General features: G+C 40.3%; 1 protein-coding gene across 1 annotated transcript; it reads right to left on the bottom strand.

The window, feature by feature from the left end:
• Positions 1–47951: 47951 nt before the first annotated feature.
• On the bottom strand, positions 47952–116791 carry LOC124613805 (probable E3 ubiquitin-protein ligase bre1). Its single transcript, XM_047142527.1, has 3 exons — positions 116657–116791; positions 99763–100011; positions 47952–48023 (listed from the first exon to the last, which is right to left on the bottom strand). Exons 1-3 carry the CDS (start codon positions 116789–116791, stop codon positions 47952–47954), a joined length of 456 nt encoding a protein of 151 aa, XP_046998483.1.
• Between the last annotated feature and the right edge of the window lie 27388 nt (positions 116792–144179).

Genomic DNA, 144179 nt, shown 5'->3' with positions numbered 1-144179 from the left:
GTCCAGGTCTTGTTCTCCAACAATCTCCTGATTCATTTCTGCATGAAAAGTCATAGCTGCTCCAAAAACTTGCAGTAAATTTCATCGTCCAGGAATTACTAATGTCTACAAATTAAAACCGTCTTGATATTGAATGCAATGTATTTTACGGCTGATTCCATCCTCCAAGCTTCCACAATACAATATGTCTGCACATAAATAAGTTTTTTACGTGTTAATCAGTCCAAGACTAACGAATATGTTTTTACGTCTGAATCATACCAAGACTAGCGAATAAGTGAAGTTAAGCTTCCGCTCCCAAGAGACAAGAGTGGGTAGAAAACAAAAAGTGTTACAATTTTTTTGCCTTTATTTTCTTATAAATAGTTTCTCTGCCGTCGAGCGCTCATACAGCTGCGACATTATAATTTATATCTGAGGGAACGAGTGCAGCGCGGCGAATTCCAAAGTCCCGCTACAATGGACTCTACTGCTCTTCTGAAAGATGGTCTGCAATTTTTTTCATCATCATTCAGTCTTATTGGACCACTCTTGAAGCACCTGTGTCACCTAAATACTTTGTCATAGGATGGTGCATTGTTACCTTACCCTTCCCTCAATTTCAGCGTAGGCTGTTGCAGCCTTGGCCCCCTCAAATACAGAAAATGATTCTGCGTGATTCTCCCCTTATTAGCGGGTGCTGTACTTTTGTTTCAGTTTCCATAGCAGCGTGCAACGGTGCTACAATGCTGGAATTTCAATGAATATGGGACTGCAGACATGTATCAGCAATTAAGCAAAAAACTAAATGGAACTGGGTACATTAACTAAATATGAAGCTTGTGCTTTTAATGCATGAACCTGTGATTTGAAATAGAACAAGGAAAGATGAAAGCAGTGAATGCAAGGAACTACAACTGAATGAACAATAGTGGAGCTGGAACAAGGAACAAGTGAGAATCCAGAAAAGAATGAGCCCTACCAAGTGAGACCAAGGTGGGAACAATGAATGAGAATGAGCAAACGAGATTGAGATGAGAATGAGGGATGGGACCAATTGAATGAGAATGAGGTGGAAATGAGACCAATCTGAAGAGTGGCGACTGGGTGGAGGTAAGGAGGAGTTTGGGGCGGGGAGGGAGAGGTATAGTGTGGTTGGGTGTCAGACAGTGAAGTGCTGCAGGTTAGATAGAGGACAGGGGAAAGGTGGAAAGGGGGGAGGGGGGGACATAGCAGAAAAGGGGAGAAGTAAAATGAGTGAGTCTGATGGTGGAATGAAGGCTGTGTAGTGCTGGGATGGGAACAGGGAAGGGGCTGGATGGATGAGGGAAGTGACTAACGAAGGCTGAGGCCAGGAGGGTTATGGGAAGGTAGGGTGCATTGCAAGGACAATCCCTAAAAGAACAGAATCCTAAACCCCCACCTGGTTCAGATTCATTGATGACATCTTTACGATCTGGATCGATGGTGAGGACACCCATCCGCATTCCTCCAGAAACTCAACAACTCCTCCCCTGGTCCTACTCAACTCAACATGCCATGTTCCTAAGTGTGGACCTCCACCTCAAAGATGGCTACATCAGTACCTCTGTTGACATCAAACCTACTAACCACCAGCAATACCTACACTTCAACAGCTTCCACCCATTCTATACCAAGAAGTCCCTTCCTTACAGCCTAGCTACCCATCATTGTTGCATCTGCAGTGATGAGTAGTTCCTCTTGAAATATACTGAAGGTCTCACTGAAGCTTTCACAGAACATAATTATCCTCTCAACCTTGTACAAAAACAAATCTCCCATGCCTTGCCTTTCCAGTCTCCTACCACCTCCCAAAGTCCCACCATCTGGTCACAAAGGAGCATTCCCCTTATACACTGGAACAACTGAATTACATTCTCCGCCAGGGTTTTGACTACTTTTCAAAGTGCCCTGAAATGAAAAACGTCCTGACCACTATCCTTCCAAACCCCCATCACCGAACCTACACAATGTACTCATCCAACCTTACACAACCTCTGCTCCCAATCCCTTATCTTATGGCTCATACCCCTGTAATAAACCTAGATGCAAGACCTATCCCATACATCCACCTACCACCACCTACTCCAGTCCAGTCATGAACATCACATATCCCATCAAAGGCAGGGCTACCTGTGAAACCAGTCATGTGATCTACAAGCTAAGCTGCAACCACTGTACTGCATTCTATGTGGGCATGACAACCAACAAGCTGTCTGTACACATGAATGGCCACCGTCAAATTGTGGCCAAGAAACAACTGGACCGCCCTGCTGCTCAACACGCTGCCAAACATGACATCCTTCATTTCAATGACTGCTTCACAGTCTGTGCTATATGGATCCTTCCCACCAACACCAGCTTTTCTGAATTGCGCAGGTGGGAACTCTTCCTGCAATACATCCTACGTTCCCATAACGCTCCTGGCCTCAACCTTCATTATTCACTGTCCTCACCCATCCAGTCCCTTCCCTGTTCCAATTCCAGCATTACACAGCCTTCATTCCACCATCACACTCAGTCTTTTTACTTCTCTCCTTTTCCATCACGTCCCCCCCCCCCCCCCCAATTTCCACCTTTACTCTGCCCTCCATGTAACTTGCAGCACTTCACTGTCCACCACCCCCACTATACTATCCCTCCCCCTCCCTGACCCTGCCTCCTCCTTACACCCCCCCCCCCCCAAATCGCCACTCCCATCATGCTCTGCTGCTGCTGCTCACAGTATAGTTTCAGCTGCCTGGGCCTGCGGTGATGTGTGTGGTTTGCATTTGTGTGTGTGTGTGTGTGTGTGTGTGTGTGCGTGTGTGTGTGTGTGTGTGTGTGTGTGTGTGTCTGTGTGTGTCTATGTCTATTGTTGGCGAAGGCCTTAATGGTCAAAAGCTGTATTTATTTGTAACAGTCTTTGTTGTGCCTATCTGTGACTCAACATCTCTGCTATATGGTGTATTAAATAAAAATGAGATTCCTGTACATTTTGTATAATACTGTAGAACATGAAATAACTCTGCCTCCATTAACCATAATTTTAAAGACATCCCATCCCTACATATTATAAAAGTGGACACATATATCTTCCGTGTATCGTTGTAAACCACTGCGCCAATTGCAACCAAACTAGGTACACAGGTTTCATTCATCCAGTATTTGAGAATGAGACCACTTGAGATTTGCAATAACCTTTAAAAATAATTTCAAACCTTTGAGAGACTCTTTCTCACTGATAACTCCAACAAAAAGATGAAAGGAAAAACATTTATTTCTTAGTAGATTTTCACTTTCCATGCAGTAGAACTGCTACACCAGTCATGACGTTTTAATTTATTACTTCTATACTACTTACTGAATTTGTGACACATTTTTCAAACTGTATTCACTTATACTACTGAATGCGTCCACAAAATTATATCATTATATGACATACTGTTCAGGAGATATCATGTCATAAGGTTGAGCTGTGTGGAAACAAAACTGCAGGGTGAAATTTGCTACAGATACAGGTGATATAATGAAATTCATTGAATATGTGTAACAAATGCATACTATAGCAAAGAGCTGTTTAAAAATCTGCTCCTAAGCCCCTGGATCGATTTCAACCAAACTTGGTACACACATTGCTTAATACCTGGGAAGAAATACTGTGGGGGAAGAACCACCAGTCTGCTATTGTGGTGGGGGTGATAAGATGGAGAAAGAAGGTGGATACGAGGAGATGGCCAGAGAGAGGAAAGAAGATTGATACATATAGGAGTTGAGGAGGATGGGGACAGAGAGAGCAAAGGAGACATGGACAGAGAAAGAGAAGAAGATGAGATGGATAGAGAGAGGGGAAGAAGCTGATAGACAAAGTGTGGGGCCAGCGGTAGATGGATATTGAGAAGGGCACAAAGTGCTGGATAGAGAGAGAAAGAGAGAGAGAGAGAGAGAGAGAGAGAGAGAGAGAGAGAGAGAGCGAGAGAGAGAGAGGGAGGAGGAGATAAACAGGGATGGGGAAAGAAGAGACAAACTAACAAATGATTGGAAAAAATATGTACCTGGGCAATGTGGTTACTCAGCTGGACAATCCTGGGGGAACACAGACCATCAAATAGGTAAAGGTGGCAACACACTGTATAGCTCAAAGTGTTGCAAAGCGTATAGGCACATAAACAAGAACTTGTATATAACAGTTCTGTTTCTAGAATGTTTATTCTTCTTCAGAAAATGCAGGCATATACAGCTACATTATCTTGGTGCTGCAGCCTTAACAAAATGGATGAATTGAATATGTAAGTGGAAAAGGATGGGAGAACAGGAGCTGTGGTAGTGAGAGACATCAGAGGAAGTGTGTAAGAATGGAACACTAGCTAAACTCATTGTGGCATGTGCTTCAGCCACAACATGCAGCACAGTTGTAAAGTGCAAGTCATGAAAAGCAGCACTCAAATGGTCCACAGCAGCCATGTGGGATTTTCAATTTTACACCATGACTGCCAGGAGGTGCTCTGAGGGCTATAGACTGCCACATACCTAGCTAGGCAACAGCGAGATGTCACTGGTCACATCGCAAGACCATGCTAACATCTAGTCATGAGTTACTAGGAGGGAGCATGCCTCTTCCTGGACAACAGCTACTTAAGGAAACCCAGGGATCACTGTGGACAGTTCCCATCAATGAGAGCTGGCCAATTCATGTACTGACTGCTTGCAGTCACTCAGTTAAGCTCTTGTTGAGAGTCCATTAATGAAAACAGTGTAACACCAAGTAAGATTCTGCATTGGAAAATAGCTCTTCAGTAGGTGGTAATTGCAGTTTTAAGTTCTGACTCTATGGTGTTAGCTGAAGACAAATCCACAGAATTATACTTTGGTTAGAACTGCAAAAGAGGCGGAGTTAATTTGTAGTTATAAATCGTGATGAACAGTTTTTTTTCCCCCCCAGAAGGACAATAAAGAAGCTACTGTTCTCCTACTGGGACTTTCTTTAAATTAGGAATAACAGACAGACTTTGCAGTGCGAGTGTAGGTTGCTGAGGGGTGGGATGGGGTGGGGGTGGGGGCGTGGGGTAGAGGTTCAAAGGAATCAATGTGGATAAGCACCACAGACCAAACTAAATTGGGAGGAGGGGACGAGATTGTGAAATATTTTCTTTTTAGTGTAGAAGGGTGTATTTGATTTGGAGGGGGAAGCGGTGGAGGAAAGCTAGAATTCAGGTAGATAAGATAAGAATTATAGTCCATTCGAAAATATTGTAGGATTGACAGCCGTGAAGGATGTGCTGGTATGACATTTATGAGAAAGGCATGATTTTTCATTCAGCATATCCTGTGAGACCCATAACATTTGTAGCTTGCAGTTTCAGTTAGCTTACTGTCCTGTGCTATTGAGTGATGCATGCTGAGAGTTTGCTTGTTTTTATTTCCTAAGTTGTGTGGTCAATATTTTATCTGTTGTTTCTCTGGTGTGTGTTGTGTGGAACTGCTCCATGTCACTCTCTTGGTCGTATAGAATAGTTTGCGCATTATGTGCCTAACTGTCTACAGTTGTTCTTGATGGTGCTCCCAACCATTCTGTTCTTGTTAATAACTTGCATAAGTTGCCTACCATGGTAAAGCAAAAGGAGGAGATGACCAGCATCAGCGTTGAAATCGTACAGTAAGTGATACAGTTAAACAGATGGAAAATAAGGATTTAATATCTCTCTATAAATAATGGTTCCCCATAAATGAAATTGGTGGTCTGGCAAAAATAATTAAAGGGTTTTTCATTATCATCACAAAAAGGATGACAAATGAATTCATCTGAATGTATGGTGTATGCAGTTCAAGTGCCTGCACAACAAATTTATATTTTAATTAGTTTTCACTATTGATAATAAGGTTGGTATCATTAACTGAGTTCAAAGGTAGTTGCCCTTGGTCAGTCTTAATCAGACAAAAGAAATCCCTCTCACTGTTTACTTATGATGCTTGCAATATAGAGGTAGTGTATTTTTGGTCACTGTTCCCCTTACCTCCAAATGGATAAGATTAGTTTTATCATCTGAATTAACATGCATAATTTTTTTGTTACACTACAAATAAATAGAAAGTTTGATCAGAAAACATGGGTTATCCCATTGCTCTGTTTTTCACAATAAAAGAAAGAGGTAACCAGTCGGTTTTCACATGACAGAGCAGCATTTTGCGTCACATTTAACTTAAAATTGTCTTGTGTAACAGTTCTCTGACTGAGTTGCAATTTGGAGCAAGTGAAAATATGATGTATTCAAATTCAAATTTGTGTGAATTCCTAAGGGATCAAACTGCTGAGGTCATCAGTCCCTAGATTTACACACTACTTAAATTAACTTATGCTAAGAACAACCATGCCCGAGGGAGGTCTCGAACCTCCGGCGGGAGGGGCCGCAGAATCTGTGACATGGTGCCTTGTACTACGCGGCCATTCCGCACAGCTATGATGTATTCTTAAGACTTTATTTGCACTTGTGTACACATGATTTCAATAACAAAATGGTTTCTCACATTGTCAGAAGATGGATTTGCATTAGCTCCTCATATATCACCTTAAAAAATTTGTTACAGCAAATACAACTAAAGTGAAAATGTATTGCATCTCTTCCAGAAGACACAGATGCCAGTTTTATAACTGTACATTGAGAACTTTGTGAATACAAGTGCATTGCTGGAAACAGAAGCTTATGTGTGTGTTCTGTGCTTCAAGTCTGCTCCACATCTCCATGCATTCCTTCTGAAGCATCAATCCTGAAGTCATTTTGAACTGACTTTCGAGGAGATTATGCTCAACATATCCAGGTGCAAAAAATAGGATTGGTGTTAAATGAGACTGGGACACAACACATCACTCCTGTTCTTTTGAAAGGGGCAATGTGAGTGGAGCTCGTATGTTTAAATTCTTGTTTATGCACCTATCCATCAGTTAGTGCCATGATTATCAGTTGCCTGGGCTTCTTAACTCATTCCATTGTTCCTATTTCTTGTTCATTATAAATGAACTATGTTTGTCCTCATATCAAAATTTAAATTCAATTTTCACAACTGTTTTTGTAGAACGTAAATATAACCATCACCTCATGCCTTTTTGTTCAGTTTCTCTCTTTTTATTAAATAATCAAAGATATTTGATAAATCCTGATGACAACAATTAGGTCCACATGTTATAGCAGATGATTACAGCAAATAAGCAAAGGGTCCTAATGAACAATATTTATTACAGATGAGAGCAACATACATAAGTGTGAAAACACTGTTAAATCACCAGATGGACTGCATCTCAAAGAGTCTGTTGGGCCAGAGCCAAGTAGACCTGCCAGCAATGATACCTCACAAACCTTCCCCTGCCCCCCTACCCCCTGACCACTGGGACGGCAGATGAGCATGGAATCAGTGACAGCTGAAGCAATTGATACCAATCTGTTTGACCTGTTGCACTAGGGTGAGCATTTTCATGCGACACAGCTGCACCATTTCTTGAAGTCATAGTGGATGTGGTGGCAAGGATGTAAGCATGTGAGGCCATGCATGTTGGAGAGACTTTGATCTGATCAAAGGAACGGCATTTGTCAGGAAGGGCGGGGGTGGATGTGCGGTTGATGTGAACTGGTAATTTATGTGCTGGATTGAACACTGATGGGCATGATACATGCTGAGTCTGTCTGTGGTGAATGACAGGTTGTGTGGAGGCAGGAATATTGGATACTAACCCATTTCAAGTCTTGGTTGTAGTCACGTTCAAATTGTACCCAGAAGAGGAGGCAAAGTTGTCAGGGACAGTTGGAGGCATATTTTGCAATGTCAGTGTGTTGTGTTCATTTCCTACAATGTGTCCTGAACTTGGCATCATAGAGCACCTCATCTTTGGTAACTGAGTGATAGTCAAAAGTGGAACTAAGTGAACATGGCCAGAGAGGACGGTGTTTGCCATGTGAATATCAGTAGTGGGCACTGGTGAACTGTATTACAGTGAGGTGTGGTGATGATGTGCTGTATCGCTGAAGGACCATGTCTGATGATACCACTGGCAGGGTAGCCAGATGGGAAGGCAAGGTGCAGTGTGCTGACATGTGCTTCTACATATGTTCAGGGTCAGTGACTGTGCAGGTGCTGAATAGAGCAGGGAGTGGGGATAGTCAGACATCAGGTGTTTGTAGGACTGCAGCCAAATGTATAGTTATGATTTTCTGGGCTGTTTTGCTCATAATGGCACACTATCTGGCACAAACTTGTGGAGGACCACACAGAGCTCAGTAGGAACTGAATGAGAGAGTTGGCTCATCCTAGTCTTTGAGGTGTCTGCTAGAGGTGATATTGTGGGTATATCCATAGACAGCAAGAGAGGTGCCACACTGGTGTATTGTGGATATGGTGATGAGTAAGAAGTGTTGAGTGGAGATGATTGATATAGATAGTTGAGGTGAAGCCATGCCACAAGAAGTTTCTTTTTGACATGTTTAATCTCTCCCCTGATCGCGTTGTTGTTGTGATGTAGTTGGAGATTCATTTTGTACTTGTCAGAATAAAGTTGATGGACTTTTCGCAACTGCTCAATCACACTGATGCACTCCAGGAGACTCTTATTGTTGTCAGGCACATCCTTGGACAGAGGAGGTCATGGGGTAGAGAGGATTGTGCCATTATGTTTAGTCAACAAATGAGCAGGATCAGAAGTGCTGTATGTGAAGTGACCACTGGCTGGGTGGATGTGCGTGTCATTGGATAGGTCTGGGAGGAAGTTGAAGTGTGGTAGGAAATTGTCAATGATAGCAGATACTGCCATGTCCACAATGAGAAATGTCCAGGTAAACTGTTCTGTGGGGCTGAGATCGAATGTGTGAACCTGTGTGCCACAAAACCTGGATTTTTGTATGGTTCACCACATGGAGATGAAAACATCTGTAGTCAGTTGATGCACTTGGTGAAGAAGGCAGCAATGTGTTGACCTTGGATCCTGTGCTGATGTGGTATTAATGTCTGCTTGTGCTGACATGCACAAAAAGTCTGCTTTTATGAAGTGGACATGGTGAGTGCCCCATTTCCGAGGATGTTGAGGCAACTTATATAACCAATTCTGCTGTGCCTCTGGTGAAATGTGTGTTTAATTTGGGAAATTGCAAGGTTGTTTGTAGTTTCTGGCAGTGGCATCATTCGTTGTGTGGTACCAGCAGATGCGGTTCAGTTCAGTTGCAGTCTGGTCAGCAATGTGCTGCAGAAGTGTGGACACACCACAGTTGCTGGTTATGGATGTGGATTGCCTGCATCTTTCTGCCTGTGCCTGAGCACCATGCTAATTTTGATGATCAGTGCAGGTGTCACTGCAGATGTGGCATGGATGGCAGAGAAGCAGCGGTTTGCTTATGGCTCCAGGTGGGTGCAGTGATGGCAGAGTAGGGCAGAGCCAATGTAGCTTATACATTTGGCTGCAGTCCTACAAACACCTGATGTCTGACTATCCCCACTCCCTGCTCTATTCAGCACCTGCACAGTCACTGACCCTGAACATATGTAGAAGCACATGTCAGCACACTGACAGGTAGGAGACGAGAAACTGGCAGAAGTAAAGCTGTGAGTACCGGGCGTGAGTCGTGCTTCGGTAGCTCAGATGGTAGAGCACTTGCCCGCGAAAGGCAAAGGTCCCAAGTTCGAGTCTCGGTCGGGCACACAGTTTTAATCTGCCAGGAAGTTTCAAGCCAGTTATACTTGCTGAAGGACTTTCACAGCCTACAGAGTCCATAGCATGTGATCGGGTATGAGATGAATGTCAATTTGCATATGCAGATGGCACCATAATTGTGGTGGCGTTTTATCGCTCAGCACTTTGTTGTGGATAACATGGTGAAATTGTTCATCTGCAGAGCAGCTAAGGCAATGAAATAGGGCAGCTTTTGCAGTTTAGTATTCAATGTCCATTGGTGGCATGAGGATGATAACACCTATTGTATCTACACTTTCTCCTGAGTGGTTCAGTAGTGTAACAAAGTTGGTGATGTCTCTGACAGCACCATTCAGTTGTGTCCTGTAGTTGGTAGATTGCCACAACAATGTTTGCAGTGGGAGTACAGCCAAACACAAATTATCTGGAATGGCATGATATGGTGCAAGGTAGCTGGTGCAGTAGGTGTTGTCACCAGCTACATGAATTACAGCACATTGTGGCACAATGTGGTTGACTAATTGAACATTATTAAACCTTGTCCCTGATTAAACATTTGCCCTATCAGCTGGATTTTATTGGTTCATGTGTGAGTTTGTTGGCAAAAAGAGTGGGGTTCTGAGTGCAATTACAAGGCTAATTGTTTTTCACATTGTATTGTTTGTCATTGTACACTGGGGGTAGCTCTGTCCAAGAGAATGGCACTATTAGCTTTTACCACTCAGGTTCCATTCATGATGTTACCTGTAGCAACAGGTGTCCGTCAATGAAACCTACACAGCATAGTGGAAGCACCTCAGTAGTACTGTGTGTGTAATTGTCAGAAATAATGAATTTCTGTGTGATAAAGATCAACAGGAGTGATCAATGTGGATCCACAGGGTATAGGAGATGATTATGGCAAATAACCACATGGCCCCAATACACTGTTTTCATTTTTTCACCAGGCAAGAGAAAATGTTTGTGAGCATGCAAACCCAATCAAGTCACCAGGTGAACTGCTGGTCAAGGAGTCAGTTGAGCCAGGGCCAAGTTGAGCACCAACAGTGATGGATCATAGAGCAGTGTTCCTGCAAACATAACATTTTGTGTAACTGATTGACACTGACTTAAATCTAAATATTATATCTGCTTTCTATCAAACATATTTTCTCAGAGAGAAAGCTTTGAAAATTAGTTTTTCTGCTGCTACCTTTTTAACCTCTGTACATGTTTCCATTTCTCTGGTTTTTCATTCTTGCTACTCTCAATGGGTGTTCTGATTCAGAATGATAATAGCTGTTATCGTTGGTGTTTTCATTTTTTCACCATGTCTTTGATCTCTTTCTGAAATTGTGTTAAACGTTTGCACATCATCATTTGCATTAAATTCACTGTAATATTAGAAACTAAAATAACCAGTATTAATGCTTCACAACAGCATTTACAATGATGAGCCTAAACATCATGACCACCTGTTTAATAGCTTGTTTATCCATCTTGAATTAAATACATAACTGATTCTTCATATCATGGACCCAACAGTTTGTTGGTAGGTTTGTGGAAGTATGTGGCATGTGGCATTAGCTGTCTACGCACAGTGTAATGTTACCCATTACCCTCCCACACATCAAGCTTCAATCATTGGTTGTATGCTCTCCTTGAGTGCACACACACACACACACACAAAAACAAAGATGATGTGACTTACCATACGAAAGTGCTGGCAGGTCGATAGAAACACAAACAGACACATACATACACACAAAATTCAAGCTTTTGCAACAAACTGTTTCCTCATCAGGAAAGAGGGAAGGAGAGGGAAAGACGAAAGGAAGTGGGTTTTAAGGGAGAGGGTAAGGAGTCATTCCAATCCCGGGAGCGGAAAGACTTACCTTAGGGGGAAAACTCGCGAATGATCTTCCTGTCTGCCCTATATATTTTGCATCACAAGTTCTGCACTGAATCTTATAAACTCCCAATCCGGTATAAAGAACATAAAGATGCGTTCAGGTTAGGAAATTATGACAAATCAGCTGTTGCGAACCATAAATATGAAACAGGCCATCCCCTTAATAGCATAGGAGATAACGTGGAAATATTGCATGTAGAAAAGAAAGGGAGGAAACTTGATTTACTAGAGGAATTCGAGATAGCTATCCGTGAAAAGAAACAAAGCAATTTTCTAAATGTACAAGATAATTTTAAAGAAATGAGATTTTTTAGCGGGTTTTTAGAATTATTGTAGGGTAGGTATGCGACTTTAAGTTGGTAGCATGTCACTGACGGAGTTGCTAGAGGCTAACGATGGCAGACCAATGCAATAAGGAAATAAGGCGCCCAATAGCATAGTGTTACTGTCAAGCACACGGCTGTAACCACGCCACAACACCTAGGCACGTCAGTCCACAACAGCTCCCGAGCCGGCACAGTGCGACAGCATACTTGGTAGCTACAGGACGGCCATTGACTTGTGTCAACAACTTCAATGTAAGACGAGGACCCACAGTCCAATATACTTTTAATTCTGTTTTACTATATGGACTTCCCAACTGTTTGTGATGGTATTTTGTCTTTTTAGTCCGTTTAATTTCATGACATAGACTTTACAACCTGATGATGAGAGCATTGTCTCCTGAAACGCATTGTTAAAATATGTGTATAAGAATCGCGGTTGAATGCTAACAGTGATAACCACATGCATTTATGCTGAATAACACTATCTTTAGCAGTCTTAGCTAACAATTCACAAATATCAGTCAATGCACAGATGTAGTTGACAGATGCTCAAGTACGTTACCCTGCACCTATGATCTCTTGTAAGTTGATTGTTCCAGCAGGGTACAGCATTACAGCAGTGTGAGGAGTGGATCCGCCAACATCTTTCAGTTTTCTCCTTAGAGCTCCCATCACACACTCAAATGGATAGGTAACTTCCTGTCTAGCATTCCCATCAAGTCCTGAAACATTGTTTTGTGTACTAAAAATGCTATTCAATACCTTGTTCACATCATACAAGATATGCTCTTCTTGGTCGTTTTTCAAACTCATTTATATGGGATTTATGTTAGGTGAAATTTAAAAGTGTTCACAAATAAAACATTATTAAAGAGAGTTAAATACAATAAAAAATGGACAAATAAGATATTACACACAGATATGCTCAGATACTATTCCAAATTTTTGCAGCACAAATTATGAACATGATCCCATTTCAAAATTGTAAAAAGATCTCATGGCATATATGTACCAAATTCTAAAGCAAAAATTTATTACAGAACATAATTATATAGTTTATCATAGATTTTAACTCAGTCAATAGATAAGACAGAACTTTAAAATTCACATCATCTTACATACTAAATTCATGACAATGGAAAAAGAACAAACAAACAAAAATTAGATACTTATGGACCATGTCTGTATGCTTTCAGCTCAGTGATATTGCAGAATCCAGACAACATCTTAAATTTAGGATACACAAGTCTGTATGCTCTAGGATGTGGATTTTCAAGAATTTTGAATGGTCCAGAATTAATACTGAAAAAATTTCTATCTCAGATGTCAACACTTTACATTTCTCTTTGGCTTTCAGCAACACAAGATCTCCAACCTTAAACTTAGAAAACCTACCTTTATCATCATGTGTCTGCTTTCTCCTATTTCCCTGTTTTTTCATCTCCCTACCACACTCATCCCTCTCTTGTGGTGACAGAATTATACATGGTGCAAATTCAACATTTTCAGAAATAAAGTTAGCTGTTCTGCGATTAAACATGATTTCAAATGGTGAAAAACCTGTTGAAGGATGTTGTAAGCTGTTCATAATATCCTCAAAATCACTGACATAATCTATCCAACTGGTATGATTCTTACTACAATATGGTCTAAACAGTCTTCCAATTTCTCTCATATATCTTTCTTCAGGGTCATGTGAAGGATGGTATGCCAAGGTTAGAATACACCTTATTTTTGCATGATCAACAAAATATTTCCAAGCTTGAGGTGCAAACTGAGAACCATTATCAGATAAAATTGTTTTAGGAATACCTACCTGATGAAAATATGTGTTTGTAAACTTAGAGATGATTTGCTTACTGGTAGCTTTCTTGAGAGGAAATAGGTTTATGAACTTTGAAAATACATTAACCAACACAAAAACATTACAAAATCCATTCCTAGACTTAGGTAAAGGTACATCCACAGACATGACATCAAGGTTACTATTAGGCAGTATGTTTTGCATTTGGCCTCTACTTCTTTGGTTGCTTACCTTCACTCTTTGACATCTGTCACAGCTGGCAATCTTCTTCTTGACTCTCCTTCCTATATTATAAAAATAGATGTTTTCCTGAATCTCTTGTGTGCATTTGGTTGATCCACAGTGTCCAAAACTCTCATGCATATAAGTATTTAAAGTATCAATGCACTGTTCTGGCCAACATAGTTTCCAATACTTTGAGTCAGTCTTATGTCTCCTGATTAAAATACCCTTGTGTCCCTTATAATACCATTCTGTCTTTTCTCCTCCTTTCTTAGCCAACATGCTCTTAAGCAATTTCCAATTTTGATCATGATTTTGATGACTGTGTATGTCTTTGCAAATTTTTGAACTCTTTTTTTTCCTTTTTCACACCTCTCAAGTAAATAATGATCAGCATAGATGATGACTTTCTGACTTAGTAAATAATTTTTAAATTAGTTGAATGCCCAATGTACAACCAAAAGTTCTTTCTCAGTTACAGTGTATGTCCTTTCATCTTTCTGCAATACTCTACTAACAGATGCAAGAGATCTATGTTCAACAACACCACCAGCTTCAACCTCTTCAAATAAATGTGCACCCAAACCAACATCACTACTGTCTTTCATAATACAAAGGAAGAGACAAATATGGTTTGAACAATATCTGACTTTGACACAACTGTCCTTTGATCTCATCGAAAGTATCCTGACAATACTGATTCCAGTCCCAAGCGGTATTCTTCTTCAAAAGTTCACACAAACATGGGGCATTCAAAGCTTGACTTCTACAAAATTTTCTATAAAATCCAGTTAACCCAAAAAATGATTTAAGCTGTTTTTTTGTCATGAGGAGTAGGAAAATTAGCAATAGCATCAAGTTTCTCTCAATCAGGAGTGATTCCTTTTCCAAATATAATATGTCCTAAAAATTTTACTTCTTCTACACCAAATTTAGGCTTACCTATTTTAAAATTTATGCCTCCTGATTCTAATTTTGAAAACACATCTCTTACCTGATCCAAAGATTGTTCCCAAGTTTTTTCAGTGACCAGAATGTCATCAACATACACAATTAATTTTGAACTCACTTCACTTCCTAAGACAGAATCCAGAGCTCTTATGAATTCAGCTACAGATACATTTATCCCAAATGGCACCACACAATACTGAAAACACTTTCGTCCATAAAATAATGCTGTATACTTTCAGGAATTAATTTCAAGTGGGATCTGGTGAAATCCAGTGGTCAAGGCCAAACTACTCACATATTTTGCATAATCAGCTCATCCATGTTCTCAGGATGGTCGTTCTCTCTGATAAGGAATTTATTAAGATGTCTAGAGTCCAAAACAATTCTCACTCTACCATTTCTCTTACTTAACACAACTAAAGAATTATTGTAAGGACTCATACTTCTCTAAATTACATCCCATGTTTCCATTTTCTGAATTTCTTTCTCTACATCTTTCCTTTTTGAAAATGGTATATTGTATGGCTTGAGAAAGAAAGGTTAATGAACTCTAAGGCAAAGTATGCACTGAGAGCCTTTCACTTTCCCTGGTTTTTCACTAAACACATTTCTAAACTCCAATAACAAATTTCTAAGTTGTTCCTTTTGTAAGTCATTAAGATTCATAGCTTCCCTTACTTTAAAATTTACTACACTTTCAAAATCCTGATCCTCAGTCTCATCAAAATCTATATCAATCATCAAACACTGGGTACTCACATTGGTTCAAAATGTTTTCCAAATAGTTACAACTTTTCCCACAGTTTAAAATACAGAAATTAGTTTTCACATAAGTATTACTTTTAGGTTCCAAAATAAACAATTCTTTAGCATTCCATCCAAAACAAGCTTCAACTTTCTCTATCCAATACATACCAAGAATTATATTTTCTTCAAAACTAGGCATCACTAAGCATCCATGTTCTAAGGTTTTGCCTTCTATGCTAAACATTAAAAGTACCTCAGATTTTACCAATTTGCTTTGCTTACCTGTAACTCCCCTTACCTTTACACCTACAACGAGCATTTCCACAAAATTCTTACTATATTTAATCTTGTCTCTAAATTGTTCAGATGTACCACAAATTAGGTTAACTGTATCAATCAAACAGTTCCCTTCCCACCAATCAATCTTAATCTCAATGTAAGGACATCCAAAACCTGAATCATCATCTCTGTTATTAGTCACCTCATGTAAAAGATCACTTTCAATTTTGTCAAATGTTGTATCCACACTGTTTTTGGAGGGTCTTATCAACTTTACTTGTGTCATAGGATTACTTTGGTTACTCATGTTGTAAGGTAAAGAGTGAACACACCAAATGGATTCCACAGCACAACTAATGACACTTATTACAGAAGAAACACGAAACATATTACTGTCAAAATTACATTACCTACTTAGATCTCCTTTCACTTCATTCCACCAATTTGGATGCAAATTTTGACTAACCACAGCTAATTTATCCAGAATGCCCATTTATCTATGTTATCATCAATTTTGTCCCAAACAAATTTCAAAAAGTTTTTACCTTTATTCTCTAGATTACAGATAACCCACCTTTACTGTTGGGATCATTACTCTGCATGATATTAATGAAAAACTGCTTTGACATCATCATATACACCACTTACCTTATCTGTATTCACAAATAACTCTGAAACTTAATTATTCTTAAACTCCACAAAAACCTGATACTCATCATCATCATCATCATCATCATCATCATCATCATCAACAACAACAACAACAACATCAACATATTCTTACAAAATTACTTCACCAACAACATCAATAACAATGCAAGTCTCACCTCCTTTAAAATCACACACTTCCACCTATATTTATTTGCAATAAGCTACCAATCTCAGACTTATCAACCTCAGTCATTTCACAACTCTCATTCACATATATACAAAAAATACCACCTAATTCAGATCCAATCCCATCATTACCTGTTTTGTATACATCGATAACACTGTTTTCTGACCAAGAGAAGAAATAATTAGTACACACTACATCAAAATTCTCTTTACTCTCACATTCTGGTTTGTGATTCACATCTGTATTACTATAATTAAAAATAATATTCCATAACTTTTGATCAAAACATAAATGAGGAATCTGATATCCCTTCTGTTCAACATCAGATACATGTGCCACGTTATTAACACTGTCATTATTGTCTAATTGCATGTGTAAATTGGGGGTTCTGTACTTGTGTTTCCCCACCCCAAAACTGTGGAAGTAGACTGCCATTTTCCTGAGTAGTTACCTCTATGATTATTTCTCCTATTAAATTGACGGTGGCTATCTCCATTATTCCTATTCTGGTGATTTTCAAAATTTCTTTCTGTTACCATTTTGACCTTCATAGAAGTTACCACTATCTCTGTTTCTGTAGTTATTACCATTGTGATCTCTATCATTTCAGTGATTACATTACATGTTTCTTTCTACCATTGTGATCTCGATCATTTCAGTGATTACCTTACATGTTTCTTTCTACTGCCCTATCCAGCCCGTCAACATATTATAAAAACTGTTCAAGGCATTCATCAGGTCTGTGTACTAAATCCCACTGCAATCTTTCTGGTAATCTCCTTTTTAGTGCATCAATCAATGTCATTTCTTCAAATGGTTTGTCCAGGTGTGTTGATTTCTTAATTTTATTCTTACAAAACTCTTTCAGAGTACTGTCCCTATACCTATAATTACAACCATCCATTCAGAAATTCACTTTTAATTCTCCCTTGTTCAGCTTCTGACCAAAATTTATTTAAAAAGCTGTTTTTGACACTTTAATATGTCTCCCACTGACTTAAATTTAGATTTACCCAAGACAGAGCTTTGCCTTCAAGACATATTTTAACAAATTTAATTTTTTAATCATCATTCATGCCTGACACAAAACTATCTCTACAGTGGTGCAGAAAATCCACTGGATGTAAAATGTCTGATGAAAACCTTTCAATTGGAATGTTGAACAACACAGTATCAATGTTTGTATAAAGATTTTTGGGAATCCAGTTTTCCTGAACTACTGTAATATTTCGGTCTAAAACATTTGCATTAGTTAGCATACTGCTTTCAACATTTAAAATTTTTTTTATCTAAGCTACTAAAGCTCTGTTCCATTTTTGCTCTATGGCCTTCTGTTGAACTCTGATGTCATTAACAATCTTTTCCTGATTTGCAGATTGGGCAGGTAACTCATTTTCCAAAACAATAAATTTATTTTATGGGACATCGACTTTTTCATTCACACTTTTTAATCCATCTACCAATCCATTTTTTAGCTCTGGAACCTGATTTCTAAGTTGGTCTATTTGGTATTGTACCCTGTCCTTTTTACCACTGTTTTCAGTTTTCAGGTCATTTAATTGTCCAGGTCATTTAATTGTCCTTGCAGTGAAGTAAATTTTTCAGTTAACTGATCATTAACTGCTTGAAATTTGCTATTGTTATCTGTTTTTATTTCAGTTAACTGATCATTAACTGCACTAAATTCGTCATTGTCATCCATCTCCATTTCCTCTAATTTTACTAAAATCAACTGCAAAATATTTGCTTTCACTGTTTCTTTGCTGACTACACATTCACTTGGTTCAATGTTCTGGCAGTGTCCTACATTTTTCACTTCATCACTATTGATACAACTTTGTTGGGCAGTCCTCGGGTCTTTTTTCTTTGAGTAATTGGAATTTTATATAAACTGTAGTTGACACAGATCACTGTCCTTCCTCCTTCTGCAACAGACAAAACTTTGTTATCAATCAACTGATCCTGGCTGATGCCCACACTTATAATCTTACCCTCCCACACGTCACCACTAAATTTCTCTGTCTCTGCAAAAGTTTTGAAAGCTTTGAGAGGCATAACATATACAAAAGAAAAACTTTTTACTTATCTTCATTTTCTATCATTGTTGGCTGCAGTTCTCAAGTTAGGGGTACATTCTTGAACCTGAAATTTTGATTTTGTGGGTTCCAGTTGATTTGAATAATTGATGAAATACTTTCTGTTGCTATGACTTCCTTTTATTTTATTCGATTCTTCTATATCACACTGACTTCACAATCTCCATTTTCATAAAACCAACAATTACATTGTTACTAACAAAATAAAAAAAACCGTGTGCATTTCCATCAGAGGCATGCCCACTACTACCTACATTCAGCAGTACTCACAATATTCCAAAGAGTTCACAAAGCAAAAGAGTTAACAAACTTCCTTGACAAAAGAAGAATTTACACCAAGTTATATCATTATTTTATAAATGAATCCAGAATTAGATTTAATAATTAGCATTAGATTATGCAATTAATAATATGAATTTTAAATATACCAGATATTTCGTAGTTTCAAATACCTCTAAAAGAGGAGTAATTTTAGCTGTTCATATCTATAATAACTTTTTATACATTTTAGCCTGAAATATAATACATTGTATACAAAATCATATGAAATTCATTTAGCTAAACAGCTGATATAACGTTCACCTTTACAGGGAAAAAAAAAGGTAATGTTAGAGGATTACAACAGGTCAAGTAATTTGCCTAAATAACAAACCACTGATTTTCATATGCAGTGATTGTGCCTGATAGTGACCCAGATTGGTTCCATAGAATTTACATCAGGTGAATCTGGTCTTCAGGATATCAATGTGAGTTCACAATAATGCTCTTCAAAGCAGTGTAGCATGGTCTAGCTCTGAGATACAGACAATTACACTGCTGAAATATGATATCACTATTGGGGAAGACATCAAGCATGAAGGAATGCTGCTGGTTCGCAGCTGTCAGCATGTCTTTGATTACTACCTCAGGTCCCACGTAAGTGGAGAATGTGTCCTACAGAATAATACTGCTCCCACTAGCCTGTGTCTGTGGCACACTGCACATTTTGACCCACTGCTCACCTCTTTGTCAATGTTTGTGGAGAATTCATTGAAACAGTGGAGCAGAAATGTGATTCACCAGAACAGCCAACCCATTTCCATTGATAAACAGTTCAATCCTGATGGTCCTGTACCCACTGCAGTCATAATTGATGATGTCACGGGTCAGTGTGTGAACACATAGGGATGGTCTTCAGCGTAGCTATATGTTCAACAATGTATGATGAATGGTGTTCTCTGAAACACTTTTGTATGCACCAGCAGTGTGCTCTTTCAGCAGAGATGCCACAGACCACCATTGACTCTACTTATAGAGCAGACAAGCCTTCTAACCCCATGTTCTGTCAAGAGTCATGGATATCCAACCATTTAGTGCCTATTGGTAGTTTGACTGTCCTTCTACCTCTTTCCATGGATGCTCACAACAGTAGCAAGAGAACATTCAATCAGTTTTACCATTTTCAAGATACTCGTTCACAGGCTCTGTGCAATAATAATTTGCCTCACAGTAGGTTATCTCAATGGATTTCCCCATTTGCAGCACATATCTTTGCTATGGTGATCTCCTGTCTGTGTCTGCTCCACTTACAAACTTTTGTTACCACATTACATGCCCGCAATGGCACCTGATGGCATCTAACATCACAGTTGGCAGTGGTCATAATGTTTTGGCTTATCACTGTATTTTATACAGTATTGTCAACCAATTTTCGGCTTTCCAGGCCACTGTCAAACAACTGAACACTGAACACACAATCCACACGTCAGCAAGTCTTTTTAGCTGTACAAAGACAATTATTTCCAAAGATATGGGAAGATTTGAAGAATATACATCAGTAAAAAACCTCATAATTGCAATGCATCAATCTGACGTGGGCACAACACACAAAATTTTATTTAATAATGCACTGAATGTTTTATACTCTTATGATATCAGTACAAATCTATAAACACACTGCTTTTATCTGCAGAATCTAAAGTATCAAATATGTTGTTGTGGTCTTCAATCCAGAGACTGGTTTGATGCAGCTCTTCAAATATATCATTAAATAACACTTTGTGTTTTGTCTCTGTGTTGGACTGAAGCATTGCATTCTGTGCTTTTTGTATAGATACCTAATCTTTAAATCATCACATATATTTGAAAATAACAATCTTTTTACAGATAGTAACTCTTGCTAATTTGTTCAGACTGTCTGTCCAGTCTTGAGTTTTATGATGATGTCAGAGAAATTTGAAAACTGGTTGTCAACAAAAAATAAAATAAATGTTATTCTAGAACATTAATCTTGTATGTTTCAAATTTCTGAAGGAATATTCCATAAATGTTAACTAAAATCACTCTCAACAGAATTATTGGGTATGAAATTTAATGAAACAATTTGACATTACTCGAATTCATTCAGAAGTGTTAAACATAAAATGTAAAGAATATGCCATGACAATAATGGAAATCTGTGTCAGACCAGGATTTGAATCAAGATCTGCAGTTTTATCAGTAGCTGGTGTACTCTCCAGAAATAACAGGAGGGAGAAATGAATCAAACAATGGGAAATCCAGATGAAATGTAACAATATTATGAGAAGGAAAGTTGCCACTCACTATATAGAGGAGATGCTGAGTCACAGGTAGGCACAATAAAAAGACTCTCACAATTAAAGCTTTTGGCCATTAAGGCCTTCTTCAAAAATACACACACACACACACACACACACACACACACACACACACACACACACACTCACACACACACATGTGCATGCACAAATATGCAAGTCACACACACGACTGCAGACTCAGGCTGTGTGGTTTCAGCTGCCTGAGACTGTATTTGTGTGTGTGAGTTGTGTTTGCATGAGTGTGTTTGTGTGTGTGTGTGTGTGTGTGTGTGTGTGTGTGTGTGTGTGTGTGTGTGTGTATTGTTGACAAAGGCCTTAATGACCAAAACTTTAATTGTGACAGTCATTTTGTTATGCCTATCTGCGACTCAGGAGGGAGAAATGAGCTCAACTGAAAATTTGAATCAATCCTAGCGGCTTCCAAGGATGACCTGAAGTGATTAAAGTGAATCACTGTGTGACACAGATGAGTAGATCAGGTAACTAGTGAGGAGGTACTGGATCAGACTGGAGAGAAAAGAAACTTGTAGCTCAGTTTTCAGATGATAACGCACATTGTGAGGCAGTAAGGAATAATTAATTTGTTAATGAAGGAACATGCAGAGAGTAAAAACTGTGAAGGGTGACCAGAGCATGGCTAGAAAAGTGAGCTTCAAATGGATGTAAGGCTGCAGTAGTTATTTAGAGGTGAAGAGGCTTGCACAGGATAGAGTCGCTTGGAGAACTGCATTCAACCGGTCATAGTGCTACTGAGCACAAAATCATGACAAATACATGTTCAGTGGTCAGTGATTTACCATATATAAAAATATACTGCATTATTGCGCTTTAAACTGTATATAGTCTGAGCTGCTAATATTGGTGTGAATCTTGACCACTATTGGTCTCGGTTCTGAAACATGTTCTTTGAACAAGTCTCAAGTGTGAAAGTTAAAAATTTCCTGGTATACAGACTGTTCAATGAAATTTTAGGGTGGCAGCAAGTTTTGACATCTAGCAGTACACCCAAAATTTTTTTGAACATATTTTGAATGTTTCTTCAATCTTGTTTCGTTGCATTGTTTTGCAGCCATCAGTTGAACATCTTGCCCAAGAAGTTTTTAAGGATCCACCAGAAGAGGAAGAGGAAGATGAAAGTGAAATTAAGGGAAAACCAGATTATCATAAATTAAAACTGGAGAGACAATTTGCTGCTCTCTCAAGACGTTTAATAAAATCTGTTGTAAACAAGATAGAAGCATGTGATCTAAGACGAAAAATTATGAAGCCTCCATTGCCAGGTAACTTCTTTTTTCATACCACACTGTTGACAATAATCTCAGGTCACTTCAAAATTTTCCAGATGCTTCCTTGGTAATTTAGACCAACCTGCCTGTAAAGTAAAGAATAAGAAAGTATTATGTGAACATGATAAATTTTTTTAACCTCTCAAAAGAGTAATATAACTGCACCAGTAGCTTCCAAAGAGTACATTGGACCTATTTTATCATGAAGTCAGTGAAATAAAAAAGTTATAAGTTAAAATAATAGAAGAAAGACAGTAGCCACTCATCATATAGTTGACGAGTTGAGTGCTCGGAAAGTACACAAATATGGTTGAAAACATTACTGATCGTTTAGACACTGTCCATTATCAGAGCAGTCTAAAAAAATGTGGAAGATGGGGTAATACACAAGACAGAGATTACTGTGAAAACATTGTCCACAAGTTAATAAGAGGTGGGAGGTCAGAGTGGGGATGGGGATTGGAGGGAATAGACAGGTCAGAAAATAAATTATATACTAAACTAAAAGGGAGTGAAGAAAGGAATAGTTACTGTGAAGCAATTCTGAGACCAAAGAAATTAAATGCAAATTTAAGCCAGGTGGCTGATGAGAACCTGGGACATTTTGTAATGCCAGTTCCCACTTGCGGTGTTCTGAGAAAATGGTGTCTGGGTGAAGAATCCAGATGGCTTGTGTGATGAAACAGGTCACAACTGTCATGTTGTAGAGCATGCTTTGCAAAAGGATATTGTGTGTTGCCAGTATCCACACATTCATCATAACTGATAACTTGGTGATAATTGTGCCAATATAAAAGACCAAACAATGGTTACATGACAGCTGGTACTTGACATGTGACATTTCAGAGATGGCTCTCCCTTTGATAGTATACGTTTTGCCAGTAACAGGGCTGGTATAAGTGGTGGTAGAGTGGTGCATAGGGCAGTCTTACAGCAGGTTCAATCACAGGGTTAGAAGATATAGGGTAGGGAAATGGTGCAGGTGGAGCAAAGGATCTGACAAGGATTTTGTAGAGATTGAGACAGCAACAAAAAGTTATTATAGGTGTGGTGGACTGAAGCTTTGCCTGAATGGACCTCATTTCAAGGCATGATTTTATGAAGTCATAGCCTTGTCAAAGTTGCTGATCAACATATTCAAGACCAGAATGATACTGAGTGACAAGAAGTGTACTCCTAAGTTGTTTTCTGGAGGGTTTAGAGGTACCAGGAGTGGATGTGATGGCTAGGAAATCTGTTTCTGAACTGGACTGCTCTGCTGGGGTAATTATGTCAGTGAAGGCTGAGATGAGAATAGTGGTGAATTGTTGTAAAGAGTCAGCATCTAAATAAATACATTTGCCTCAAATGCCAAGACTGTATGGGAGGGCAACTGTCGAAATTTAAGTACTTCTGATCGTTAGTAGGTTTAATGTGCATAGAAGTGTGTTGCTGACTTTCAGTAAGGATGATGTCAACATTAAGGAAGAGTGGCATGGGACTGGGAATAAGACCATATGAAATTTAATTGTAAGAATCTATTGAGACATTTCAATAATTTTAACAGGTCAGCCTCACCATGAGTCCATGTGGCAAAGATGTCATAAATGTATCTAAATCAAATGAGGGCTGTAGGCTCATGGATCCCAGGAAATCCTCTTTCAAATGACCAATGGAAAGGTTAGCATGGAAAAGAGCCATCCTGGCTCCACTTGCCATGATCCTCATCTGTTTGTATCTGTCCCTCAAAAGTAAAGTATTTGTTGGTAATTATAAAGTTGATTAAGACAAGCAGGAGGGAAGTCATCAGTTCACAGTCAGGCAGGTGCAGAGTGAGGAAATGTTCAGCAGCAGACAGACCATGTACATGGGGGTGTTGGTATAGAGGGAAGTGGCATCAGTAGTGACAAACAAAGTGTGTGGTGGGAGCAGGATGGGCACAGATTTCAGACAATCTATCAAATGGTTGTTGTCTTTAATATAGGAGGAAAGTCTTTGTACTTTAGGTTTCAGGTGTTGATTGACTAAGGCAGATATCCATTAGGTCAGTGCTCTTAAGCCAGAATGAGCAAAGTGGTGCAGCGAATAGCACACTGGACTCGCATTTCGAGGACTACATTTCAAACCTCCATCCAGCCACCCTGATTTAGGTTTCCTGTGATTTCCCTAAATTGCTTCAGGAAAATGCTGGGATGGTTCCTTCAAAAGGCCACAGCCAATTTCCTTCCCCATCCTTCCCTAATCAGAGCTTGTGCTACATCTCTAATGACCTCGTTGATGAGACATTAAACACTAATCTCCTCTTCCTCCTCCTCCTCCTCCTCCTCCTCCTCCTCTTAAGCCAGCAACTGTGGAACAATCAGAATGATTCAATTTGTGGATCTTAGGAAGAAGGTGAAAGCAATTCTGGTAGCTAGAGTCCAAAGTTTTTGTTAATCATGCCTTTTGCATTCTTGTGGAGATATTTCTATAGTAAAGATCATCCCCTAACAAATATTTCTTTATATCAAGCCAATAAATGAAATACCAGTTTTCATAAATTTAGCTCTAAAATTCTTTTTAATGTAACAAAATATTTTCTTAAAAATGTCCATGCACTATTGCACTACCTTAGGCATTGACTTTCCAGAAACACTGAAATATGTATTTTTTTTTTATTTCTATCCCAGAAGTCAAATATCAGTTGTCACAGCTGTAACCTTAAAAATCCTTAGTAGTTCTTTAGTAATTTTTTATTTTCAAGAAAACTTTCACCCACTGTTTTACCCCCTTAGTGGCTGAATTTCCAAAAATGCTGTAATACGTATTTTTCATTTTCTGACTAAGAAACAAAATACCATTTATCATACTTCTAGCTTCAAAATTCCCTTAATAGCAAGATACTTTCAAAAAGCCTTTCAACCCCCATTTCACCCCATTAGGAGTGCAATTTCAGACAATCACTTCCTAAATGATACCTGCAGTATAAGATCTACACCCTCTGCAAACTTCAAGTTTCTTTTCTTAGCAGTTTGTGCTGGATGATGATGAGTCAGTGAATCAGTCTGTCCCTATTTCACCTCCTTACGGGCTGAATTTCCAAAATGAGTGATACATGTATTTTTTCATCCGTAACTGAGAAGCAAAATACAATATTTCAAAGATTTAGCTTTAAAAATACCTTCACAGTGAAATATTTTCATAATGACTGAGGCAATGACTGAGGACGTGGCACGGTAGCCATGAAATCCGAGGGATCCCGCGAAGCGAGGACATAAGCGTCCATGCCAGGCTGAAGTGAAGTGGGTGGGGTGTCGGTGGCAAAAGATGATGGAGGGTATGGCGCAGCAGTCATGCCATGCGAAGGTCCCACGAATCAAGAACAGGGCCAACCTGCTTGTCCAACTGCATCGACACAGAACCAGTAGCAGGGAAAGTGCAGCTCGACACAGGAGCGAAGCAGAATGAAGACACAGTAGGAGAGGGAGGCGGCATTGAAAGAAGCAGCTCCGCAGTGAGGCTGCATAAGGTACTCTGTGCATGAGCCAATTCAGCGTAGGTGGTAGCAATGCAGGGGTGTAGCTCTGTGTTATGTGTGCAGAGCCCATCGATCTGTTTGCAGATGTCCAGTAAATTGGAGAGACGTGCTGTAATACCTTTGAGCAGAGAATCACATGTGGAAAGCATAGCCCAGGAGCATGTATGCATGAGTGTAATTGGATATGTCTTTTAATTTGTAACATATTATGTATCAGAGGCTGACTGAGTGGGTTGAGTATGAAGGCCACAAATGAAAGGAAATAAACAACATAAAAAAACAGACACACCTGATCTAGATGTGTAGTCCATGACAGTGCTCTCCTTATAAAGCTTAGTATGCACTGATACATTGTTCAGACTCATTGCTGCAATTTTTTGTCACAGACTTTTTGTGGCAGACTGTTTTGTCCTGTCTCACAAAGAATCATGACTTCATCTAGATGTGATTCAAGGGAACCAAAAAGTTGGCTGTTGATTCCTCTGCCATTCTGCTGAAAAACTTCCCTCATGCAAATGAATCAAAGCTTCATCCCTTTCTGAAAAAGTTCCTTGGAAAACTTCTACATGCAAAATTTTAAAAAAACACAGTTTTTTGATTGACATATTTTTTTTTTTTTTTTTTTTTTTTTTTTTTTTTTTTTTTTCAGTGCAGTTCTTCTCAGATTGCTTTGATACTTTGAAGTTAAGTAACTCACTGCATGTTGTTCAAAGAATTTACAGTAAATTATGAATGTGAATTGTGATTGCTAATCTGAGTGATGCAGAAATGGACAGTCTAAAATTATTGTCCTTTTTTTAAATGCCTTGCTTAAACCTCTGTAGAAGTCTTTAAAAATCTTTTATAATAATCAATAAGGAATTTCTCAATCCCTTTCTATCCTCTGCTTTTAAGGTGTCAAGAAGATCATGCCATGTCTGCTTCCATCTTTAAGAAGCTTTTGAATCCCCCAAAGTTTATGAGTAACATTGGTACTTTTCAGTTGGTGCACTGTAGGTTGTACATTACCGCGCACAGAATTTAGGTAATATTTAAAAACATTTTTTAGTGGTCACCAAGAGCATATGCCTCTTTCTTGTCAGTGGAGATTTGTTTATGAGTCATATTTATTATTTCAAAGTGTTGAAACAAATAATATCTGCATATGTTAAGCTGCATGCAACCTGAGTATTCTATGCTGAACACATTCCACCTGTTTTTAGTACATCAAATGAAGTGGAGTGCTCATACACACCTAGTTTGAATAGGGCTGCATCATTCCATGCAGAACTGTGCTACCAAAGAGTTACGCCATTTGCTGCTAGATGGCTGTGGCATCACTTTTACAATGCTGGTGGAATATAATTCGTCATAGCTAATCGAGTTTGTGCGAAATATTTATAATTTATACCTAGAAATGGCCGTTGTGAATCGGTCTGTGTAATAGTGAAACTTGCACCAAAATCCCTACTGTAGTTTCTGAGACTAACTTGAATGTACAGACAGAAACTGTGGTGGAGGGATGCACAAACTTCTGTTCCATTGGAATCTATGTTATGAGTGTCAGTCTTGGTTCCAGAAAGTGGAGGAGGAGAAAGGCTTAGATCAAGCAGAGTAAGGAAGCAGTAATTGAACGTTCCATCATTTCTTGTGGAATGTTCTGCACAAGCTAATATGGCAGATGAATATTCACCCACTTGAAGGAAGGCCATAGGAATTGGGGACATACAAATAGACTCTACTTCTACAGACCACCTCCTTAAATGAAGCCACAGTTACAAGGTGCAGCGTGAAGTCATGAATTCTTACATAACATACACAAAAGAAGGAAGGTGAACTACCTCGAAATACCTGCCCAGCTAGCCGCGCAGTCTAACATGCTGCTTCCCAAGCAGTCCCTAGCATGAATTTGCCTGGCAGATTAGTGTTGAGGTCCAATGTGCCAGCCAGCCTGTGGATGGATTTTAAGGTAGTTTTCCATCTGCCTCGGCAAATGTGGGCTGGTTCGCCTTATTCCGCCTCAGTTACACTATGTCAGCGATTGCTGCGCAAACACTGTCTCCGTGTATGTGTACACCATAATTATTCTACCATGCAACAAACAATCAGGGCTACACTGGTCTGGTATGAGATGTTCCCTGAGGGGGAAGGGGAGAGGGGGAGGGGTTCCACTGGGGGCCAAGCTGCACAATAACCCTCCGTTTGGTGTGGGGCAACGCATGGGGTAGGTGGACTGCTGTGGCCTGGTGGGACAAAGCCTCTCTGTTGTTTCTAGGTCCCCATTTTAATACACATACACACACACACACACACACACACACACACACACACACACACACACACACACACACTGAAATAATGGAAATATATACATTTGTTCACTAGCCTGAGCTTAATACTGAGTGATCAGACACAGTTCCCTTGATCACTGCTTCCTACTGGAGTTGCTGCTAATAAACCCCACTAGACTGCTTTATAAATTACTCATCCTATGCACATGCCTTGTTTTCTCCTTTGTTTCAGTTGTTGTTGTTGCACTTGCCATGCTAAACTGACCTTGTTTAATTACAGTTGTTTATAGTCGTTATATTGTAACTGTTTGTAATACTGGACCTTTTGAGGATAAGATTGTGTTATTCATTACCCCCCATGGAACACATCACCCAGTCTTATCATATATTGTTCAGCTTATTTTCCTCTTAGAATAATTATTGTAATTTGTTATGTAATTCATTATTTAATGTGTCACTTATTGCTCAAAGCCTAATTACATTTGCATCACATTTATACTGAAATAACCACTCTTGTATTAGTCATAAATCAAGCATTAACAATTGAAGAGCACTTTTTCAAAACTCAGTAAATGTAAAAAATTTCACAGTTGAGTTAGGAAGGCATAATTTTAACCTAATATATCAATATAATTTATTACAATGATTTATTAATGTCAGTGACATATACAGGGTGTATACAACCCGGGACAACCCAGGAATTTTTCCATCTGGGAAAAAACTGGGAAAAACCCGGGAATTTTTTAGAATTCCGGGAATTTATCATTGTTTTTGTTTTCAGCTAAATTTGTTTAATTTTGACTGGCAAGAACCGGTACTCTAACAAAGGATATTACTGAATCCCGCTACTTCAGAATAATATTGCAGCAATAAAACATGAACGAGAGAAAAAACGAAAATAAAACTTAAATTGCAAAGGAAATGCGCCATATACAGCAACAAAACACAGTGCTCATACAAGCATCTGCCAACAGCAAAATGTGTCAAAGGCTTTGTGGCTGTTGGCTGTGTAAGCAGTTGCAGTAAGCAGCTAGATGCTACCGGGAAAAATTTTACTGGAGCGCCCAAGCTGCCAGATTCTTGCATGCGTAGCAGGCTCAGTTCTAGGAGGGGGTAGGGGACAAATTCATACTATTGAGGGAAAAAACCTTATTTCACATAGCAACTAACATCCAGCGCACGTTATTCTATCGATTATTCGTATGACTTTGACACGCATCCCTGTTTTTGAGCACATTCTAAGTTGATGTCTGAAAGAATCGTAAGTTGATTTGTGAATGCGTGCATAGTGTGCATGATGTCTCTGTCAGGGGAATCCTCGTCGCATGTAGAAACAAATTTCCTACAGACAAAAGGGGCTATACAAGCTGATCGGAGTAAGGCCGAACGGATGAATGCTAACAGCTTTCTGATTGTGTGGTCGATTGGGTTTGTGAATGATGAGTGTTGTTATAATTACTAGCTAAATCCATAAATGAATCACAGGTAAGAAAGATTACGTATTACCTTCTCTGTGTATCCAAGAAAATGAAATTTTGACAGAAAATTTTTGGCCCGATGGTTATACTAGTACAGGCCAGTTGTACAGTCCCCGGCTAACTGCTGCTTTAAATTCTATCCTGGAAGAAGTGTGGAAAATGCGTTGTACGAACATGTAGCAATGCCTAACCGGAGAATAATCGCGGGATAACTAAACCTGTGATTCTGGCAGAGTTAGTGGAGTTAACCTGTGAATAAGCTTTGACATTGGCAGGAATAGTTACAGAATTAGTGATAGCAAGACTGTTTGTTAGAACGAGGAAGGAGAAGAATCGGTGACATCACACAAATTATGAAACAATATGATGATTCCAAGTTTGTATAAAAATTTCGTACTACTACTTTTCGATCTCATACTTGAGAAACTGGAGCATATGAATGAAGTGTGAAACTATTTCCTAACGTAAGGCTTTTCGCTTGCAGTAGGCCTAATAGGCATTTGATATTGGTACTTTGTGAATTATATTCTGTTGTTACAAAAAAGACCATTTGTGCCAAAACAGTCTCGTTTATTTGGTGTTTATTACAATTGTTGCAGTATTAGAAAGGCGTATTTTGTTTTATCTAGCAGAGAGTGACAAAATAGGCATAATCAGATCGGGAAACAACACCAGTCTTGGGTCTTATTTGCATTAACAGCTTTTTCAGTATTAGACAACGACATTTTGACTTTTCATGTAGCAAAATGTTTGACAAACTTTGATGAGGTAATAGATTCTTTCGCAGAAAGGAAAGCATGCCATGTAAAGCTGTAGCAAGATTAGAGTGAAAAAAAATTGTAGGAGCTGGGGATTGAAGAAATGTGTATTGTCTTGCTTGTCTCATGTCTTTACTGGGTTTATGTACCCTATATTTAATTTATTTAATTTTAGGTGACACAAAGCAGCAAGTTGTTAGATTAGACTAGATTAGATTAATAGTAGTTCCATGGATCATGAATACGATATTTTGTAATGATGTGGAACGAGTCGAATTTTCCAATACATGACATAATTAGGTTAATTTAACAACATACTTAAGCTAATATAACAACCTTATTTTTTTGTTTTTCTTTATTTTTTATTTTTTTTTAAATATTTTTTTTCTTTTTTTTTTCTTAATTTATATCCAAAAATTCCTCTATGGAGTAGAAGGAGTTGTCATTCAGAAATTCTTTTAATTTCTTCTTAAATACTTGTTGGTTATCTGTCAGACTTTTGATACTATTTGGTAAGTGACCAAAGACTTTAGTGCCAGTATAATTCACCCCTTTCTGTGCCAAAGTTAGATTTAATCTTGAATAGTGAATATCATCCTTTCTCCTAGTATTGTCGTTATGCACACTGCTATTACTTTTGAATTGGGTTTGGTTGTTAATAACAAATTTCGTAAGAGAGTATATATACTGAGAAGCTACTGTGAATATCCCTAGATCCTTAAATAAATGTCTGCAGGATGATCTTGGGTGGACTCCAGCTATTATTCTGATTACACGCTTTTGTGCAATAAATACTTTATTCCTCAGTGAAGAATTACCCCAAAATATGATGCCATATGAAAGCAATGAGTGAAAATAGGCGTAGTAAGCTAATTTACTAAGACTTTTATCACCAAAATTTGCAATGACCCTTATTGCATAAGTAGCTGAACTCAAACGTTTCAGCAGATCATCAATGTGTTTCTTCCAATTTAATCTCTCATCAATGGACACACCTAAAAATCTGGAATATTCTACCTTAGCTATATGCTTCTGATTAAGGTCTATATTTATTAATGGCGTCATACCATTCACTGTACGGAACTGTATGTACTGTGTCTTATCAAAATTCAGTGAGAGTCCATTTACAAGGAACCACTTAGTAATTTTCTGAAAGACAGTATTGACAATTTCATCAGTTAATTCTTGTTTGTCAGGTGTGATTACTATACTTGTATCATCAGCAAAGAGAACTTACTTTGCCTCTTCATGAATATAGAATGGCAAGTCATTAATATATAATAAGAACAACAAAGGACCCAAGACTGACCCTTTTGGAACCCCATTCTTGATAGTTCCCCAGTTTGAGGAATGTGCTGATCTTTGCATGTTACGAGAACTACTTATTTCAACTTTCTGCACCCTTCCAGTTAGGTACGAATTAAACCATTAAACCATTGTTAGCTGATAGGGAATAAAGAGTGCAAAAAAAAAAAAGGCTGATTGTAAGCAGGAGAGGCACCACGGGACATTTTTATTTCCACTGTCCTGAATACGGTTTGATGGCATCCATTACAAAATATACACGTTTAAATTCCACAGAGCGAAGTATAGTGACATACAATAGAAGAATGCTGTGTGAGGAGGCGAGGCACTGCCCATTGGCACACATACGACCAAATAACATGTCTTACATTTCCTCGAACACATGTTTTTTGCATCAGACTCTTCAGAAAGATGTGTGCTACAAAATGAACATATTTTTGAAAATTCGATTTTTTTTTTTTTTTAATTTTTGACGTCCTATCTCAAACGCTCGAGGGAGTGGTGGAGTATTGCACTGGTTCAGAAATATCGTAGATCCAGGGATGATGCGCAGAGCAGTCTGAGTTACAGTGGGGAAATGGGTAGTCTCCACGTGACCCGTGTTTACATTTAGTGATTTTCCTGTTTCCTCTTCGTTTACTGCTCTCACATCAAATGAAAACAAAAGATTTCTGATTTTCACCTTTCTGAAAGTCATGCATTAATTGCCTTGCAGAACAGTGAAGTTTTTTTTGTCGGTTTGCTAAAGAAATTTTCTGTTATTAATCTTTGCCACTGAGGCAGACAATATATTTGAAATGAAGTGTTTAATTCGCTGCATTTCAACTGCACGTTTTCAACTTTTAGCACGTATGGCATTATGCCATAATAAAGAACCAAACATGAGATAACACTACAGTACTGGTACTCCAAGAAAATTTACATCCCGTAAACCACACTGAAAAGCCTAATATCAGGTCGTGGCCTACTTAACTGGGAATGTGGACATACGAATGTGCACTCTAAAGGTGCACATTTTAGTATGGGTCTTGAAATTCTGATGATCTTGGAGTATCCTCTGATGTCTTGTTTCTCCTATGACATAATGTATGATCTTTTAATGTTTTACACGTACGAACATACGGGCTCCCTATGACATCATAGCTGCGCAAGCGCAGTGACGCCTGTCATCTGGCACTCTCAGGCAAACTGCGGAGATGAACCTATTTCTAACAGGTCATGGGAAAATATTCCGAATGGTGATTTGAAAAGCGTTACTGTCAAAGTACCATTCTGGCAGCTACAACGGAGCTATGTGCGATAATGTACGATGAATTACTTAAATCACAGAGCGTTTGACTCTCATTTAAAAATCAACTCTTTGATGATGAGCCATTTAGATGAATTTCAAGCCCAGAAGATCAGACATTTATGTCGTTATTAAAAATTTTACGGACACATTTGTGGGATATATCTTAAATTGTAATACATGCATAAAAGACCAACATTGCATGTGAAAGCTTACCTTCTCTTGCAGCGTATTAATCTTACAGACCAATATTATATGCGAAAGCTTTGCGTTTTGTGTAGCAACACTATGTATATTAATTTAAATCATTAACTTTTTCTGTTTGTGCGTTCGCACTACTTAACAGTGATGTTGCTATTGGCTGATTACATCACGTGTCCTAAGCTCTGAATACCCGCTGTCATCGGCTGGCGAGATCACGTGACATGAGCTATCACTAGCTTACAAAAGTGCACCGCAATCTCGATTTCAATGCTTCGGAAAGTAACATGCGGTGTTTGGTGGAATTCGAACTTATACTTTCATAATACGAAAGTATGCAGTGTACATGTTCCTGCACATCAAACATCTTTCCAAAACGCATTTTTTTCTCCATGTTTAGTTTTATAAAGCGCTGGGAAATTTACTCCCGTGTATAAAACCATAATCATTCAAAGGACTTAGAAGTTATACAGTTCCGAGAGAAAATATACTGTCAGTTAACAGGGAAAAAGTGTTTTCATCCGGGAGAAAGTGTATTTTTAACCGGGAAATCTGGGAGATATCCGGGAATTTTTTTTCCTTGTCCACGTATACACCCTGATATAGTAATCATGTAAAAATTAAAATATTCAAACATATCTATCTAGACAAAAATAGAAAAACTCTTTTCATGAAAAACTGTGTTGCAATTATCAAGTTGAAAAAACACTCCTCATTTGTCAGCTTGCAGTGCCAACTGCAACAGACTGTAGTTGTACTATTTTAAAATCTTTGACCCGACAATCACAGCACAAATATTTATCTTTGTCAAGCAATGAGGTAATAAATGGAAACAGATCTGTAAAATGATAAATATTACATAATAACAACAATTTTGAAAAGGATTTACTGCTACTCATCATAAAGATGCCATGCTGAGTTGCATACAGGCACAATTAAAAGCCTGTTACAAACTAAGGTTTTGGCCAAAGCCTTCTTCAGCTAAGAAAGGAAAACACACACACACACACACACACACACACACACACACACACGTGGAGAGGGAGGGGGGGGGGGGGGGGGAGAGAGAGTGAGTCCAGTCACATTAATGTGACCACCTGTCAAAAGCTGAATAACCACCTTCTGCTGTGTGGACTTCTGTGAAAGACATGCAGGAAGAGTCAGTGAGGTTCTGCAAAGTATCAAAAGGAAAGTGGAGCCATGCTGGCACTAGTATCACTGCCAGCTGCACAAGGTTTCTCAGTTGAGAATGAGTGGCAAGTATAACCTGACCAAGGTCATCCCACAGGTTCTCAGTTGGTTTTAAATCTGGGGAGTATGGTGGCAAGGGGATTACAGTAAACTCGTACTGGCACTCTTTGAATCACACGTGTACATTGTGAGCCGTGTGACACATTGTATTGTGCTGCTGGTAAGTGCCATTGTGACGAGGAAGAACAAACTACACGTATAATTGGACATGGTCTCAAGGATAGATGCATAATTGAGTTGATCCTCCGTGCCTTCCCTGCAATGGACGAGGCAATTCTTTGTGCAGTTGACGATAACCCTAATGTCAGCGTCAGAAAGTTGCTGCTGTACAAGGTAACAATGTGTCAATCCTCATTTCAGTGCAAATGTTCTCTTTATGGATGAGGCTTCATTCCAACGTGATCAAGTTTTAAATTTTCACAATCAACATGTGAGGGCTGATGAGAATCCGTATGCAATTGTGCAGTCACGTCATCAACACAGATTTTCTGTGAACGTTTAGGCAGGCATTGTTGGTGATGTCTTGATGGGGCCCCAGGTTCTTCCACCTATGCTCAATGGAGCACGTTATCATGATTTCATACGGGATACTCTACCTGTGCTGCTAGAACATGTGCCTTTACAAGTACGACACAACATGTGCTTCACGCATGATGGAGCTCCTGCACATTTTAGTTGAAGTGTTCGTACGCTTCTCAACAACAGATTCGGTGATGGATTGGTAGAGGAAGACCAGTTCCATGGCCTCCACGCTCTCCTGATCTCAACCCTTGTGACTTTCATTTATGGGGGCATTTGAAAGCTCTTGTCTACGCAACCCCAGTACCAAATGTAGAGACTCTTCGTGCTCGTATTGTGGACGGCTGTGATACAATACGCCATTCTCCAGGGCTGCATCAGCGCATCAGGGATTCCATGCGATGGAGGGTGGATGCATGTATCCTCGTTAACGGAGGACATTTTGAACATTTCCTGTAACGAAGTGTTTGAAGTCACGCTGGTACATTCTGTTACTGTGTGTTTCCATTCTGTGATTAATGTGATTTGAAGAGGCAGACAATATATTTGAAATGAAGTGTTTAATTCACTGCATTTCAACTACACGTTTTCAACTTTTAGCACGTATGGCATTATGCCATAATAAAGAACCAAACATGAGATAACACTACAGTACTGGTACTCCAAGAAAATTTACATCCCGTAAACCACACTGAAAAGCCTAATATCAGGTTGTGGCCTACTTAACTGGGAAGGGGGAGGAACAGCAGAGTATGGTAGGTGTAGGGGGAGAGAAGAGCTCTGTCTGGTGTAGCGTGCAGGGACTAGAAGGTGTCAAGGCAAGGCTGCCATGGTCAGAGTTGAAAAACTGTGGGGGAGATAGGAGTGGGGAGTCCAGATGAGCAGAAAGGGGAAAAGATTGGTGGGTATGATGACAGAGGAAAACAATGAGGGTAAGGGTATATGAATTGAGGAGGTTATGTGACAGCCCTAAACCCAAATTTAAGCATGTTGGGCTAGTCAAAGACCTACCTCCTTCTCCCAATTGCTGCAATGGAAATACCTCTTCACAGCAAATCCCTCCTGCTGAAGCCAGCGTAATCCCAACATTGTCCCCTGCTTCTCCCAGTTCACATCACCATCCAACCATGATTCTCCTGCTCTCCCATCTCACCAACCCTCAATCACCTTCCAGGAGTTTCTTACCAAGAAATTGGTCTTACCATCCTTCCCCACGTCCTTCCTAGGAACATCAACCTTTCTGCAGATGAAAAGCCAGCGACACACAGCCTCAAAACAGATCCTCACCTAATCATCCTACTTGCAGACAAAGGTTCCACCAGTCATTAGGAATTGCAGTAACTACCTGGTGGAAGACCTTTTCCAGTTGTCTGGCTCCTCCACCTATAAATTCTGCTAAAGGGACTCCATCCTAGAAGCTGAACATAATCCGTAATCCCTCCTTAAAGCCTTAAGTCCTTTCCAAACCTCTCCCCCAAATCCACTTCCCTCCTCACTCCTGCAACACCCTGCATACCCACTTTCCACATGCTCCTAAAAATCAACAACCTGGATGCCCCATTGTAGTTGACTATTGCGCCATCACTGAAAGAATTCTGCTCTTTTTGATGAATGCTAACCAACTGCCCAAAACCTAACCTATCACATCAAGGATACTAACCACTTTCTTCACTGACTTTCCACCATCCCTGCCCTTTTACTTCCTGGATCGCTACTCGTCACTGTTGATGCCACATCCCTATACACCAGCATCCATCATGCCCATGATCTTCCCACAATTGAACACTCCCTTTACCAACATCCTCCAGACTCCAAATCCACTACCTCATTAGTTATAAATTACCAGCTTTATTGTAACAGAGAACTACCTTTCCTTTGAAGCAAATATATACAAAAAATATGCAATACAGCCATGGGCACCAGCATGGCATCCTCCTATGCTATCCTATTTATGGGCCACCTAGAGGAAAACTTCATAGCCTCCTAAAACCCCAGACCCCTGGTATGGTTCAGATTCATTGATGATATCTTCATGACCTGGACTCAGGACAAAGACACTCTGTCCTTATACCTTCACAGTTCAGCAACTTCTATCCCATTTGCTTTAAGTGGTCTCCTCAACCTACCATGCCACCTTCTTGGACATTGACATCCTCCTCTCTGAGGGCTCAATTCAACATTTTTGACCACATTAAACTCACTAACCATCAAAGTGCCTGCATTTTAACAGCTGCTGTCCCTTCCACACCAAAAAATGCCTCCCATACAGTCTGACCATCTGGGAACACCATATCTCCAGTGACAAGAATTCCCTTGCCCAGTATGCTGAAGGTCTCACAAAGGCCTTCACAGACAGGCATTATTCTCCAGACTTAGTCCGCAAACAGATTTCCTGTGCCATATAACCACATACCCCCAATTCTTCTGCTACCCTCAAGAACCAGCTGCAAAGGAGCACCCTCTTCATCACGGGCCTCTTGGCACATGGGTCCTATTCTTGTTAGAGTGTATATGCCCCACGACAAGGAGGGAAAACCTGGAAGTCTTTTAGATTCCCAGAAGTTTTTCATTGTTTTAGTTTTCAGTTAATTTTTTGTAATTTTTACTGGTAGAACCGGTACTTTAACAAAGAATTTTACTTTAGCCCACTGCTGCAGCAGTAAAACATAAACAAGAGAAAAACACCAAAATGAAACTGAAGTTGCAAATAAAATGCACAATACACAACAACAAAACGTGATGCACACACAGCAAAATCTGTCAAATGCTTTAGGATGAAGACTATGCTATACTTCATAACAGTAAACTGCTTTTGATGAGCAGATGTCACACCTGTTTACATTTCTAAAGGGCCCCATGCACGAGTGACGGATCACAGTGATCCATCACATGGGTGACTGTTTGCTTCATACATCGCATGTATGTGTGCAGATTACAGCAGTCGATTGCTGATGCTGGTTGCATAGAAATCCCAGGCAATCAAATTCATGACATGTAGTTTGTGCATGCAGTATGGCTGCCCAGCTGGTTGCAACAGGCTTGACAAGTGACGTGGCTGCTATTATGGAGTTCTTTGCTCCTAAATTCACAATAGGTGCCCACGATGTGGCTGGAGTTAGATTTTAGACACAGATGTGCATATGGCATGTCAACAGTGGTGCAGCCAAGTGATGTGGTGCAACAGTAAGATGCTGATCTTGTATTCAGGAGGATTGTTGTTCTAATACCTGTCTATTAATCCAGATTCAGTTTTTCAATGATTTCCTTAATTTGTTGAAACTGACAGAAGGGTTCCATTGAGGAAGATAGACAAATTTACTGTGGCTGGACCATGGCATAATAGCTGAAAATATTTTAATAAATGTGACATTTTTGGTGGTGAAGGTTTACAATTTACAGATTTCCTTTTTCCCAAATCTGAGTTTCAGCTCTGAGGGTAATGCCCTTGTCCTTAAAGGGACATTAAAATATAATTTTCTTTCCTTCTGTAGGGATATGACCCACAGGGTGTAAATTGGGAACAAGAGTGTTATATGGAAGAATGCACTACCCCTATATCATGCCAGGTCCAAACAGGTATACCCCTGATAGAGCTTTGGCTTTTGTTTTGTCCTAACATGAAATGATGAAGATTGTTGTTCTCAACAATCTTCCAACACCCTTGGCATTCACCACCTCACCTACTCAGTTTGTGTATCATTATAAACATTTCTTGTGAAAATGAAATATTTATTTCTGCACTGGTGTTGTACCTCTGGTTATCAAATACATCACATGCACATAGTAAGTTTGACTATAGATCGATATCATATTTTATTATGGTTAATTTATTTCATCTATAAAAATAATCTCATATTAAATTAAGACATGAGATGTCAAAAGTGGGATTTCAGTATTTTGAATTTGTTGAGTTTGTCATTTAGTCATTAAATTTAGGCCATTTAGTTACTAAATTTTAGCGGAACATAATCTTACTATTAATTTCATTGGATTATGATTAATGAATTACAATTTTGGCAGAACATAATCTTATTATTAATTTCATTGGATTATGTATGATTAATAAATTATTTATATTATACAATTTTCATTTTAGTGTCCACTGTTCAGAATCTTGTTTGATGTTATTGTGACATAGACTTTGGAAGTTGTGTTTCCTCACGAAATATAGGAACCCTTGATGGCTTAACATCTCTAGTACTGAGATGCCAGTTAATTTATATACACCAGTACTTGTATTAGTAAGAGCAATTGTTGGGTTTACAATAGTACTGGTAACATAGTTGTCTGCCTTTGGGCAGTTTGTACAACCAAAGCTGTTACAATGATAGAGTGAACCAATTTACATAAGTGATGAAGGACTAAATGATAATTTGTGTTAGTGTGTGTGTGTGTGTGTGTGTGTGTGTGTGTGTGTGTGTGTGTGCGTGCGTATAAGTGATGAAGGGCTAAATGATAATTTGTGTTAGTGCGTGCGTGCGTGCATGCGTGTGTGTGTGTGTGTGTGTGTGTGTGTGTGTGTGTGAGTGTGTGTGTGTGTGTGTGTGTGCGCATGCGTGTTTGTATGTGTGTGTGTGTGTGTGTTCTAATGTTTTTGACGACAAGAATGTGTGAAGTTGGATTGCAACCTTCCCACTTCTTTTATGCGCATAGACTTACTTGGTACTTCTATGGATAGCCAGCTATGTCAGTCTTCAAAACCTTCTTCTCCAAAGAATGGTGCTAGTTAAAGGAATATATATGACTCTCTCTCTCTCTCTCTCTCTCTCTCTCTCTCTCTCTCTCTCTCTCTCTCTCTCTTTGTGAAGTAATAAGGTACTTGCAGAATACTTTTCAACAACTATCGGTATATTTGAACTTCCACAAAGAACAAAATTGACACTCCTCATGTAATACTCCCTGTAAGTCAACCTGTGTCGCCTCACATTAGAAACAATCAAGTTACATTTACAACAGAGTTGGCTTGATAACCATGACTCTATTATACTGGAATCATACACGTCTTGCCTCTAGCAAATTCAAGTTAAAAGTTACTAAAAATCTTTTTCCACTCAATTGTTCTTTCATCACTAACAATAGTCACACTTATAAAACAGTACAGAATAACACAGAAGTTCTGCCAAATGGTTCTAGAATTTACGCAGAAATTCTCAAAACACTACAAAGAGAGAGAGAGAGAGAGTGTGTGTGTGTGTGTGTGTGTGTGTGTGTGTGTACAAGATCACAACACATTAAATACCACAGTCACATTAGAGACAGTCAATAGTTACATCTTAAACAAGTGATAACCAACTGCGTTACACATTATATCATTTATTATTTATTTATTTTGTTTATTATTATATCCATCTGCAGACAATGGAAATTGGATGGATGTTGTCATCACATAAATACAGATACAGAGATATATAAATGTACACGATTACACACATAAATAGATACATAAATTTCTCGCCTTACTGAGACACCCATTTGGACATTAAATTGCTATTGAACATATTGTAAAATGCCTCTTAATTCATCATTGGCATTAAGGTCAACAAAATTTACACATCCTTTTAGGTTATTCTTTATGGTATAAAAACATTTTTCTAACAAATAATTTTTTGTGATCAGATAAATAAAAAGAAATCTACTCACAAAGTGCTGGCAGGAGAACATACACACAAAAAGTTTTAACTTATGCAAACTTTTGGAGCCTTGGGCTCCTTCTTCCAGCAGAACATTTGAAGGGGAAGGAAGAGCAATGAAGGAAAGGTACTGGAGAGATTTAGGAAAAGGGATACAGTTTGGAAAACTCACCCAGAACCCTGGGTCAGAGGAGACTTACCTGAATGACACCATTCCAGGATGTTGGATTGAAAGAGGAGGAGCAGAACATGAGCTTCATCACAGGTGGTCTCCCAGGTCTCCAGACCTCACACCTTGTGACTATCTATGAAGTTATGTGAAAGACCATGTTTTTATCTGCCCTACCCCTGACACTCTTGAAAGTCTGCAACATTGCACTGTTGAAGCTGTGAATACAATAACAACAGACTAGCTGCTCCATGTATGGCAGGAAATGAGCCACCATTTTGATATCTGTCATGTAACACATTGTGTTCACATTGAATGCATAAAAATTTGGACTTTTCCGTTTCCAGGAATGCTGGAATTGTGTTCCTATCTTTTGTAGATAGTTTGGAAGCAATAAATGTTTGAAATCTGTTCCTTCTTTTTGAATAGTCCTGTATTCAGTCACATCTCAATAAGATTTCAAAGTGGTGTAAAGCTTTGCAGCTTGTTTTAAAAGTTAAGAGATGTAAAATTTTGCACTTTGTAAAATGAAAATAATGTAGTATCCACTGAATACAGTATCAGCAATTCACAGCTGGAATTATTCAACTCATACAAATACAAGGGTGTTGCAACTTGAAGGGATATGAAATGTAATTATCACTTAGGCGCAATCATTGGTAAAACATATGGCAGACTTCTGTTCATTGGTAGGCTATTAGGAGAATGCAATCAGTTTACAAAGGAGATACATCCTAGAGAATTGCTCAAATGTGTGGGACCTATACCAGATAGCATGAACAAGTGATACTGAATATATACAAAGAAGGGCAGCAAGAATGCACACAGGTTTGTTTGACCCAAACAAGAAAATCATGGAGATTCTGGAACAACTGAACTGGCAGGCACCTGACAACGGATGTAAACTATCCTGTGAAAGCCTGCTTACAATGTTTCAACAGCCAGCTTTAAGTCGAGACTAGTAGAGTGCTACAGCCTCTTATGTATCAGTTCTGTAGGATCATGGAGGAATAGTTATAGCATGTACAGAGGCATTTAGCAGTCATTCTCCTTTGTACACTGGGTGGTATCCCTGTGACAATTTGTAGTTTGTAGATGTAGATGTAGAGGTCAGCTTCTACCAGTCTTTCCATTCTTATACTTCTGTAATGTCCCATTGACATTACTCTGTCATTGCAGACAGAGTACAAGGTCAGATTTGGGTGGAATGTGGAAGGATACCAGTTGTGCCCATTCAAGGAAGAAGGATTAGTATTCCATGTTCCATCACTTGCAAGGCCACTAGAGACAGAACATGAGGTCAGATTGGGGAATATGGTGGAGAAACTTTGCCTTAAACTAATGCAGTTGTAAAAATGAGTTCATTGCCTTAGCGCTGCACCACAGCACTTGTTCTAATGTATTGTGTATGGGGAAAATGCAAACTGCAGTCAGAATGGACTCAGCCAGGTTGCATTCAAATTACATTATTAATAATGTTTGCATTTTTTGTACAGATATGAAACACATGCTAGTAGTATAACATAACTAAAGCCTTGTGATTATATAATCATTCACAATACAGAAATATAAGTTATTTTACTGAAACTTTTTTAGTAGTACAAGTACGAGAATTTGTGTGATTTTATAATCATTGTCATCTGCTAGTAAGTAAATTATCTTATTAGCCTCTAAATTCAGTATTGTCCAACAGATTTCAAGAAATATCATGTTATCAACAAGTTGGCAGAGAGAATTTTAGAAGATGAATCTCGAATTAGTACAGACTCAGATGAATTTCAAGATGCCGTGACTGTCATAATTCAAGAAGTTATCAAGTTATACCAGCAACAAGAAAGTCATGTCAATAAATTATAGGTTTTGATGGTTCTTCTCTCCTGGAGGCACCAGTAACGACAGATTCCATGTGCCATTACATGGATTTTGTGCAAAATCTTTTGTATAACAACATTTTTGTTTAGTTGCACCAATGAGAAAATATATTGGAAAAGTGTTCATGAAATTTAAAATTAGGCATTCACTTGCTTGAAGAAGGGAAATTTATTAATTATATACATTTTATTGAAATAAGAAATAATTACTCTATGGGAATAATTGATGCTGCTTGTCTCTTTGTACATTTATTTATTTATTTATTATCATCCCAGTGATCACATTTGTGATATAAGATTTGTCAGGATGCATTTTAACAACTATATAATATCTTTAAAAAAAATTTCTATACTGAATTCATATGAATCTATCTTATGTTTAATACAATATACAACTAATAAGTGTTTTTATAACATAATTTCTTATGTGCTGGACAGATCTATTCCTTGATGTGATTTCATTTGTCACATTTATGATGATATATATTCTTATACAGTTGAGCAGAGCTATTCCCTTATACTGTAGTGACATTTGTTAGGCATGTGGTTCTTAATCTTCTTATGTGCTTGCCAGACATATTCATTGATGTAATTTCATTTGTCACATTAACTTAAACATAGCCCAAACTCTTTGCCTTTACAAATGTCTGCTTGTGTCTGTGTATGTGCGGATGGATATGTGTGTGTGTGCAAGTGTATACCTGTCCTTTTTTCCCTGTAAGGTAAGTCTTTCCGCTCCTGGGATTGGAATGACTCCTTACCCTCTCCCTTAAAACCCACATCCTTTCGTCTTTCCCTCTCCTTCCCTCTTTCCTGATGAAGCAACCGTTTGTTGCGAAAGCTTGAATTTTGTGTGTATGTTTGTGTTTGTTTCTGTGTCTATCGACCTGCCAGCACTTTCGTTTGGTAAGTCACATCATCTTTGTTTTTAGATATAAACATATACTCTTATACAGTTGCACAGAGATATTCACTTATGCTGTAATAACATTGGTCAAGCATGTGGTTCTTCATATTCTAATGCAGTTGAGCATAGAAATTCACTTACACTGTAATAACATTTGTCAAGTATGTTGATTCTGATTGATGTCAGCTGATGCATACTACAAGTCATGCTTCAAGTTCATTCACTCCCTTGTCTTTGTTCTCATCTGGTCTCATTCCTGCAAATTGGAGTGAGAGGAACCAGTAAGATTAAGTAATGATAATAATTGATACTCAGTACCAAAATATCCACAAAATGCCAACCAGAGTATTGTCTTCACACTCCATGGAATTGTTCTTTGTCTCCAATTTTGATACTTGAAAATATTCCCTCATTTTCTAATAATGGTCTTAGGACTCAGTTATATACTTATTGATTTTTCAAATGAGAAACACAGTTGGTAAAAGAATTTAGTACTGATGACAAATGTTGACTATGAAGACAGGGTGTACAGCAAAAGCAATAAACAGTAGTTTTCATATGGAAATAGGAAGTTGTAATTGGTAATACTCTTTGATTCCAATCTTACTGTGCCAAGCACATGAAAATTTTGATCTTGAAATCTCTAAACCAATCCAGGCCTATTCTGCTTATTTCTTTTACTACACTTTATTCATTGTTTTTTCTATCCTGAGCACAAAAACTTGTGGATCCACAGGACATAGAAGATGGTTACAGTGAATGTTGACACAATCCTAATATTCTGAAGGACAATATTTATTAATGTTATGAGCACATACAAACAATCGTGTGAACACAGTGAAGTCATCAGACTGTCTAATTGGCAAAGAGTCTGCAGCACCAGAACCAGGTCGATCTCAAGTAATGTTACTTCAAGAAGTAGTATTCTCACAGAGGTCCCTCCCTATACCTCTGTGCACTGCTGAGGCAGTGATACAACGTGGAGGCACGTCATCTGCAGCATAGAGAAGATTGGGCACTGAGGTACACTGGAAGACATACAGGTGCAAATCCTGGAGGTGGACCACAATACAGTGGGGCCTGCCATAGTCCCAATCTATGGGAGTATCAGCAGTAAGAGGTGCAGGTGGTGTTTCATCAGATGTGGGCAGCACCAGCAGTGTGGTCATGTCTGACAGAAGCAAGCACAATACTGTGACCGTGAGCATGTTGTCGCCAAAGATGTGGGAGGTGAGGGTAGCTGTAGTGATGTCACACGGCAGGAGCCATCTGTAGTCTGGCAGTCTCTGTTGTCATTCAATGAGCAAGTAGTTGTCTATAACTTTGATGGTGAGATCTTAGGGAAGGATGGCACTGACCTCTAGACAGAATTCAAAAATCAGTGATCTAGCACTGATAGCGGGGTGTTTGTCAGACACCAAGTAGGAGGGTGTTTGGCACATGTCATCACCCAGTTCAACATCTTTTAATGTGCATGTGGTGTGCAGTCTGTTAATGAAAACAATTGTTGGTTTTCTGTTGAATAGGATGAGGAAAGTTCAATTTCTTATCAAAGCAGTTTGTGGGCTCCTTTGTGGGGGGCTGTAGTGCAGTACATACTATGCTTTCTCTCAACATGATGCAGTCATGATCTGCAAAAGCTTTGTGAATGAACACTTCTGGTACTGAGTGTGAAAGAGGTGGTGGTATTTGGAGGTGTACTATGCATTTTTTTTTTAACACGAGTGGTTTCTTCTGTCCGATGGGTTAGCATTGTTGTCAGGTCTTGAAGTACAAAGTCTGCAAGGAGGCATAGCATCTCCCAAGACAGGACTTCTGCCAGTGATGCTCTGAGGTCATGTTTTTGTGCTGTGGAAACCTCTTGAGGATCCAGAGGACTGCCTCCAGCCAAAGTCCCCCATGGCACATGAGGGCCACTTTTAATATGTTATATCATTGTTCAACCAGTTTATTACTCTAAGGATGGTCATGTGGTGCGTGTTGAACAGTATGGTTCAGCCATCATTACGATGGCTCCATGCAAAGAAAATGTAAATAAATAAATAAAAAATAAAAAAAGAAGAGTATTGCTTTGGCAGTGGCTTCAGCCATAATTTCTTTAACTGGTGTTGCCCCAGCGCATTGTGTGACATGATTAACAGTTAAGAGGATATATTGATGTCCACCAGATGCTGGTATTGGGCCAGTGAGATCAATTTGACCATGTTTGAAGCATCAGTTTGGGATATCACATTAGCCCAGTGGTGGTTGTGCATAGGACAAAAATTTACTTTTTTAACCTGGTATACATGCGTGGGCCCAAAGTTTGCAGTCAGGCCAAGTGAACCTGTCTATCACTAGATGAGTCATGGCATGGATGCCAGGGTGCACCAGACTGTGAAGCCATTCAAAAATGGCATGATAGATGCATTGAAGTATGAGTGGACATGTTCTGTTTTAAGAAGTATCACATAATATGTGGTGAGTCACACATGGGATATGAAGAATTTCTGTTCTTAGTTTTGTGTCTGGACCTTGGTTGAGGGCTTGTAACTGATGGCTGTTATATTGTGCCTCAGCAAACTTACCATAAACTATGGTAGATAACAAGGAGTGATGGATGAGAAAAAGTCCCTGTGCCTTTGAGGTGACGAATATCCAAAACTCAGCTATGTAGTTCAAGTGTCAGTACTGTCGGGGACAGGTGTCTTTCGATAGGCAGCAAATAGAGTCCATGAGAGGGCAATAATTGGTGTAAGTCATGAGTGTATGTCCTTCAAGAGCATGCCTCAAGTATCATACTGCTTCATAGAGTGCCAGGAGCTCCCTCCTGTAAGCATACTACATGCTTTGCAATAGAGTGTGTTTGCTAGTGAAGAATCAGAGTGGCTGTGGGATGCCCCCTACCTCTTGTCATAACACATCTCACAGCAGAGCTGCTAACATCTGCTGTTATGATGAGCTATGCATTAGGGAATGGATGCACAAGGGTAATGCCCTAGCCGAGGTAGTCTTTGAGGTGTTCAAATGCTGTCTGCACATGGTATGTTAACATAACTTTATGTTTGCCAGTGAATGTTTACCAGTAAGGTCTTGTGTTAGAGCTGCTTGCAAATATGCTACTTTGCAAGATGCCTTCTGTAGAAATTTATCGCGCCTATAAATCTGTGTAATTCATGGTAGTCTAATGGTGTAGGCAATTCTTGGACAATCTCAATGCATTGTGGTGTGAGCCTTATTCCTGATGTGTTTACGATGTGTCCAAGGAAGACTACTTCTTTGAGATGGAATTGACATTTGTCTTTGTTTCTATGATGCCATTGTGAAAAAGTGTGTTTAAAACTTGTTTGAGATGGTTGTTGTGTGATACCCTGTCGGGTGAGAAAATGAAGATATCATCTAGGTAGGCATAAAAAAATGGAAGTTTGAAGAGTAACCCATCAATAAATCATTTGCCACTTTTGTCCCACATTTGAGTCAATACAGCAATAACAAGTATTCAAATAGACTGACTGGCATGATTATGGCTGTTTTTTGGAACGTCATTTGGGCACATAAGTATTTGTAGACATGCAATTTTACAATCAGTGACACTGAAAATAGACACATTCTCCAGATTGTAGGTGAAGTCCATGTTTGGAACTGGATAGTTTTCCAAAATAGTGCAAGCATAAAGTATTCTAAGGTCACTGCATGACCTGACGGAACTGTCTTTCTTGCAGACCAATTTTGTGGGCTAGTCCAGGAAATGTTGGTGGGGAAAATTATACCTTCTTGTAAGAGTTTCTCCACTGAACTCTCAGCAACCCATAGTAGGTCAGGTGTTAGTCAACATGGTCTGTGATGTACCAGGAAGTCGGATGTGATTATGATTTTATGGGCTGTTCCATTCTTAATTGTACACTTTCTGAAATGTACTTGTGGCAGGCATAACTAGAAAACTCAGTGACAACTGAATGGGCAAGTGATGCTTTACTAATCTTTGAAGCGACCACTGGGAGTGATGGTGTGGGCATCTGTGTGGATGGTGATTGAGGTGCCAAGTCAGCTTGTTGTGAGTGTGTCAGGAAGCAGGAGGCAACAGGTGGAGGTGGTTGGCAAACTCAGTCAAGGTACTAATGTGTCACAAAGAGTTTGTGTTCAACATCGGGAACCTTGTCTTTCATAGTGTTGTTGTTGCTGTTGTTGTTGTTGTTGTTGTTGTTGTTGTTGCTGAAATGAAAGTTAACTTCACACATGTCAGAATAAAGCTGTTGGACATACTGCTACTGATGAATTGTGCAGAGACACTCCTGAACAAGCCGATGAATGTCAGGTGTGTTGATAGAGGTCAGGATGCAGAAAGGGCTGTGTCGTTAATGTTGTGACTTGGCAAGACAGCCAAGCCACTATGATTGGTAGCCGAAAGGCACGCGTTAAGCTCACGCAGGATGGCGTGAGGTCTGGAACAGGACAATGTAATTAATATAGCCAATAAGGTACGTTGCTGCTGGAATACTTAACTTTAATCCATAATTGGTGTACATCGGTCTGACGGTACAGGCATCACAAGATAAATAGCAATTGATAATGGTGCCTTGCTAGGTCATAGCAAATGACGTAGCTGAAGGCTATGCTAACTATCGTCTCGGCAAATGAGAGCGTAATTTGTCAGTGAACCATCTCTAGTAAAGTTGACTGTACAACTGGGGCGAATGCTAGGAAGTGTCTCTAGACCTGCCGTGTGGCGGCGCTCGGTCTGCAATCACTGACAGTGGCGACACGCGGGTCCGTCGTATACTAGTGGGCCACGGCCAATTTAAAGGCTACCACCTAGCAAGTGTGATGTCTGGCGGTGACACCACAGTTAACCTGAGATATCAAAGGGTCATGGCTGAGGACTCTAGTCATGGAGCGGATGCTTGTCATGTGTATGAACCTGTCACTGGACAGCTCTGGAACCAAGTTGAAGTATCAGAGAAAATCAACATCAATAATGGCTTTTGTCACATCCATGACAATAAATAACCAGGGTGGACCTGTGGGCCATAGAGCTGGACTGTCGAATTCTTCACTTCCCAGAGATGGATGTACATTTAGGTTGTGCTGAATTGCTCACACCAGAGCCTGTGTCGATAAGTTATAGTCTGCCGGTGTAGTCGCATACAAAATTCTGTAATTATGAAGTGATTGGGGTGTGTGCAATCTGTCATTGTCTCCTTGAGTGTTAAGGTGACTTAAATATCTGACACTATCCAGTGTGTCTTCATCTGTCCTTGCATTTGGTTTCGGTGATTGTATGGTGGTCTGCAGTTGGGTGCAGCAGCAGTGTATCTTGCATGATACCAGCAGGAGCAGTTCTGTTTGGATGCAGCGTCAGGCAGTGTTCTCTGCAGACATGGGTGCAACACAGTTAGCAATGTCCTGTGTGGGTGCAGGCATGATATGTATGGTGGGAAAGCAAGTGTTTGTTGATGCCATGTGAAGGCGAATGCTCCAGTTGAATGCAGTGGCATCAGAATTGGAGGGGGTCAGCTATAGTTGGCTCGGCTTGTAGCTGGCAGGCCATTGCTTATTCTGAGGTGAAGTTGTGAACCATTCCCACTGTGACTGCTGTCAATGTTATTAATGCTTTGTCAGTGTTGTATAATCAAGGGTATCCAATTAGTGAGCTTAAGACATGCATCCAAACATTCATGTTCATGGGTAACTATTGCCAATTGCAGTTGTTGGGTATTCTTACAACCCAGTCCAAAAGTGTGGTTGGGCACAAATGGAGGTCAATCTGCGTGCAAAGATGACACCATAATTGTGTGGAGTCATGTCAATGATGGCTTTGTCATGGACAGTGTGATGGGTTTGCTCCCCCGGTGAGCGGATGAGATGGTGAATAATGCAGCTTTCACTGTCTCATGCCTGTTGTCTGCTGGAGGGATGAGACTCATATCACTTGTTGCGTCTGCATGTTCACCTAAGTAGGTTAATAAAACAATGAATTTGCTACAATTGCAGATGATGTCACTCATTGTGAATATATGGTCCATGATGGTGAACTGCAAATTAGGTTGGTCTGGTGGGAAAGGCAGCAGCCTGAAGTGTGTCCAATGACCATAATTTTTCCAGGGTTATGTTTGTAGTGGTAGATCTGCTGAGCAGGTATTGTCCATATGTGGCATGACATTATGTGTAGGAGGCAACAAGGTAGACGATGCAGTCAGCTGCATGATTTCTGAAGTGATCATGTTTGCATGAGGTATGCTTGTCTCACATAAAGTTATTAAACATGTATCCAACTAGCTGGATATCCATGGCTCAGTAGCCCAGTTTGTGAAAGAGATGGGGTTCTGAGTGGCATCACAAAGTACATTGTTTGTCACTTTCCATTATTCAGCATTGTTGCACTCTATCATAGCACTGTCTAGAGAGTGTCACTGTCATATTTTCTCACATGAGTTGCATGTTAGGTGTGATCATAGTGGCTGAGTGAAAACTGCACAGCACAATGTGGGCATGCTGGCAACATTGTCATTGAGTACTAGACAGATATATTGAATTTATACATGATTGCAATTATCAGGAGTCACCAGTGTTGATCCACAGGGCATAGGAGATGGTTATGACTAATAACCACATGATCCTAATACTCTGAAAAGCAACATTTATTAATGATATGAGCATACACAAACATGCGTCTGAACACAGCGAAGTCATCCAACTGATTAACTGTCAAAGAGTCTGTTTCGCTGGAGCCAAGATGACTGCCAGTAATATTACCTCACAAAGCAGTGCTCCCACAAAGTAAATAATCTGGTTCTTTAACTTATTATTAATTTTTCTATTTTCTTTTTTATGTCTTGGTAACACATTGTTTTAGTCTTATTATCATAACTGAGTTTTAGGTATACCTCCAAATTTTCTGTATTAATCTCTCCCATTAGTTGCTGACATTTAGCTGCACCGAGGCAAACAGCACAAAGTTAGCATTAATATGGTTCTTATAGGTTCCAGTAACCTGTTCCTTCTTTATTTTCCCAGTTTAATGATCTGAGTAATTCCTGTAGAGCTACTGAGAACAGTTCATATATTGTGAAATATCCTTACCCGATTTCTCTTTCATTTCCAAGTTTCATATCTAGAGGTATTGTGTCTCAGTGGATCAATGTTTACAGTGCCAGTGTCTAGATCCAGAGGTCTGGATTTCTATCCTTTGTGAGTCCTAGCATTTTAATCTTTCAGTTATGTCTTCTTTCACCTCTGACAATGTTTCTTATTGTAAATGAAGGCTCCTATAATCAACCAAACAATTTGTCAAGCTTAACTATGTTGTGAAATTATTTGGCAGTGTTTGTGCTGTATTTGTCAAACATTGACTGTGTCTGACTTGTTTGAGAGAAATTTTGATTGATGACCAATTTGATGTTATGTCAGACATTGTTTGTGTTAATGTTTCACAGCACATGTGTAGTAAGAAAGAGTTCCACTCACTGTATTTTGAGTTTCCACAATTTTGGAAACTATAATCAAAAGAATATATGGATAAAAACAAAAAAGACCAGACAACTACCAAACTGGAAGGGGTGTTACATCTTTCCCAGCCATTATAGTTATGAAGAAAATCAAAATTCTACACACATCATACAAGTGAGAATGTAATAATATAAAAAATGAATAAAAGATGATGTAATCATCAGGTTCTGAGTGTGATATTTCATTTAGTGCATTTTCATGGGTACATTTATCTCTCGAATTTAACCATTTCCTGGACCTGTGTCTTGTTTTCTTTGGCACTGTTATACAGTGCCAAAGTCACTGCATGAAATGGTTTGCCTGCACTGATATCCATTCCCACAAGTGTGAAAATACTTAATGATACATATACACAGTGTGACAGTTGCTTTAAAAGTGAGGTTAAATTTGGATAACTTTGTTGGTATGTGTACATGCTTGTTTGATAAATCTTTGGACAGAAAACAATGAACAGGACAAACTAATGTGATCATTACCAGGCACTTTATTCCCAAATTTCAGTGTGGTTTTGGTGTTGACATTGAACTGTATGTACTGTGTAACAATGGCTCAGTGGTAAGGTTTCAGACTACAGATCCAAAATCTTGGGCCTGATTCCCAGTCAGTCCTGACACCGTTAACTGCCACTTATCACTTTGTTCTCCTCAGACAGTATTTGATAACGTGAAAAATGCTGAGTTGGACCATGGTCTGGAACCCAAGTTAAATTGTAGATCCCTCTCTATCTGACAGAGTAAGTCAGTTCAAAGGTCAGAGAAAGGCAACAGTGTACCAACTTTAATTGTACCATGCCTGTAGAAACCTGTGGTGTTCAAATCAACCTCCAGATTGATGACATCTTTATGGTAAGTATAATGGGAGCTGTTGTGTTTATGCACATATTATTCAGTATAATTACATAATTTGAATCTGTTTATTGTTTCTAAGGTTCTTCACCCTCCATGAAACAGCTTCACTCCACAATTTCATGAGACAAATTTCATGTAGAGGTGTGTGGCTGGTTTACAACAAGGTAGACATCCTTCACTTATGAACACACACAAAAGCCTCACTATTGATTTACATAGTGTATATGTAGAAGAGAAATTTGTTAACATTGAGTATAGATTTAAGCGTCAGGAAGTCGTTTCTGAAAGTATTTGTATGGAGTGTAGCCATGTATGGAAGCGAAACATGGACAATAAATAGTTTGGACAAGAAGAGAATAGAAGCTTTCGAAATGTGGTGCTACAGAAGAATGCTGAAGATTCAATGGGTAGATCACATAACTAATGAGGAGCTATTGAATAGAACTGGGGAGGAGAGGAGTTTGTTGCACAACTTGACAAGAAGAAGGGACTGGTTGGTAGGACATGTTCAGAGGCATCAAGGGATCACAAATTTAGCTTTGGAGGGTAAAAATTGTAGAGGGAGACCAAGAGATGAATACACTAAGCAGATTCAGAAGGTTGTAGGTTGCAGTAAGTACTGGGAGATGAAGAAGATTGCACAGGATAGAGTAGCATGGAGAGCTGCATCAAACCAGTCTCAGGACTGAAGATGACAACAACAACAGTGTACGTGTTGTTGATTGTTCTGAGTGAAACAATGAAGTATGGCAAAAACATCCACCTCATACTATTGTACAAAAATTATTTGCTTCTCTGTGGTTACATACAAAAGTCCATCAAAAATGGGCAAACATTAAGGTGCATGGAAGAAAATGAGCATGAGGCTTCAACAGCCAGTCACAACTTTGAAACAAAGACATAGAGAAGTCAAAGGTCAGAGGATAACAAAAGCAGAATCATTGAATTCAGTGAATATTTTGTATCACCTATGTTTGTACAATTTTTATTTTATGCCATTTCACAGAACACTTATTAGTTATATAAATAAACACAAATCTTTTTTATATATTGAGGATGTATATTAATTGTAATGATTTGCATGCAAATACTTCAACTTTTTAAACAGCAAAAACAACTAAGATGCAGTGCGAGATGCATTTATAATCAACATCTGTTCTACAATGGCTTCATCAATAGTGCCCTCATTTTTTTCCCCCATTATGAAATACAGCATTGTCAGGAGGGTGAAAATTCATGCAGGAGTCAGAAATGTGATTAAGCATGCCAGCATAATTGTTTCAAAATGCTTGAGTGGATATTGCTGAGATTAAGATCAAGAATATCAAACTGTAGTCAAGTCAACATAAGGTGATCACTGACAACTGCAGTGGGCTGGAAGTGGTGGCTTTGCATGTCTAACCCTACCACTAGCATAACACAATTTTGTAAACGTCTCTGTGGAAATGTTTCAGTAGTGTCACAGCTCTGTACATGGCTACCTTTTTCCCTGACAGCCATTAGCACTTTGCAGGTGAAAGCTGGAAACAGTGCTGTGAGCTGTCGGGATAATCTTATGCCATCTTGACTATAAATTTGTCCATAGAATCAGAAAAAACTTCAAAAATTTTTGAAATTATCAATAATGTATAGAAGTGTGAAGGCAAAAAGCTATGATTAAAAATCATTAATATAAAACAGAATTTAGAAAAGGTGACTGATTTGTTCAATTGTAGCACTAATGACAAAATTTCTTTTAATTCACACCAAGGTTAATGAAGTTTTAAAAAATTTTTACATGAAGTGTTGGGTGGAATGGCATTGTTCTCCACTTTCTAATCCTCGAAAGATTACACATTCACACTAATAAAGCAGACATAAAATTTGTTCCTTCACCTGTGAGAACAGCATTGGGACTTACAAACAGCTATGCCAAGGACTGACAAAGGCTTTTGCCACTGTCTCCTCCATCGTAGCAGAAACTGGTACCAGTACCATGTACCACAAAAAAATATTAATAACTGAAAGAATGTAATTGTTCTCCTGTTGTGTCTACAGAAAGAGTCCCATCATATATGATTCTTCACCCAGTAGTACATCACAACTGATGCATTAGTGGCACATTTTGTGCTATGACTGGCCTGGATACTCTCATAAGTGCCAAAGTGGCTTTGGCATCATTAATAATTTCCCAAGTGGAGTTTCACAATACAGAATATCATCTTCAGATACAAAATCCAGAGGAGTGGCATGTTATTTTCATTCTGTACCTTGCTTTTTAGTTTACTGCAGCTCTGCAATATGCATCTCATCTGCCTGTAGTACACAAACGTTGCTAATCAATGGGTGTACTTTCTGGTGCAACTTCCATGGCTTATGATATATGACATAGTCATATTCATCCAGGTTCAAAGACCATCACATCAGGTGACTACTTGGGTTTTTCAAATTCAATTGTCACTTGAGATGTTTCTTTAAAACAATATACATCTATTTATTGATATTAAGGACAGAACCTAGCTTTAGTAAGTATGTGCAACTTTCCTTCTTCAGTTACATCTACAAATTTAATTACATTACAAATTTTGTTTAAATCAATACTGTATAACACAGGTAACCTATGAAAGATACCAGTGATCTATATTTTAAATCAGAACTTTGTAGAGACTCAGAGACATTTGATATTCATTTTACAAAAACAAAAAATGTGTGAGTGCTAGATCATTTCTAGCTAACTCCCATCTTCTGCAGTGAAGAGTTGAGTTATTCTGTGTCTGCCCACGTGAGTATTTTTTGCTGTCTTTAGGTTAGATTAAACTTGAGTATAACATATTTAACTGTTATCATTTATAGAATTGAATTTTCCTTGAATTTTGACAAGCATACATAATTCACTATTTGTCATAATATTCAACAGCTGGAACAGCAAAACTAATAACAAATTCTTGGGAGACATAATAACTTTAAACATGCCATGTTCAGCCATTAATTTGTGTTCAAACAAAATATAAAGCAGCCCTGACATACGTTACTGATTTTTTAAGTTATTTTCCAGCAATTTTTGTGCAAGCTATGCTGAAAATGATTTGGTCATTGGTCTCAAGTCAGTGACGTTGTTGATCATTAACACCAGTCAGATCAATGGAGTACTCTGTACTGAACGTATGTACTTCCTTTCTAAAGCATGAACCCCGCACGATAGCAGAATCAGTTACTACTTTGAAATAAAACAATGGAAAATCCAGGATGGAATGTTACAATATTATGAGAAGGAAAGTTGCTACTCACCATATAACAGAGGAGCTGAGTTGCAGATAGGCACAACAAAAAGATTTCCACACTTAAAGCTTTCGACAATGGGCCTTCATCAAAAATAGACACAGACATAGATACAGACACACACAAATGCAACTCACACACACACTGCAGTCTCAGGCAACTGCTTTCAGTTTTCACACTTGTGTGTGTGAGATGCATTTACAAGTGTGTGTGTGCATAAGTGTGGCTATTGTTGACAAAGGCCACTGGCTGAAAACTTTAACTGTGAAAATCTTTTTGTTGTGCCTATCTGTGATTCAGCACCTCCGCTATATGGTGAGTACCAACTTTCCTTCTCACAATATGGTGACTACCTTGAAAGTAAGTGTTGTCCTCTCTTGATGATTGTTTTATGCATCTGATACGTACATATCATTTAATTTAATTAATTCAATTCAACTGCCTCTCTCTGAAAACTTCCACTACTTCAGAGAAAAGTAGACTGCATGGTCAGCAGCTACTGTGAACTTCCTACCATATAGGTAGCATTTGAAGTAGTTTACCCCAAACACCAGACGTAACAACTCCTTCTCTGCCGTACTATAGTTTATTTCCATCTTACTGAGTTTGGCAAGAAGGTAACCAGTTGGTTCCTCTTTGCCATCCTGCTCTTGATTTAAAGCACCTCCCACAATGAAATCGCTGGTTATCACAGGTCAAAGTAAAGGGTTTCTTGAAAACAAGGTATACCAACAAGGGAGAGCTCATTAATAAAATTTTAATCTGGCTACCTCACTTTCCACAGTCCAATCAAAAGGCACCATGTTTTTCAAAAATTTCTTTAATGGTCTGGTTACTGGCATAATCGTTGATGAAACATTGACAACAATTCACTAGCATGAGAAACAAATGTAGTTGTTTCATACTGGTGGGTGTAGCAAAATTATTTACCACTTTTGTAAATCGTGGCTCTGGATTCACCCCAGCAGAATTGATAATATGACCCAGGTACTGAACCTATGATTTTGCAAAAGAACATTTCTCTAATTTCAAGCTCAAGTGTGCCCCTGTGATCATGATGGCACCCTCCCTAGCCATTTGGCAGGTTCTTCAATTGTCCATGAAAAGACAATGATATCATGTACATAAACTAAGCAAATTGTTGGTTTCAGTCCTCTTAAAAACAGATCAGCAAACTGCTGAAATTTAATGGGTGCATTTCTCAAACCAAATGGCATCCTTAGTTATTCATATAACCCTCGGGGCATTTGAAAGGGTATGTGGGTGGCAAAACCATGAAAAAATATTCTTGAAATACATCCTGTTGCAATATCTTAATAAGTTTCTTTATCTTCTAATTACTTTCAATGATTTTCCACTGAATTATATAACAGTCTGCATTTACTAATTATTTGATTTTATTTCATGAACTTTTACAGGTGTACTTTCAGTTTGGATATCTGAGACCAGCTTTAAAAAGACGAACACATTCTCATTTTTATTAGCACATCTTATTTCAATCTGCAATCTTCCTTGGTAAGTCTTACTGTTGCCTTCATTGTGGAGCACCTTGAGCATCCATCCAGTGTTGGAATCTCAATGACATACTTGCTGTGACTTAAAAGCATCTGCTAGTGAACTCCTGCCATCTCACACCGTCCAGGAAGTACCTCAAGCAAATAACAACACAACACAAACAAGTGGCTACATTAACATAGCATATACTATGCAAAAATAAGGACCTGTGCTACTCAAAATGTAAAATTAAGTTAACATTAATAAACAACATTTTTACTCATATATATATGATTTTGCAACTCTGACATATGGGTAAATATCCCAAATTTACTTTTTACTTTACTTCACTTTACATGTGGCAAGGGCCTTATCGACCATACGCCTGCTCTATGAGCCTCTTCCACTTCTGCCTGTCCAATGCACTGTTTGTCCAGTTGCTGCTGCTGTTCATCCTCATTGTGTCCTCCTGAATGTTATCCCGCCATCTGATTCTGGGTCTCCCTTTTTTTCTCGTTCCTTCTATTGTTCTGCTGAATGCCATTCTAGGTAGTCTATTCTCTGTCATTCCTGCTATATGGCCTGCCCAATTCAACCTTCTCCTCTTGAGCACTTCGACAATGTTACGGTGTTTGTACAGCCCTTTTAATTCTTCATTTCTTCTTAGTCTCCATTCCATGTTATTTTCGTCGTATACAGGTCCAAAAATTTTCCTTTGTACTTTTCTTTCGAATATTAACAGTTTTTCTTCATCTTTCTTTCTAAATATTAATGTTTCACATACATATAACATCACAGGTATAATGGTCGATTGATATAAGTGGATTCTGAAGTTATTGCTAAGTGATCTTTTTCCTAGAATTTTGATGAAACTAAAAAGTGTCTTGTTTGCTGCTGATAAACGGGCATCTATTTCTATATCTGTTCTGTTGTTATTACTAAAAATACTTCCTAGGTACTTGAAGTGGTCAACAGTCTTGAAATTGAATCCATCTACAGTCAGAGGTGCATCTTTTCTGGTTTTCTTACTTATGGGCAGGTATTCTATCATTTCTTCATTAACATGTAATCCTGTTTTCTCAGCAATTCTGTAGTAATTTTGCATCATTCTGATTAATTCTCTTTTGGAACTACTTATTAGTGCTCATTATCTGCATATTACTTTATTACTTTACTTTATTACTATATCTTCATCGTTTACCAGCCATGGCTGGACAGACTGCATCACAAATACAATGTTTATCAACTAACATTTATACAACACCATATACAAAATTTATATTACAAATAAAAGAAAATATTTATACAGTGCACAAAAACACGTAGAACATAGAGAAAATGAAATATAACTAAACAGGAAAGTAAAACTTCATAGCAGCAAATGAAAATACCATAAAGCAAAATGTTTACAAAGACCATGTAGATCACACACATAAAGTTTCATTTTGGCAAAATACACTCCTGGAAATTGAAATAAGAACACCGTGAATTCATTGTCCCAGGAAGGGGAAACTTTATTGACACATTCCTGGGGTCAGATACATCACATGATCACACTGACAGAACCACAGGCACATAGACACAGGCAACAGAGCATGCACAATGTCGGCACTAGTACAGTGTATATCCACCTTTCGCAGCAATGCAGGCTGCTATTCTCCCACGGAGACGATCGTAGAGATGCTGGATGTAGTCCTGTGGAACGGCTTGCCATGCCATTTCCACCTGGCGCCTCAGTTGGACCAGCGTTCGTGCTGGACGTGCAGACCGCGTGAGACGACGCTTCATCCAGTCCCAAACATGCTCAATGGGAGACAGATCCGGAGATCTTGCTGGCCAGGGTAGTTGACTTACACCTTCTAGAGCACGTTGGGTGGCACGGGATACATGCGGACGTGCATTGTCCTGTTGGAACAGCAAGTTCCCTTGCCGGTCTAGGCATGGTAGAACGATGGGTTCGATGACGGTTTGGATGTACCGTGCACTATTCAGTGTCCCCTCGACGATCACCAGTGGTGTACGGCCAGTGTAGGAGATCGCTCCCCACACCATGATGCCGGGTGTTGGCCCTGTGTGCCTCGGTCGTATGCAGTCCTGATTGTGGCGCTCACCTGCACGGCGCCAAACACGCATACGACCATCATTGGCACCAAGGCAGAAGCGACTCTCATCGCTGAAGACGACACGTCTCCTTTCGTCCCTCCATTCACGCCTGTCGCGACACCACTGGAGGCGGGCTGCACAATGTTGGGGCGTGAGCGGAAGACGGCCTAACGGTGTGCGGGACCGTAGCCCAGCTTCATGGAGACGGTTGCGAATGGTCCTCGCCGATACCCCAGGAGCAACAGTGTCCCTAATTTGCTGGGAAGTGGCGGTGCGGTCCCCTACGGCACTGCGTAGGATCCTACGGTCTTGGCGTGCATCCGTGCGTCGCTGCGGTCCGGTCCCAGGTCGACGGGCACGTGCACCTTCCGCCGACCACTGGCGACAACATCGATGTACTGTGGATACCTCACGCCCCACGTGTTGAGCAATTCGGCGGTACATCCACCCGGCCTCCCGCATGCCCACTATACGCCCTCGCTCAAAGTCCGTCAACTGCACATACGGTTCACGTCCACGCTGTCGCAGCATGCTACCAGTGTTAAAGACTGCGCTGGAGCTCCGTATGCCACGGCAAACTGGCTGACACTGACGGCGGCGGTGCACAAATGCTGCGCAGCTAGCGCCATTCGACGGCCAACACCGCGGCTCCTGGTGTGTCCGCTGTGCCGTGCGTGTGATCATTGCTTGTACAGCCCTCTCGCAGTGTCCGGAGCAAGTATGGTGGGTCTGACACACCGGTGTCAATGTGTTCTTTATTCCATTTCCAGGAGTGTATGTCCTTTGAGTAAAACACAAAATTAAATGTGCAGTTAACTGAGAACATAAAAAGAAGATTAAATTTAGGCAAAATTATATATAAAACATAACAATATTTATTATTTTGTCTATTCACTAGAACCACTGTTGAAAAACTCTTCCAAGGAATATAGTGGATGTTGTTTCAAGTCCTGAGCAATTTTTTTCCGAAATAATTCAGGTGGCAGGGATTTCACTTCTGGAGGCAGTTGATTGTACATTTTTAGGGCGCCTGTTGGAAAGCTGTCTTGTGTACTTGATAGGTGACACCTTGGCATTTCAATGTTCCTCTTACAATGAGTGTCATGATTATGTATTTCTTGTCTTATGCTAAAATTCCTTTGATTTTCTTTTATATAAATGAGGCAGAAAAACACATACTGGCTAAAAACAGTCATTATGCCTAGCCTGGTGAAAATAGGCTTACAGTGGTCCAGTCTTTTGTTAGAGGATATGATCCTGATGGCTTTTTTTTTGTAATAGCAACACATCTTTGCTCCCTGAGGAGTGTCCCCACAACAACAGTCCATAGCTAATGTGGCTGTGGAAGAGTGCATGGTAGACTATTGTGAGAAACTGGTCAGTTATTACCCTCTTCAGCTTCCCCAGGAGGTATATCACACGAGAAAGTTTGGTGCATACATATGCAGTGTGATCATTCATGGAGAGCTTGCTGTCAATCTCGAAGCCCGGCAGTGTGACAGTCTCCATGTTTTCTTGGTCTTCAATGTTGGTTAGACTGCATATCAAATGTTGGGTTTTTTCTTCATTGATCTTCATTTTGTTTATGATGAACCATTCTTTTATTTCTTCAAACATCAAATTTGATGCACCAAGAGCTTCTGTGGCTGTATGTCCTTTGGCAATAAGGGTAGTGTCATCTACAAACTGCAACATTTGACTATTACAGCTCATATCATTGACATATATGAGGAATAGGAGAGGTCCTAAGACTGATCCTTGGGGCACTCCATGTTCCAGTTTTTGCTCAAGAGAAGTTGCTCCATGCACTGATACTACCTGCTTTCGGTTTTCCAAATAAGATTGGAGTGTCGATAGAACAACACCTCCAACACCATACCATCTCAACTTGACCATTAGTGTTGTGTGTGAGATGCAGTCAAAGGCTTTGCTGAGGTCACAGAGTGTCAGTGCCACACTCTCTCTCTCTCTTCAAAACTCTGTTGAATCGATTTTAATACGTCCAGTGTGGTTGTCACTGTTGATCTCCCTTTGTGGAATCCGTGCTGTGTGTTTTGGAATAAGTTGTTTTCCTCAAAGTAATTCAGTACCTGGCAGTGCATCACAGACTCAGTAACTTTGGCTAGTACTGGTACCACTGAGATTGGCCTGAAGCTGGACACCTCACATGGATCCCCATTCTTATATATTGGTACTGTGCGTGCCAGCTTAAGGAAGTCTGGAAAGACACCAGAAGACAGACATTTGTTAATCACTATGGCTAGTGGCTGAGCTAATTCTGCAATAATTTTCTTTAGCAGTGTGCAGGACATGCCATAGATGTCTACACTTTCTGAGTGTTTGTAGGAGTTCACAATTTTTATCATGTCTTCAGGGTGTACTTCCTTCCAGTTTTGAATACTGCAACTGTCTGCATTTCTTATGTTTTCAGTCGGATCTAGGTCAGGGTGTGGAATTTCACTCACTGTCTTTTCCACTCTGACAAAATATTCATTGAAGTCATCAGGACTACATGAATTTAAGCAGGAGGTAGTCTTCCTTCGGTTCTCGTTTACAAGATTCCAGGCAGCTTTACAAGGATTTTGGGCCTCTTTAATGTATGTAACATTATATTTCTTTTTTGCTTCCTCAAGGCAAGTCTTGTAATGTTCACATCCTGTAGCTGGATCCCTTGTGGACTGGTTTTAGAAAATTCTCTATCAACCTTCTCTATGCAAAATTTCAGTACCCTCACACACTACAAATGTCCTTATAGAAAAGTCTTGAGACACAATAGGAATCTTATGGTATCCTGATTTCATATCCAGTGTAGTGAAATATTTGCAATTCCCCAACCTATCCACAGTTTCATCTACACAGGACACCTGATAAGTGTCAGGTGTTACAACTTTGTTCACTGCTCCCATGTCAACACATAAACAACAGGGTTTCTCATCCTTAACTGACGTTTTGGGTACAATTGCTATAGGTTAGTCCCAGAGACTAGAAGATAGCTGAATAAGCCCTGCATCTAGCTGTTGCTAAATACTGCTCTCAACAACTGATTGCGAGTGGTATGGGATCTGATAATTATTTTCTGCTACTGGTCAACATTTCCCAATTGGTATTTCATGGTATGTTAGATCTGTGGCTGGCAAACATTGCCTTTATCCAAACAGGCATTCAATTTCCTTCAATATCAGGTATGAAAGGCTTTGATCTGATTCAGACAACAGACAATTTCTCCTTCAAACTATTTCTAATGGGTGACAAGATTGTGTAACTTTGTCTTGCTTCCCATTCTTTTGAAATGGCTTACATTCCATCACAGGTTGTTCTGGTCAGTATAGTTCCACATGGAATTACTACACGTGGTCCATCCAAATTTACCCAAGCACGTTGACAGACATAACTTTCTCAATCATGGTCTCAGCCTTGCGAAGGCCAGGTTTGACATGTGCTTAGAGTCTATCAAGAACTTCATTCTGAGTGAGCATATCAACCAGAAAGATAATTCCATCAGGCTCCCAGAGAAATCTTCTGGTGTTACCACATATGGTTACAGGGGTATTGGCTTTCGACGCTGAGATACACAGCTCAATAGAAATGGGAAGTAGGTCCTTTCCCTTGGATTTCTCACGCTTCTGTGGTGTTGTCCCAGACAAAATAATAAACTGCTACACTGAATTGGGCAGTTTTAAACTGATAGTCTTTGACACCCTGGAAATGACACATAAAATTGCTCCCCATATGTTGTGAAAACCCCATCCTCATTTTTCGAATGCTGCTATCTCAAACCTGTAGCCTACTCCTTCCCACCAATGACTAGTTTAAAATAACTTGTCCCTATTGGCTTGATGAACTCCATCCCAACCAACTAATGGAGGTTTAACTCCTACTTATCACCAGGGGGCAAAAACACTAACCTGAGCACATATGTAGAAAAATGTTTACCTTTTTCCCAAGCATTTTGCCAAGAAAAATCATGTTTGACATCTCTTTTAACCCACAAAAATTGATATTGTTAACTGTTCTTAATGGGAGCAAGGAGGGATGGTCTCTGTCATTTCCCAAATTAAGTTTCCTCTTTGTTTTTGGTATCCACCATGGTTTCATCTACTTAATGACCTATTTCCCTAAAATATGGATAATATGATGCTCAACATGCACTGGCAGTGTATCTGCATTGCTTGCCTTGCTCACGGTTTGTTTACTTTATGAACACATGGTGGAAGGGTCAAAACAAATCGCTCCACTTCTTCACACAATAATTCAAGATGGACTGCCTCATACCAAGCTGCAGATGACACCACTTTGGCCTCACCACTGATTTGCTGATTTATACCTTTGATAAACACATCAATGGCTCATGACTCTGCCTCTTCTAATAAGGCATCATTCCACGATGCATCTCTTCCCAAGGTATGGGTATGACATGAGATTGTATGAATTCTATCAGAAAATACTTCAGAAGCTTCTCCTTGTCTTTGCCTTTGCCTAAGACTGGAAAATTTATCACTGTAATAGCTCACACTTGTTTTATCTGAATATCTCTCTTCTAACCCTTTGAGAAATATTTTGAAATTCTCTGTATGCCTTAACACTTTTATTGACTTCCCATAAGTGCATACAATCAACATTTTGCAGAAAAGTGGACACATTCTTTGTTGGATTCCCTGAGAAACAAGAGAAAAATAACTGCAGGGAAGCTGCTCACTATCCTGTAGTCGAGATGGTGTAAGTAGATCCCTGACAGATCGCACCTTTCAACTGTGAAGTGCTAATGGCTGTAGGCAGATCAGTAGCCCTCTACAGAGATGTGACAACACTGAGGAGTTGCCATAGAAACGTTTAAAAAATTGTGTTATGTTATTGGTTGAAGTAGGCCCATGAAGCTGCTGCACCCACTTATTGGAGCTGTCACAGATCAACATATGCTGACTCAGCTACAGGTTGTGTGATGGTGACACCCATAGCCTTGAATTTTCTTGCTGTATGGACAGCTGTGTTAATGCCTGCCCTAATCTCTCCTCTAAATTAGAATTATTAAGTAGCATTTTGTTCACCTGTTCTTGAAAGTCTTGAAAGAATCTTCACTACCACCTTTCTCTGCTCTTATCTCGAATTTTGAGCATGGGGTAGGCATTGTTTTTAATCTCAAATGGGGGGAAAGTTGCTAACAATAAATTACAATCTAGAATGAAAAACTTCTGCCCAGAAAATAGTCTGATCTTGGGTCAGCTCACACTGGCCTGTCAGCTACAATACAGCACAAAGCAACAATTACAGTAAGCGTGATACAATGCTTGAAGCGTGGTGGCACAGGTGGTGCACGTGGGTGGTTGTGACCACATGCACTTGGCACAGATGTGACATGGGCCTGGCAATTATAGACAGCTGCAACAATGGCCAGGCACAGTTTGTGGGCCACAACTACAGGTAACAACATGATGACAAGGAAGAGACACCCCAGCACTGAAGACAGGTCCCTCAGGTGAAGCAGGCACAAGTGGCGTGCAGCAGTCAGCTGTGCCAACAGATGGATGACAGTGGGCCATATGACTACAGATGGCAGTGAAGCAGTACACTCTCAGAAGGGACGGCTCAATGTTAGCAACAGGTGGGCTGCTACTTCACCAGGTGTGAGTGAGGTAGCTGATAGCCAGACAGTTCACCAGGAAGGCAGGCAGCGAGGCAGTGAGACTGGAGGCTGTGCCATTCTGCAACAGAGAGGGGTGAGTGACAGGTGGCTAATGTGAGTGGCACTTTCTGTGCAGCATCAAGCCATATCAACAAATGAAACGTGTGGAATCTTATGGGACTGAACTGCTAAGGTCATCAGTCCCATATCAACAATACACAGCACACCAATTCACTTGGCCCATCATGGAACACACCTCTTGCATGCAGAATGCTTGTGAATGGCATGCACTGTTACTTCACATTGGGATGAACTGATGACATGAGTCTCAAACCATGTGCAGATGCAGAACATTGCTGACAGCACTTGGACACCCAGTGTCACTCACAGGCAAAGCCGACTAGCCAGTCATGACAGTACTGCAGGCTTGACTTCAGCCGACAGTGGCAGAATATGCGGTGTCAACTAGTGTGCCCGTGCCAAGCGATGAATGGAAATCTGTCATTGCTACACTGCTCCTGGTCCTACCACATCCTTGAACACAATAACATGCATACTGCAGCAATGAATTGTGAAAATACCCTCCTTGGATTGCCAGTCCTTAGCCCTTCCTCAGTCCCTGTACATCTGGTGTCAGTTGAATGACATAATCCACCTTGCTACCCATAGGTAAAACAATGTAACATATTAAATACTAAGTGGATATCAGTGTGAGAACATGATGCCAGAGGTCTCCCAGTCAACACAGAAAGATGGAATTCGAATGGTGTGAGGTCAGCATGATTATAGCAACAAATATGACTGGCTTAACTACGTGAGGAAGTTGGAGGAATAGGAAAAGTCAGTGTGTGTGAAACAGTGAGCATTTATGGTGCTCTATGGTGGTTTCCTTCATTACAACAAGGCCTGAAGATAACATATGGATGACTTCACATGGGAAGAATCATCAACAACTGGAAGAAAGACAAAGTATGATGAACATAGCCCATATGCTTGGTATCATTCACAGCATCCTTTTATATACAAGGGGAGCATCTAAATCTATATGATCTACGTGATTACTCTGCAATTCACAATTAAGTGCCTGGCAGAGGATTCACCAAATCAAGCTATTTCTCTGCCGTTCTGCTCTCAAACAGGATGCAGTAAGAACAAGCACTTAAATGTTACCATGTGAGCTCTGATTTCTCTTAATTTCTGATGATGGTCATTTCTCCCTATGAAATTTTATGAGAAGATTCTACCACAATGTAAAACATCCTTGTTTTAATTATTGCCACCCAAATTTGCATAGCATTTCTGTGGCACCCTCTCCCCTATTTCATTATAATGCAAAATGAGCTGCCCTTCTTTGGAGTTTTCTGATGTTCTCCATCAATCCTATCTGATATGGTTCCCACACAGTGCAGCAATACCCCAGAAGAGGGCAGACAAGTGTATTGTAAGCAGTCTCTTTAGAACACCTCATGCATTTTCTAAGTTTTCTGCCAATAAATTGCAGTCTTTGGTTTGCTTTCCCCACAACATTATCTACTTGATCATTCCAGTTTAAATTATTTGTTAGTCTAATCTCTGAGTATTTAGTTGAATGTACAGCCTTTAAATCTGTGTCATTTATCATGTAACCATAATTTAGTGGATTCCTTTGTGTACTCATATGGATGACTTTACACTTCTCATTATTTAGAGCCAATTCTGAACCACAGACACTACTGACCAAAGGAGAGGAGGTGGTCAACCATGGTCAACAAGAGCAGCAGATGACTGCTGCATTATGCAGCAAGCAAGAAATGAACCATATCAAATACCAGGAGTAATTGCAATCACATTTAACAGGACTCTAAAACACTCAATCTTACACTCCGCAGTGGCATGTCATCTGCATGGTATTGGTCTCCTTGTCCCCCAATTAGTATGTTGTGTCCTGTTGAAACCCTGCCAAGAGCACAGGGACTGTACCAATGCGTGAGGTCACTTGGTCTTCTACAGATAAGCATAGATTCAGTCTGAGTACTGTATCTGGACATATCCTCATATGGCGAGAGGGTGTGGAATATTTTGTTCCGGTGGTCAAGTGTTTTGGTGAGGGGAAGCATAATGTTGCATGGGATACCAACATTCAAATACTGAGCATGGTACATTCACCAGTCAACACTGTTGTGACACTGTGCTTCTTTCCCATGCACTTCTATCTGGGGTTCATTTGGCCCTGTCTTCATTTTTATGGTTGACAATGCACTACCACATCAAACAGCACAGATGGTGGAGCTCTTGGAATGAGACAATATTTGGCTATGGACTAGCCTGCCCATTCTCCCAATTTAAATCTCATCGAACAAGTGTGTGATGCACTTAGGAGATGCACTGCAGCATTTCCGCATCCACCAATGACAGTCCAGCAACTGTGCTGGTTGAGGAATAGAAGGTTGTACCACAAGAACTCTGTATCAACCTCATGGCCAGCGTGGGAGCACTTTGCAGAGCATGCACTGCTGTCCGTGGTGATCATGCATACTATTAACAACAATGTCCATCTTTTGTAATGTCCAGGGAACCATTATAAACTGTGGTGACTTCAGTGTAATTATTGTCTTTGAACAAAAGTGCCATTTCTGTTCATCTTGTTCTGCATTTCTTTCAGTTGCCTTCTGTACTATTCTGTAGCAATGCTTTCTATGCAAAGTCCAAGTTTCATCAAGCTATGTTACTTCCCAGCAACACAACATGTGAAAGTTACTTTTGTCCTTCTGGACACTACCATTATACATGGAATGGGATACATGGCACACACCTAGGAAAGATGAAAAGACCACCAGTGGCTTGTTGGAGCCAATAGGAATGAAGTTACAAGAGCAAAGGAAAGTTGCATGTTGCCAGGTCAGAGGCTAAAGACAGAGAAGTGACAAATCTGGAATGCAGGCTGTGCCCACAACCTCTGGAGCTACATGTAGCAGCCCTTCCATATCTCCCATTAGCTGCAGGTGATGCTTACAGAGTGTACTTCATCAGCAGTCTCCAGTCCATAAGAACTATGCTTGGTCTGCAACACAAGCCTGACCTGTTGCACAAGTCATGGGAACTGTCCTGGAAACAGAAACTTCAAGCATCAGAGAAAGAACAATTTCATAACTCACAGTTACCAGAAAAATGTCCACTAATTCCTCCAAACACGTGGCTACCTACATACACTACTGACAAAATTCTTCAAACTGTAAAAAATTCCTTAGAAAACTTATATGACTGGTTTAATCTAAATGAGTTAAAATCAGACATGAATACAGATTACAACAAAAGAACCAAATACACTCTTGGAAATTGAAATAAAAACACCGTGAATTCATTGTCCCAGGAAGGGGAAACTTTATTGACACATTCCTGGGGTCAGATACATCACATGATCACACTGACAGAACCACAGGCACATAGACACAGGCAACAGAGCATGCACAATGTCGGCACTAGTACAGTGTATATCCACCTTTCGCAGCAATGCAGGCTGCTATTCTCCCATGGAGACGATCGTAGAGATGCTGGATGTAGTCCTGTGGAACGGCTTGCCATGCCATTTCCACCTGGCGCCTCAGTTGGACCAGCGTTCGTGCTGGACGTGCAGACCGCGTGAGACGACGCTTCATCCAGTCCCAAACATGCTCAATGGGGGACAGATCCGGAGATCTTGCTGGCCAGGGTAGTTGACTTACACCTTCTAGAGCACGTTGGGTGGCACGGGATACATGCGGACGTGCATTGTCCTGTTGGAACAGCAAGTTCCCTTGCCGGTCTAGGAATGGTAGAACGATGGGCTCGATGACGGTTTGGATGTACCGTGCACTATTCAGTGCCCCTCGACGATCACCAGTGGTGTACGGTCAGTGTAGGATATCGCTCCCCACACCATGATGCCGGGTGTTGGCCCTGTGTGCCTCGGTCGTATGCAGTCCTGATTGTGGCGCTCACCTGCACAGCGTCAAACACGCATACGACCATCATTGGCACCAAGGCAGAAGCGACTCTCATCGCTGAAGACGACACGTCTCCATTTGTCCCTCCATTCACGCCTGTCGCGACACCACTGGAGGCGGGCTGCACAATGTTGGGGCGTGAGCGGAAGACGGCCTAACGGTGTGCGGGACCGTAGCCCAGCTTCATGGAGACGGTTGCGAATGGTCCTCGCCGATACCCCAGGAGCAACAGTGTCCCTAATTTGCTGGGAAGTGGCGGTGCGGTCTCCTACGGCACTGCGTAGGATCCTACGGTCTTGGTGTGCATCCGTGCATCGCTGCGGTCCGGTCCCAGGTCGACGGGCACGTGCACCTTCCGCCGACCACTGGCGACAACATCGATGTACTGTGGAGACCTCACGCCCCACGTGTTGAGCAATTCGGCGGTACGTCCACCTGGCCTCCCGCATGCCCACTATACGCCCTCGCTGAAAGTCCGTCAACTGCACATACAGTTCACATCCACGCTGTCGCGGCATGCTACCAGTGTTAAAGACTGCGATGGAGCTCCGTATGCCACGGCAAACTGGCTGACACTGACGGCGGCGGTGCACAAATGCTGCGCAGCTAGCGCCATTCGACGGCCAACACCGCGGTTCCTGGTGTGTCCGCTGTGCCGTGCGTGTGATCATTGCTTGTACAGCCCTCTCGCAGTGTCCGGAGCAAGTATGATGGGTCTGACACACCGGTGTCAATGTGTTCTTTTTTCCATTTCCAGGAGTGTATAAATGATGTTCAGATCCATCACAAAAAACAGGATTTTAAGGCAACTAGCTGTGTGAAACTCAGTACTGGATAAAAATTTATCATGGGCCTCACATATGAAGTGCCTCATAAATAAATTAAATAGCCTGGCATTTGCAATAACAATATTATACAATGCTACCAGCATGAACATATGGGAAGTAGTATATCACATCTACTTCAACTCGGTAATATGGTATGGTATTATATTTTCATGCAGCTCGAACCATATGCCTCAAACATTAACATTCACAAAAATATGTTTGTGTAAAGCAAAGAAAATCATGTGACCTACATCTAAAAAAATTGAAAGTATATGAAGTGTTCCCTCATTGTACATCTATGAACTAACTTTCTTTTTAACTAGTATTCCTGCTTTATTTCTAGCAAATCAATTTCAACATGATTACAACAGCTAGAATCAGAACAATTTTGTGCTGCCTATCCATCATATATAGTTTATGCTCAATCTTCACATACACTGAAGCACCAAAGAAACTGATATAGGCATGCATGGCATGCATATCCAAATACAGAGATATGTAAACAGGCAGAACATGGCGCTGCAGTTGGCAGTGCCTATATAAGACAACAAGTGCCTGATGCAGTTGTTAGATTGGTTACTGCTGCTGAAATTGCAGGTTATCAAGATGTAAGTGTGTTTGAATGTGGTGTTATAGTTGGTGCACGAGTGATGTGACTCGGCATCTCCGAGGTAGTGATAAAGTGGGAAATTTCCCATACAACCATTTCATGAGTGTACTGTGAATAACAGGAATCCGGTAAAACATCAAATCTCCGACATTGCTGCGGTCCAAAAAAGAATCTGCAAGAATGGGACCAACAATGACTGAAGAGAATTGTTCGTGTGGAAGTGCAACCCTTCCATAAATTGCTGCAGATTTCAATGCTGGGCCATCAACAAGTGTCAGCATGTGAACCATTCAACGAAACATCACGGATATGGGCTTTCAGAGCCAAAGGTCCACTTGTGTACCCTTGATGCATGACACAAAGCTTTATGCCTTGCTGGGCCAGTCAATGCTGACAGTGGAATGTTGTTGACTGGAAACCTGTTGCCTGGTCAGACGAGTTTCATTTAAGTTTCATCAATCAGATGGACTTGTATGGTTATGGAGACAACCTCATGAATCCATGGCTCCTGTATGTCAGCAGGGGATTGTTCAAGCTGATGGAGGCTCTGTAATGGTGTGGACATGAGCAGTTGGAGTGATATGGGATCCCTAGTATGTCTAGACATGACTCTGACAGGTGACACACACATAAGCACCCTGTCTGATTACCTGCATCCATTCATGTCCATTGTGCATTCCAACAGACTTGGAAACTCTGGCAGGATAATGCAATGCCCGGCACATCCAGAATTGCTACATAGTGGCGCCAGGAACACTCTTCTGAGTTTAAATGCTTCCGTTGGCCACCAAACTCCCCGAACATTAACATTATTGAGCATATCTGTGATGCCTTGCAACGTGCTTTTCAGAAGTGATCTCCACCCCCCAATACTCTTACAGATTCACAGACAGCCCTGCAGAATTCATGGTTTCAGTTCCCTCCAGCACTACTTCAGACATTAGTTGAGGCCATGCCACATTGTGTTGCAGCACTTCTGTATGCTCATGGGGGGCCTGTACCCTACTGGGCAGGTGTACCATCTTCTTTGGCTCTTCTGTGTAATATGGGTATGAAAAGTTACAACAGAGTAAAAGGAAAAGATTTGCTTAGTATTAATTTACAATCACTGAAAAAAATTATTTGAGAAACTACTCGTGCAGAAATATTGTTATTCAATTGACGAGCCCATGAAGGATAATCGAAGATTTTGAGCAAGAGAACGTATAGACCATACCTATGGCTAGTGCTTGTTACTTTATGTATCATTATGTATCTATTACAGTATATTAATGACAGATTGTCATTCAACTGTTAGAACCTGCATGTACTTAATCAATGGAAAAAAAAACCTTTGAACTATATCAACATTAACTCCATTGATCACAGCCACAAGAGATGGCAAAGAATAGACAGCTTGTTCGATTGTTCTGAGCTTGCAATTGAAAATAACCTAACATGCAGGGAATAAAAACAACAGCATTATCTTGTAACTATACACAAACTAACTACCAACATGGAAGACACAAAACAACAAAGAAGCATAATGAAAGAATAACAAAAACAAAACAAACATATACAAAACACACCACGTCTGGCAGTTGGAGTGAAATGCTTGATGGCACGATTGTTTCTAAACACACACAGATGACATATGCAATACAACAGAGCAGAGTGTTATTCCAAAAAGCAGGCTGGAAAGTGGACGTGATGTGGTAATCTCGAGTTAGGTGTTGGTAGGTCCACCACAGTTGTAATCTATGCTGGAGGCTGTGAAGGCAATGATGAGGTGACTGTTGGGGGAGGCCGTAGTCTTGGAAGCTTTGGCACTGTTTGCTTCTTGGAAGACCCTATCTATAGAAACAGTGGTCACCTTATAACGCTTGTGCTGCAAGTTTGCGCCAAGTATAAGGCTATGCTCACAGTTTAGTTTTACCCTCTGTGAGGATTTTAGAAATGTTTTGACTGTGTGTTTACCTAATGGGTAGAGGGTATCGAACAGTAATTTCGTATCTATGGCAGTTAACAGAAAACTGAAAGGATTTATTTTGGAAGTAATGAAAGTAGTGAAGTTCATGTGAATGAAACAACAAACGGTCACTAGCCCAATTAGGCATCACAAGGTCGTTGTAGTTAGGCTCAATACCATTTCTTCCAAATCCACCAGAAACAAGCGCAAAATAATTTTATTTAAAACATCAGATAAAGTGTCACTAGAAGCCTTCCTAAGAGACAATCTCCATTCATTCCGAACTGACTATGCAAATGTAGACGAGATGTGGCACAAATTCAAAGATATAGTAGCAACAGCAATTGAGAGATTCATACCTCATAAATTGGTAAGAGAACGCTGTTGCAGAGGCAACGGAAACAGCATGCGAAGTTCAGAAGAACGCGAAATCCCGAAGATTGGCTAAAATTTACAGACGCGCGAAATTGGGTATGGCTTCAATGCGAGATGCCTTTAATAAGTTCCACATCGAAACATTGTCTAGAAATTTGGTAGAAAATCCGAAGAAATTCTGGTCATATGTAAAGTACACAAGCAGCAAGACGCAGTCAATACCATCGCTGCGCAGTGCCGATGGTACTGTTACCGACGACTGTGCTGCTAAAGCGGAGTTATTGAATGCAGTTTTCCGAAATTCCTTCACCAGGGAAGATGAATGAAATATTCCAGAATTTGAAACACAAACAGCTGCTAACATGAGTTTCTTAGAAGTAGTTACCTTAGGGGTTGCGAAGCAACTCAAATCGATTGATACGGGTAAGTCTTCAGGTCCAGATTGTATACCGATTAGGTTCCTTTCAGATTACACTGATACAATAGCTCCCTACTTAGCAATCATATACAACTGCTCGCTCACTGATAGATCTGTACCTACAAATTGGAAAATTGCGCCGGTCGCACCAGTGTTTAAGAAGGGTAGTAGGAGTAATCCATCGAACTACAGACCTATATCATTGACTTCGGTTTGCAGTAGGCTTTTGGAGCATATACTGTATTCAAACATTATGAATCACCTCGAAGGGAACAATCTATTGATACGTAATCAGCATGGTTTCAGAAAACATCATTCTTGTGCAACACAGCTAGCTCTTTATTCGCACAAAGTAATGGCTGCTATCGACAGGGGATCTCAAGTTGATTCCGTATTTCTGGATTTCCGGAAGGCTTTTGACACCGTTCCTCACAAGCGACTTTTAATCAAGCTGCGGGCCTATGGGGTATCGTCTCAGTTGTGTGACTGGATTCGTGATTTCCTGTCAGGAAGGTCGCAGTTCGTAGTAACAGACGGTAAATCATTGAGTAAAACTGAAGTGATACCAGGTGTTCCCCAGGAAAGCGTCCTGGGACCTCTGCTGTTCCTGATCTATGTAAATGACCTGGGTGACAATTTGAGCAGTTCTCTTAGGTTGTTCGCAGATGATGCTGTAATTTACCATCCAGTAAGGTCATCCAAAGACCAGTATCAGTTGCAAAGCAATTTAGAAAAGATTGCTGTATAGTGTGGCAGGTGGCAGTTGACGCTAAATAACGAAAAGTGTTAGGTGATCCACATGAGTTCCAAAAGAAATCCATTGGAATTTGATTACTCGATAAATAGTACATTTCTCAAGGCTATCAATTCAACTACGTACCTGGGTGTTAAAATTACGAACAACTTCACTTGGAAAGGCCACATAGATAATATTGTGGTGAAGGCGAGCCAAAGGTTGCATTTCATTGGCAGGACACTTAGAAGATGCAACAAGTCCACTAAAGAGACAGCTCACACTACACTCATTCGTCCTCTGTTAGAATATTGCTGCGTGGTGTGGGATCCTTACCAGGTGGGATTGACAGAGGACATCGAAAGGGTGCAAAAAAGGGCAGCTCGTTTTATATTATCACGTAATAGGGGAGAGAGTGTGGCAGATATGACACGCGAGTTGGGATGGAAGTCATTGAAGCAAAGACGTTTTTCATCGCGGCGAGATCTATTTACTAAAGTTCAGTCACCAACTTTCTCTTCCGAATGCGAAAATATTTTGTTGAGCCCAACCTACATAGCTAGAAATGATCATCAAAATAAAATAAGAGAAATCAGAGCTTGAACAGAAAGGTTTAGGTGTTCGTTTTTCCTGCGCCTGTTCAGGGGTGGAATGGTAGAGAGATAGTATGATTGTGGTTCGATGAACCCTCTGCCAAGCACTTAAATGTGAATTGCGGAGTAATCATGTAGATGTAGATGTATTATAATTTGAACCATTAAGTTTAAAGAAAAATGAATCTGATTTGCTAATGTGACTTTCATTAATACTCCTTTTGAATAGTTCAATGAATACACACAAATTGGTATTTGCATTGTTTATTTCATAAATTTCGGGCGTATTATAGTATTTGAGAGTTGTACCATCGCGTTTTAGTACCTGAATAATGTAAATTCACGTAGTCGTCTGTCTTCTGTTTTTGTTTTGACCGGCCAGTGTCGGTTGGTCACAGCCAATATGCTCCCTACCACCGTTAGACAAGCAGCTGCCAGCAGAAAGTCATATACTCTTAGCTCACTTATTTGTTACATAGTTTAATTCTTAATTTCTTTGCGTGTTTTAGGTATTTGCATTGTTTAATTCGTAAATTTCGGGCGTATTATAGTATTTGAGAGTTTTAGCATCGCATTGTAGTACCTGAATAGTGTAAAATCGCGTAGTCTCCTTCCGCCGCCGAGCAGTGTGTCAGCAGTGCGCAAGTAGCAGCAGTACTGCATTTACTAGGCAATCTTGTATTTTAATAACCGTTTAAATTTTATGTCGAATTGTTTGTGCTCTCTGTAGATTAGTTCAGACGTTCTTTGCACAACAGTTTCTAGCAAGGATAGGGACTGCAACTGCTGTGTCCGGATGCAGGCTGAGTTGGCATCCCTTCGCTCCCAGCTTCAGGCAGTGTTGGCTTCGGTCACACAGCTTGAGGCTGTTGCCAATGGGCATCACTGTGGGGTCCGGATGGGAGTTTGTCGGGGACGACCAGCTCGTCCCACACATCCCCCGATCGGACTACGACTGTGGCTGCCTGGGATACTGCCCACATTGAGGATGATCCCTCACCTGTGGTAGAGTGGGAGGTCATCTCAGGTGTGGCAGGAGGCAAAAGACATTCCAGAGGGCTGAACGGTAGGCGTCTCCAGTTTGTCTGACGAACCGGTTTCAGGCCCTGTCTCAGGCTGATACTGATCTTCGGCCGGACATGGCTGCTTTTTCTGTTCCAGAGGTTACCCCTCAGTCTGCAAGATCCGGGCGGTCGCAGAGGTTGGGCTTACTGGTACTTGGGAGCTCCAACGTCAGGTGCGTAATGGAGCCCCTTAGGGATATGGCAGCAAGAGAGGGGAAGAAAACCAATGTGCAGTCCATGTGCATACCAGGGGGAGTCATTCCAGATGTGGAAAGGGTCCTTCCAGATGCCATGAAGGGTACAGGGTGCACCCATCTGCAGGTTCAAAAATGGTTCAAATGGCTCTGAGCACTATGGGACTTAACATCTGTGGTCATCAGTCCCCTATAACTTAGAACTACTTAAACCTAACTAACCTAAGGACATCACACACATCCAAGCCCGAGGCAGGATTCGAACCTATGACCGTAGCAGTCGCGCGGTTCCGGACTGAGCGCCTAGAACCGCTAGACCAACGCGGCCGGCCATCTGCAGGTGGTCACTCATGTCGGCTCCAATGATGTGTGTCACTATGGATCGGAGGAAATCCTCTCTGGCTTCCAACGGCTATCTGATTTGGTGAAGACTGCCAGTCTTGCTAGCGGGATGAAAGCAGAGCTCACCATCTGCAGCATCGTCGACAGGACTGACTGCGGACCTTTGGTACAGAGCCAAGTGGAGAGTTTGAATCAGAGGCTGAGACGGTTCTGCGACCATGTGGGCTGCAGAGTCCTTGACTTGCGCCATAGGGTGGTGGGGTTTCGGGTTCCGCTGGATAGGTCAGAAGTCCACTACACGCAGCAAGCGGCTACACGGTTAGCAGGAATTGTGTGGTGTGGACTGGGCAGTTTCTTTAGGTTAGATGGCCTCGGGCAAGTACAGAAAGAGCAACAGCCTCAAAGGGTGCGGGGCAAAGTCAGGACATGCACGGCCAAGCAGCAATCGGTATTGTAATTGTAAACTGTCGAAGCTGCATTGGTAAAGTACCGGAACTTCAAGTGCTGATAGAAAGCACCGAAGCTGAAATCGTTATAGGTACAGAAAGCTGGCTGAAGCCAGAGATAAATTCTGCCGAAATTTTTACAAAGGCACAGACGGTGTTTAGAAAGGATATATTGCATGAAACCGGTGGTGGCGTGTTTGTCGCTGTTAGTAGTAGTTTATCCTGTAGTGAAGTAGAAGTGGATAGTTCCTGTGAATTATTATGGGTGGAGGTTACACTCAACAACCGAGCTAGGTTAATAGTTGGCTCCTTTTACCAACCTCCTGACTCAGCAGCATTAGTGGCAGAACAACTGAGAGAAAATTTGGAATACATTTCACATAAATTTTCTCAGCATGTTGTAGTCTTAGGTGGAGATTTCACTTTACCAAATATAGACTGGGACACTCAGATGTTTAGGACGGGTGGTAGGGACAGAGCATCGAGTGACATTATACTGAGTGCACTATCCGAAAATTACCTCGAGCAATTAAACAGAGAACCGACTTGTGGAGATAACATCTTGGACTTACTGATAACAATTAGACCTGAACTTTTCGACTCTGTAAGTGCAGAATAGGGAATCAGTGATCATAAGGCCGTTGCAGCATCCCTGAATATGGAAGTTAATAGGAATATAAAAAAAGGGAGTAAGGTTTATCTGTTTAGCAAGAGTAATAGAAGGCAGATTTCAGACTACCTAACAGATCAAAACGAAAATTTCTGTTCCGACACTGACAATGTTGAGTGTTTATGGAAAAAGTTTAAGGCAATCGTAAAATGCGTTTTAGACAGGTACGTGCCGAGTAAAACTGTGAGGGACGGGAAAAACCCACAGTGGTTCAACAACAAAGTTAGGAAACTACTGCGAAAGCAAAGAGAGCTTCACTCCAAGTTTAAACGCAGCCAAAACCTCTCAGACAAACAGAAGCTAAGCGATGTCAAATTTAGCATAAGGAGGGCTATGCATGAAGCGTTCAGTGAATTCGAAAGTAAAATCATGTACCGACTTGACAGAAAATCCTAGGAAGTTCTGGTCTTACGTTAAATCAGTAAGTTGCTCGAAACAGACATATCCAGACACTCCGGGATGATGATGGCATTGAAACAGAGGATTACACACTTAAAGCTGAAATACTAAACACCTTTTTCCAAAGCTGTTTCACTGAGGAAGACTGCACTGCAGTTCCTTTTCTAAATCCTCGCACAAACGAAAAAATGGCTGACATCGAAATAAGTGTCCAAGGAATAGAAAAGCAACTTGAATCACTCAACAGAGGTAAGTCCACTGGACCTGACCGGATACCAATTCGATTCTACACAGAGTACACGAAAGAACTTGCCCCCCTTCTAACAGCCGTGTACCGCAAGTCTCTTGAGGAACGGAAGGTTCCAAATGATTGGAAAAGAGCACAGGTAGTCCCTGTCTTCAAGAATGGTCGTCGAGCAGATGTGCAAAACTATAGACGTCGATCTGTTGTAGAATTTTAGAACATGTTTTTTGCTCACTTATCATGTCGTTTTTGGAAACCCAGAATCTACTCTGTAGGAATCAACATGGATTCCGGAAACAGCGATCGTGTGAGACCGAACTCGCTTTATTTGTTCATGAGACCCAGAAAATATTAGATACAGGCTCTCAAGTGGATGCTATTTTCCTTGACTTCCGGAAGGCGTTCGATACAGTTCCGCACTGTCGCCTGATAAACAAAGTAAGAGCCTACGGAATATCAGACCAGCTGTGTGGCTGGGTTGAAGAGTTTTTAGCAAACAGAACATAGCATGTTGTTATAAATGGAGAGACGTCTACAGACGTTAAAGTAACCTCTGGCACGCCACAGGGGAGTGTTATGGGACCATTGCTTTTCACAATATATATAAATGACCTAGTAGACAGTGTTGGAAGTTCCATGCAGCTTTTTGCGGATGATGCTGTAATATAGAGAGAAGTTGCAGCATTAGAAAATTGTAGCGAAATGCAGGAAGATCTGCAGCAGATAGGCACTTGGTGCAGGGAGTGGCAACTGACCCTTAACATAGACAAATGTAATGTATTGCGAATACATAGAAAGAAGGATCCTTTATTGTATGATTATATGATAGCGGAACAAACACTGGTAGCAGTTACTTCTGTAAAATTTCTGGGAGTATGCGTGTGGAACGATTTGAAGTGGAATGATCATATAAAAGTAATTGTTGGTAAGGCGGGTACCAGGTTGAGATTCATTGGGAGAGTCCTTAGAAAATGGTTACAGAGATGTTTAGCAAACTCAAGTGGCAGACTCTGCAAGAGAGGTGCTCTGCAACGCGGTGTAGCTTGTTCGCCGCGTTTCGAGAGGGTGCGTTTATGGATGAGGTATCGAATATATTGCTTCCCCCTACTTATACCTCCCGAGGAGATCACAAATGTAAAATTAGAGAGATTCGTGCGCGCACGGAGGCTTTCAGACAGTCGTTCTTCCCAAGAGCCATACGCGACTGGAACAGAAAAGGGAGGTAATGACAGTGGCACGTAAAGTGCCCTCTGCCACACACTGTTGGGTGGTCAGGTAGATGTAGATGTAGACAAATACTGGATGAACTGATTAGTGGGTAGCAGTAGTTACCATTTACACAAATCAGTAATCACAGGAAGTTAAATGATGTTTCACTCATAGCAATAATAGTTACTATCCCAATCATTAACCACTTCAGCACTAAGATGTAACTCAAGACATCACAAGGCTAAAATTGGGAATGGCAAGAGCCCTGCTTTAATTAACATACAAACATCACAAATGAAGCTAAGTAACACTACATAAACGCTTCTTATACTCTCACTATTATGGAAATGTATCAGATTTCTTTAGCAAGTGCAATATTCCGTTTATCTTTCTTATAATAGAAAAGGAAATCGTTGGGATCCATAAACTAAACGTGTCTTTACAGGTAAATTCTGTGACTATTCTAGAAACAAATTTCAATTTGCCAATATTGATTTCCAACCCCACTTGAAACAATTTATATGTTCATACTTTAAAGCAAATAATTCAAATATTAAGTTCAATTAACTTCAGAAAATAGTTCATAGTAATAATCAAACAAAATTGCTTTGTATAAGTTCAATTTGTGTGCCTTTCTCACTACCTGTGAAACATGTAATTTAACTAGCAACATTTATACACTTTGACACTGAACTTTGGCACATTTAACGCGGTCACAAATCAACAGTTATTCAAAAACAGGGTACTCGGTCTTCTGAACATTTAGGATGGGACCCTACATTGGTTTCATGATCAGGATAATTTTAAGGTTCACACACATGTTTGTATCAATGGAATTATTATCGAAAACCACTCACACAAACATACTGGTCCATACTATGGTACATATCTGAGTTCCTGAAGCTGGCAGAGCAGTGGCACAATAGTGGTGGCAAGCATGTGGTGGCAATCTGGTGTCACACTCTTGCTGTTGAATGCTCTTTACAAATTCTTGTTGGTGAAATATTGTCCTCATTTTAGAGCCATTCCATAACAAGAGCACCATATCACAGCCTAAACCACATCCAAGGCAATTTCAATATAAATTGGCTTTCAAATGCCTCACTTGGCACCCTCAATGTTAACTGTACCGTAGCTAGCCACTGACTACATAACGCATTCACCCAGTAGCCGCCCAGATCAACCGCTAAATCCACCTTTTAGCTCACACCAGACCACTTTCTGTAGTGGAAGGGGTTCCCTTCCCCACTTTACTATACAATACCAGATCCCTAAGCATGAACCAGTTTTTACATACACATTTCTCTTTCTTAACATTCATATTTTATAAAGTTTCATTACTTTTAAACATTATTAAGTTTTTTACAATAAGTGCATTACAAACTTCAACTTCCCTCTGACAATTTAAAGATCTTAACTAGTAAAGAACAACCAATTAATAGTCACATACACATAATTACACTGTATAAACTGCTTACAGTCGATATTTGTGTTTCACGTGCTCCAGGTTTCACTGTGGTTTCCCAACAGGAGTACATCAACAAAACATCAATAACACCTATGTGGTGCTGAGCAGACAAAAAAAAATCAACCCAATTAGAGTTGGTTAAAAAAAACATGTCACAAAATACACTAAAGCACACTAAATTTTATATTCATCATTATCCAAACAAGGCATAAACATCAATATTCAATCCAATAGGCCCATTACAATTCATTCTCATTTTGTGAAACAATAAGTTAATCAAGATTTCCTGTATTCCTAAGAAGATTGCACAGAGTTCAAGATACATTGTAGGTATACATATACAAGTATATACATAACAATGGCAGAAGACATTTCACACTGTACACTTCATACGTCCTATAATATAGTTTTGAAATTATTTATCAAGAAAATTTTCAATGCTATTTCTAATATTCGCTGTCCATTCCAGAACATTTACACAGACATATAAATACATTTAAATTAAATCTAACATTTTTTTCTCACTGCCCTTACTTGACACAGACAGTTCATTTCAGAAAAATCATAGTAAAACACACACAACATTAATTAAGACAGTAATCAAGTATTTTGCTGCCTGCAATAGCATTTGGCAGACCATGTTTGCAAACACTTAAATTTTATCCTACACAAAGCATTTGACTGCCCACTTTGAACTTCATGGCAGTTCATTTCAGGCACAAAATTACACAGAAAACATCCAAAGGAATTTCAATATTGAACACTGCCTACCCCTGATGTATGGCAGTCCTTAGATGTACTAAGGCGGGACATTGCGCATTTAGAAAATGAAAATGCCGAACTGAAAAAGGCGCGTAATATCCCGATCGCCAAAGCAAGTAAAACACGGAACTGGGAGCACAGGACTAGCATGATCACGGAAGAAAGAAGCGAAAAGGTGATAAATACAGCGAATGGAACGAACCGCGGCAATAAAAGCAGTTTCAGTGTCCTACCTACAATAAACGAGTGCTCTGAAGTGGATATAGGCCTAAAGGCAGAAACAACAAGGCAACATATGTTTACTAGGCCAAAAAGGGTTGGTCGTGTGAAACTCAGTGACTGTGGAATTACTGTGGTAACAAAAAACCGTTTCCATGCACTAGATTCAGATATAAATGTGGAATCCACGGAAAACTGTGACGACAACAACACGCCGAATCTATATAGTGACAAGCACATGAGCAGAAACTTCCGCAATAAACGTGAAGACAAACTCAAAGTGAAAATATTCTGTGATAGCCATGGACGTGAGATCGCAAAAATACTACGTTACAGTCATTGTATACAAGCAACTAGTATTGTCAAACCAGGTGCACCCATCCAAGAACTCGTTAGAAACATAGAAACTGAAAATGATCGTCATATTGTCGTCATAGCAGGAGCCAATAATGTATATAAAAACGACCTCCACAGTGCAACACGAAACCTTAAAGCAATACTAAATTCAACAGGAGAGAAATCAGTTTTTGTAGTCGGAATTCCACATAGGCATGACCTTTCTGAATGGTCATGTGTGAACGTGGAAATCATAAAAGCAAACAGGCAATACTCAAAGATTTGCAGGGCCTACCAAAATGCATATTTTGTAAGTATGGACTCCTTGCAAAGAGACTGTTACACGAGACATGGCATGCACCTTAATAACAGAGGCAAGAAGATTCTGTGCCAAAACATCAGCATGATACTGAAAGCATCTGACAACCAAGAAGTAATTGCTGCTCTTCCAGTTCCTTGCTTGACGCAAGCAGAGCCTGAAGAAATGGTTACTTCTATTGCAGCAGTAGAAGTAGAGGTGGAAGCAGCAATTGTACCTACACACATAACAAATGCTGCAGCAGCAATACCTACCACACTTCATCAACAGGATTCAACAGCAGCAGAAGATGAAGCAACATCCAAATCTCCACTGTCACCAGTTGCCACAACAATGCCTACAGCAGCAGCAGTACCTATCACACTTCACCAGCAAGATTCAACAGCAGCAGAAGAAGAAGCAACCACCTTATCTCCTCAGTCACCAGATGCCACAACAGTGCCTCCAGACACCATAACAGCAGTTACATCAATTCCTCTAGTAGCAGCTTCATCTACAATATCATCACAAGGAGGGAAGAGTAGGTATACAACAGTGGATGTGCTACCACTCCAAGTGAACAATTTTTTAGTAAAAGGCAACAAGAGGCAGAAATCCAAAAGATAAGCCCTGAAAAACGTTTGAAAACCAATCACCATAGTGTTCAGTGTGTTAGCAATAAGAGCATGGATCTTAAAATATGTTACCTTAACGTTCAAAGACTGAAAGATAAAGAACTTATCATAAATGAGTTTGGACTTGATAACCAGTTTGATATTTTTTGTCTGAGTGAACACTGGGCTAATGAGAATGAACTTGCAGTTGCCAAATTTGACAATTTTAGTATAGTAAATAGCTACTGTAGGAAAAAGCACATTAGAGGTGGTGTGGCAATTTATTCCAACCAGTCACTCAATTGTACAATAACCAAACTAGACCTAAATTCCTTGTGTGATGAACAGCACTTTGAAGTTACGGGTATAATCATTAATAGTCATAAGCTAATAGTAGTATCCATGTACAGATCACCAAAGGGAAGCATTAACATATTTTTAGAAAAAATGGACATGCTATTGAGTGAATTAAGTAATATTAAATGGCTACATTATGATATTGCAATAGGAGGTGATTTGAATGCTGATTTTGATGTTACTAAATGTAAGGGTAGTGTTGCAGATCTGGAAAACTTGCTAAGACAATACAATTTACATCATGTTAATAACAGGCCCACAAGAAACAAAGCATGTTTAGATAAAATCTTTGTAAACTTCAAGACCACTGAAAACACATGCGAAGTTGTAGTGTTCCCATTCTCTGACCATGACTCCGTATCTCTAAATTATGCAAGTAAAATTCCCCTCAATAGGAGCAATGCAAACAGACCTGTCCCAACAGTTGTGATTACCAGACCCATAACTGAGGATAAAATTAAAACATTTCGTAATTCCCTTGCTGACAGAGACTGGTTTGGCCATTGTAGTGTCGATGGACATTACACATCAAGTAATGATCTGCCAGCCAAAATAATATTTGATAGATTTTTTAATGCATTCTTGACCCTATTTAACCATAGTATTCCCATAAAGAAAATCAAAATAATGGACAGCAGCCACAAATCCAGATCTCAAAACAGACAAAATATATGGTACACTAAACAGCTAACAGACCTAAAGAAACAAGTTTTGTTACTGTACAACATATACAATAGTATGAAGTCTGACTGTGCCAAATCAGCCTATGTGGAATGCAGGAATGAATACAAAAAAGCCATCCTGCAAGCCAAAAAAACCTACAATGCCAACAGCATACATAATTCCACCAATAAATGCAAAACTGCTTGGAAAGTAATTAACAGTGCTGCCAGAGATACTAAAAAAGACAAAATTAATATCCCACCACAAACACTCAATGAGTTTTTTATTAATTCAGTGAGAGAAATAGGAGACACAATTATCAAACCAGACATTAGTCCATCAGAGTTACTGTCCCAAAATTGGGGTAGACAGTCACTAAATACAAGCATGGTAACCTTCTCCGAAGTATCGCCTAGATATGTACAAGGGGTCATAAAACAACTGAAATCATCTGATAGCTTAGATATATATGGCATATCATCCAACCTGCTAAAAAAAGTGTGTGACTGCATTCTCTACCCCTTAACCCATTGCATAAACAAGTGCTTACTTGAGGGATATTTTCCTGATGAGTTAAAACTGTCTAGGATTGTCCCAGTATACAAAAAGGGAGATAAAGACTCTCCATCTAGCTACAGGCCTATTTCAATAGTACCCACATTCTCCAAGGTAATAGAATGCATCATGTACCAACAATTATCATCTCACTTTGAGAATCTAGGAATAATTAATGCTACACAATACGGGTTTAGGAAGAATCTGTCGACCATTGATGCAATCAACACGGTAGTCAGTTACATCCTCAAAGTTTTTGAGAACAAAGGCTTTGCTCAGGTCTCATTCTGTGACCTAAGCAAGGCCTTCGACTGTGTTGAGCACATGCCACTACTAGAGAAACTAGAATTCTACGGCATCAAAGAAAACAGTCTCAGACTATTAAAAGCTTATCTCAACAACCGTAAACAGGTAGTTTGTGTTGGTAAGGAAATGTCAAACATAGAAAATGTTAAAGTAGGTGTGCCTCAGGGATCTGTACTGGGGCCCTTCCTGTTTCTGATAATGATCAATGACCTCCCCTCGTTTATTAGATCCACCACTGTATTGTATGCAGATGATACGACTTTTCTCCATAGCAGTAACAGTCTTAATGATCTTAAAACCTGTGCTGAAAATACACTCACTCATGCAGCATATTGGTTCAGAGCAAATAGTTTCCTGCTAAATGAAAATAAAACTCAGCAGATAATCTTCACTCTAAGAGACAAGCCACTATCTGATGACCCTAGTTCTGTTAAATTCCTGGGAGTTTATTTAGACGAAAAGTTATCCTGGGGCCAACATGTAAACTATATTAGTAGTAAACTATCTAGAGTAATTTATTTATTAAGACAACTCAGAAATTGTGTACCTGAAACATACATCAGATCATCTTATTTTGCATTTTTCCAGAGTATAATATCCTATGGCATTATCTTGTGGGGTAACTGTAGTCATATACATGACATCCTATTATTGCAGAAGAAAGCCATTAGGATAATTACACATTCTTCACATAAGGCTCACTGCAAACCCTTATTTACTAAACAAAAAAATTATGACTGTAATAAACCTCTATATATACAATGTCTTAATCTTTACGAAGAAGAACCTACAAGATGTGAAACGTAGAGAAAATGTACATTGTTACAACACAAGAAGCATCAAACACATATACACGCCTTACCACAGACTATCAAAATCAATAAATAGCTATGAAGTCACAGGGCACAAGCTATTTAATAAGCTGCCACATGCCATACAGGATCTTCCTGAACATACATTCAAAGAAAGACTGCATGAATGGTTTATTGCCCACCCGTTCTATGATATCAATGAATTCTTCAACTGTAAAATGCAGTAATCCAACAGATGACCCACTGTACATTTATTGTAATATAAGCTAAAATATTTCAGTAGTCAATACCTTATCACACTGTATTATAAATTGTAGCTTCATCTGACGTTGTCAATTGCTGTAATGGCCTAAAGACAATAAACTCTTTATTATTATTATTATTATTATTATTATTATATTACTTAATTAATATTTTACCATATTCACACACACTTTCTTGCCCCATGTTTGGCAAGTCCATTCACGCTGCCCACTTTGTATTTATGGCAATCCTTTGTTTTTGTCATCATCATTGGTTGTCTGCCCAATAACACATTTAGCAGTTCATTTGGTCATAGTGCAATATCTCATTATCGCAGTCCTTACACAAGTCATTGCCAGGAGTTTACATATATTGTACAAAATATCATCTTATGTTATATAGAATCTGAAACTTACAGAACAGGCATTAGAAATCTGATAACAGAAAAGTTCTTTTCAACATGACGTCATTTGGTGACACAACATCATTAATAAGAACATATACAGGGTGGTCCATTGATCGTGACTGGGCGAAATATCTCACAAAATAAACGTCAAACGAAAAAAGTACAAAGAACAAAACTTGTCTAGCTTGAAGAGGGTAACCAGATGGAGCTCTGGTTGGCCCGCTAGATGGCACTGCCATAGGTCAAATGGATATCAATTGCGTTTTCTTAAATAGGGACCCCCATTTTTTATTACATATTCGTGTAGTACGTAAAGAAATATGAATGTTTTAGTTGGACCAGTTTTTTCGCTTTGTGATAGACGGCGCTTTAATAGTCACAAACATACAAGTTTAGAGAAACAGTTGGTAACAGGTAGTTTTCCTTAAATTAAAATACAGAACTTAGGTACATTTGAACATTTTTTTTCGGTTGTCCCAATGTGATATGTGTACCTTTGTGAACTTATTGTTTCTGAGAACGCATGCTGTTACAATGTGATTACCTGTAAATACCACATTAATGCAATAAATGCTTAAAATGATGTCCGTCAACTTCAATGCATTTGGCAATACGTGTAGCGACATTCCTCTCAACAGCAAGTAGTCCGCCTTCTGTAGTATTCGCACATGCATTGACAGTGCACTGACGCATGTTGTTAGGCATTGTCGGTGGATCATGATAACAAATATCCTTCAACTTTCCCCACAGATAGAAATCCGGTGACGTCAGATCCAGTGAACGTGCGGGCCATGATATGGTGCTTAGATGGTCAATCCACCTGTCATGAAATATGCTATTCAATACCGTTTCAACTGCACGCGAGCAAATGCCAGACATCCATCATGTTGGAAGTACATCGCCATTCTATCATGCAGTGAAACATCTTGTAGTAACACCGGTAGAACATTACGTAGGAAATAAGAATACATTGCACCATTTAGATTGCCATTGCTAAAATGGAGGCCAATTATCCTTCCTCCCATAATGCCACACCATACATTAACCCGCCAAGGTCGCTGATGTTCCACTTGTCGCAGCCATTGTGGAATTTCCATTGCCCAATAGTGCATGTTATCCTGGTTTACATTACCGACGTTGGTGGATGGCGCTTCGTCACTAAATAGAACGTGTGCAAAAAATCTGTCATCATCTCGTAATTTCTCTTGTGCCTAGTGGCAGAACTGTACGCGACGTTCGAAGTCATCTCCATGCAATTCCTGGTGTGTAGAAATATGGTACGGGTGCAATCGATGTTGATGTAGCAGTCTCAACACTGACGTTTTTGATATTCCCGATTCTCGCGCAATTTGTCTGCTAGTGATGTGCAGATTAGCCATGACAGCAGCTAAAACACCTACTTGGGCATCATAATTTGTTGCAGGTCATGGTTGACGTTTCTCATGTGGCTGAACACTTCCTGTTTCCTTACATAATGTAACTATCCGGCGAACGGTCTGGACACTTGGATGATGTCATCCAGGATACCGAGCAGCATACATAGCATACGCCCTTTGGGCATTTTGATCACAACAGCCATACATCAACACGATATCGACCTTTCCCGCAATTAGAAAATGGTCCATTTTAACATGGGTAATGTATCACAAAGCAAATACCGTCTGCACTGGAGGATTGTTACGTGATACCATGTACTTATACGTTTGTGACTATTACAGCGTCATCTATCACAAAGCGAAAAAAGTGGTCCAACTAAAACATTCATATTTTTTTACATACTACACGAATATGTAGTAAAAAATGGGGGTTCCTATTTTAAAAAACGCAGTTGATATCCGTTTGACCTATGGCGGCGCCATCTAGCAGGCCAACCATAGCGCCATCTGGTTTCCCCCTTCAAGCTAGATGAGTTTTGTTCTTTGTAGTTTTTTCGTTTGATGCTTATTTTGTGAGATGTTTGGCCTGGTCACTATCAATGGACCACCCTGTGTATTAAAGGACATAGACAATTTTTTCACTGTTGTCCCTTATTATTCATTTCTGTGGACATAAAATTTTAAATCAACCACACTGCGAACACCCAATGGCTTCCTCGATTTTTGATATACAAGATAATATGCATTAACGTGCAGAGTTCCTTGCACAAAAGACCATTATAACTATATCTGAATTTAAAAATTTCTTGATTTATCTCACTGGATTTTTTGTGAGTTTTTTACTAGAACAAAATCACTAATTTTGAACTTAACCACTTTGAGGCCCTTATCGTGCCTTTTGGAACTGGCTTCCACTTTTTCTTTCCTTCATTTTCTGACCAAATCTTTTTTCTCTTTCAGATCTAGTTCAACATTGGGTGGAAATTGTAAGGTTTCTTCTATTACACTCTTTCTCTTACAATTAAGAAGGATTTCTTCATGTTTAAATCCTGTAGTTTCATGATGGAAGGTATTCATTACGTTTTCGAAATCTGTAACAAACCTACTCCATGCCTTATGATTGTGGTGGCAGTAAGTTCGACACAACCTATCTAATTATAGATATGCCATACTACAGAATTACTTGCTGGATGGTAGGCCAAAATGTATTTTATTTGGATGCCATTTTGTTCCATTCCTCCCTTCCATATTTTTTAGATAAACTGAGGCCCATTATTGGATAATACTATCTTCAGTTTTCTGATCGTATTAAAATAGTTGGTCATTCTATTAAAATCTGATTTTGCAGTAGCCTTTTTGATGGGAAATAATTTGATAAATTTAGAAAATACTTCCAATATTACTAAAATGTATGTAAAATTTCCAGAAGTTTTTGGGAGAGGCCTGTACAAATCCTCTGACAATAAGTCAAACGTGTTTTCTGTGATGTTGTTCTGCATACAGCCTTGATTGGTTCGGATGGTAACTTCTGCCTTTTGACAAATATCACATGATTTGATTCTATCTTTTATCTTCTTTGTAGCACTGACATTGATTACTATTTCATCAGAGAGTTTTCCAATGCACTTTTTCGGACCACAGTGTCCTAAAGTGAGGTGGTAATAAACTATAACCTTGGTTTCAAATTGAGATGTCCAGCATAGTTTCCACTCCTCTCTATTTACATCTTTCCTTTAAAGATCTTATAAAAGTTACAGATTTGAGGATACTTAGGGTTGCTGAAATTTATTTTAACAGATTTACAGACTTCATCTTCGTTTTGATAGTAGGCCCACCGCATATTTTTTGCAAATTTGTTCAGTTTCCTTTTTACCCTGAACCTCTTTGATATGTCTCATATGAAAAGTACTATCTTCACTAATTTCCTCTGGTACACGTTCCATGCCTTCCGGTAATCTGGATAAAGCATGTGCTACATAATTGTCACTTCCATTTACATAGAAAACTTCATAGTCAGATTGTTGTAGGTACAGTGCCTAATGGCTCAATCTGCCGGTAAATAGGCGACAGTTTTTTAAAAAGGTCAATGCTTTATGATCTGTATGCATAATGGTTTTGTGCCCCCATAAATAATTTCGAAATTTTTTCAGACCCCATATAATAGCTAGAACTTCCTTCTCTGAGATGGTATAATTCCTTTCATATTTAGTTAAGGTTCAACTAGCGAAAGCTATCGTTCTGCGTTTCAGTTCCATTGATTGTTTGTTCTCTTGGAAAATCTCTATACCAATCCCACATGCACTGCTGTCAGTACTCGTATGGGATGGTCCATTCAAAACCAGGTGATTGAAAACATTTTTCCTTATTAATTCATTCTTCAGTTCCTTGAAATCCTTTAGGCATTCTTGCGTCCAAATGAATGCACTATTTTCCTTTAACAATCAATTTAAATGCAGGCTGTTAAACGCTTGTCCATGCTCAAATTTGCGATAAAATCCACAAAGGCCAAGAAGCACTTTCAACTGCTTTCGGTTCTTATGTGGCAGGCATTTTTCGATAGTGTCTAACTTCATGGGTCCTTTCCAATCCCAGAAGTAGTCATAATATGTTCCAAAAACTTTATCTCTAGTGTCACTAAATTGCACTTTTTCAATTTTAATGTTATTCCTCCTGCTTGAAGAGCAGAAAGGGTTTTGTTCAACAACTTGCGATGTACCGGTACCCTCCAATCTTCGCTGGCAGTCAATAAGTCATCCACATAGGCCCTCAGTCTAGCATTATGTTCTCTTCCTAGTACAGAATCTAAAGCTCTAATGAAAACAGAAACAGAAGTATTGAGGCCGAACGGAACAACTTTATACTGGTAACATTTTCCTGCAAATAAAAATGTGGTATATTTTCGGAATTCTTTATGTAGTGGGACTTGCCAATATCCCACCATGAGGTAAAGGTAGTCAAATATCTCACATTGCGGAACTTTGTAACAGATCATCTAAGTTTTCCGTATGATCTACTTCTCTTTTAACAACTTTATTCACATTTCGTCCATCGATTACAACTCGCACGCCTCCATCTTTCGTATTCACAATAAATAGTGGGCTATTGTATTCACTATTACTCCTTTCTATAACCCCCCCATTCGATCAGTTTATCTATTACGGCCTGCATTTCTTCTCTCGGAGCCAGTGCTACCGGGTAAGATCTCACGAAATATGGTTCGTGTTCTATTGCATCAATACGGCATTCAAAGTTCTTTACCATTCCTAGTTTATCTGAGAATACTTCCTGATTAATAGTTAAAATGCTAAACAGATCGGCTTTTTCTTCCGATGAAAGTTCTTGTATTTCGTCAACTATCTCTTTAAAAGTTTCTGTTTTTGTATATTCAATCATCAAGTTCCTCACATGGTAAATTTCATAAAGACCATCATTTCCCGGGTCTAATTATAATACCAGTGACTCAAAATTTCAGTCCAGTAAAGTTTCGTTTTCCACAATCTTAAATTCCAAAATGCCCGATTTACTATTAATTTTGACGATTCCGTTACCACCATGGAGGTAGAATAAGGGAAGATGGCGCTACAGACTTCCGCTGTACGTTGTTTTGGGAGGATGCTAAGTTCACCCAACCTGGATATGATGTGACGTCTTTATGACGTATATACGCTTTAGTCGATTAACACACCTATCGACTTTTACGAATGTTCGAGATTCTAAACTGTCGTCAGCTAGTGGTTTGTTTCTACATGTGCGATTCAGATAACAGCTCAGTGTGGCGGCGTATATGTATTTCGCCAAAATAAAGGTAAAAGAGCTGGATATTAATAGAAATATTCCTGACCGTGGCCTTGAAAACACCACGGACAACACATTTCGTAAAAAAGTGAAGTCTTCTTATGTCCCGGCCAGATTAGAGTGTGTGAGTGTTGTATTGAATGCTTATGCCGAAAATAATATTTATTTATTATCAATATTTTAGTATGGTTTCATACAATTGGTCTTGTCAGTACATATTAGATTGTAGCAGCATACTCTTGCTGCCTTTTTTTCTTAATTTATATAGCTGAAAGAGAACTCGTGCAAGTTTGTTAGCTAAGTAATTTATATCTCCATCCCAAGATAGTCTTTTATCAACCATAATTCCAAGTAATTTTACACTCGGACCGCAGAGACAGGTACCTTAGTGTCCAGTAATGACTGGTGTGTAGAATGATTGAATTTCGAACTTAAAAAGAAAAATATGAGGTATTGTTGAAGAAAAATCGTCGACCAGAGATGAAATACGAGGGGAAGGGGATTTCTCAATGTAATCTTAACCAAAGGTTAGTGTCTTGACGCATCTGCAGATTTTGACTGCTGAGTGCTTCTTCTCACCGATTACGAATAACCGACACGGGACTGATGACCTTAGCTGTTTAGTCTCCCTTAAACATCCCAACAACCACCAACAACAACAACAACCGACGCACTTCAGCTGGATCAGAAGTACATCAATTTCTGCTTGAGATTCACAATAACCACGCAATTGCCCGTCGTCATCGATGCTGAACTCTTTCAGCTTTTCTCTCATTAGTCTCTCGAATGCTGAACACATAATTAGAGACGAGCAAACGAAAAACGACGCACAGGACACAAACACATTTAAATGAATGGCGCAGAGCACAGCGCTATCCTGTCACAACCTCTCGAAAGTTCACAAAAGTCGAATAGTCGATATACGGTTTCTATCGTTTTCGATGTAGCGTGTATACGTCATAATGACGTCACATCGTATCCAAGTCCGGTGAACTTGGCATCCTCCGTTGTTTTGAAGCCAGTGGGCGGGGCCTGCCGCCATCTTGGAACCCCCAAAACATTAGCAGACAAGTGTTAAAAATTGCTTCTTGTTCGTTATTCCTGTCGCGTGCACGCGATGTTTGTTTTATGTAGTAAATGCTACACTGTTTTAGTGAAAAACACAGCATAAGGAACGCAACTTCAAACGTTTTTCTGGTCTTAAATGCGTATTGGATGCAGTAATACGACACAAAAATATGACGCTTCTGGCCTCAGTACTGTAATGCCTTTTTGTTTATACACTTCGAATAATCGAGAACAGAAGTATGTGCTATGAAAATCGTGCTTTCGTAATCCATTTCTATTCACTTCCATTGTGTTTGTGTCGATAACTGATAAAGCCAGAACTCCAAAAGCAATGATTGATAGGTTAGAGGCACTGATTTGTATTCGTTGCATTTTCAAGTCAAATGTAAATTTTAAATGTTCAAGTTTGCAAGAAACTTACCTGATTTCCTTTGGTGTCCCATAGATGTATGCAGGGATGATATAAACAAGCCAGCTGTCACGTCAACAAAGTGAAAGATTCTTTAAATTACGAAGGAAAAGAAGTGAATTTAAGATTGTCAGACCCACTGTAGTTTACACATCTGCTTTGTTTTTAAATTGTACCTACCAAGTGACATTTAGTGTGGCAAATAACAGCAATTTACAGGGTAACACGACAACACAGTGATTAATGTAATGATCTCAATAGCCTTTACTTAGATACGGAACTTTGGTTTAACAAATATGTAACCCTTTAAGTACTTATAATTTAGCCACTGTAACAGGTGTTCCACACATTTTACTGAAGATTTAATTAACTGCACGTAGTTACCTTACTTTTATACTAAATTATTGCATTTTAAAACATTAGTCCCCATTTCCAGGATATTTCTTGCCAGGACGTTTCAGTTACTTGTGAATAACCAAACAAGGAAAACCAAGTGTGTTGCTCACCTCCAGAGAGCTCTTCGAATTGGACTGATAGGAAATCTAACGTCAAATCACAGAAATAAAACCATACTGTAAAACATTACAGTGCATCAGAATTTCAAGTATATATAAGAAAATAGCGCTTAAATAAGTCCACTTACGAAAGAAATGTGATTTGTTTAAACTTTAGACTACAATCAAAATGATTAGTACACCCATAAGCGATGGAAGCCGGCATTTTTTATCAAAACACTTCACGACTACACGGAATCAAACCACCAGATGTGAATGTTTTGGGGTAGCTAACATGGCGGATCTTCACTTGGATCGGCTTCAAGTTTGTGACGTCATGACAACTCCTATTTTTACCTCCATGGTCAGCACAGTCAATGAATACTCTTTCAGCACTCAATTCAGGTATGAACAAGAAAGCTTGTTCAAATTTCTGTTTATTAATTTCAAAATCTACAAAAACTTGTTTTTGAATGGGCTTACTGGACTTGCCAGTTGCTGTTATGATTTTCACTCCATTCACCGACATCATAACCAATTCAGGTTTATCTTAAATGTGTTCAGAGAAGGATTGTGAAATAGCACTAATTTGGGAACCTGCATCCAAAAGTACCTGCAATTTATTATCGTAAATTTTGACTGAGGTGATGGTTTGTTTAATTGTTCTACTTTCTGTATTTTCCTATTCCTCCCATAACAAATCCTGTTCGACCATTAGATCACTCCACAAAATGTTATTAAGTGGCAAATCATATATATCTGGGGGATTTTTCGGTTTTTTGATCTATATTTCCTTTACAACTCTCATTAACTTTTGCCCCGCTATCATATCATCAGGAGGCTCTTTTGGTTTTGAAGGTTCAAAATATTTCACTACTGTAATCAAATCTTGCCCCAGCATCGTATCATCTGGAGGCTCTTTCGTTTTTGGTTCAGTCTCTACCGCCTGATTTTACTTAGAAAAAATTTAATTAGGCCTTTCATATCTATTTTCTGTAAAGTTTTTTCTCTCTCTTCTATTTCTCTGTCCTCTTCATCTGAACTGTTACTCATTTCACCTTTACTATCTGATTCAAGCATGAAAGCTACCCTAAGACAATGAGCCAGTTCATCATTCGATCTTTCGTTATTTTCGATTTTCTGATCATTTTCTAAATTTTGCACTTGATTTTCGGTCGCGGTCATTTCTTCAACATCACTTCAGATGGCGTCAATTTTCACTTCAAACTTAGTATAATTATCATGAACTACAGTGGTTTGCATGTAATTGTCGGGATCGACATCTTCATCAATATTGCTAACAATTGTTTGTGCGAGATTTTCGTCAGCCAGGATCGTATCCACACTGTTGAGGATTTCATCCTCCACCCGATTCCTACTTATACTGGCCATTTTCCTATCTTCTTACCCAATTTCCCTTAAGATCGGCAACTCGTGTGCTTTGCCTTCCTTCCTCTCACTAATCTTTTCTTCTAAATTTGCTGCAAATGCACCTTATGTGGTGCTTCCTATTTCCACCTCAGTTTCATTTATGGACAATGTCCTTATTCTGACGTTTCCTCCATTTAGTACCTTTCCGGCCATACAACTTTCTTCAAAATTTCCCCTCTCATACTGCTTTCTACTGTTAATTAAATCATAATGCTCTTTTTCGATCCCTGACGACTCCCTTTGGCACAACTTGGCCTTCTTTTTACTTTTATTGATTAACCTGCCCGATTCTCCATTCGTTTTGGTGATATTCTTCACCAAAACAGGTCCACTTACTTCTTTCACCATGTCACCTCTTCTTACTGCAGCTATTTCAGTCTCACAGCGGCCAGCTGATCGTTCCATGAAGTTCAGTGCATGCTGTGGCCTGTTTTTTTGTTTTAGTTCGCATGCTACTGCCTGTCGCTTTGTCGCTTGTGCATGACTCATATACGTCAGCACCTGTCATTCTGCATACACCGCCCCATGACGCGTTTCTACCGTTAGCTCATGTCTTACATTCATCTTGCTTTACCCTGTAACGTTTCTTCAGTTTGGGCCCACAGTAATTGTCTGCACAGATCTGGCCCATCATACACACGGACCTTAGTTATCCGTATCATCTCTATTTTGAAATTTTCGTGGTACAAATCCGCTACCGCGAAATGATACGTTACTGCGGCCTCTGCCTCTACCTCTTTGTACCACATTTATTCGGTAACGCTCGTTTTCAGTTTGTACGTTCTGATCGTGATTTTCCCTTCTTTGGTTGTTACTGTTATGACGACAATCACGGTTTTCTCTCCAGTGATCTTCTTCTTCTACTCTCTCCAAAAATGACGAAAGCTTTTCTGGTTGATTCCCACATACTGTTTCGAATCCTCCGTGATTCTGTTCCCCTAGTTCTTAAATGGACCAATTTTCGGTACCACATTTCGAAAAATTGTTTCATTGAGCTCCTGTCTCTATTATCATATACCGGTAGTCTTGCCATAATGAATTCTCTCCATAAGTAGTCCTGCTTTTGTTCCAACCAGTATTCCTCATTAAATTTTTGCTTAAACTCATCAAATGACATCTGGTCCATATCTAGCTTTAACACCCATCTTTTCGCGTCACCTGCTAAGGCACTGATGACGACATTAATCCTTTCCTGATCCATCAAATAATCAGGAAAATTCCTCGCAATTTTTCAAAAAGTCTAAGGGATGCCATCCATTATGTCTTTTAGCCAGTTTGAATCGCTCTTCATCCTCCAGCAATTTGTTACAAATGATTCTTTCAGTAGCATAATTTGGTTTTTCTCTCATCTTCCGTTTAAGATCGATCACATTGCCTTGAAGCTGTGAAGCGTTTTGTTCACACTTCTGTTCGCAGGTTGCTACTTGTTTACTCAATTCCTTTTCGGAATCAGTCACCGTTTGTCTCAATTGAGAAATTTCGGTGTTACATTTAGTTATTAATTTTATTTTGAGACTGAAAACTTTTTCGTCAAATTTAGTTATTACCAAAGGTTCCACATTGTCTTGGATTTTCATTATTTCTGTGTCAAATCTATCATTAATGTCATCAAGGGGTCCTTGTATAGTGGAAACATTGTTATCAATAATATTTATCTCACTTTTTAAATCCCTGATTGCATTGCTTACAACACCTACTTTTGAGTATACCTCTTCGATTTGTTTATTGATTTTAATGCCTTGCCTTTCAATTTATTAACTTTGTGCTCTCTCAAGTGCTTTAATTTGGTTGTTAATCTTACTATTATGTGCTGCAACTAGTTCTGCAATTTGGTGACCTTGAGCTGTAATTTGTGCAGACATCCTTTTTAACAATTCTGTGATATCCAGTGGTTTTTTGCTTTCCTGCTCTAATGCGTCCTCATTTTCGGATTCTCCCCCTCTTGTTTCCTTAGTTTCACTTTCGACTTTCGATGAATTAAACATTTCCATCGAGTCGTTAATGTAACCACTGTCTTTGGCTGTGTCGTCTTCCCTGCATTGTTTTATTTGTGGCAAGTTCATCTATGTGCGTATCATACTTCACGTTAGCCTGTTGCTGTCTCGTCACATCATCTGTCTTTGCATTTAGCGAACTACTGCCACCTAGTGCACTCTGTACTTTCTCATCCTGCTTGTTCTGACATACTGCCGTACATATAGTCATTTTTTGTTTATCACTATTTTATATTTTATCTTTCAAATACCTACAGAGCTTTCAACTAACTGTTTTGTCTGATGTACTACAAGTTCATGCCACTGGACATTAAATACTCGTCTTACTATTGTTTTTTGTTCAATATTTCTGTTCTGAACTGTGCTTATAAGTAAAACTAACGAAAGTCCTGTCACATGGCGAAAAGTATAACACTCGTGCTGCAAGTTTGCGCCATGTATAATGCCATGGTCACAGTTTAGTGTTACCCTCTGTGAGGATTTTAGAAATGTTTTGACCATGTGTTTACCTAATGGGTAGAGGGTATCGAACAGTAATTTCGTATCTATGGCAATTGATAGAAACTTGAAAGGCTTTATTTTGGAAGTAATGAAAGTAGTGAAGTTAACGTGAATGAAACAAGAAACGGTCGTCAGCCTAATTAGGCATTATAATTTGAACCATTAAGTTTAAAGAAAAATGAATCTGGTTTGCTACTGTGACCTTCATAAATACTCCTTTTGAACAGTGCAGTGAATACACACAAATACTGGACGAACTGATTAGTGGGTAGCAGAAGTTACCATTTACACAAATCAGTAATCACAGGAAGTTAAATGATGTTTCACTCATAACAATAATAGTTACTATCTCAATCATTAACCACTTCAGCACTAAGATGTTACTCAAGACATCACAAGACTAAAACTGGGCATGACAAGAGCCCTGGTTTAACTAACATACAAACATCACAAATGAAGTTAAGTAACACTATGTAAACACTTCTTATACTCTCACTATTATGGAAATGTGTCAGATTTCTTTAGCAAGTGCAATATTCCGTTTATCCTTCTTATAATAGAAAAGAATATAGTGGGACCCACAAACTAAAACTGTCTTTACAGGCAAATTCTGTGACTATTCCAGAAACAAATTGCAATTTACCAATATTAATTTCTAACCCCAGTTGAAACAATTTATATGTTCATACTTTAAAGCAAGAAATTCAAATATTAAATTCAATTAACTTCAGAAAATAGTTCATAGTAACAATCAGTACAAAATTACTTTCATATAAGTTAATTTGTGTGCCTTTCTCACTACCTGTGAAACAAATAATTTAACTAACAACATTTATGCACTTTGACACTGAACTCTGGCACATTTAATGCAGTCACAAATCAGTAGTTATTCAGAAACAGGATACTTGGTCTTCTGAAAGTTTAGGATGGGAAGATGGGACCCTACATTGGTTTCATGATCGGGATAATTTTAAGGTTCACACACATGTTTATATCACTAGAATTATTATCAAAAACCACTCACACCAACATATTGGTCCATATGTAAGCGTAGGCTTCCGCGGCCGTTGTCATCTTCAATAAAATTCTTCAGGGTATCAGACCGCATCGTCATAATTTAAAATGCGCCAACGTTTCAGCCAGCGTTGCAGCTAGCCTTCATCAGGGCCTTACGTTAACTGCTAAATGAAACACATTTGGTTCCTTAAATAGCTGCATGAGAAAACCGTGCCGTTACTTGATTGGCTGTAAAGGGAGGAGGAGGAGGGGTGAAAGGTATGCTTTATTGGTATTTCCTTTATTATCTGTCATTGGCTGAAATAGCTGTTTTCTATTGGTCTTTATATTAATCCACCCCATTGGAGGAGACGGACGAATAGCGAACAGGTGATGGCTGTGACGTCACGCTGTTTACTTGCTGTCCAGAAGCCGGCTGCGGCGTGCCATTGCTATGTGTGCTCGCAACCACTACTGCGGCTCTCCGCGTGTCTGCATGGGCCGCCACGGCTCTGCCGCTGCTCCGTAGCCCTGCTATTGCAGGCAGCCAAGACCTCGGAAGCTTGTACCCGTCCTCTCTATTCATGTTGGCGGGTCTTTTGGCTATTTCTATCGCCTCTCTAATCTTTCTTTTGAAAGTGAGAGGCTGTTTCGCCAGGATGCGGGCTTCTTGAAAAAATATTGGTTTCCCGCACTCGTCTCGGTGTTCCGCCACTGCTGACTTAGTGTGTTGTTTCAGGCGGATATATCTTTCATGTTCCGAGAGCCTTGTGCTAATCGGACGTCCCGTCTCACCTATGTAGACTAATCCACACGCACAACCAATTTCATACACGCCAGCTGTGTGTAGTTTGTCAACTGCATCCTTGGTAGAACCGAACATATCTGATATTTTGTTTCTGCTTCGGAAAATTGATTTGATGTTGGCTTTTCGTAGAATTTTGCCAATACGTTTGGTGACCCCTTGTACATACGGTAACACAGCAATGCTCTGTGCCTCCTTCTCCTCTTCCCTATTAGTCTTCTCCCTTGTCGACATGGTGCTGTCTATCATCTGCTTCCCATAGCCATTAGTTCTGAAGATGAACCTGAGGCGTTTAAGTTCTGTCTTCAGATGTTCTTCGTCGCTAATCCTGTACGCTCTCTTCGTTAGCGTGTGCAGGGCGGACTTCTTCTGCGTGAGGTGATGATGGGAGGAGGCGTGAAGGTACCTGTCCATACTGGTTGGTTTCCTGTACACTTTGTGGCCACGTTTACCATCAGGTTTTCGATAAACTTCCACGTCGAGAAAAGGCAGCACACCATTCTTCTCTGTTTCCATTGTAAACTGAATTTTCCTATGCTGTTGGTTAAGGTGCTTGTGGAAGTTCTGTAACTCCTCTTCTCCGTGGGGCCAGATGACGAAAGTATCATCGACATAGCGAAGCCAATAATTTGGACGTAATGGTGCTGACTGGAGGGCTGTTTCCTCAAATGCCTCCATGAAGATTTCTGCTGCGATGGGCGATGGGGCTGAGCCCATAGCTACACCGTCAGTTTGTTCATAAAATTGACCTCTCCACTTGAAATAGGTGGTCGTCAGACAGTGGCGCACGAGCTCACATATATCAGGTGCCACGCGTTCTTCTAGGATGTTCACAGTATCTGACACTGGGACGTTCGTGAATAGGGATTTAACGTCGAAACTAACCATCAGATCTTGGTCCGTAACACGCATTTCCTTTAGGAGAGACACGAAGTGAGTGGAATCCTTAACGTAGGACTCGGTTTGATGCACTAGGTGTCGGAGCCTATGTGTCAGTTCTTTCGCTAGGTAGTAGGTCGGCGAATTTATACTGTTTTATGGGCCTTAAGGGGAAGTCGGTTTTGTGTACCTTCGGTACAGCATATATCCTTGGTGCCTGTGTCACTTGCGGGATGAATCTTCTGGCCTTGTCGAAGTTGATTCTAGAGTGCTTGAGCAGTGCCTGCGTCGTTTTGATTACCTTGGCCGTCGGATCTCCCTGAAGTTTCTTGTAGATAGGTTCTGCGAGAATATCTTCCATTCGTTTGTTGTAATCAGTTGTGTCCAAGACTACAGTGGCGTTGCCCTTATCTGCCTGTACCACTACTAAGTGGGGGTTGTCCCTGAGTTCCTTGATGGCATGGTATTCCTCAGCGTTGATGTTTTGCTTCGGTGGCTTTGCTTTATTCAGAACTCTGACCGTTTCCTGCCGGATCTTCTCCGCCTCGGCCTGTGGCAGATGACGTACCGAAGCCTCTACGGATTCTATGATATCTTCTTTTGGAACTCGCTTAGGTGCGACTGCGAAATTCATCCCCTTGGCCAGAATTGCTGTGGTTGCTTCGCTCAAGGTGTGGCTAGAGAGGTTGACCACTGTCCGTCGCCTGTCCAGCGTCAATGTTTCGTCCGTGGCTTTCTGTTGTAGTTTGTCGTACTTTCTCATCTGGCAGTTAGTAATATTATTGCTGGTCCTTGATGCTTGCTGAAAGGTTAACCTATCGACTTTATCCCAGTCTTCCATCCAAAGTTTTCCGGCCAGAAATAGGTGCAGATCACACAAATTCCTGTTGTGAGCATCGAGATTTATGCGGATGTGGCGGATCCTTTCCCGTAGCAATGCTTTACTGGCTTTAGCGCAGATATTCCTCGCCTTGTTCGTTTTTATGTGAGACGTCAACCGCAAAGAATACGGCACAACACTCGTGTCTCTGCATCTCTTCAAAAAAGCAAGGTCATTCAGCAGTTTACTTCTTTTCAAACGCAGTGCTTCTAACTTCTTGATGTTTCCGTGGATTTCCTGCCCATACAGGTTGGTTAAATGTAAGCGTAGGCTTCCGCGGCCGTTGTCATCTTCAATAAAATTCTTCAGGGTATCAGACCGCATCGTCATAATTTAAAATGCGCCAACTTTTAGGCCAGCGTTGCAGCTAGCCTTCATCAGGGCCTTACGTTAACTGCTAAATGAAACACACTTGGTTCCTTAAATAGCTGCACGAGAAAACCGTGTCGTTACTTGATTGGCTGTAAAGGGAGGAGGAGGAGGGGTGAAAGGTATGCTTTATTGGTGTTTCCTTTATTATCTGTCATTGGCTGAAGACAGAACTTGAACGCCTCAGGTTCATCTTCAGAACTAATGGCTATGGGAAGCAGATGATAGACAGCACCATGTCGACAAGGGAGAAGACTAATAGGGAAGAGGAGAAGGAGGCACAGAGCATTGCTGTGTTACCATATGTACAAGGGGTCACCGAACGTATTGGCAAAATTCTACGAAAAGCCGACATCAAACCAATTTTCCGAAGCAGAAACAAAATATCAGATATGCTCGGTTCTACCAAGGATGCAGTTGACAAACTATACACAGCTGGCGTGTATGAAATTGGTTGTGCGTGTGGATTAGTCTACATAGGTGAGACGGGACGTCCGATTAGCACAAGGCTCTCGGAACATGAAAGATATATCCGCCTGAAACAACACACTAAGTCAGCAGTGGCGGAACACCGAGACGAGTGCGGGAAACCAATATTTTTTCAAGAAGCCCGCATCCTGGCGAAACAGCCTCTCACTTTCAAAAGAAAGATTAGAGAGGCGATAGAAATAGCCAAAAGACCCGCCAGCATGAATAGAGAGGACAGGTACAAGCTTCCGAGGTCTTGGCTGCCTGCAATAGCAGGGCTACGGAGCGGCGGCAGAGCCGTGGCGGCCCATGCAGACACGCGGAGAGCCGCAGTAGTGGTCGCGAGCACACAAAGCAATGGCACGCCGCAGCCGGCTTCTGGACAGCAAGTAAACAGCGTGACGTCACAGCCATCACCTGTTCGCTATTCGTCCGTCTCCTCCAATGGGGTGGATTAATATAAAGACCAATAGAAAACAGCTATTTCAGCCAATGACAGATAATAAAGGAAACACCAATAAAGCATACCTTTCACCCCTCCTCCTCCTCCCTTTACAGCCAATCAAGTAACGACACGGTTTTCTCGTGCAGCTATTTAAGGAACCAAGTGTGTTTCATTTAGCAGTTAACGTAAGGCCCTGATGAAGGCTAGCTGCAACGCTGGCCGAAACGTTGGCGCATTTTAAATTATGATGATGCGGTCTGATACCCTGAAGAATTTTACAGAAGATATTGGTCCATACTATGGTACATATCTGAGTTCCTGAAGCAGGCAGAGCAGTGGCGCAATAGTGGTGGCAAGCATGTGGCGGCTATTTGGTCTCACACTCCTGCTGTTGAACGCTCTTTATAAATTCTTCTTGGCGATGTACTATCCTCATTTTAGAGTCATTCCATAACAAGAGCACCATATAACAGCCTAAACCACATCCAAGGCAATTTCAATATAAATTGGCTTTCAAATGCCTCAATTGGCACCCCAGATATTAACCGTACAACAGTTAGCCACTGACTGCCTAACGTCCTCCCCCAGTAGCCGCCCAGATCGACCGCTAAATCTACCTTTTAACTCGCATCAGACCACTTTCCGTAGCAGAGGGGGTTCCCTTGTCCATTTTACTATACAATACCAGATCCCTAAGCATGAACCACTTTTTTACGTATACATATCTTTTTCTTAACATTCATATTTTATAAAGTTTCATTAATTTTAAACATTATTAAGTTTTTTACAATAAGTGCATAACAAACTTAAACTTCCCTCTGACAATTTAAAGATCTTAACTAGTAAAGAACAACCACTTCATAGTCACATACACATGATTACACTGTATAAACTACTTATAATCGATGTTGGTGTTACAACCTGTAGTGTCCCTTTTGAAATATTCACCATTATCGAGGTGAAACATAAATAAGTGTATGTGACTCAAAATGAGTTGCAAACATTGATTTAACTGTAAAAATATACAATATATATCGATAAATGCAGAAAAGACATTATTTTTAGTGTATGAGATTATAATGTGTAAGTAATTAAAAGAAGTATTATCATCTCTGTAAGAGTATAAAACACAATGCAGTGTTCATTCTTCTGTCTAGTCTGTTTTGTTCTGTTCGTTCTGGTGTTAGCTGGAATAAGGTATGCAAGCTATTGTGGTGCACTAGCATTGGTTTATGTCGTAACGTAATTGCAAATATTTAATGGTGTAAACTGTGTCCTAGTAAGAATATATTAGTATAAAGTGGTCTCCATGTGTTATTTCAAGAACCTAATCCACATTTATCTTATGAAAAGAATATCTGATGAAAATTATTTACCATGTTTCCAGCTGCTGCGGAGCGAGTAACAGTGATCTCTGATTGTTAACAATTAGCCGCCATTACGCGGTACATTTAAAATATTTTTTCACAGCACAACGTCTGATAGCCGGAGCGGAAGAAATATTGTAAAAATATTCAGTGAGATTAATTGAAGCAATCCAGTGAAATAATTTTATTAAAACTATTTTCTATTATAGTGAACTGGAGCTGAGTAATACTACGCTATTGCATTTACAGTAATTTGTAGGGAGCCTGGTGATCGATAAAACCAGATACAATACGTAATTAACAACCTACGAAATTCATTATTTTGCTTATTATATCTCTTTTGTATTTTTTGAAAGCTAAAAGTAAAAACTAACTCCACAAAAATCAGTAACAGATCACGATAGATCAAAGGACAAACAAATTTACTAGAAGAGTGTTTACTCTAAATAAATAGTTACATTATTTTTTTAAGAGATATAATAAACCTTTCCATTGAGTAAAATGTCAGTTATCTTCTCCTCCCTTGCAAATATAAGATAGGGTCCTGAGTATGGCAGCAACAACGATGGTTTGATGCCTTCCATGTGTAACATGACATGAGGACAGATTTTCAAGTCTTGATGGACGAATGCAGTGGCTGTAGTACCGTGTCTGTGCAGCTGGTATGGGCGGATTTGGGCCATGTGCTCTCACAGTTGGCATAGGAATTCTGGTTGATCATCCTTTTGCTGTAACAGAGCGTTTGTTTCCACGAATTCTCCTAGAAGCCTTAATGTTGCACTGTACACCAGTTCCGCCGAAGAAGCATCTAGATATGGTTTGAACGTGTTGCTCAGGCTGAGTAGTACCATGGGAAGAGTCTTGGTCCAGTCAGTGTTGTGGAACGTTTGTGCTGCCTTAAGCGAGCTATGCCATCTCTCAATCATCCTGTTACTGGCTGGATGACAGCTCGTAATTTTGCGGTGAGTTGTGCTGTAAGATATCGTGAGTTGATTGAAGAAGTCAGATTCAAATTGTCGTCCTCTGTTTCTTGTGTTGTGTAACGGGCAGCCAAAGTGTGGCACCCAATACAACACAAAAGTGGAATCGAGATTTTCTGATTTTCCACTTCCAGTCAGTGGGTGTAATTGTCTCATCATTGTAAGTATGTAAAGTTGGCTGTCGGACGACAGCGATGGACCAATGACGTCGATATGGACATGACTGAAATGGGCCATTGCGATCAGAAAGTTCCTAATCGGTGCTCGTATGAGGCAGTGTATCCTACAGCGCCCATTCATGGTAGTTTTTCTGTATATCCAGCGACATGTAATGATCCGTCACTAGGTGGGTTGTTGATCGAATACTGGGGAGGCACAAGTCATGTGGCATTTTGAAGTCATCCCTTCTGAAGGCAATTGGTAGTAACAGCAGCGGTTTCGACGTGGTCATGTCACAATAGAGCTTGACATCGCTCCCTCGAATTTCGATAAGTTGCAGATCCAACATCGATGTTCCTGCTGATAACAGTCTTAGTAGTTCTTGATTTGATTGTTAAGGAGCTGCGAGTCTCACATAGTCAATCGTACTAGTAATGCTTCCAACCTGAAGCAAACCGTCGGTCACCACATTGTCGACATCAGAGATGTGCCAGACATCTGTGCTGAATTGTGAGATGAACATTAGCTGATTGTGTTGCCTAAGTGAACAGTTCCTATTGTTCTGGCGAATGGCGCTAAGTTAGCTGTTTGCGATTGGTTTAGATAGTTCAAATGGCTCTAAGCACTAAGGGACTTAACATCTGAGGTCATCAGTCCCCTAGACTTAGAACTACTTAAACCTAACTAACCTAAGGACATCACACACATCCATGCCTGAGGCAGGATTCGAACCTGCGACCATAGCAGCAGCGCGGTTCTGGACTGAAGCGCCTAGAACCGCTCGGCCACAGCGGTCGGCCTTGTGATCGGTGTAGATAACAATGTCTTTAGCTTCCAGGTGAGGTCTGAAGTATTTGATCGACTCATAAAAAGCCAGTAGTTCTCTGTTGTTGACACTCCACAGCTCTTGTGAAGACGATAGTTTGCGTGAGAAAAATGCAGATGTTTGTCATGTATCACTACATTGTTGTTGCAACGTTGCGCCGATCGCATTCTTACTAGCCACTAGTGCAAAAGGTGCAGTAGGCTCCGGCTGCGCCAAAAGTGCAGCGTCTGCAATGCTCTTTTTGGCTGCTTCAAACACCACACAAATACTATTAGTCCACGTTATAGGTGAGTTAGCTTTGCTCTTTGGGCCAGTTTGAGCTTCAATTAATGGTTCTTGTAACTCGACAGTGTGGCAAGTGACGTCGATAAAAATTTAACATACCAAGGAATCGACGCAATTCGTTGGCAGTATTTGGGTGTGAAATCCATACGATGGCTTACTCCTCCTCTGGCAGTGGTAGCGACCCAACTGATGTTTGCCATGACCTAGGATATCCACTTGGGGCTGGCCAAAGACAGATTTGGCGGTGTTAAAGACGACAATGTAGTGTTTCATCGCTTAAACTCTTGTGTTGTATGTTGCCGATGTTGCTCTACCAATGATGAAAAAACTAAAATATCGTCCAGGTAAGCGAAATCAAAAGTTAGGCCCCGTAGCACAAAGTCAGTGAAACGTTGCCACGTTTGAGCAGCGTTCCTGTGTCAAAAAGACATAAACTTGCACTCAACAGGCCAAAAGGAGTGATGATCACTGCCTTGGAAATGTCTTATTCAGCTACATGGACCTGTGTGTACGCTTTTGCATAGTCCAGGGCACTAAAAATAACTGCACCACTCAATACATAGTTACAGTCACGTAACAATGGTACTGGGATCGTTCTGGCATTTTTCTGGCATTCAGAGCTCTGAAATCAGCATAAGGCCGCCGTACACCATCCTTTTCCAGGACCAAATATAGCGGTGAGGACCGGGGCTGTTGGATTTTTCAGACGACATGGTGTCAAACGTCATGGTCTGCAAGACGTGGGAGGACCATCAATCATCTCTAGGTAGTGGACAGTGTCGGCCTTTCCTCCTTATGCGCTCCAGGGGATCGTGTCAGAACTAGAAATCCATTCAGCAGCTCCGCGTACCCGACGTTTGCCACCTGTATTACTTTGGCAGTACGAATGACTGCATTCCGCCAAAATCCGGATGCTGTTAAACCTGTGGTATCGTCAGTTAGGCTCGATTACTTTATGTTCGGCAGTAGATTATAATGAGCAAGTAAGTCCACCCTGGTGATAATTGCGACCGCTCAATGTCATTCAATACGATCACGACGACACCCCTCGATCGACGTTAGCACTCGTGGTGCCACGCGCCTTCATACATGGCAGTGGACGTTTGAAAATTCGTGACGCTGCTCAATGGTCGTCAATTGATTTAAATGTTATTCCCGACTGACTCTTAATTCAATCACTGCCATGGGGGTGAGGAGAAAGATACTAGCATTATGCGTATTTAGATGTTCGATTAATCTGAATGGTTTGCAATGTTCCACCGATTCTATTCGAACTCTATGCTGATGTACCGACAAGGACCATTTTCGCAGATAAACATGCAAGTACGTAATGGATGTTCAGTTTCTCAATACAGTTCGTCGCACTCACACATTATACATCCGCTGTAAGAACAATTTCATGCATTTACATTTTTGGTGTCCCACAATATTGGTTGGCTAAATATTATGACGATATGATTCTTGAGTTTCTCCCGGCGTATTTGGTAATCAAAATATCCACGGGTATGCTGCCGGTCTATAGTGTCCAACGGGCACAATATTTCGGCCATCAAACATGTCGCCATCATCAGGTGAACTGACGGACTGAGCTCCTGTGAACGTGCCGGCACGGAGATCCGTACGCTATGGCTGCTCAGAGGGAACTGGGTTCGGTCGCGGCGGCGGCCGATTTAAAATACCCTCCGCCCGCGGCGCGCTCCCTCCGCCGTCCGCGCCCAGCGCCACGGTCGCGCGGTGGAACAGATTGCGACGGCGTCTGAGATGACGTCGGTGTGATGGCTCTGTCCGCCGTGGTCGTCACAACTATACGTCTGCTCGATTTACTCTTGATTAACCCGATCGCTGGTTCCCAAGCCTTGCTAAGATTATAGCCACAGTCACGATTTATGAGGTCGTCATTGGTGCGAATTTCGATGGCCTCTCTAACAACGCTGTCCCAGTATCTCGACGTCTGTACCAGAATCCTCGTGCGGTCATACTCCATGGCGTGATTTTCCGACAAACAATGTTCAGCGACCGCCGACTTGCTCGGATACATCAGTCGAGTGTGCCTCTGGTGTTCACGGCATCGATCCTCGACGGTACGCATCGTCTGACCAATATACGACTTGCCACATTGACACGGAATCTGGTACACGCCGGCCTTCCTCAAACCGAGGTCATCTTTAGCGCTCCCCACCAGTGCACGAGTTTTATTTGGAGGACAAAACACAGTTCCGACCCGGTGTTTCTTCAGAATGCGGGCAATTTTCCCCGAGAGTGCGCCTGTGTATGGAATAAATGCAGTGCCTACCTCCTCCCTCGTGACTTCATCCATCTCAACAGGTTGTGCTGCAGTGGGTGGGCGGAGAGCACGTTGAATCTGCCACTCTGAGTACCCATTTTTTCCGAAATACAGTTCTCAGATGTTCCAATTCCTGGGGTAGACTCTCTGCATCAGAGATAGTGCGCGCCCTATGTACTAGAGTTTTAAGTACCCCATTCCTCTGTGAAGGGTGGTGGCAGCTGTCTGCATGCAAATACAGATCAGTGTGCGTAGCCTTCCGATACACCCCATGACCTAGGGTTCCGTCAGCCCTTCTCTTGACCAAGACGTCAAGGAAAGGTAATTTACCCTCCGTTTCAGTCTCCATAGTCGGGGTGTCAGCTGATTCCGCCCATAAGAAGGCTACAGGACGTCAAACAGCTAAGTTCTCACGTCTCCTTGACAAACCATCCCTGCAGGTTCCGTGCAAGACTGTCATCAATTTGAGTGGCATGGTGTTGAGTGATGATGCGGTCTCAGTTTTGCAGAAAGGTCTCAACTTCGCTCCCACCCCCAAGTTCACTCCGGTCGCAGAAATTGTTAGTGCTGTTGAAAAAGTTGCAGCTCGACTTCCACCAGAATCAGCCGAGGAAATACGTCGTGAAACTTGTCGTGCGTTGACGAAATCCAAGCCGATGAAGTCAAATATCAGCAGTAAAGAGAGGGCGGCCATTCGTGATCTGAGGGAGCGCTCTGAAATTGTTGTCTTACCGGCTGACAAAGGCAATACTACAGTTGTGTCCCATAAGGACTACACTGATAAGATGCAGAGCCTGCTAAATGACGATTCCTACCGGAAGATCAGCGTTGACCCTACAAAGAAGGTGGAGAACAAGACGAGGGCGCTTCTCAAGGACGCAGATTTACCGGAGGGTGACGCTAAGAAATTGTTACCCCAAGGTCCGGTACCGCCTAGACTATATGGACTCCCGAAGGTTCACAAAGATGGGGTACCATTACGTCCCATTGTCAGCAACATCAGGGCACCTACATATTTGTTGGCCAAATACCTGACGGGAATATTAAGTCCTTATGTGGGTAAATGCCCTCATCACATCCGTAATTCCGTGGATTTTGTTAAACGCCTTGATAGCTTCAGGTTGGATGAGTCAGATATCATGGTGAGTTTTGACGTCGTTTCCTTGTTTACGAGGGTACCCCTGCGACAGTCACTAGAATTGATTAGTCAGAAGTTTGACGAGAAGACCACTGAACTTTTTAGGCATGTCTTGACTTCCACGTATTTTCTTTTTAATGGAGAATACTACGAACAAACGGAGGGAGTCGCCATGGGTAGCCCACTCTCACCGGTGGTAGCGAATTTGTACATGGAGAACTTCGAGGAGGAAGCCCTGTCGTCATCCGTATGGAAACCTACTTGCTTTTTCCGTTACGTGGACGACACGTTCGTCATCTGGCCACATGGTATGGATAAACTCCTTGACTTCCTTACACATCTAAACTCCATACACCCCAACATCAAATTCACTATGGAGACTGAAACGGAGGGTAAATTACCTTTCCTTGACGTCTTGGTCAAGAGAAGGGCTGACGGAACCCTAGGTCATGGGGTGTATCGGAAGGCTACGCACACTGATCTGTATTTGCATGCAGACAGCTGCCACCACCCTTCACAGAGGAATGGGGTACTTAAAACTCTAGTACATAGGGCGCGCACTATCTCTGATGCAGAGAGTCTACCCCAGGAATTGGAACATCTGAGAACTGTATTTCGGAAAAAATGGGTACTCAGAGTGGCAGATTCAACGTGCTCTCCGCCCACCCACTGCAGCACAACCTGTTGAGATGGATGAAGTCACGAGGGAGGAGGTAGGCACTGCATTTATTCCATACACAGGCGCACTCTCGGGGAAAATCGCCCGCATTCTGAAGAAACACCGGGTCGGAACTGTGTTTTGTCCTCCAAATAAAACTCGTGCACTGGTGGGGAGCGCTAAAGATGACCTCGGTTTGAGGAAGGCCGGCGTGTACCAGATTCCGTGTCAATGTGGCAAGTCGTATATTGGTCAGACGATGCGTACCGTCGAGGATCGATGCCGTGAACACCAGAGGCACACTCGACTGATGTATCCGAGCAAGTCGGCGGTCGCTGAACATTGTTTGTCGGAAAATCACGCCATGGAGTATGACCGCACGAGGATTCTGGTACAGACGTCGAGATACTGGGACAGCGTTGTTAGAGAGGCCATCGAAATTCGCACCAATGACGACCTCATAAACCGTGACTGTGGCTATAATCTTAGCAAGGCTTGGGAACCAGCGATCGGGTTAATCAAGAGTAAATCGAGCAGACGTATAGTTGTGACGACCACGGCGGACAGAGCCATCACACCGACGTCATCTCAGACGCCGTCGCAATCTGTTCCACCGCGCGACCGTGGCGCTGGGCGCGAACGGCGGAGGGAGCGCGCCGCGGGCGGAGGGTATTTAAATCGGCCGCCGCCGCGACCGAACCCAGTTCCCTCTGAGCAGCCATAGCGTACGGATCTCCGTGCCGGCACGTTCACAGGAGCTCAGTCCGTCAGTTCACCTGATGATGGCGACATGTTTGATCGCCGAAATATTGTGCCCGTTGGACACTATAGACCGGCAGCATACCCGTGGATATTTTGATTATGACGATACGTTGTATACAGCTTCCACAGATATTGTTTATCATGTAGCCAACACTACTTAATAAAGCCAACATCGTGGATAAAATTGAAATGTAGTTTGTTTATTAACACATTTCTTTTCACAAACTAAATATGAAATATGAATCGGGAATGGAGGTGATGATCCTATCCTGCTTTTCAGTATTAGAATGGTCGATATCGTGTTCTGAATAACGCGTGTTATATAATATCCAAATATCGACACGACCCAGGCTCTCAATTTGGTACTTAAATGTCTATTCTTCGCTCTCGAAATGTTCGAGGTGATTGTCTTTCACACTCAGGGTTCAATTTAACACTGTATGCACTGTTTTTAGTATTTTAGGTCCCCATTAATTAATATCTGGTAGTTAATAAGCGAACAATTTTTATGCTGGCGCATTGTTTGTATCAGTTACCCCCGCAACCTTCCAAGGATAAGATTCTCTTAATGTTCCGCACACACACGTTTCACAATTTTATAAAATGCAGAATTACGTAAATTATAGCTTTCCGTTGCGTACAACTTTCGTGGGTTCCACAACCATAATAGTTTCCCAAGAATATTTATTGTTCCCAGCTAACACAAAATTCGAATTATGTTGTCGGAGTCATTTTCACTTCACCCGACAATAAATGTCTCTTATCACTTCGTCACACGTAATGTATTTTAAACGTGCTTGAAGAGTCTTTAAATAATCTCCTTAACGAATTTCGCAGTCGCGTATCAGTTTTTCATCAACTAGCCTGGTCGCGATAACTGAAGGTAGAGAGCTCAATAATGTGTTACATGTTCTTTTATATGTATTAAGAAACAAATGCGCCCCTATATGTTTCTGTCCCGCTTGGTCTTTGCTTCTTTGCTTTTTATTACTTTTCATTATATTGCTTCTTAGTAATACTGTGCAGTTATTAAAGTTTTGTATTACTTTTCCCTTATTAATTCTTCCAAAATAAAGTCTATTTATTCCCAATTTTAATTAATATGATGCTAATTGACAAGCCTGCCCGCAAAGTACCGTTATACCGCCCCCTAGAATGTTGGCAGATTCCTTGTATAGACAATCGAGCAACATTCTACCTTACTATTGACTTGTTCTTGCTTTAGGGCTGTTAAGTTGGTATAACATTTTTTTTTGGTGATATAACTTGGATCTTTCTTTTCCTTTTATTGTTGGGTTTGGGCTTGCCTTCTTAGACTTAGAAGTTTCATTGGGGAATGAGGTAGGGACAACATCATATTTGGTGCTTAGTTTCCCTCTTCTTCGGGTTAGGGGTTTCTTTTTTCATTGGGGTTTGTTGTGACCTGTGAGGCGGGGGCAGCCTCTTATATTTGGCTTGGTTGGCACCGAAGCGCTGATCAATGATGTTGGTTGAATGTGATTGATGGAATAATACATCGAGCTATACATCGAATAATACATGTCTCAATATCATTTCAGTTCTCAACACAGTACTTCTTAGGTGCGAATTAGATTAGCACTTAAATATTTCATTTTTAGTCTACTTTGCAGAATGAGGCCGCTTATCATAATGAGATGTCAATTTTACAATCTTCTTTGAGACGTCTTCATCCTGTTGTACCAGCTGCCGATGACCCTTGGCGCCGAACTCCAACCCGCCGAACTGCATCTTCTTTACGCCCTAATTCTCACAGATATTCGCCTCCTAACCCGCCGAACAGCGACAATGCTAGGCGACTCATCTTCTTCTTTGACAGTTAACAAGTCACCTCTTGAATGGCTAGTGACTTGACTATGGTGAACCTCGGCCTCAGTTGTCAGATACGTTCATTTATTCAAGCCACCTCTTCTATAGCTTGTGACTTGCAACAATCTGGATCGTCTGGACGATTTGGTGACATTAACATCGACTGAATGTTCTGGTGCTCACCTCTTCTTATAATTTGCAAAGCACTGAGATAATCAGTCCCGAAAGTATCCAGAGAATGTTATTCGAACATGACGATAAGATTTCTTACAACTTCTGCTCTCGCCGAGATGTCCGCCAGGTGTGTGCGGTTCACCATACTGCCAGATGTTGATCTCCGACCACTGGGTTGGTAGGCTCCAGGCGTCGAAGATGTCTGCGCTGCTATAAGTGATGCCGGTCGCCCCATCAGGTAGGTTATGCCGTGACAGCATGATCCAACATCACGTGGCAAGTGGCGGTTCATACCACTCAGCAACACAGCACATGAAACAAAAATGAGAGCATCGGTTTCTGCAAGACACGTACATTGTTTCATCACTCCTCTCCTTAAACATTGGTCACCTCCCACCTGCTACAAAACTTGTACATTACTCTGTTCATCATTCGTCCAGTATTGGTTTCAAAAATGTATCAATAATCCCTTCCTCCACTTTCCTTACACTATATACATCATTTAAATATTCATTTATTATCACTAGCATTGTCATCACACTAGTTCAAAACGTTCTTCACGTAACTGTTCTCAGTCTGCCATAGTCTTTAATGCGATACCCATTACGCAAGTCCATGCGAGCATAACCTTTTGTAGTCATACTTTCCCCACAAGAAACGTACCACATAGTATATAATTATCACATTTAGGATACTCTAGTCTATGTCCTTAAGTAGCTCCATATTCCACACACTATAAATGTGTTATCATTCACACGCAATCTCAGTCTCGGATTCTGTCCGTATTCAGTTCCTTGACCGCAACGCATTCTGTGATTTGCCATTCCAGCTACTAGTAGCAAGTCTATACATCAGTTATCGTTTGTCTTTGACCTCCATCACGAACATCTCTGCTTTTCATGCAACATCGGCATTATTCGTTACGTGTTACTGCATACGTCAACCTTTACACGTCACATGTTTGGTATTTCACTCACTGTACTGCACACACGTAATCATAGCATTTTATAAGTTTTTTAATCACGGAAGGATAGGAAGAAACTAACATTTTGTAGTTGCATAAACCTCGCGACATTAAATCCCAGACACACACTTCCTGATAATCATTGTACTTTTAGATAAAACATGTACTCATCGGTACATGAAAGCATACATATTTATTCATACATACACATATACATATATATAGCCTCATATTGACTTTTACATAAGGGCATTAACTTAATTAACTATTTTTTTCAAAACCTAATACTCTGATGAACAACAATGAGATCTTCTGTTGCTCATAACGATGACTATCAAGAACACATCATATACTACTCGAACACAATAACAATGAAGCACTATACATACCTCGAACATTTTCATTTTGTTCATTTGCATTATACGTAGAAATTAGAAATTCTTATATACTACGTTCTATCGTACTAATATTAAATAACGTCATTCACTTTTCTCAGTTCCACAATTAGGCTCACTCATAAAATCTCCTCAAGTCTTTATGCGGATACAATCCACCTGTTTTATAGTCTCTAGTTACATCTCGTAACAAATAACTCCCAGCATGTGGGATTTCGATTATTTGGAATGGGCCCTTGTACAAATGATGCCACTTTTTGTTAATTTTCATTACAGATGACGACTTTACATGCTTCTTCAACAGGACCTTATATGCAGATCTCAGATCTTGCGACGTCAGATATCATGCAGCATGAAATCACTGCACTAATTCTTCGAGATTTTCTGGTTTGGTTCGCACTGGCTTATTGATTTTATTAATCTCTTGTGCATCGAGCACCAATCTCAAACCGAGCGAGGTGGCGCAGTGGTTAGACACTGGACTCGCATTCGGGAGGACGACGGTTCAATCCCGCGTCCGGCCATCCTGATTTAGGTTTTCCGTGATTTCCCTAAATCACTCCAGGCAAATGCCGGGATGGTTCCTCTGAAAGGGCACGGCCGCCTTCCTTCCCCATCCTTCCCTAATCCGATGAGACCGATGACCACGCTGTCTGGTCTCCTTCCCCAAAAACAACCAACAACAACAACAACCAACCAATCTCAAACTACCATCAGCCTTACCCACAACTAAGGGACTACTACAGAGTTAAGTCGAGGGTTCAGTTATGCCCCAATTTAAAATTTTAGTTATTTCCACGGCCACCCTCTCCTTCTGGGCCCACGGTATGGAATAAGCTACTTTACAGTAAGTTTTGTGGGGGTATACTTCCATGTGATATACATAATCCTTGATAACGCCAGGTTTAACATCAAACACTTGCCCAAATTCATTTAGTAGAGATTCTAATTCCGTTTTCTGTTCTTCCAGCAAATACTCAGACTCGTTAGTCTTGACTGAAATTAATTCTCGCATCTCGGACACAGCATTACAATCTAAAAAGTACAATCAGCTATTTTGACATAACTACAAAACTTTCGCTTTCCGTTTAATAAAACTTACTTTGCTATTAAGGTTCAGCTGATACTCTATTTTCCAGATTAACGGTATGGTAACTGTCTTTCCAAGATTGCTTAAGATACATTGACTGCCTGCGAAGTCGAGCATTGCGTCTCGTGCCTGCAAAAAATCAATACCCCAGATACAATTACGTGACAGGTGGGGAGCTAGCAAGAAGGCATACTCTATTAGCTCTCCTTGTACTTCCACCTCCACTAGTACTTGAGACTTAATCATGATGAACTTTGTTCCCAACGCTCCTGATGAAGTGCAATTACACACCGGTAAAACTGGCAATTTCTCCTTAGTCATTAAGTATTTATATACCCCAACACTCATAACACTAAAAGCTGGTCCTGTGTCCAACAAAATCTCAATTTCCTCACCACAGATCTGTACATTCACTACGGCCTGCACAACATCCACCAAGCTACCCTGAATTTTTCCTGGATTGTCCAGTAACTCCTGGCATATATCTTCCCCTTCGTAATATCTCAAGACGCTTATTCTATTATCATTAGAGCCTCCCCAAACTTCCCCCAGCCACGCCGGGAAGGTGTAGAGTAGCTGGTTTTAGTTTGTTGCATTACTGCCATTGTGTGCCGTGCCACTTTCATCAAGCACCACAACTCTTACCCCGATCCTTGCCCACGAAAATCAGAGACATTATTATCACCTCACTCTTCCTGTTTAGGGAGCACAGGAGTTGGTACATACTCTGGATTAGCAATAATTGCTTTCGTCGTTGCCCCCCAGCGTGCAGTTCGTAGACTTTCCCAGTTTCTATCGCGTTCGTATGTTGTCTTGTTCCCAATACAATATTCATCAAGCTTTCTTCTTCGATTCGCTCCTTCCATATTATTCATCTATGTACATGAAACATCACGACTATCTCGCTCATATGGGTAATTCCTATTGTCATTTTTTCCCATTACATTATTCCCATTTGGCATGAAATCTCCCTTTTCCATTGCATTATGATTATTATTACGCTCGTAATAATTCTCTATCCTGTTTCGCTTAGCATAATTTACATTACTCTTTGGATTTCCATTAGCGTTATCTCTGTTAGTATGATAATCATATCCTCTTCCATTATTGCTATAATGATTTCCCACGCTTTTAGCATCTTCCATTATAACATATAACAAATCAATACCCGGTAAAAATGATCTACATCATCTATGGGTACATTAATTAATTTCTCGTGTAAATGTGTGGGCAACTTCCCCGTTAATATTCTTAACATTTCACAAGGGCTCATAGGATTGTTCCAATAACGTGTTTTGTTAATATATTTAACAAAATATCTCCTAAGCGTGCCTTTCTTCAGGTCGAAATACTCAGCCGTACAGATCTGATTTCGTAACCTATCTTGTTTACTCTTTGACCAGTACTTTGCTACAAATAATTGTTCAAATTCGTGGCATGAGCGACACTTTTCAGCGATTTCAGATGCCCACAACGCTACTTCTCCAATGGTTTTAGACACAATAAACTGTATTTTGCCCCATTCCCTCCAGGAACAGGAAAATACATTTTTAAAACTATTTAGGAACACCATAGGGTGTACCGTGTTATGCTCATTAGAAAATATCTGAAATTGTCTTGTCTTAAAAATACTGAGCTCTATTTTAGCTGATTCTACAGCCCCCCTATCTGTACAACGTCTCTCGTTATCCCATTTCTCCTTCTTATTTGTGTTCATGCCTATTCCATTCACTGTACCATTACGATTCTGGTCAGGTGATACCAGTGGACAACTACCTTCTCACATTTCATCTCTGTAATAAGGGTGACTTACGGGACTATTACTTGCAGCTGTTTACCTACACTCTCCTGCCACATGGGTAATTCAGACATTACTTTATCTTTAATTATATTAAATTCTTCTTTAAACTTACTCACTAGGTCTGATTATTTCGACTGCGAGGCATCAAGTCTACATTGTTGTACGGCAGTACTAACAGCCTCAATAACCTCCGTATGAATTTCCCCCGATTTTACCTCGATCCATTCAGACATTTCTTCCTCAAACTTTCTTGTTTGCTTATGCAAATAATCATCTACGTAATTTTGCCCCGAGATTTACAAGTTCTTTACTTGCTCACAAACCTGTGCCAACTGTGTGTTCAATTGATTCTGTTCATTATTAATAGCTTCTACCTTATTCTCTAAACCGCTCACAGATGTCTTTAAAGTGCTCACTTGCTTATTATTAGTCTCAACACTTAAATCTAAGATCTCCATTTTGTCAGACAACTTATGACTATCCATACTTTCCTTTTCACATTTAGTCTCGCATCTCTTTCTTATATTCATTAAACTGTTCATCAATTTTAGCAAAGATTAATTCTAACTTTCTATCTACTAATTCCGCCATAGCTCGAGTTTGTTCTGCCATTTCTTGAGCTTGTTCTACTTTGGATTCGTCAAACCTTTTATTTAACAACTGTAATATTAATCCAAGGTCAACTGGAGCTGAAAACTCTGTATGTTCCTCAGATTGAGTATGTGTTCTAGGCACCTCTGTTACATGTAAACTATCATTATTACTGAGGATGCCCGAATCATCACTGACTGCATTATTACTAGGAATAAAACTAGGTCCAACTGATTCCATAGTATTATTATCTCCAATCTCTTCCAATCGACCAACATCAATCGATAATTCATTGGGTTCATCCATCGACGAAGTGTCATTGGCAGATCTGAGTAAGTAGTTACACTTCATGGTTCTAACTTTAACCTCGCAATCTACCCAGACAAATGACTATTAAAATTCACTCAACACTACCTTGCAATCTCTAGTTTAACCACTATCCTATTAAACTAAGTACAATGACAATCAGGATCTCGAACCAACTGTACTCGATTTATAATTCAAAGCCCTCATCACGAGAATAAAGTTACTTAGTTCCTACCTCCTTGTCTCTGCACGTGATGTGTTGTAGCGATGTCTCGAGTGGCTGCAGCGCGACGTCAGCTACCCCTCGCAGAGACGACAACGCCAACTGTGATCTTCACACCGGACGATGTCTCCAGGCCCGCGACGTGGAGTCGTCATTGTAGAACACGGGATGATGTGATGATGACAGCACGTCACGCCGAACGGTGTCTCCAAGTCCCCGACGTGAACTCACCGTTGTAGAACACCGACTGATGTGATGATGACGGCACGTCTCAGCCGTCGGAGTTGCGTAGATATCTGCTTCGACGGTTTTTTCCCAAAGTATGGCCCCTGAGTGTCCATACTGACGCACTCGACTTTTCTTCGTAAGACTTCACTTTCTTCCCGACTTCGTGCATTTTCTTACTTCGTCTGATGTTCTTCTGATTCGCGCCACACGTTGGGCAACAGTTTCTTTCTCCCTTCTCCATGTGTGAGAGCTCAATGCCATTCAATACGATCACGATGACACCCTTCGATCGACGTTAGCACTCGTGGTGTCACCCGCCTTCATACATGGCAGTGGACGTTTGAAAATTCGTGACGCTGCTCAATGGTCGTCAATTGATTTAAATGTTATTCCCGACTGACTCTTAATTCAATTACTGCCATGGGGGTGAGGAGAAAGATACTAGCATTATGCGTATTTAGATGTTCGATTAATCTGAATGGTTTGCAATGTTCCACCGATTCTATTCGAACTCTATGCTGATGTACCAACAAGGACCATTTTCGCAGATAAACATGCAAGTACGTAATGGATGTTCAGTTTCTCAATACAGTTCGTCGCACTCACACATTATACATCCGCTGTAAGAACAATTTCATGCATTTACATTTTTGGTGTCCCACAATATTGGTTGGCTAAATATTATGACGATACGTTGTATACAGCTTCCACAGATATTGTTTATCATGTAGCCAAGACTACGTAATAAAGCCAAAATCGTGGATAAAATTGAAATGTAGTTTGTTTATTAACACATTTCTTTTCACAAACTAAATATGAAATATGAATCGGGATTGGAGGTGATGATCCTATCCATCTTTTCAGTATTAGAATGGTCGATATCGTGTTCTGAATAACGCGTGTTATATAATGTCCAAATATCGACACGACCCAGGCTCTCAATTTGGTACTTAAATGTCTATTCTTCGCTCTCGAAATGTTTGAGGTGATTGTCTTTCACACGCAGGGTTCAATTTAACACTGTATGCACTATTTTTAGTATTTTAGGTCCCCATTAATTAATATCTGGTAGTTAATAAGCGAACAATTTTTATGCTGGCGCATTGTTTGTATCAATTACCCCCGCAACCTTCCAAGGATAAGATTCTCTTAATGTTCCGCACACACACGTTTCACAATTTTATAAAATGCAGAATTACGTAAATTATAGCTTTCCGTTGCGTACAACTTTCATGGGTTCCACAACCATAATAGTTTCCCAAGAGTATTTTTCCCAGCTAACACAAAATTCGAATTATGTTGTCGGAATCATTTTCACTTCACCCGACAATAAACGTCCCTGATCACTTCGTCACACGTAATGGATTTTAAACGTGCTTGAAGAGTCTTTAAGTAATCTCCTTAATGAATTTCGCAGTTGCATACCACTTTTTCATCGACTAGCCCAATCGCGATAACTGAAGGTAGAGAGCTCAATAATGTGTAACATGGTGTTTTATATGTATTAGAAGAACAAATGCGCCTCTATATGTTTCTGTCCCGCTTGGTCTTCGCTACTTTGCTTTTTAGTACTTTTCATTATATTGCTTCTTAGTAATACTGTGCAGTTATTAAAGTTTCGTATTACTTTCCCCTTTTTAATTCTTCCAAAATAAAGTCTATTTATCCCCAATTTTAATTAATATGATTCTAATTGACACGCCTGCCCGCAGAGTACAGTTATATAATTCAGCAACGTCTGCAAAGCTAAAAACCCACACAAAGGCTTGTTGTAAACACAGGTCTAGTTCCAAGTGCAGGCTGCCATGCATTGTAATGACCGAGTTGTCTGCAATGTGGGTGGTCGCGTCATGTGCAGCACAGTCCATGGGTAAATGGACAAATCGAACCCAGTGTCTATTAATTATTTCCAGCTGGGTCACTGATCACTAACAAACAGGTGCAGAGACACTAACTGGCAATCGGAGGAGGTGCCTACTTCTAACCACTGTTGCCAGTTGGGTAAGTGCAGGGGCTTGTGTCCACTTATTCTGTGAATTTCTAGTGATACTAGCAAATACCTTGCTGCTCAGGTTCATATGCAGAAGAGGTCGTCGATGACGTCCAGTGCAAACATCTGCAGTATCGATCCTGGCTTCTATCTATGGCACGTGAGTGTGGGAGTTTTGGTCCTTATCGTTATAAATAACAACCCGTTGATCCACTTATTAAAACAATGAGCACATTTATTGTCACGCTTCAAATATACGTCATTACACATCGAAAGTATCACACAGTGTGGCAACACTGACGTGCCATAACATCTCTGCCGTGTCAGTGTTGCCACATACCATTGCTTGGGTCACGTCAAGATAACAGTTCGCCGAGCTGAGTCTGTCAATAGATCTAACTTGGTCGCCAAGGCGTTAAAATCTGCACATGGAACAGTTCGCGGCACACAATTGCACTGTGTAGTGATTGCACTGATGAGAGCTGACGACTGCTCCACATTCTGTGCAGTAAGCTGATCAGAACTGTTCCCACATTTACTTTGCTTCTTATGTGAAGGATTTCTGTCTCCAATATCTTCCTGAGCGGCTACTTGATAGATTCACTCTTCCTGCGATGCTGACACTCACTAGATCAATTCTGATTTAAGCCAGTCATAGGAGTTAGCCTCTGGTGGTGAGGTAATTATGTCTTGCACTTCCACAGCATACTGGTGATGTAATTGACTTACTACCAGCACAAATGTGGTAGCATCTACTGAAATTCCAGAATAGAAAGAACTGACCTCGACCTGCACAAACCACAAAGCTGGATTATTTGGCCAGAAAGGTGGTAGTCTCACGCCAACCGTGACACGGCGGTTTTCGCGTTAGCCATTTTGCAAATCTCTTCTGTAAATGCTCGTTAATCCTATGATACTACGTAGATATGTCACGTCGGCTCACCACTTTGTCGGTACAAGCTGTACAGACTGTTGTTTGATCATCAGAACTTGTGTATACATAATCGACGAAAAATATTAACGTTAACTTTACTGATCACAATCACAAGAGAGGACGAAGTATATGTGACTTATTTATTCTTCCAAGCTTGCAATTGAAGATAAGTTGACATGCAGGGAACAAAAACACCAGCATTAGCTCGTAAGTATGCACAAACTAACTTCCATCATGGAAGATACGAAACAATAAAAAAGCGTAATGAAAGAATAACAAGAACAAAACACACATACATAAAACACAGCGCCTCCTTCGGCTGGCAAGAAATGATTGACACTGCCTTTGTTTTTCGACATATACAGACGACACGTGCGATACAACACTATGTAGTTGAACGATGTTGCTACACTAATCTTACATTTATGTTGTTAACGTATTTCCATTTTGTTGTTCCAGTACATAAACGGTATCCTTAATTGCATATATGTCAGTGTTGAAAGGGCGACACTGGCCGTCCAGTATTGACTGGTGTGTGATTAGTAAGTGGTAATAAGAATTTTACATTTTCTTCCTTCAATGAAGTAAATTTTTGATTGCTAGAAAATTTATTTAATCAGTTTTTTCATCAATTTATATTCTTATCTGAGCATAGTATAGGTTTTTCCATCATCCAGTATTTTAAAATCCTAATTATTTTTCGCTTTCAGAGATCTGGCCTTTTTTGTGAAAGGGCTGTCACACCGGTATGTAAAATTTTTTAGTACTCAGACCGGTATGTCATGAAAACAAATTAAAGAAAATAAGACACAAAAGCACAATATACACTAATATAAAATGCTGCAAATAACTTCCGATAGTAGCAGTCAACACTACAGCCCGTCTTGCGCCTCGTTTGTGAAAGTGAAAACTTTCTTCCAGAGAAACTTGTTGGTGTCCAGTTACGGAATCTTGATGGCCTTCGTAACTGCCGCCATTTAAAATTCACTGTCAAATGTTGTGATGCTCTGCTCAGGCAAGTGTAAATTGAGCGTATTAATTCGGTTCAAGTATCATTGGCTCAAATTTTTAATGTTTACACAGTGGAAACGATAAAAACTGTCCTGCAGTAATTTTGTTACGTCAGTGTGTCTATAGCTACAAAGGCCTTTCACTTTCGTCAATTATTCTGCCCCGGTATTTTTATACTAATAGTACATATGCTAATAGAAAGCTGAAATGTAAGTTGTGCGGAAACAGCGTTACATTTCGGATGCAAAAATTACTTTGTACCGAATTAAAGTACAACCGGATGCAAGTAGACGCATCGTACATATGGTATGGGAAGAAACAATTCATAGTTTGCAGTGTATGGAGGTAGCTGTACAATGAAATTTTATTATGAAAGACCTTTTTTTGCTTTCTTACAAGCAGATTAATATTACAGATTAAGGTTTCTTTATGATAACCAGAAAAGTTCGTCAATTAAATGAAAAGTCTTTGAGGCGAAGTCTGACAATAGAAATTACTACAATACAGTGCACAAGCACACTTACTGGTGCTGAGAAATTACAAGCAGTCATTGATCGAAAGGTAAGGTATTTTCAACAGTATTGTTCGACGCCATTAGAGCTGCATCTATTAGATTTATTTTTTAAATTAATTTTATTGGGTTTTTGCAACACATCTACTAGATTTATGAAATAATTTCCTTGATCAGTTTTAATATCTGTGTACCCGCGTGACATCTGACTGCTTTGGTAAGCAAAATTTCAGTTTCAAGAAAGAGCAAATTTTAGTCACGAATTTACTGCAGTGACATTCCTTGACTTTTAAATCTAGAAGTTTATTGAATTTATTCCTGACGAAGAAGAGACGAAAGACAGGCAAGTCCGACTGTACTTCCTTGAATAGTACTGCAGGGTGAAGAAACAAACCTACCGACCGCATTTTGCAAACTGGATTATAGACGGTTTTGGTATTGCTCTGTACTGTTGTGGTTATGTTGGTCTGGCCCTAAATTTAACCGTACCTGTTTTTACTTTCCGCCCTGCGTAGTGGTCACATAAATTTTGTTCCCAGTAATGAAATATCGTTCTCTACCCAGTACCACTGGAAACCCAATGACTGACTATCATTTAATTTCTTTGTGTGATTTTGAAGCCAAGTAGCCTTATGCTAAAGCAGTTATATTTATTAATTCACACCGCCTGTGTAAAGAGAACGTGTAGGGTTGTGCAGTCAGTAATAACACGTTCGTTGAGAGAAGCAGTTAGTAACTGTTTGTAGGAATTTAAAGAGATTTTCAGCTTACGAAAACAGATATTAGGTTAATGTTGTAAGACTGACTGATTAGGGACGATGTCCTTACCAGAAACAGTATCTTCCTGTCGATGGCAATGCTGACTGCAATTCGTCGCACTAATCAGCACAGTTACATACGAGCATGGTCTGCTTTTTTTAGTTTCTACGTTTAGTTGGGAGGTCGTGACACGAGTATATTACCAAATAGGTCTACCGTCAACCGACCATTATTTCTGACGCCACTGTTTAGTGGAATAGTGTTGTGAAAAAAGTATAGCAAGGATCATCTTATCTATCCATTACTTCAGGAAATTTTCAGAATCGTTTCCAGTGTCAACGTTTCTTATTTTTTTTCCTATCGATGTGTTCCAAACACTTAATAACGTATTGCTAGAGAAAGAACTTATTTTTTAGCGGAAATACGTACACCATGATACTTGCAATTAAAGTATTTACTATATACCTTGTTAACGTACCGGTTAAGTGGGATATTTACCTTCGACCTAATTTATCTGAGTTTTTCGTGTCCTCTGAATGGCTATAAAATCAAAATTAATGTGCCTACCCCTTGTGGTCATTGCAGAAAAAAAAACACTGTCTCCCAGCTACAGTGTGTAGCAGCCAGCCACATTTATTTGCACACGTGTGAGATATGTGTATGCGATTCATCGGCGGTGACGAGCGATCTATCGCTACATACCGCGATTTGCGTACGCATCTGCGATACACAGACAGATCGCGCAACGTGACGACTGGTCAGTGGTCAGTGCTCACTGCTCAGTGGTCAGGAGCGGATGAATGTTTTCGTACTTCTCATCCGCCCTTCTTCCCCTAAATATAATTTTCTATCATTCACGTTTACCGTACCTTACTACAGCTGGCGTTGCTGACATTAACTTGAAACAAACTATAACTAAGCCAACCTGTACAACTAGCACTTCCGCAACAACCGTTGATCTGGTTCGTGTAAATACGTAAACATGCCAGGAACATAAAATTGTAATTACTGGTTTTAGTGATCACTATGCCCAAATATTAGTAATAATTACTCCGCGAGCCATGAAACCAAAAAACACTAGAACTAATGTCAGGAAGTTCAATCATGAAAATGAGCGTACTTTGTTCCTTCGTGAGAAGAGCGACAAAGACTGGTGTTTACAGTTCAGACAACACGTATGACAAGTTTGATAAATTTATTGACATGTACAAACTTTGTTTGAAATAACTTTTCCTAAACAAACACCAGTAATAAATTCTGTGCACAATTCAAGTAAATGGATCACAGCAGGAAAAAAATACCATGTCAGAATAAAAGGAAATTATATGAATACTTCAAACAAACCACAAATTATTTTAAACGATATAGGTAGACAATTTCTGTACTTAGACGAAAATGACAAAATAAACAGAAAATTCCAAAGACAAGACTAAGCAACAGGGAATAACATCAAAAAAGAAACAGGCACTTTCTCACTATACCAGAACAACAAAGAACTTTATGAAAATAACAGTAAAAAAACTGACAACACAGTAGTGACTAGTAAATTTAACATTTACTTTTCAATTGTAGCACAACATCTGATAACCAAACATCACAACCAGACAGCAATACACTGCATTAAGATTCAAAAATTTACACATGAACACGGTTCATGTCTCCTACAACACCTGAGGAGCTATCTATGATTATAGAAAGATTACCCATAAATATTCAGCAGGTGCTGATGAAACAGCAGATAATATAAGTGAAGCAAGTGTGGGCTAGTATTTATCATAGAACCATTAATAGATACTTTAAGCCCATCATTCGTGAGTGTTATATTCGTGACAAATTGGAAAATGTCTAAACTAATACCATTGTACAAGAAAGGAGGCAAATGTGAGGCTGCAAGCTATAGGCCTGTATTGGTATTGTCAGGCCTTGGGAGAATTATTGAAAAACTGTTTCTCAACCATTTAACTGCTCTGGACGTGTTAACGCGCGCGCCTTTGTACCTGTCCCTGTGTGCTCTGAACATGTTTATGCACTCCACCAGTGCTTCTGCCTGGTACTCTGAATGTGTCTACATGTAGACATGTTCAGAGTACCAGGTAGAAGGACCGGTGGTGCATGTAAACATGTTAAGAGCACACAGGGACAGGTACAAAGGCATGTGCGTTAACACGTCCAGAGCAGTTAAAGGGTTAAGAGGCTTAACAGCTTTCCTAAATCAAGAAATGATAATAAGTGCCTCATAACTTGGGTTCAGACTGGCAGATCAACACAGTCAGTCATTTTTACCTTTGTAGATGAAATTCTAACTACAGTAGAAAACAAGCAACATGTTTCTAGCATATTCCTTGACCTTAGTAAACTTTTATTGTAATTGATCATGACATTCTGTTGCATAACATAAGTAATTATGGAATATATGAGGCCCACGAAACAGGTGGAGTCATTCTTACCTCCATGGTCATCAATAGGTCTCTTAAATAAAATACGAAGATACAAAAACACACTAAAATTCTAATTTTTATATCATATATGGAGTCCCTAAAGGATCAGTCCTTGGGACCATTGTTTCATTCTTTGATGAGCTGTCAAGGAAAAGTAAGTTAAGGAACAACAGTACTTTTTTCAGACAACACAAATACTGTCATTAAATCATGCAAAAAAAAAAAAAAAAAAAAAAAAAAAAAAAAAAAAAAAAAAAAAAAAAAAAAAAAAAAAAGAGGAAGGCAGCTGCAGATGTAAAACAAAATTTAACACAGTGGTTTAAAGCAAGCAAACTAGTAACAAATTTTGAAGAAACTGCAACAGGCAGCTTCCACACTTCACAGAAACTCCATCATGCAACACTGATTTTTAACATTTATGGAAAATCTGTCTCATCTTTGAATATGACAAAATTTTTAGCTAGACATATTCAGGATAATTTGAAATGGGAGACCATCTGAACAGTGTAAATAAAAATTGAAATCACGTACATATGCTGTCAGAATCATCTCACAAAATACAATCTGTGCATCAGTGGTCACAATTAGATCTTAATATAATTGTTTGAATATACAATTCTCCAAATGACAACTGGAATAATTTCCTCAGCCCAGTGGAATCTTGCCTGTGCTACCTAATGTGCCCGATATCAAAAACTGCATTGTGTGGTGATTTCATTTTGATGAAGAGAGTACTAAGGAGTGGGACGTTATGAACCCAGTAGCCAAATATAAGCTGCTGTTAGCAAACCATCTACCGGACAGAGGTGATGCCTGCTTAATCTAAATAATTTGACTTTAGCTGACCCAATGATATCAACCACAGTGCATTAGTTATGGAACTACAGTTTATGAAAAGGGTGACCCAGCCATGGTAGCAAGCTTCAGACTGGTCTCAATAATTCCAGTGTTCACTAAAGTCTTTGAGAATGTGGTGAAAGATGAAATATCAGATTACTTTGAAATTAATGAACTCATCACAGATGTGCAGCATGGTTTTCAGAAAGTCAAAGCTACAACAGCAGTAATACTAGATCTGGTTATGAGGGTAAAACACAGTTTTGAGAAAAAAATTTGTAGCATTGACACTTTGTGACCTTAATACGGTATTTGCCTCCAAGATGAACAGAAGTTAGAGTAATATATGCCACAAGGATCAGTGGTGGGCTCCCTCTTCCTAGTTTTTGTAAATGATTTAAGCTTTCTTGGACTGTATGTGCAATTTGCAGATGACACAAATCTCTACTCAAGAGGCATTGATGCCAGCAAGGCTCAAGATGAAGAACATGCCTTATTTAATGCAACAAAGGAATGGTTTGTTATAAATAAATGAAAAAATGGAAAAATTGGCATGTAACCTCATGAAAAAGGATACCTAAACTATGCAGGGACAGTGAGGCTTCTGAAGTTCATGGTGGACAATAATCTCACTTGGCAAGAACACACTGTATATGTTGTGACAGTGCCACGACATTTAACAGTGCCGCCACGTCAGTACGCGCAAACGGCGATAGAGGCACTCCGCAACTTGGCTAAGCACGGGAGCACCACCTAGCCACGAACGGCGCCGGCCGCATGCCACGGCACGGCAGTCGAATGACCGATACGGAATTGGTAGCATGTAACCAGCTATTGTTTCTACGTTTGTATATCCATGCAATTTATTAGTGATTAAAGGTTGTAACACTTTTTGGCGTCGAGGTCGGATATTTTGTTCCTGCGTTGTGGCTTTGTGTGTTTGTGTCGGGGCAGGCATGGAACAGCTTATGCAAGCCCTCATTGAACAACAAACACAGCTGACGGCTGCTATTCAGGCACAACAAACACAGCTGACGGCTGCTATTCAGGCACCAGAAACACAGCTGACGGCTGCTATTCAGGCGTTGTCGACGTCGCTTACTCATCGTCTGTCTTCCTCTTCTCCGCCTCCGTTCCCTCCTTACGACGAGGCCGCTGAAGACTGGGAGGATTATGAGAACGGTTTGCGGCAACAATTCTTGGCTTTTGGCGTTGTCGACGCTCCTATGTGTAAGTCATTATTTCTATCTTGGATTTCCCCACGGATCTGTCAGCTGCTATCTCAGTTAGCCCCACTGCGGGAACCTGCCTCTCTGTCCTTCCAAGAAATGTGTGACTTATTGTCTAACTATTACCGAAAAAACACCCACGTCGTTGCCGCCCGCGTGGTGTTCTACTGGTGTCGTAAACAGCCCCATCAATCTTACCGGGCTTGGGCGGCGGAACTACACGGTATGAGTAGGAAATGTCAGTTTGTCACGGACACTCATCATGAGTCTTATGCTGATTCAGTGGTTAGGGATACTAGAGTACGGCTTGCTCCCGATAAAGAAGTTTGGCAATGTGCCTTACAACTGCCAAACCCGTCGTCGTCGGAAGTTCTAAGCATCGCTCAATCTTTTGAAGTGTCTCACGCTGCTGGTGCGCAAATAGACACGTGGTGTGATGTAGGCGCTATATAGACCACTTTCGACACGGACAATTTGCCTGTTTCCCAGGGGACCGACACCGAGCGAGGTGGCACAGTGGTTAGCACACTGGACTCGCATTCGGGAGGACGACGGTTCAATCCCGTCTCCGGCCATCCTGATTTAGGTTTTCCGTGATTTCCCTAAATCGCTTCAGGCAAATGCCGGGATGGTTCCTTTGAAAGGGCACGGCCGATTTCCTTCCCCATCCTTCCCTCACCCGAGCTTGCGCTCCGTCTCTAATGACCTCGTTGTCGACGGGACGTTAAACAGTAATCTCCTCTCCTCCAGGGGACCGACGATGTGGCGGCAGTACACTCGCGTCAACAACGTCGCGTCGGGCCGCCACGCTCGCAGGGAAAACAGTAACCACAGAAGCAAGCTCATTCCGCACTTCCTTCTTGTCCACGTTGTTTCGTACAGCATGACAGGGCCGCGTGTCCAAAACGTTGGGTCACGTGTAATTCATGTAGGAAAAAAGGCCACATTGCTTCTGTGTGTCAGTCCCCTAAAGTTCCTGTCGACGAGGACGAGGCATCGGACATGGATGTTAACTGTGTGCTTTCTCAAACAAATAAGTTGTTTGTTACTGTTCGTGTTCTGGATAAAGACATTCGCATGCAAGTGGACACTGGCTCTGCAGTAACTCTCATTAATTCTCGCATGTATTTGGAGTTGGGCTCCCCTACCTTGTCTCCAGTTACGCGACATCTGCGAACTTATAATAAACAGAAAATTCCTATTGTTGGCCAGTTTGATGCTTCCACTGCCTACAAGTCTGTTGTTAGGCCCCTCACGTTTTATGTGGTGGATCATGCGGGCACTGAAAACCTGTTCGGTTATGATGCTTTCCAGTTGTTCGGGTTCTCCATTGATGATGATGTGCACCTCATATCTGAGGATATTCCGTATCAACAGCTGGATGGATTGTGTTCTGAATTCTCGTCCGTGTTCTCTGCTGGTCTGGGTCGTGCCAAGGGTTTTGAAGCCCACATTACTCTTAAACCTACAGCTCGCCCTAAATTTTTCAGGGCACGCCCTATTCCGGTGGCGTTGCGTGCACCTGTCAAGGCTGAGATAGACAGGTTAACAGCTTCAGGGATTCTCCTTCCTGTTACCTCCAGTGAATGGGCATCGCCAATCGTGGTGGTTTCTAAACCAAATGGGACTCTGGGATTGTGTGGTGATTTTAAAGCCACTGTCAATGCTCAGAGCCTCATTGACACGTATCCTCTTCCCCGTCCTCAGGAGTTATTTACCAAGCTCGCTGGGGGCCAGTTCTTTTCCAAACTTGCCTTATCAGAGGCGTACCATCAGTTGCCGTTGGATGCTTCTTCCAAGGAATTTCTCATCATCAACACTCCTTGTGGGTTGTATCAGTACCAGCGGTTACCATTAGGAGTCGCTAGCACGCCGACCATTTTTCAGCGGTTTTTGGAACGGCTCACGGCTTCCGTTCCCGCATAAACTATCTGGATGACATTGTTGTCACGCGGGCCTCCACTGAGGAGGACCTTCACAATTTGCGTTCACTGTTTCGGTTCTGCATTCGGCTGGGCTGAAGTGCAATCTGGACAAGTCATAGTTTTTCCAACCCTCCATTGTGTATCTTGGTTTCCACTTGTCCCGTGAGGGTATATGTCCTCTACGTCAGCATGTTGCGGCCATTACCGCTCTACCCCGGGCGTCTACAGTCAAGAAACTTCAGGCGTTTCTAGGCAAGATTGCTTATTATCACAAATTCATTCCATCCGCGGCGGCGGTAGCTCATCCCTCTGCATCAGCTGTTATGCAAAAACGTTCCTTTCTGTTGGGCTGACGAGTGTGAGCTGGCTTTTGTCCGCCTGAAGGCTCATTTACAGTCGGCGCCTTGTCTTGCCACATTCCGTCCGGGTCAGCACTTGGTTCTGGCGACTGACGCGTCGCAGTATGGCCTAGGGGCTGTTCTCGCCCATCGGTATGAGGATGGGTCAGAACGACCCATCACCTATGCTTCCAAGACCCTCAACGATGCGCAACGGCATTACTCTCAAATCGAAAAGGAGGCACTCGCTATCATTTATGCTCTAAAAAAGTTCAGCGTTTTTTTATATGGTTCTAAGTTTCACGTCATCACAGACCACAAGCCGCTGGTCTCTCTGTTCAGCCCACCGGCGTCGCTTCCGGATAAGGCAGCTCACCGCCTGCAATGTTGGGCCTTATACTTGTCTCGTTTTCACTATGAGATTCACTATTGCCCCACGGCCCAGCACGCCAACGCTGACACGTAGTCGCGTTTGCTGATGGGCCCCGACCCGGTTTTCGATCGAGATGAACTACTCTGTTTCCACATTGATGAGGCAGAATGTCATGCGGTCGAGGGTTTTCCACTTACAGGTTCGCAGATCGCGTCGGCTACTGCCCGGGACCCGGTCCTGCGTCAGGTGATCGATTTTAATCAACGGGGTTGGCCGGACAGGACCAAGGGCCGGGCATCAGATTCCCTTCGCAACTACCATGCCTTGCGCCTTCGTCTGTCTGTTCGTGATGGTGTTGTTCTTCTCGCCACGGATGGCGCATCTCCACGGGTCATGGTGCCAGCCTCTCTTCGCAAAGATGTTGTCAAACTGTTGCATGAAGGCCATTGGGGGATTTCTTGGACTAAGTCCCTGGCCCGCAGGCACGTTTATTGGCCCCGTATTTATTCGGACATCGCCCACATGGTCGCTGTGTGTGGTCAGTGTGCTCAACAACTGGCTGCACCCCCGTACAATGCCGTCTCCGTGGCCTGACCCGGCGCAGCCATGGGAACGGGTGTACGCTGACTTTGCCGGCCCCTTCCTCGGCACTTATTGGCTGCTGTTGATTGACGCCTTCTCGAAGTTTCTGTTTGTTGTTCGATGTCCGTTGCCCACCACTGCGGCGACGACGCTGGCTTTGTCCAAAATCTTTGCGCTAGAAGGTCTTCCATCCATGATCGTCACGGGCAATGGCCCTCAGTTCTCTTCGCAGGTCCTTCCGTGATTTTTGTACTGGACAAGGGATTCATCATGTTACAGCACCGCCCTTCCATCCGCAATCGAATGGGGAGGTCGAGCGCCTTGTCTGCACTTTCAAAAGCCAGATGAAAAAATTCCTTAGTGATTTTTCCACAGATGACGCTCTGTTGCATTTTCTGAGTTCTTATCGCTTCACGCCTCTGGGTGATTGCAGCCCTGCTGAACTCTTGCATGGCCGCCAACCGCGCACTCTACTGCACCTGCTTCACCCTGTCAGGCCTTGTCCTGTGTCCCCTCGTGCGGGAAAATACTCGGTGGGCGCCGACGTGTGGGCACGATGGTATGGATCTCACCCCAAATGGATTCCAGGGTTGGTCTAGGCTCTTCGCGGCCGCCGGCCTTGTGAAATACGTACGGACGACGGCATGGTTGTTCACCATTACGACCAGATGTGCCCACGTGTGGTGGCCACGCCGGTGCCACCGCCCCTTCCTTCGCCTCCACCAGCCCGAGACGCCAGTCGTGTCACTGCTGCCAATCTCCTGTGCGTGTTGCTGCAACCGACGTCGCTCCCGCTTCGGAGTACGCAGGAACCGGCCCCAGTCGTGACGCCGCCTTCTCCAGGACCCATCTCGCTGGAGCACACCGCCAGGTCCACGACACCCATGGATGCTGCTCCGGAGTTTTCACCCATCATCTCGTCCAGGGGGCACGTTCCATGCACGAGTCCATCCTGGATATTTTCAACCGTACTCTCGTGTTTCTCCGCGGGATCTTCTCAGGGCCTCCCAAGAGGCCATGGATGTCTCCGCACTGTCCGTGTCTCCCAGGAAGTTAGTGTTTTTTTTTTCAAGGGGGGAAAAGTGTTGTGACAGTGCCACGACATTTAACAGTGCCGCCATGTCAGCACGCGCAAACGGCGATAGAGGCGCTCCGCAACTCGGCTGAGCGCGGGAGTGCCACCTAGACACGAACGGCGCCGGCCGCATGCCTCGGCACGGCAGTCGAATGACCAATACGGAATTGGTAGCATGTAACCAGCTATTGTTTCTACGTTTGTATATCCACGCAATTTATTAGTGATTAAAGGTTATAACAGTATATGTGTGTGGCAAACAGTCACAAGTCATATACCTCTGAGGACTTAAGCATGTGAAAACTGATCATTATCTGCTGACAGTATATTATTCGCTGTTCCACAGCCCTATCAGCTGTGGCCTCTTACTATGAGGTGACCCTTCAGGCTGCAAGACAAAAAAGAAAAAAAAATCCATGAGGATCATGGTTTCAAGCAGAAAACTAGACCACTGCAAATCAGTTTCCACATATCTAGGAGTGATGACAATTTTCAGTCAGTATGTCTCCAACTGTCTCATGTATGTTAAAGAAAATCATGAAACATTCACCTACATGAGTGACATCCACTATTATAACACATGCAATGAGGAAAGCATAGACATCCCAAGCTGTTGACTTTACATGACAAAGGACAGTTTTTCAACAATAGATATTAAAATGTTCAACTATTTAAATACTAAAATGTAGTGCTTGGAATTGGTGAAATTTCAAGGAAAGATTGTGCAAAGTCTACACCTAAAACCATTGCACAGTTTAAATGTGCTCTTTGAAAGAGAAGCAACAAGTTGGACTGCCTAAACAATTCACTTCTACATGAAATTAAGTGAAAATGTACTTCTTAAAAGTTCTCATAGTGTATGTCATTAAGTGTTTGTTAATTTGTCCTTATATTGTAATGCTTATGTAATCGTAACCTTGTAACACTGATACAGTGAATCTTGTCTTGACTGGGGAGCAGTGTAGCTATGATAGCAAATGGTAATACCACAGTGAGATCCCTTCACTGCTGATATATGGTCTTATCTTTTGTGGGAACTCCATAAGTAGCAAAAAAACTCCTAGGCTACAAAAGAAGATAGCTAGAATAATAATACATGCTAAATACAGAGACTCCTGTAGACCAGTATTTAAAAGTTGCATTGTACTGCCCCATCTCTGTTTACATATATACAAAGTACTTATCTTCATAACAATAAGCATCTTAAAAGAAGCATAATTGTGATTTCCACTTTCATGATACTAGGCAGAACCATTACCAGCGTGTCAATACGGTAAGTACAAACATTTGTAGGGGAGGAGTGTATCATAGTGGCATTACGTTGTATTACCACATGTGATCCTGTCTGAAACAGATATAAAATTTACATAAGTTTAAAGTGAAACTGAAAGAGCACTTGTTTGACCACTGCTTCTATTCATTTCTGAGTTTCCGGACGCCAAGAAAATATAGTGCAATTGATCACATATTCTTAACCATACCAATACATAGGGTATTGTAGTATATTCCTAGAGTCACCATTTAATGCTGGTTCCAGAAACTTTGTTAATAGACTTTCTTGGGATAGTTTACACGCATCTTCAAGAGCCTTCCAGTTTAGTTTCTTCAGTATCTCTGTTACACTCTCACACACATTAAACAAACGTGGCAATTTGTGCTGCCCTTCTCTGTATATGTTCAATACCCTCTGTTAGTCCTATTTGGTACAAGTAGTCCCACACATCTCAGCAATATTCTAGAACTGATTGCACGAGTGGTTTGTAATCAGTCTCCTTTGTTGACTCATTGCAATTCCCCAGTATTCTACCAATAAACTGTAGTCTACCACACACTTTATCCATGACATAGCCTATGTGATTGTTCCATTTCATGTCCCTAGAAGGTGCTACACCCAGGTATTTGTATGAGTTGGCCGATAACAACAGTGACTCACTGATACTATAGTCATATGATACTGTGTTTTTCCATTATGTGAAGTAAACAGTTATACATTTCTGAAGATTTAAACCAAGTTGCCAATGTTTGCATCACTTTGAAACCGTATCGAGATCTGACTGAATATTTATGCATCTTCTCTCAGATAGTACTTCATTATAGATAGCTGCATCATCTGCAAAATGTCTTAAATTTTACTGTTAATATTATCTGCAAGTTCATTAATATACAACATGAACAGCAATGGTCCCAACACAATTCCCTGGGGCACACCCAAAGTTGCTTTCACATGTGATGGTCACCCTCCACCCAAGATAACATACTACATCCTCCCTACCAAAAAGTCCTCAATCCAGTCACAAATATGCTTGATACCCCATATGATGGTACTTTTCACAATAAGCATAGGTGTGGTACTGAGTCAAATGCTTTTGGGAAAAATTAAATACAGCATCTGCCTGACTGCCTTAATCCGAAGCTTTCAGTATGTCATGTATGAGTTGGGTTTCACATTATCGACATTTTCGGAATCCTTACTTGTTGGCACTGAGTAGGTGAAACAGGAGTGGGTGAGAGCCTGCGACTGTCTGATGAGCCGGGCCCCCGGCCAGATGGCGGCGAATTGTCTTGCAGCAAGATGGTTGTCATCGATGAGGATGGTGACATGCTCTACATGTTCAGGCAGGATGTCAGTTTGCAGAACCATTAGAGGGGGAAGGAGGTAGATAGAGAGGGCGAGAACCCAAGGAACAGCATTGATGGTGCAGCAGCAGCTCTGAAGGGCCATAGCTTGAGCACCAGCCCTCAGTGCTGAGAGGCCGCATAACATCATTGGGCATGAAAGACACTGGTTTGAGGTTTGCTGATTTCACACGGCGGAGAGAAAGAGTGAGTGGCGAACCTTTAACCCAGATGTCCATCATGTTAGTGGCGGAGTTTGTGACCTTGTATGGGCCTAAATATGGTGGGGCAAGTGGGTCCTGGACAGTATCATTGCAGAGAAAAACGAACTTGCGTGAAAGGAGATTGGAGAACATGTATGGCTAGATTGGGGGGGGGGGGGGGGGGGGAGGATGGTTGCAAAATGCATTTTGATCTGGCTTACAAAGTCGGGTAGAGGGGTGGGATTGTCAGAGGAGGAGGTTGTAACAGATCCCCAGGGAGGACAGGGTTTTCACTAGAGCTGAACTCACTCGTGATGCCCTCTGATTTGTATGTTGAACATAGGCCGAGGAGTACCCATGGGAGGGCAGACTGCTCCTTAGTGAAGTATGCAGTACATAGACTGCTTTGTTGAGAATCTTGAAGTTGGCAGTATGCAGACAGCTGTTTGGGATGAAATGTCTGACCAATGACCAATCTTACTATTTTTCATTTGTCAAGACACTTCCAACACCACTTTCCCACTTTTACAATCACATTGGTTGTGTTTTATAAGTAATTGAAACAGCACCGACAACTATGTGATTGGGCCTTATATACAGGTACGTGTTCACCACTTGGGTGTGAATACACAATAAATGAATCATAAATAATTGGTACATCATTACAATTATAAGGTTGAACATTATACATCAGTAACTGGTTCATAAGTGACACATACATCATGACAGTTATATGGTTGAGCATTATAATAAATGAAATAGAAGATTCGGATGCTAGTAAATGGCACGATAAATGCAGAAGTAAATATTTATCATTTGCGTGACAACATACAAAAAAAATCAGACATAAATAAATAATATAGTATGACACGGTGTGGTTACATCTAATAATTCAGAAATGCTAGCTTGTTCCCCGGACCCTCCTATAAAATAGGTTTTAGTTGCTTAATAAAGCTGACACGATAAATAAGAAGGGTCTCAGCAATAGAGACATATGCATGTGGACAGAGGGAAGAATAGCTTGGTACTCAAATGAGAAGTAAGAAATGAAATAGAAGGTTTGGAGTGTTGGAGTTGAAGAAGAAAAGACAACAGACCCCAAAGACAGGAAACCCCCTTACCCAGGACCCCCACTGTTCCAGTACTTCACTCTGGCACCAGAGGGAGAAGAGTGTTCAGCATTCCCTGCAGAATGGACTTGCCACAGCTTCACCTTCCCAATCCCAGAAAATTAACCCCAAGAGTCCCTATTGATTGATCAATGAAGGACAAACAAATAGCATTCTGCTGGACAGAGTAAATGACAAATACAATGCTGTATTGGTTAACCAAGTAATAAATGCTAGATCCAACAGCTGACTTATAAGCAGTCCATCTAGTATCTGGATTTGATCAAACATGATCAATTACATAAACATATAATATTGAAACCTGTGACATATCTGAGACATATACATGAAAATTACTAAAGTGAGGTGCAGAATTACTGTGTTCCTCCAACATCTGTTGCTGCTCAAACATAAATTATCATATAAATATAACAATATAGACATAAGGTAGCCAAATGTATCGAATACAGCATATGAAACTTCCTGGCAGATTAAAACTCACGCCCCATCCTCACAGCTTTAATTCCGCCAGTACCTCATCTCCTACCTCCCAAACTTCACAGAAGCTCTCCTGCGAACCGTGCAGAACTAGCACTCCTGGAAGAAAGGATATTGTGGAGACATGGCTTAGCCACAGCCTGGGGGAAGTTTCTAGAATGAAATTCTCACTCTACAGCGGAGTGTGCACTGATATGAAACTTCCTGGCAGATTAAACCTGTGTGCCAGACTGAGACTCGAACTCGGGACCTTTGCCTTTTGCGTGCAAGTGCTCTACCAACTGAGCTACCCAAGCACGACTCACAACCCATCCTCACAGCTTTAATTCCGCCAGTACCTCGTCTCCTACCTTACAAACTTCACAGAAGCTCTCCTGCGAACGTTGCAGAACTAGCACTCCTGGAAGAAAGTATACTGCGGAGACATGGCTTAGCCACAGCCTGGGGGATGTTTCTAGAATGAAATTCTCACTCTACAGTGGAGTGTGCGCTGATATGAAACTTCCTGGCAGATTAAAACTGTGTGCCCGACCGAGACTCGATCTCGGGACTTTTGTCTTTCGCGGGCAAGTGCTTTACCAACTGAGCTACCCAAGCACGACTCACGCCCCTGCAAGGTTCGCAGGAGAGCATATGTGAAGACATGGTGTCTGTATGTGTGTGGTTGGATGTGTGTGTGTGTGTGTGTGTGTGTGTGTGTGTGTGTGTGTGTGTGTGTGTGTGTGTGTGTGTGTGTGAGAGTGTATACGTGTCCTTTTTTCCCCTCTAAGGTAAGTCTTTCCGCTCCCGGGATTGGAATGACTCCTTACCCTCTCCCTTAAAAGCCACATCCTTTCGTCTTTCCCTCTCCTTCCCTCTTTCCTGATGAAGCAACCTTGGGTTGCGAAAGCTTGAAATTTGTGTGTGTGTTTAAAAAAATTGTGCCTATCTACCAGCGCTTTCCCATTTGATAAGTCACAGCATCTTTGTCTTCTATATATATTTTTCCCATGTGGAATTTTTCCCTCTGTTTTTTATGTCATTAGCAGAGTGATAGGATCAATTATAGTTATGAGATTGCTGTTAAAAATTGCTGGGGTAGGCTGTATGCCACAAGAAAGCAGTTTACCACAAATACAATAAATAATTACAGAGAATTAGGTTGCATGTGACAGCACATCATAGTATATGTCAATACATCAGTAGTTCCAATTTTGTGCCTGTAAGTTGTAGATTAATTATAGTAAGTGCATTTCTTTTGAAAAGAAAATAGCATTGATAATACGTAATTGCTGAGAACAGTATATCATTGTATTAAGTATATGCAGAAAATATTACAAGCAGCAGTGCATATGAATAAACACCCAAAGTTTGAATATAGTTGACAATAGGTGATTGTAAAGGAATATATTGCATATAACAGTATATCATTATATTGAGTCTAGACAGATCAGATTAAACAGATTATTATAGTATGTACCATATCATGTATAGGCAGTTGTCAAGAAGTTTACAAGAAACAGTAATTGTTAGCCTTTCAGAAATCTATTTTCATGGAAAAATTATGTCAGTTTTCAACTGTTGAAATGTGCATAGATATAATGACTATAACACTTGTAGGACCAATCGTCCTCATCTATTTACAAGTCAAAATCTGACTTTAGAACAACTGAGCCGACATGAACATTTGAGGTCAGGAAACCACAAGGACGGATAAAGGGATTTGCCCACAGTAACTGACAAAGGCACCTTGTTCTCGTAGCTGGAAAGTCGTCATCCCAAATTTTTCAGCATCTTCTTGTAGAGACTGAGAGTCACCATTGCCACTGTAGAACCATATTTACATTGGCAAATTAAGTACCAGCAGGTTACTTCCAGGACACATACTGCTCAACAACTAGTTGACAGATTTCTCGTTGGTCATCACACATTAGACATGATGTAGCAACATCAGATCAGACAGTAATTAAAATTGGGCACAGATAAGGTGTAAATTCCACCATAGGTTGAAGCAAAGGATAAAGTACTAGTGGTTAAATATGAATGGGTTAATACTAGGAGTAAAATGGTTAGTTCAGCCACTCTAAAGGTATGATAAATATATATTCCCTCATCAGTTACATGTTAATGAATCAACTAGTTTTCATTTTAAAGTAGATGTCTGCAAGAACCATAACTATACCATGAAAACAAATCTTCAGTTTTTTTTAATTTTTTCTTTTTTTTACTTTTTTAATTTTTTGCTCATTACACATGAATCATTAGTGGTCATCACAGTATTTTCAATAAGACATTGAAGAAAATTAACCAGTTTTCATTAACAATCAGATAATAAGCTAACATTTGTATGTACTGAAAAACCTGGACTTGCTGTAACATACAGCAGTATTGAACAGTTCAGACTTGTGCAGACATTGTGACAAAGAACACCTCATATCTATACTAAGGAGAAAGCATGGCTTGTACAGATACCAGACATGTAGCAAACAGCATCGCTATTTTATTGTAATAGGATGGCAAAAGAATAATTAAATATGACTAGCAATGGTTTTGTCACTGAAGTGGTAGAAAATTACATGAAAATAAAACTGTGTGAATCTTAAATCCTCGGAATCAGAACATTTCTGTCCCAATAACTATCTTGAACATAAGATTCCATTTTCTTCATGCTCCACAGATGAATTACAGAAGTAATACAAACATAATAAATTTCTTTCTGATAAATGTTCCCTTTCCGATTACATATTAGATCAAATACATGTTAAGGACAAGATCATGACAAACTATTTTCATACTTATAGTAAATCAATGTCAATCCAGTGACTTTCACATAATTGGTATAGTAATATGACCAACCAGATGAGAACACAAATATAAGGCTACAAACAGTCTGACCTAATTGTAATCACATCACAGTTATAAAGTAATAGTACATCGCTATAACAGCACAAAAGATATAAACATTTTCTCAACTTTTCACAAAATCATCAGCACAATGAGATTATAACTTTATCAGACCAAGGAGAATAACTGTATAGACATGATGAGTAAATATTACACCAACTCTCCTCAAAATTCATGGTCTGGTTGAATTATTAAACCACACATTATTAAATGTGCCTAAAGTTTGTACTCGTTTCCAGATAACCAGAAAAAAACAGCTTGCTCAGTATAAAATACATGCACCATTTCCATTTGGCATCGAGTCTCTAACTACTCATCCGAATCAGAAAGTGGAATAGGGTGAGTTTGTACAGATAAGTAAGAGAGGATGTGACTTGAAAAGGAAGTCACACCAGCTTGGAGCCTTGGGTTCGCCACCACCAAATTGCAAAAAGAGCTTGCAACCTCCTGAAGAAAATTTCGTTAGAATGATCTGAGGTTGTCATCATTTGAAATAGCATCTGTTCTTACTGTCCTCGCACAATTGTTATGCTTGTCACTATATGTTTCATCAGAATTCATAGCTTTGATAGAATCACACAATATTTTTGAACATCATCTCTCACATATTTAATATCCATACCACACAAACAGTCAGTCACATCATCTGCTTTTTCATTGAAGGTTACATGTAATAAATCCTGTTCCTTTCACACTGAATGACCATATACTAAATTACTATGTTCATATTTTACTGGTACGCAGTAGCAAATCATTACACGATCAATCTTAATAAAAAATGCATATCATTTTGAAAATACTGGTTACCAATAATAATTGAAATTGGTGTTGTTTTGTTCTTCCACACTCTAAGATAAGTGCCTGGTCAAGATATAGACTTGTGTCTTACAAATTGCACACTGTATAGTCTAGGATAGTAGAAGGATCCTAACTGCTCTTACTAACTAGACAGGATGGTAGAAGGGGAGTGATTCCAGAAGATAAATATGGAGTCACTGGCTGGGGCAAGGCACCATATGCCACATGGTGTATCTATGAAAGTACCACAGATCCCCTACCTGTTAAATTTCACCGCAAACCTACTAAAAAATCTTTCTGAGAGGATGTTCATCCCCCAGATTTTGCCTTGGCTATACGGTACACAGAATGTATTCTCAACTATTTCAACTCCTCAAATTACTATTTAATTCATAATTTATGATGGAGATAAGAATTCAAAAAAATGTTCTAATATTCAGTGATAACAAAAAATGAAAATCAATTTCCTCTTATTGGTTATTTCCCTTTCACTTGGTTAAAGTACTCACGGTAGAGTTTGCTAAAGTATACAGTATGATCTTGACTGTGTAAAGTAAGATGCATGACAAATAAATTTCCAATGGTGTGTCAAATATCATGATACTAAACGGGGGATCAAGGTTGTCTGCACAACAATAACAACAAATTCAAATGGTCCTACATAAAATAACAACCCCCCCCAATCTATGCCAGGTAAAACATACACAAATGTTCAGATATACCCTTTTCATCCCCCACTCTATGATTAGACAAAATATAGGTATAAATATGCAAATATTCACACACAAAATAAATATGAATATAACCTACAAAAGATATTTTACAGTACTAGCTTCATATGTGTTAAGTTATCCGATTTCTCACTTGTCAATGTTTGCATTTGCAAAAAGCAGTGGACATTAATTGAGCTTTTCATAAGTTGTAATTTTCTTTCAATTAGTATCTTTTTTATTATTGGGTCAGAATATTCATAACATGTCTTAACAAGTTGTACAGCATGGGTTTTTCTGCGTGGCATAGAGTATGCATTCTTCCACACAAGCTTACTATTTGCTGGCTGTTTATTCGGTTTTGTCATACTTTCATTAACTGGGTAATTGTTTTTGCAAAGCTCCATCAAATCTGGATGCAAACTACTGGTTTCAACACACGCACTCCCTTCCTTCACTACTTGTACACATTCACTAATTGAGTTACCATTAAATGCCTGTTTCAAATTTCTAAAACAACTTTCCTTTCCTAAATGCACATTTTGACAAATTTCCTTTATGGTTTCAAACTTTTGGCCACTATTGTTACATCTGTCACCATAGGCATTAACTATTTTCACCACTTTCTCACAATCATTACCTTTTACTAGAGGTTCTACACATTTACTAATCATATTACCACCATGAGACTGTTTCATATTTTTCACAGTAATTTTATCATCTGAGTACACACTTTGACAAATTTCACTTAAGACCTTACACTTTTGATCACCATACTGACATTTGCTACTATAGTCATTGACTACACTTATTACTCTATCACTAATTAGATCTTCCTTTCCATTTTCACAAACACATTCAGACACAACATCACTGACATCAACTGGTAACATTAATCTATCAGGCACTGCTCCACTGGTTTCTAACTCATTACTCGAACACTCACCAGAAATTCCAGAATCATTCAGCATCAAATCATCAACTTTAACTTCTACATATACCATCCCATCTAATTCTGTAAGTAACATATCATCATTATCATCTGAATAATTCTCATTAGAAACATTATCATCACATTTAATATTATTTTCAACACCAAACTCATTTCTCTCTTCACACTCTTCTTCAACAACCTCAACACTGTGACTACTGTATTCTACCACATCCTCATTTTCCTGTTTATTATCTACTGTAATTTCATATGGAATTACTCTGTCATTCTCACTTCCATTGCCCAGCACATGAACATCAGCTTACACACATACAGCACCAGTGTCAGCATTTTCACTCATTTCACAGTCAATCAACATTCTCACTAAATCATACTCATCAGATCTGTTCTCATCACTATCAACAGCTACTACTGCATTACTACTGTTAAAGAAATTTGTCAAAGTGTTTTCTTCTAATTCAAATTCAGATTTTTTACTTTTTTGTTCATCTTTGTTTTCAGATAAAAAAAATTCCCAAAATTCCCTATCAAACTTCATTCTACTCACTTCAGGTTGTATTCTGGGTACAAAATTATGGTATGTTCTATTTGTTCTGCCCCTTCCCCTTCTGAAATTATTACAATGTGCCTGATTGTAATTCCCATGTCTATTTGCCCCATTTCGCCAGACTCCGGAAGAGGCAGGTCTTCGTTTACCAGACCATTACTTCTGTTTTCAAAATTGTTACTATTGCTTCCCTGATTTTGCCCCCACTGCCTATTTCTTGGTTCAAAATTCTTGTTCTCAGATCTCTGCCTATCATTCCTCTCCCCATTTCTTCTGTCATCATTTCTAAATCTGCTATTGAAATGATAATTGAAAGCTCTGTTATTGTTATTCCTGCTATCATCAGGTCTGTCATTACATCTGTCATTTCTCTCCCATGCTAAATCCAATTTATCTATATATCTAAGGAATTGTTCAATTGTATCATCAGGTCCATAGACAAGACTCCACTGTACCCTATTCAGTAACCTATGTTTTAGGGCATCTATTTGGATCATTTCATTGTGGTTTATCAATATGTACTAAAGTTCTTAACTGTTGTTCACAAAAAGTTTTCATGTATCCACTACCCGGTTTTAAATTTGGCCCACTCAAAAATTCTGACTTAATTCTAGCTTGTTTAATTTCTGACCAGAATTTGTTCATGAAAGCTTGTTCTATCTCATTAAACGACATTTCAGGTTTGATTGCATCTAAGAACTTTTAAAAAAATTTAATTTTCAAATTATTGCTCATTTTATCAGTCAAGTTGTCTTTAACATGGAACATGAAATCAACTGGATGTTTATTGCCTTCCCCTGAAAATGTTTTTTATGTTTACATTACTCCACAATGGATTGTAGCTACAGAAAGATTTCACAGCAATGAAATCTTTGATTTCTTGAAATTTAGAATTGCAGTTCGAAATTTCACCTAAACAAGTGTCCACGTCTTGTTTTAACTCTGCGAAATTATCATTTGCAACTTTAGTGAAATTTTGTATATTTTGATCCATTTCTGTGAATTTCTTTACGAAGTCTTTGATGAGTTTTTTCTATTGTAACACTTCTACAGTGGCAACTTGTTTGAAATTTTCCACAGAATCTAGCCTCTCTTCGAATTTTTGGTTTTCCTGTTTTAAGGTAACAATTTCCCCCTCTATTGTGAACATGTTTCTGGAATTTTTGTCTACTTTTTTCCCAGCATTTTTCTAAACTCTCTTTTGTCTCGCAAATTTGGGTTCCATGGTTGTCTAACTTTTTACCTATAGAATCAAGCTTCTGATCAAAAACAGTTTATGTTCATCAAACAATTTTTCAGTTGTCTTTTTCTGTTCTTCCATCGATCTTTTTTGTTCTTCTGTAAGTTGAACTAACCTATCCAAGGCTGATACATTAGGTTAAAATCCACGAAAGGGTGTACACACACTACTGCGGTCACTATCCTCTCCGATTTCATTTTCCCGATTAACTACATTATTAGCAGTAATACCTATGCTGTACTCCAAATTTCCATTCACCTCCCCATTATCATCAAATTGCCTATTGTTGTTAACCTCTCTATTATCCTCCATAATGACAAAGCAGGCAAAAAACAGTTTCCAAAAGTAGAAATTCAAATAAATTTTGTACTTACAAACAGTTGGTTCTCCAAGTTGCGTTTTCACATACGTACACTTTGTAGTGTTACGTTCTTCTTTGTCCTGTTCTCGTAAAAATGGAATATTATTTTAACAAGCAGGTTAACTCTGAAAGAAAATACAAGATTAGTTTACAGATTTACACTGTATCCCAGATCCTCCACCAATTATAACATTCTTAGGAGTTGTTTCACTCATAGTATCTGGCAATCTGTCACAGCATAAGTCCTGAAACAGTAACTGTAAAAAAAAATATCTATAAAGTTATTTTTTAAATAATTAATCCTGTTTTTTGTTACCACTGAACATTTATTATAATCTCAAATTAATTAAAAGCATCTTGACAAATCTGAAACAAGTTGTAATATACTTACAATAATGATATAAATCATGCACAACAAACTACATGCTTTCTGTCTAAAATCCAAAACCAGACTGACTCACTCTGCCAACATGGCAGTCACTATAATTTCTTAACAATCCTTGACATTGTTTAAAATCATTTTTTGATTAATTAACAATTAAAATTTACACATAAAAATTGAAAATACATATATAAACA

Source organism: Schistocerca americana, chromosome 4, assembly GCF_021461395.2.
Source record: "Schistocerca americana isolate TAMUIC-IGC-003095 chromosome 4, iqSchAmer2.1, whole genome shotgun sequence".
Taxonomy (NCBI): domain Eukaryota; kingdom Metazoa; phylum Arthropoda; class Insecta; order Orthoptera; family Acrididae; genus Schistocerca; species Schistocerca americana.
This window is presented reverse-complemented; position numbering and strand designations above follow the sequence as displayed.

What these genes read in the sequence shown, in the direction of transcription:
- LOC124613805 (XM_047142527.1), bottom strand. Translation starts at nt 116,791, where the DNA reads ATGGAGATCTTAGATTTAAGTGTTGAGACTAATAATAAGCAAGTGAGC. An exon ending in TGAACACACAGTTGGCACAG is followed by an intron (nt 100,012 to 116,656) that starts GTTTGTGAGCAA and finishes CATCTGCCACAG; the next exon opens with GCCGAGGCGGAGAAGATCCG. An exon ending in AGGGAGATCCGACGGCCAAG is followed by an intron (nt 48,024 to 99,762) that starts GTAATCAAAACG and finishes CTTTCATTTCAG; the next exon opens with CAACAACAACAACAACAACA.